At 58.2% G+C, this 138,391-nt stretch overlaps 10 protein-coding genes across 12 annotated transcripts; 5 read left to right on the forward strand and 5 right to left on the reverse strand.

Moving 5' to 3' along the window:
- Window positions 1-909: 909 nt before the first annotated feature.
- LOC309888991 (helicase SRCAP-like) lies at window positions 910-25,907 on the reverse strand (the record flags this gene model as incomplete). Its single annotated transcript, XM_082781651.1, has 16 exons — window positions 25,811-25,907; window positions 22,607-22,672; window positions 22,330-22,490; window positions 18,824-19,009; window positions 15,204-15,389; window positions 12,891-13,031; window positions 11,448-11,637; window positions 9,891-10,018; window positions 9,706-9,781; window positions 6,786-6,875; window positions 4,870-4,965; window positions 3,498-3,814; window positions 3,220-3,397; window positions 2,673-2,771; window positions 1,643-1,741; window positions 910-920 (listed from the first exon to the last, which is right to left on the reverse strand). The coding sequence occupies exons 4-16, from the start codon at window positions 18,992-18,994 to the stop codon at window positions 910-912; spliced, it is 1,782 nt and encodes a 593-aa protein (XP_082637777.1). The 5' UTR covers window positions 18,995-19,009; window positions 22,330-22,490; window positions 22,607-22,672; window positions 25,811-25,907.
- A 2,698-nt stretch (window positions 25,908-28,605) lies between these two features.
- Window positions 28,606-38,907, reverse strand: PPP4C (protein phosphatase 4 catalytic subunit). The gene is made up of 9 exons (XM_082781585.1): window positions 38,853-38,907; window positions 34,734-34,833; window positions 34,567-34,618; window positions 34,377-34,427; window positions 33,254-33,355; window positions 32,996-33,169; window positions 31,719-31,845; window positions 31,004-31,193; window positions 28,606-30,016 (listed from the first exon to the last, which is right to left on the reverse strand). Exons 2-9 carry the CDS (start codon window positions 34,829-34,831, stop codon window positions 29,887-29,889), a joined length of 924 nt encoding a protein of 307 aa, XP_082637711.1. The 5' UTR covers window positions 34,832-34,833; window positions 38,853-38,907; the 3' UTR covers window positions 28,606-29,886.
- A 1,377-nt stretch (window positions 38,908-40,284) lies between these two features.
- On the reverse strand, window positions 40,285-53,241 carry ALDOA (aldolase, fructose-bisphosphate A). 3 transcript variants are annotated; one of them, XM_082781536.1, is made up of 9 exons: window positions 53,119-53,241; window positions 48,390-48,511; window positions 46,423-46,634; window positions 45,773-45,827; window positions 45,509-45,669; window positions 44,370-44,453; window positions 44,112-44,286; window positions 42,192-42,391; window positions 40,285-40,530 (listed from the first exon to the last, which is right to left on the reverse strand). In XM_082781536.1, exons 2-9 carry the CDS (start codon window positions 48,499-48,501, stop codon window positions 40,435-40,437), a joined length of 1,095 nt encoding a protein of 364 aa, XP_082637662.1. In that variant the 5' UTR covers window positions 48,502-48,511; window positions 53,119-53,241; the 3' UTR covers window positions 40,285-40,434. The 3 variants fall into 3 exon arrangements, with proteins under 3 accessions (XP_082637662.1, XP_082637663.1, XP_082637661.1); XM_082781537.1 differs by lacking the exon at window positions 53,119-53,241 and adding an exon at window positions 52,596-52,624; XM_082781535.1 differs by lacking the exon at window positions 53,119-53,241 and adding an exon at window positions 51,381-51,713.
- A 1,636-nt stretch (window positions 53,242-54,877) lies between these two features.
- TLCD3B (TLC domain containing 3B) lies at window positions 54,878-62,569 on the forward strand. Its single transcript, XM_082781688.1, has 5 exons — window positions 54,878-55,012; window positions 56,068-56,151; window positions 57,680-57,899; window positions 59,770-59,865; window positions 62,271-62,569. Exons 1-5 carry the CDS (start codon window positions 54,879-54,881, stop codon window positions 62,535-62,537), a joined length of 801 nt encoding a protein of 266 aa, XP_082637814.1. The 5' UTR covers window position 54,878; the 3' UTR covers window positions 62,538-62,569.
- Window positions 62,570-66,662: 4,093 nt separating this feature from the next.
- Window positions 66,663-75,989, forward strand: LOC309888992 (uncharacterized protein; the record flags this gene model as incomplete). Its single annotated transcript, XM_082781652.1, has 12 exons — window positions 66,663-66,790; window positions 66,875-67,002; window positions 67,080-67,210; window positions 69,528-70,126; window positions 70,856-70,889; window positions 70,986-71,061; window positions 71,174-71,231; window positions 72,106-72,152; window positions 72,241-72,408; window positions 73,168-73,293; window positions 75,791-75,850; window positions 75,936-75,989. The coding sequence occupies exons 2-12, from the start codon at window positions 66,880-66,882 to the stop codon at window positions 75,987-75,989; spliced, it is 1,476 nt and encodes a 491-aa protein (XP_082637778.1). The 5' UTR covers window positions 66,663-66,790; window positions 66,875-66,879.
- Window positions 75,990-84,761: 8,772 nt separating this feature from the next.
- Window positions 84,762-85,712, forward strand: LOC309888993 (olfactory receptor 6M1-like; the record flags this gene model as incomplete). The annotated part of the gene is made up of 1 exon (XM_082781653.1): window positions 84,762-85,712. One exon carries the CDS (start codon window positions 84,762-84,764, stop codon window positions 85,710-85,712), a length of 951 nt encoding a protein of 316 aa, XP_082637779.1.
- A 12,704-nt stretch (window positions 85,713-98,416) lies between these two features.
- On the forward strand, window positions 98,417-104,454 carry LOC309888994 (olfactory receptor 14J1-like; the record flags this gene model as incomplete). The annotated part of the gene is made up of 3 exons (XM_082781654.1): window positions 98,417-98,710; window positions 99,071-99,327; window positions 104,379-104,454. The coding sequence occupies 3 exons, from the start codon at window positions 98,417-98,419 to the stop codon at window positions 104,452-104,454; spliced, it is 627 nt and encodes a 208-aa protein (XP_082637780.1).
- A 739-nt stretch (window positions 104,455-105,193) lies between these two features.
- LOC309888995 (olfactory receptor 14I1-like) lies at window positions 105,194-106,847 on the forward strand (the record flags this gene model as incomplete). Its single annotated transcript, XM_082781655.1, has 3 exons — window positions 105,194-105,487; window positions 105,848-106,082; window positions 106,819-106,847. 3 exons carry the CDS (start codon window positions 105,194-105,196, stop codon window positions 106,845-106,847), a joined length of 558 nt encoding a protein of 185 aa, XP_082637781.1.
- A 6,122-nt stretch (window positions 106,848-112,969) lies between these two features.
- Window positions 112,970-113,905, reverse strand: LOC309888996 (olfactory receptor 14C36-like; the record flags this gene model as incomplete). The annotated part of the gene is made up of 1 exon (XM_082781656.1): window positions 112,970-113,905. One exon carries the CDS (start codon window positions 113,903-113,905, stop codon window positions 112,970-112,972), a length of 936 nt encoding a protein of 311 aa, XP_082637782.1.
- A 15,741-nt stretch (window positions 113,906-129,646) lies between these two features.
- LOC309888997 (olfactory receptor 14A16-like) lies at window positions 129,647-132,172 on the reverse strand (the record flags this gene model as incomplete). The annotated part of the gene is made up of 2 exons (XM_082781657.1): window positions 131,187-132,172; window positions 129,647-129,851 (listed from the first exon to the last, which is right to left on the reverse strand). Exons 1-2 carry the CDS (start codon window positions 131,936-131,938, stop codon window positions 129,647-129,649), a joined length of 957 nt encoding a protein of 318 aa, XP_082637783.1. The 5' UTR covers window positions 131,939-132,172.
- Window positions 132,173-138,391: the final 6,219 nt, after the last annotated feature.

The following is a 138,391-nucleotide window of genomic DNA, read 5'->3' on the forward strand; positions in this document are numbered from 1 at the left end:
TTGGGGGGGGATTTGGAGGGGTTTTGGAGGGGTTTGGGGAGAATTGGGGGGTAATTTGGGGGGATTTGGGGGGGTTGGGGAAGAATTGGGGGGGTTTGCAGGGGGTTTGGGGGGATTTGGGGGGTTTTGGGGAAGAATTGGGGGGGTTTGGGGAAGAATTAGGGGGGATTTGGAGGGGTTTTGGAGGGGTTTGGGGGGTAATTTGGGGGGGTTTGGGGGGATTGGGGGAGGTTTGGGGGGGGTTGAGGGGGATTTGGAGGGGATTTGGGGGATTTGGGGAGGGGTTAGGGGGGATTTGGGGGGGATTTGGGGCAGAATTGGGGGAGTTTGGGGGGATTTGGGGAGGGTTGGAGGGGGTTTGGGGGGGATTGGGGGGATTTGGAGGGGGTTTGGGGGGCGTTGGGGGAGAATTAGGGGGGATTTGGAGGGGTTTTGGAGGGGTTTGGGGGGGATTGGGGGGGGTTGGGGGGATTGGGGGAGGTTGGGGGGGAATTGGGGGGAATTTGGGGGGGTTTGGGGGGAAATTGGGGGGGTTTGGAGGAACTTGGGGGGATTTGGGTGGTTTTAGGGAAGAATTGGGGGGTTTTGGGGGGATTTGGGGAGGGTTGGGGGGTTTGGGGGGGGGTTGGAGGGGGTTTGGGGGGAATTTGGGGTGCTCAAAGCGTACCCAGATGGACCCCGAAGACCCTACGAAGACCCCAAAGCACCCAAGGGTGCTCAAGATACACCGAGATAGGTCACTACGACCCTACTACGACCCTACAGCACCCAAGGGACCTCAGTGTACCCAGATGGACCCTACACAGACCCTACAGCACCCAAGGGTGCTCAAAGTGTACCAAGATGGACCCCAAAGACCCTACAAAGACTGTACAGACTCCAAAGCACCCAAGGGTGCTCAAGGAGCACCTAGGTGGATCCTAAAGACCCAAAGAAGACCTCAAAGCACCCAAGGGTGCTCAAAGCCTACCTCGATAGACACCAAAGACCCTACAAAGACCCTATGAAGACCCCAGAGCACCCAAGGGTGCTCAAAGTGTACCATGATGGACCCCAAAGACCCTACAAAGACCCTAGAGCACCCAAGGGTGCTCAAAGTGTACTGAGATGGACCCCAAAGACCCTACGAAGACCCCAAAGCACCCAAGGGTGCTCAAAGTGTACTGAGATGGACCCCAAAGACCCTACGAAGACCCCAAAGCACCCAAGGGTGCTCAAAGTGTACCTCGATAGACCCCAAAGACCCTACGAAGACCCCAAAGCACCCAAGGGTGCTCAAAGTGTAATGAGATGGACCCCAAAGACCCTATGAAGACCCCAGAGCACCCAAGGGTGCTCAAAGCCTACCCAGATGGACACCAAAGACCCTACAAAGACTGTACGAAGACCCCAAAGCACCCAAGGGTGCTCAACAAGCACCTCAATAGACCCCAAACACCCTACAAAGACCCTACGAAGACCCTAGAGCACCCAAGGGTGCTCAAAGTGTACCTCAACAGACCCTAGAACCCCACCGAAGCCCAACCCAACCTTGACCTACCTCAACGCAACCCCGCCAAATCCCCCAAACTCCCCCAAAACGCCCCCTTCGGTAATCGCCCCGGTGGGAGACGCCCCCCCTGCACCCTTGGGTGCCCCTCACCCTTCTCGCAGGCCAGGTGGGCGAGCAGGGAGATGGTCTGGGTGGCTTTGGCCAACCCCAAGGGTGGCTCAAGGAGCTCTGAGATGGGTTTTGAAGACCCTACAAAGACCCCACAGCACCCAAGGGTGCTCGAAGCCTACCTAGATGGACCCCAAAAGACCCTACGAAGACCCCAAAGCACCCAAGGGTGCTCAAAGTGTACTGAGATGGACCCCAAAGAGCCTATGAAGACCGTACGAAGACCCCAAAGCACCCAAGGGTGCTCAACAAGCACCTCAATAGACCCCAAAGACCCTACAACAACCCTACAAAGACCCCAGAGCACCCAAGGGTGCTCAAAGCCTACCCAGATGGACCCCAAAGACCCTACAAAGACCATATGAAGACCCCAGAGCACCCAAGGGTTCTCACAGTGTACTGAGATAGATCCCAAAGACCCTACAAAGACCCTACGAACATCCTAGAGCACCCAAGGGTGCTCAAAGTGTACCGAGATAGACCCCAAAGACCCTACAAAGACCCTAGAGCACCCAAAGGTGCTCTAAAAGTACCGAGAAAGGTCCTGAAGACCTTCTGAAGACCCCAGAGCACCCAAGGGTGCTCGAAGCCTACCTAGATAGACCCCAAAGACCCTACAAAGACCCTACGAAGATCCTAGAGCACCCAAAGGTGCTCAAAGCCTACCTACATGGACCCCAAATGACCCTACGAAGACCCCAGAGCACCCAAGGGTGCTCAAAGTGTACTGAGATGGACCCCAAACACGCTATGAAGACCGTACGAAGACCCCAAAGCACCCAAGGGTGCTCAACGAGCACCCACATAGACCCTGAAGACTCTACAAAGACCCTAGAGCACCCAAGGGTGCTCAAAGCCTACCCAAATAGACCCCAGAGCCCCACCAAAGCCCAACCCAACCTTGACCTACCTCAACGCAACCCCGCCAAATCCCCCAAACTCCCCCAAAACATCAACCTCGGAACCAGCCCCGGTGGGAGGCGCCCCCCCTGCACCCTTGGGTGCCCCTCACCCTTCTCGCAGGCCAGGTGGGCGAGCAGGGAGATGGTCTGGGTGGCTTTGGCCAACCCCAAGGGTGGCTCAAGGAGCTCTGAGATGGGTTTTGAAGACCCTACAAAGACCCCACAGCACCCAAGGGTGCTCGAAGCCTACCTAGATGGACCCCAAAAGACCCTACGAAGACCCCAAAGCACCCAAGGGTGCTCAAAGTGTAATGAGATGAACCCCAAAGACCCTATGAAGACCCCAGAGCACCCAAGGGTGCTCAAAGCCTACCCAGATGGACACCAAAGACCCTACAAAGACTGTACGAAGACCCCAAAGCACCCAGGGGTGCTCAACGAGCACCCACATAGACCCTGAAGACCCTACAAAGACCCCAGAGCACCCAAGGGTGCTCAAAGTGTACCTTAACAGACCCTAGAACCCCACCGAAGCCCAACCCAACCTTGACCTACCTCAACGCAACCCCGCCAAATCCCCCAAACTCCCCCAAAACGCCCCCTTCGGTAATCGCCCCGGTGGGAGACGCCCCCCCTGCACCCTTGGGTGCCCCTCACCCTTCTCGCAGGCCAGGTGGGCGAGCAGGGAGATGGTCTGGATGGTCTTGCCCAGCCCCATCTCGTCGGCCAGGATGCCGTTGAGCTTCTTCTCGTACATGGTGACCAGCCAGTCCAGCCCGATGTGCTGGTACTCCCGCAGCGTCCCCCGCAGCAGGTGCGGGATGGGCGTCTTCACCTGTCCCAAAAACGGGTCAAAACGCCCCAAAACTGGGGCCCGGCCGCACCCACGGGTGCTGGGGGGACGGGAGGGGGAAAGGGGGGAGTGGGGGAGGCACCTGGGTGGTGGCCAAGGTGTAGCCCTTGGGCTGGAGGCTCTCGGCGGCGGCGGCGATGTCGGTGATCTCTTTTTTGGGGGCGGGGGGCGCCGGGGGGGCGGTGGGTGGGGGCCCCCCGGGGTGCTCCTGGGCGCCCGCGGCCGGGGAGGAGGCTTCGGGGGCGGGGGGGGGCTGGGGGGCTTCGGCCTCGTCGTCTTCTTCCTCTTCTTCCTCCTCTTCTTCCTCCTCCTCCTCGTCCTCCTCTTCCTCTTCGTCCTCCTCTTCGTCTTCTTCTTCCTCCTCCTCCTCTTCCTCGTCGCTGTCGGCCGCCGGGGAATCTGCGGGGGGTGGGGGGGGGCACCCATGGGTGCCTACAGCACCTCTAGGGGGCCCTACGGCATCTATAGGGGATCCTGTAGCACCTATAGGGGCCCTACAACACCTATAGGGGATCCTACGGCACCTATGGGGGCAATCTGGGACCCTAGGACCACCCTATAGCACCCAAGGGTGGCCCTATGGTGGCCATATGGGACCAGAGAACACCCTATGGCACCCAAGGGTGGCCTTATAGGGTCCATACAGCGTAAAAGCAGGCCCTGTGGCACCCAGGGTTGGCCCTATAGCACCCAAGGGTGGCGCTGTGGTGGCCACACAGCACCAGAAAAGACCCTACAGCACCCAAGGGTGGCCCTATGGTGCCCATACAGGACCAGAGCAGACCGTAGAGCACCCAGGGGTGGCCCTATGGTGGCCATAGGGCACCAAAAAAGACCCCACAGCGCCTAAAGGTGGCCCTATGGTGTCCATATGGCACCAGGGAAGACCCTATGGCACCCAAGGGTGGCCCTGTGGTGGCTATATGGGACCAGAGCAGACCCTATGGCACCCAAGGGTGGCCCTATAGCACCTAATGGTGGCCCTATGGTGGCCATACAGTACCAGAGAACACCCTATGGCACCCAAGGGTGGCCCTCCAGCACCTAATGGTCACCCTCCAGCACCCAAGGGTGGCCCTATAGTGGCCATAGAGTACCAGAAAAAAACTTATGGCACCCAAGGGTGGCCCTCCAGCACCTAATGGTGGCCCTCCAGCACCCAAGGGTGGCCCTATGGTGTCCATATATGTCTGGAGAACACCCTCTGGCACCCAAGGGTGGCCCTATGGTGGCCAGATGGGACCAGAAAAGACCCCATGGCACCCAAGGGTGGCCCTCCAGCACCCAAGGGTGGCCCTGTGGTGTCCATATAGGACCAGAAAAGACCCTACGGCGCCCAAGGGTGGCCCTATAGCACCTAATGGTGGCTCTCCGGCACCCAAGGGTGGCCCTATAGCACCCAAGGCACCCCCCAGCACCCAAGGCACCCCCCCAGCACCCAGGGGTGCCCCTACCCGAGCGGGTGCTGCTGGCGCCCCGCGGGGAGTCGCAGTCGGAGTCGGCGAAGGCGCCGGCGTACTGCTGCAGCAGCTCCTCCATCGGCAGCGCGCCTGCGGGGACACGCGTGGCACACGGTCCCCTCCGTGTCCCCAAGGGGCCCCTCCGTGTCCCCATGTCCCTCCCATGTCCCCACGGGTCCTTCCTGTGTCCATTCCATGTCCCCATGTCCATCCCGTGTCCCTGTGTCCTTCCCATGTCCCCCACACGTGTCCTTCCATGCTCTACGTGTCCCCTTCCATGTCCTATGCGTCCCTTCCCTTGTCCCCATGTCCCTTCCCTTGTCACCCACGTGCCCTTCCTATATCCCATGTCCCTTCCTGTGTCCCTTCTCCATGTCCCCATGTGTCCTTCCCCTGTCCCCATGTCCCCCTTCCCATGTCCCTACGTCCCCGTGTCCCTTCTCATGTCCCCACATCCCTTTTCACATCTCTTGTGTCACATCCCCACACGTGTCCCCGTGTCCTCTCTCCTGTCCCCAGGCACGTCTCCATGTCCCCACATCCCTTCTCATGACCCGTGTCCCCATCCCCCCATGTCCCCATGTCCCTTCTGTCCCCCCCCATGTGTCCCCATGTCCCTTTCCATCTCCCCACACGTGTCCCTACGTCCCTCCTGTCCCCCCACCCATGTGTCCCTGTCCCCACATGTCCCTTCTCATGTCCCCACCTGTGTCCCCATGTCCCTCCTGTCCCCCCCATGTGTCCCTATGTCCCTCCTGTCCCCCCCACACATCCCCATGTCCCTTTTCACATCCCCCACACATCCCCGTGTCCCTTCTGTCCCCCCCACATGTCCCCATGTCCCTTCTGTCCCCCCCCGTGTCCATGACCCTTTTCATGTCCCTTCTGTCCCCCCCCACGTGTCCCCATGTCCCTTCTCATGTCCCTACGTGTGTCCCCACATATCCCCATGTCCCTCCTGTCCCCCCATGTGTCCCTGTCCCCACATGTCCCCATGTCCCTTCTCCTGTCCCCACAGGTGTCCCTATGTCCCTTTTCATGTCCCCACATGTGTCCCCATCCCCCCCACATGTCCCCACGCCCCTCCTGTCCCCCCCATGTGTCCCTGTCCCCACATGTCCCCATGTCCCTTCTCATGTCCCCAAGTGTCCCCATGTCCCTCCTGTCCCCCCCATGTGTCCCCATATCCCTTCTCATGTCCCCACAGGTGTCCCTATGTCCCTTCTGTCCCCCCCACGTGTCCCCATGTCCCTTTTCCTGTCCCTACCCGTGTCCCCATGTCCCCACAGGTGTCCCCATGTCCCTCCTTGTCCCCCCCCATGTCCCCATGTCCCTTCTCCTGTCCCCACAGGTGTCCCTATGTCCGTTTTGTCCCCCCCACGTCCCCACACCCCTTGTCACACCTCCCCAAAGGTGTCCCCATGTCCCTTCTGTCCCCCCCATGTGTCCCTATGTCCCTTTTCGTGTCCCCATGTCCCTTCTCATGTCCCCACATGTGTCCCCATCCCCCCCGTGTCCCCATGTCCCCCCCCCATTGTCCCCATGTCCCTTTTCATGTCCCCCACACATCCCCGTGTCCCTTCTGTCTCCCCCCACCCCCCCCACGTGTCCCCACGCCCCTCCTGTCCCCCCCACATGTCCCCCTGTCCCCCCCTGTGTCCCCACACCCCTCCTGTCCCCCCCCCATGTCCCCCTGTCCCCCCACGTGTCCCCGTGTCCCCAGGCCCCGCTGGCCACTCCCCGTGGCCGTGGAGCCGTGGCCGTGCCGCGGGGCCGTGGGCGCTCGCTGTGCGCACCGGCTACCAAACCCGAGCCCGGGGGGGGCGGGCGGGGGTCTGTGAAGGTGCGGGGGGCACCCAAGGGTGCTGGGGGGGGGCCCTGGGGGCACCCAAGGGTGCTGCTGCTCCTACCCTCGCGGGCCAGGTCGTCCAGCTCCTGCTGGTGGTCCACGTCGCCCTCCAGCCGCTCCTGCGCCGCGATCGTCTCCTCCTCGTCCTCGCCTACGGGTTGGGGGGGGAAAAAAAACCAAAAAGTGGGGTCCTGACCCCAAAAAGTAAGACCTCGAGGCCAAAAGAAGGGCCCGGACTGCAAAAAAAATGGCTCGCCGACGCCAAAAAATGAGCTCCTGAGCCCAAAAATGAGTTCCTGAGCACAAAAAATGAGTTCCTGAGCCCAAAAAACGAGTTCCTGAGCCCAAAAAACGAGTTCCTGAGCCCAAAAACGAGCTCCTGAGCCCAAAAACGAGCTCCTGAGCCCAAAAAACGAGCTCCTGAGCCCCCAAAAAAGTTCCTGACCCCCAAAACGAGCTCCTGACCCCAAAAAACAAGTTCCTGACCCCAAAAAAACGAGCTCCTGAGCCCAAAAAACGAGCTCCTGACCCCAAAAAACGAGTTCCCGACCCCAAAAACGAGTTCCTGACCCCAAAACACGAGTTCCTGACCCCAAAACACGAGTTCCTGACCCCAAAACACGAGCTCCTGACCCCAAAACACGAGCTCCTGAGCCCCAAATCAGGCGCCAGACCCCAAAACCAGGTCCCAATCCCCCCAAACAAGATGTCAGACCCCAAAAACCTGGCCCCAGACCCCAAAAACCTGGCCCCAGAGCCCCCAATCAACCCCCAGGCTCCTCATAATAATGGCAGACCCCAAAAACGAGGCCTCAGACCCCCAAAACCAGGCCCCAAACCCCAAAAAACAGGGCCCAGACCCCTCATAATGTGTCAGATCCCAAAAAGTAGATCCCAGACCCCAAAAACCAGGTCACGGACCCCAAAAAGTAGATCCCAAACCCCAAAATCTACCCCCAGCCTTCTCATAACAGATGTCAGACCCCAAAAGAGAAGCCCCACACCCCAAAAAACAGGTCATGGACCCCAAAAACGAGTCCCCAGACCGCAAAAATGAGGCCCCAGACCCCAAAAACCAGGTCATGGACCCCAAAAACGAGCCCCCAGCACCCAAAAACGAGGCCCCGGACCCCAAAAACGAGCTCCCAGACCCCAAAAACCACGGCCCGGACCCCTCATAACAGATGTCAGACCCCAAAAAGAGGCCCCAGACCCCAAAAGAGAGCCCCCAGACCCCAAAAACCAGGTCCCGGACCCCTCATAATATGTCAGACCCCAAAAAGTAGATCCCGGACCCCAAAACCAGGTCACAGACCCCAAAAACAAGGCCCCAGACTCCCCAAATCATACCCTAGCCTCCTCAGAATAGATGTAAGACCCCAAAAATGAGCCCCCAGACCCCAAAAACGAGCCCCCAGACCCCAAAAAGTAGGTCCTAGACCCCAAAAACGAGTCCCCAGACCCCAAAAAACAGGTCACGGACCCCAAAAACCAGGTCCCAGACCCCAAAAGAGAGGCCCCAGACCCCCCAAATCAACCCCCAGCCTTCTCATAACAGATGTCAGACCCCAAAAGAGAAGCCCCACACCCCAAAAACCAGGTCATGGACCCCAAAAACGAGCACCCAGCACCCAAAAACCAGGCCCCGGACCCCAAAAACGAGCCCCCAGACCCCAAAAACCACGGCCCGGACCCCTCATAACAGATGTCAGACCCCAAAAAGAGCCCCCAGACCCCAAAAACCAGGTCCCGGACCCCTCATAGTATGTCAGACCCCAAAAAATAGGTCTCGGACCCCAAAAAGAAGGCCCCAGACCCCCCAAATAAGCCCCCAGCCTCCTCATAACAGATGTCAGACCCCAAAAGAGAAGCCCCAGACCCCAAAAAACAGGTCACAGACCCCAAAAACTTGGTCCCAGACCCCAAAATCAACCCCCAGCCTTCTCATAACAGATGTCAGACCCCAAAAAAGAAGCCCCAGACCCCAAAAACCAGGTCATGGACCCCAAAAACGAGCCCCCAGCACCCAAAAACCAGGCCCCAGACCCCAAAAGAGAGCCCCCGGACCCCAAAAACCAGGCCCCGGACCCCAAAAACCAGGCCCCAGAGCCCTCATAACAGATGTCAGACCCCAAAAAGAGCCCCCAGACCCCAAAAGAGAACCCCCAGACCCCAAAAACCAGGCCCCGGACCCCTCATAATATGTCAGACCCCAAAAAATAGGTCTCGGACCCCAAAAAGAAGGCCCCAGACCCCCCAAATAAGCCCCCAGCCTCCTCATAACAGATGTCAGACCCCAAAAAACAGGCCCCAGACCCCAAAAAATAGATCCCAGACCCCAAAAACCAGGTCACGGACCCCAAAAAGTAGATCCCAAACCCCAAAATCTACCCCCAGCCTTCTCATAATAGATGTCAGACCCCAAAAGAGAAGCCCCAGACCCGAAAAACCAGGTCATGGACCCCAAAAACGAGCCCCCAGCACCCAAAAACTGAGGCCCCAGACCCCAAAAACCACGGCCCGGACCCCTCATAACAGATGTCAGACCCCAAAAAGAGGCCCCAGACCCCAAAAGAGAGCCCCCAGACCCCAAAAACCAGGTCCCGGACCCCTCATAATATGTCAGACCCCAAAAAGTAGATCCCAGACCCCAAAACTAGGTCACGGACCCCAAAAACGAGGCCCCAGACCCCCCAAATCAACCCCCAGCCCCCTCATAACAGATGTCAGACCCCAAAAACTAGAGCCCAGACCCCAAAAAATAGATCCCAGACCCCAAAATCAACCCCCAGCCTTCTCATAACAGATGTCAGACCCCAAAAATGAGGCCCCACACCCCAAAAACCAGGTCATGGACCCCAAAAACGAGCCCCCAGCACCCAAAAACGAGGCCCCGGACCCCCAAAACGCACCCCCTGACCCCAAAAACGAGGCCCCTGACCCCAAAAACCAGCCCCCCGACCCCAAACCCCCCCCCTCACCCTCCTCATCCTCGGCGGCGAACTCCTCGTCGTCCTCGCGGGGCTCCCAGGGCCGCTTGTCCCTGCGCAGCAGCGCCTGGAAGGGGGGGGGGGACAGGAGGTGACGAGGGGCTTGGGGACATTTTGGGGGGGGGTTGGGGACATTGGGGGGGTTTTGGGGACAATTTGGGGGGTTTTGGGGTCACCTTTGGGGGCAGGGAGCGCAGCAGCTCCCCGAGGGGCTGCTCCCCCTCGCGCTTGAGCAGCTCCAGCTCGCGGCGCCGCGCCAGCGTGGCCTCGTCGTCCGACGGCTCCTGCGGCTCCACGGCCCCGTCTGGAGGGGGGGGCAGCACCCTTGGGTGGCACCCGGCACCCTTGGGTGGCGCCCGGCACCCTTGGGTGGGAGCTGGGACCCTTGGGTGGGAGCTGGGACCCGTGGGGGGTGCTTGGGAGACACCCCCCGGCAGCAGGATGGGGGTGGGGTGGTGCTCGCGGTGCTCCCGGGCGCTCTCCCAGCACCCTTGGGTGCCCCCCGTCTGTCTGTCCCCGTCCCCAGCACCCTTGGGTGCTCCTCGTCCCCGTTTCTCCTCCGTATTCCCCATTCTCAGCACCCTTGGGTGCCCCTTGTCCCTATTTCTCCCCTATAGCCCCATCCCCAGCACCCTTGGGTGCCCCTCACCCCCATTCCTCCCCCATATCCCCATCTCCAGCACCCTTGGGTGCTCCTTGTACCCATTTTCCCCATCCCCAGCACCCTTGGGTGCCCCTTGTCCCAATTTGTCTTCATTTCTCCCCACCCCAGCACCCTTGGGTGCTCCTTGCCCTCCCTTGTCCCCGTTGGTCCCCGTTGTTAGCACCCATGGGTGCCACTCATCCCCATGTCTCCCCCATATCCCCACCCTCGGCACCCTTGGGTGCTCCCTGTTTCTCCCCCATATCCCCACCCCCATGCCCCTCGGGTGCTCCTTGTCCCCATTTGTCCCCATCCCCAGCACCCTTGGGTGCCCCTCATCCCCATTTGTCCCCCATATCCCCACCCTCAGCACCCTTGGGTGCTCCTGGTCCCAATTTGTCCCCATTTGTCCCCATTCTCTACACCCCTGGGTGCCCCTTTTCCCAATTTCTCCCCATCCCAGCACCCTTGGGTGCCCCTCATCCCCATTTCTCCCCCATAGCCCCATTATCAGCACCCCTGGGTGCCCCCCGGCCCTGTTTCTCCTTATTAGTCCCCATCCTCAGCACCCATGGGTGCCCCTCACCCCCATTTCTCCCGCATATCTCCATCCTCCGCACCCTTGGGTGCCCTTCACCCTCCTTTTCTCCCCTCCCCAGCACCCTTGGGTGCCCCTCACCCCCCATTTCTCCCCCCCCAGCACCCTTAGGTGCCCCCCACCCCCCCATATCCCCCCTCCCACCACCCCAGGGTGCCCCCTACGCCCCCATATCCCCCCCCCAGCACCCCAGGGTGCCCCCCACCCCCCCATATCCCCCCCCCAGCACCCCAGGGTGCCCCTCACCTCCCCATATCCCCACCCCCACCACCCCAGGGTGCCCCTCGTCCCCATTTTCCCCCATTCCTCCCCCTCCCAGCACCCCAGGGTGCCCCCCACCCCCCCATATCCCCCCCCCAGCACCCCAGGGTGCCCCCTACCCCCCCATATCCCCACCCCCCCCACCCCAGGGTGCCCCCTGTCCCCATTTTCCCCCATTCCTCCCCCTCCCACCGCCCCAGGGCGCCCCCCACCCCCCTTCCCAGCACCCACCCTCGTCCTCCTCGCGGGCGGCGGGGGCGGGGCGGTGCCGGGGGGCACCCGTGGGTGCTCGGGGGGCGTTGAGGCTGCGGCTGAGCAGGTCGGAGTACTTCTCGGTCTGCCCCACGATGAAGTCCAGCTGCAGGTCCAGCGCCTTCTTGCGCTTCTCCTCCAGCCGCGACTGCTGCTTGAACTGCACCACCTGCCGCACCCAAGGGTGCTGTCAGTGCGCCCGGGTGCCCGGCCCACCAGGGAGCCCGGCGGGACGCCCAGCGGGCACCCAACGGCAACGCGAGGGCCACCAAGGGCCGACAAGGGCACCCAAGAGGCACCCAATGGGCACCAAGGGCACCCTACGGCCACCCAACAGGCACCCAAGGGCCACCAAGGGCACCCAAGAGGCACCCCAGGACCACCAAGGGCACCCAACGGCAACCCGAGGGCCACCAAGGGCACCCAAGAGGCACCCAAGGGCCACCAAAGGCACCCAAGAGGCACCCAATGGCCATCAAGGGCACCCAACAGCCACCCAGGGCACCCAATGTCAACTCAACGGCCACCCAAGAGGCACCAAGAGCACCCAAGGGCACCCAACAGGCACCCAATGGCCATCAAGGGCACCCAACATCAACCCAAGGGCCACCAATGGCACCCAACGGCCACCCAACAGGCACCCAATGGCCACCAAGGGCACCCAAGGGCCACCCAATGGCAACCCAAGGGCCACCAAGGGCACCCAATGGCCACCAGGAGCACCCAATAGCAACCCAAGGGCCACCCAGGGCACCCAATGTCAACTCAATGGGCACCCAAGGGCCACCAGGAGCACCCAAGGGCACCCAATGGCCACTGGGGACACCCAACGGCAACCTGAGGGCCACCAAGGGCACCCAACAGGCACCCAAGGGCCACCAGGAGCACCCAACGTCAACCCAAGGGCCACCCAATGGCCACTGGGGGCACCCAATGGGCACCGGGAGCACCCAACGGCATCCTAAGGGCCACCAAGGGCACCCAATGGCCACAAGGAGCACCCAATGGCCACCAAGGGCACCCAAGGGCCACCAGGAACACCCAACGGCCACTGTGGCCAACCACCACCATTTGGTGGCCAGGCCAGTTGGGTGCGGGGCGAACCAGAAGATGGTGGCCACCGAGATGGTTTGGTAGCCCACTAGGGTGCTCCACGGGGTGGTGGCCACCCAGAAAAGTTCCTGGCCCAAAACGGGGTTGGGGACACGGTGCTGAGCACCCGTGGGTGCCCAGAGCGTGGTGGCCACCTCGAGGACATTGGTAGCCCACGGGTGCTCGGGGAGGTGCCGCCGAGCCCCGGTGGGCGCCCTCTGGCTGTGGGTGGCCACCAGGGCGAGAAGGACACCCAGGAGGTCCCCCGAGAGCTGGTAGCCACTCGGTAGCCACCTGGTAGCCACCCAGAGGCGCTTGGTAGCCACGCACCTTCTCCACGTTGCTCCAGAACTGCTTGACCTCCTTGGCGATGGCGGCGGCCACGCGGCGCAGCTTGGCCTGCTCCTCCCTCTTGGCCCGCTCCTCCTTCTGCCGCTGCTCCTCGTGGTGCCTCATCACCATCCGCACCACCTGCGGGGGCACCCATGGGTGGGGGGAGCCCCACACGGGCACCCCCGGGACACCCGAAGCCACCCCAGGAGCGCGCGACCTCGGGGAGCCCAAGGGTGCGGCCCCAAAGCCGCCCTAGATGGCACCAGAGCTCGCCGGGAAGTGTTATAGGGCTGAAATGACCCCAAATGTCCCCAAAACCCCTCCCAGATGCCACCAGAGGGGCTCCAGTGGCCGTTATAGGGTTAATCTACCCCAAAACCCCCCCAGATGCCCCCAGAGCTCCTCCACCAACCCTTATAGGGCTGCCCTAACCCCAAATATTCCCCTAATCCCCTCCTAGATGACACCAGAGCTTCCTCACCAACCCTTATAGGGCCAAATCCAACCCAAAATGACCCTAAAATCCCTCCTAGATGCCCCAGACCTTCTCCAAAGGCCATTACAGGGAATTATCAACCCCAAAACCCCTCCTAGATGCCAACAGACCTTCACCATCAACCCTTATAGGGCCAACCCAACCCCAAATGACCCCAAAACCCCTCTTAGATGCCCCCAGAGCTTCTCCACCAACCATTATAGGGCCGACCCAACCCCAAATAACCCTAAAATCCCTCTTAGATGCCCCAGACCTTCTCCAGTGACCATTATAGGGAATAATCAACCCCAAAACGCCTCCTGGATGCCAAAAGAGCTTCTCCACCAACCCTTATAGGACCAAACCCAACCCCAAATGACCCCGAAACCCCTCCTAGACATCCCCAGACCTTCCCCAGTGGCCATTATAGGGAATTATCAACCCCAAAACCCCTCCTAGATGCCCCCAGAACTCCTCCACCAACCCTTATAGGACCAAACCCAACCCCAAATGACCCCAAAACCCCTCCTAGACATCCCCAGAGCTTCTTCAGTGGCCATTATAGGATTGAACCAACCCCAAATGACCCCAAACCCCCCCAGACGCCCCCAGACCTTCTCCACCAACCCTCACAGTGAACAAATCACCCCCAACCCCTCCCAGCTTCTCTCCCAACCCTTATAGGGCCAAACCCAACCCCAAATTACCCCAAAACCCCTCCTAGATGCCCCCAGAGCTTCTCCACCAACCCTTATAGAGCCGACCCAACCCCAAATATCCCCCCAAACCCCTCCTAGATGCCACCATAGCTCCTCCACCAACCCTTATAGGGCCAAACCCAACCCCAAATGACCCCAAAACCCCTCTTGGATGCCCCCAGAGCTTCTCCACCAACCCTTATAGGGCCAAATCCAACCCCAAATGACCCCAAAACCCCTCCTAGACATCCCCAGAGCTTCTTCAGTGGCCATTATAGGATTGAACCAACCCCAAATGACCCCAAACCCCCTCCTAGACGCCCCCAGAGCTTCTCCACCAACCCTTACAGTGAACACCCCACCCCCAACCCCCTCCCAGCTTCTCTCCCAACCCTTATAGGGCCAAATCCAACCCCAAATGACCCCCAAATCCCTCCTAGATGCCCCCAGACCTTCTCCAGTGGCCATTATAGGGAATAATCAACCCCAAATGACCCCAAAAACCTTCTTAGATGCCTCCAGACCTTCTCCACCAACCCTTATAGGGCCAAACCCAACCCCGAATGACCCCAAAACCACTCCTAGACATCCCCAGAGGCTCTTCAGTGGCCATTATAGAATTGAACCAACCCCAAAAGTTCCCAAAATCCCTCCTAGATGCCCCAGACCTTCTCCAGTGGCCATTATAGGGAATAATCAACCCCAAAACGCCTCCTAGATGCCAAAAGAGCTTCCCCCCCAACCCTTATAGGGCCGACCCAACCCCAAATGACCCCAAAACCCCTCCTAGACATCCCCAGAGCTTCTTCAGTGGCCATTATAGGATTGAACCAACCCCAAATGTTCCCAAACCCCCTCCTAGACGCCCCCAGACCTTCTCCAGTGGCCATTATAGGGAATAATCAACCCCAAATGACCCTAAAATCCCTCCTAGATGCCCCAGACCTTCTCCAGCGACCATTATAGGGAATAATCAACCCCAAAACCCCTCCTAGACGCCCCCAGACCTTCTCCACCAACCCTCACAGTGAACAATTCACCCCCAACCCCCTCCCAGCTTCCCCCCCATCCCTTCTAGGACCACCCCAACCCCCCAACGACCCCCAAACCCCCCCCGGTTATAGGGTCGGGACGCACCTTGCGGGCCACGCCGCGCTTCCAGCGGCGCTCCTGGGCGAAGTCCGCGGCCAGCCACTGCATCTCCTCGCAGAGGTAGTCCCAGTGCACCTTCGGGCGCGCCGGTTCGGGCACCTTGGGCAGGCGCCGCAGCGACCAGAAGCCCTCGCGCTTCATCTCGGCCACGCGGTGCTCCACCTCCGCCTCCTGCGCGGCCCCAAAGTCACGGCCCCCATCCCAAAAGCACCCCGAAATAGCCCAAAAGCTCCCCGGGCAGCACAAAGGCTCCCCGAGCAGCACAAAGGCTCCCCAAAGCACTTTCAAACCGCAAAAAGAACACTCTGTGCGCCCAAAAACTCCCCAAAACCACCCGAAATCCCTCAAGAAATCCCCTAAATATCGCCAAGCTATCCCAAAGCCTCCCAAAAATTCCCCAAAACCACACTAAATCCCTCAAGAAATCCCCTAAATATCTCCAAGCCACCCCAAAGCCACCCTGTATGCACCCAAAACTACACTAAATCCCTCAAAGATACCCCTACATACTCCCAAAGCCACCCCAAATCCTCCCCAAACCACCCCAAATCCTCCCCAAACCCCGCCAAATCCTCCCCAAACCCCGCCAAATCCTCCCAATTCCTCCCCAAACGACCCCAAATCCTCCCCAAACCCCACCAAATCCTCCCAATTCCTCCCCAAACCACCCCAAATCCTCCCCAAACCCCGCCAAATCCTCCCCAAACCCCGCCAAATCCTCCCAATTCCACCCCAAACGACCCCAAATCCTCCCCAAACCACCCCAAATCCTCCCCAAACCCCGCCAAATCCTCCCCAAACCCCACCAAATCCTCCCAATTCCTCCCCAAACGACCCCAAATCCTCCCCAAACGACCCCAAATCCTCCCCAAACCCCGCCAAGTCCTCCCAATTCCTCCAAAGCCACCCCAAAACCTCCCCAAACCCCGCCAAATCCTCCCCAAACCCCGCCAAATCCTCCCAATTCCACCCCAAACGACCCCAAATCCTCCCCAAACCACCCCAAATCCTCCCCAAACCCCGCCAAATCCTCCCCAAACCCCGCCAAATCCTCCCAATTCCTCCCCAAACGACCCCAAATCCTCCCCAAACGACCCCAAATCCTCCCCAAACCCCGCCAAATCCTCCCAATTCCTCCAAAGCCACCCCAAAACCTCCCCAAACCCCGCCAAATCCTCCAAAAAGCCACTCTATATGCCCCCAAAACTACCCTACATCCCTCAAAAATCCCCTAAATACCCCCAAAGCCACCCCAAAGCCTCCCCAAACCTCAACAATTCCTCCCCAAACCCCACCAATTCCTCCAAAGCCACCCCAAAACCTCCAAAAACCCACTCTATATGCACCCAAAACTACCCTAAATCCCTCAAAAATCCCCCTAAGTACCCCAAAGCCACCCCAAAGCCTCCCCAAACCCCACTAATTCCTCCCCAAACCACCCCAAATCCTCCAAAACCACCCCAAATCCTCCCCAAACCACCCCAAATTCTCCCAAAGCCCACTCTATATGCACTCAAAACCACCCTAAAACCCTCAAAAATCCCCCTAAATACCCCAAAGCCACCCCAATTCCTCAAAAAAACTCTTTATGCCCCCCAAAACCACCCTAAAGCACCCCAAAGCCACCCTAACTCCCTCAAAAATTCCCCTAAATACCCCAAAGCCACCCCAAATCCTCAAAAAATCACTCTAAATGCCCCCCAAACCACCCTAAAACCCTCAAAAATCCCCCTAAGTACCCCAAAGCCACCCCAAATCCTCCCCAAACCCCACCAATTCCTCCCAAAGCCCACTCTATATGCTTTCAAAACCACCCAAAATCCCTCAAAAATCTCCCTAAACACCCCCAAGCCACCCCAAAACATCCCCAAACCCATTCTATATGCCCCCAAAACCACCTTAAATCCCTCAAATATTCCCCTAAATATCCCTAAGCCACCCCAGACCCTCAAAAAATCCCTCTAAATACCTCTAAAACCACCTCAAAGCACCCCAAAACAACCCTAAATCCTTCAAAAATCTCCCTAAATACCCCCAAGCCACCCCAAATCCTCCCCAAACTACCCCAAATCCTCCAAAGCCACCTTAAAACATCCCCAAACCCACTCTATATGCCCCCAAAACCACCCTAAATCCCTCCAAACCCCCCGAAGTGCCCCCAAAGCCCACCCCAAATCAACCCCAAAGCCCCCACCATGCCCTGCTGCTCCCAATTTTTCCCTAAATTCCCCCAAAACGAGGCCCATGTAGGGCCAGACCTCCTCTGAGCCCTACTACAGGGCTGAGCAACCCCACTTATCACCCCAAACCCCCTAAACTTACCCCAAATCCCCCATTTTTCCCCCAAAACCAGACCCAGGTTGGAGCAGAGATTCTCAGCTGGCTGCTATAAGCTTGAGCCAACCCCAAAACCCCCTAAATCCCCCCCAAAATTCCCCCCAAACCCCCTAAATCCCGCAAAACCCCCCTAAATCCCCTCCCAAACCCCCTAAATCCCCCAAAACTCCCCCCAAACCCCTGAAAAAATCTATAGGGCTTTCTATAGGGTCCCACCAGCCCCATTTATCGCTCAAAACTCCCTAAAAGCCCCCCAAAAGCCCCCCTTTGTCACCCTGATCCCCCCCCAACCCACCCCTATTAGAGCAGAGATTCTCGGCTGTCTATTATAAGGTTGAGCCTGCCCCAAAACCCCAGAATCCACCCCAAAACCCCCAGAGTCCACCCCAAAACCCCCGGAACCGACCCCCAAACCTCCCAGAATCGACCCCAAAACCTCCAGAATCCACCCCAAACCCCCCGGAACCGACCCCAAAATCCCAGAATCGATCCCCAAACCCCCAGAATCCATCCCAAAACCCCCGGAACCGACCCCAAAATCCCGAGATCGACCCCAAACCCTCCGGAATTTCCCCAAGACCCCTAGGAATCGACCCCAAAGCCCCAGAATCGATCCCAAAACTCCCACACTCCCTCCCAAAACCCCCGGAACCGACCCCAAAATCCCGGGATCAACCCCAAAATCCCCAGAACTGACCCCAAAACCCCCGGAAACGACCCCAAACCCCCTGGAACCGACCCCAAACCCCCTGGAATTGACCCCAAACCCCCCGGAACCAACCCCAAATCAACCCCAAAAACCCCCGGGATCGACCCCAAACCCCCCGGAACTGACCCCAAAATCCTGGAATCGACCCCAAATCCCCCAGAACCGACCCCAAAACCCCCGGGATCGACCCCAAACCCCCAGAATCGACCCCAAACCCCCCTGAATCAACACCAAAATCCCAGGATCGGCCCCAAACCCTCCGGGATCAACCCCAAATCCCCTGGAATCGACCCCAAACCCTTCGGAATCCACCCCAAACCCCCCAGAACCAACCCCAAACCCCCCGGAACCGACCCCAAACCCCCCAGAATCCATCCCAAAACCCCCGGAACCGACCCCAAAATCCCGGGATCGACCCCAAACCCTCAGGATCGACCCCAAAATCCCAGAATCGACCCCAAACCCCCCGGGATCAACCCTAAACCCCCCTGGAATTTCCCCAAGACCCCCAGAATCGACCCCAAAACCCCGGAATCGACCCCAAAAAGGCATCGCTCACATGCTTGGCCTGCTCGGCGATCTCGGCGTGGGTCTTGTCCCAGAGGCTGGGGGGCTCGGGGGGGCCGGGGGGGCCATCGGGCCGGGAGGGGGCGGCGGGGGAGGAGGCGGGGGGCGAGACGCTGCCGGGGGAGCCCGAGGAGGCGGGGGACACCGGGTTGCTGCCCGTCATTCTGCCTGCGGGGAGCTGCGGGACACGGGGGGGGGGTCAGGGGGGGCTCCCGGGGGGGATTTGGGGAGGTTTGGGGGGAGATGGGAAGGGATCTGGGGGGTTTAGGTGGGATTTGGGGGGGTTACGGGGCGCTGGGGGAGGTTTGGAGGGGTTACGGGGGGGGTTATGGGGGTTTGGGGGGGATGGGGGGGATTTGGGGGAGATTTGGAGGGGTTACGGGGGGGCTTATGGGGGTTTGGGGGGGTTGGGGTGGGATTTTGGGGAGTGTCAAGTGGTGTTTGGGGGAGATTTCGGGGGGATATGAGGGGTTTGGGGGGAGTTATGGGGGTTTGGGAGGGATCAGGTGGGATTTTGGGGAGATTTGGGGGGAGTTATGGGGGTTTTGGGGAGATTTGGGGGGAGTAATGGGGGTTTTGGGGAGATTTGGGGGGAGTAATGGGGGTTTGGAGGCATCAGGTGGGATTTTGGGGGAATTTGGGGGGAGTTATGGGGGTCTGGGGTGCATCAGGTGAGATTTTGGGGCGATTTGGGGGGCAATAGAGCGATTAGATGGGATTTGGGGGGGCTATAAGGGGATTAGATGGGATTAAGTGGGATTTGGGGGGGCCTATGGGGGACATGGGGGGAGTTATGGGGATTTGGGGGGATCAGATGGGATTTTTGGGGGATTTAGGGCAGATCGGGTGGGATTTTGGGGAGATTTCGGGGGCTATAGGGCAATTAGATGGGATTTGGGGGGGCTATAGTGGGATTAGGTGAGATTTGGGGGGGCTATGGGGGAGATTTGGGAGGACTAGGTGGGATTTGGGGGGCTATGGGGGGATTAGGTGGGATTAAGTGGGATTTGGGGGGGCCTGTGGGGGACATGGGGGGAGTTATGGGGGTTTGGGGCGGATCGGGTGGGATTTGGGGGCGATTTGGGGGGCTATAGGGCAATTAGATGGGATTTGGGGGGGCTATAGTGGGATTAGGTGAGATTTGGGGGGGCTATGGGGGAGATTTGGGAGGACTAGGTGGGATTTGGGGGGCTATGGGGGGATTAGGTGGGATTAAGTGGGATTTGGGGGGGCCTGTGGGGGACATGGGGGGAGTTATGGGGGTTTGGGGCGGATCGGGTGGGATTTGGGGGCGATTTGGGGGGCTATAGGGCAATTAGATGGGATTTGGGGGGGCTATAGTGGGATTAGGTGAGATTTGGGGGGGCTATGGGGGAGATTTGGGAGGACTAGGTGGGATTTGGGGGGCTATGGGGGGATTAGGTGGGATTAAGTGGGATTTGGGGGGGCCTGTGGGGGACATGGGGGGAGTTATGGGGGTTTGGGGGCAATCAGGTGGGATTTGGGGGAGATCTGGGGGGGCTATGGGGATTTGGGGGGAGTTATGGGGAGATTTAGGGGGGGTATGGGGAGATTAGGTGGGATTTAGTGGGATCTGGGGGGGGCTATGGAGGACATGGGGGGAGTTACGGGGATTTGAGCGGGATCAGGTGGGATTTTGGGGGGATTTGGGGGGAGTTATGGGGGTTTGGGGCAGATCGGGTGGGATTTTGGGGAGATTTCGGGGGCTATAGGGTGATTAGATGGGATTTGGGGGGGCTATAGGGGGATTAGGTGGGATTTGGGGGGGCTATAGGGGAGATTTGGGAGGATTAGGTGGGATTTGGGGGGCTATGAGGGGATTAGATGGAATTTGGGGGGGCTGTGGGGGACATAGGGGGAGTTATGGGGATTTGGGGGGATCAGGTGGGATTTTGGGGGGATTTGGGGGCAATTATGGGGGGTTTTGGGGTAGTTATAGGGGTCTGGGGGGCATCAGGTGGGATTTTGAGGCGATTTGGGGGGCTACAGAGCGATTAGATGGGATTTGGGGGGGGCTATAGGAGTATTAGGTGGGATTTGGGGGGGCTATGGGGGAGATTTGGGAGGATTAGGTGGGATTTGGGAGGCTATGGAGGGATTAGGTGGGATTAAGTGGGATTTGGGGGGCCCTACGGGGACATGGGGGGGGCTATGGGGGTTTGGGGGGAGTTATGGGGAGATTTGGGGGGGCTATGGGGGGATTAGGTGGGATTAAGTGGGATGTGGGGGGGCTGTGGGGGCTCTGGGTGAGGTTTGGGGGACCCAGATGACTCCTGGGGAGCTTATGGGGGGTGCAGATGAGATCTTGGGGGGCTCTGGGGGGGGTGAAATGAGTCTTAAGGGGTCTGTAGGGCACAGAGAGGAGATTTGGGGGGGCTTTGGGGGTTCTGGGTTGGGTTTGGGGGGGCTTTGAGGGCTGGAGGTGAGATTCAGGGGGGCTTAAAGGCATATTAGGGGATCTATAGGGTATGCAGATGAGTTTGGGGGGGTCACACACGAGTCTGGGGGGGGCTACGAGGGGTATGGGTGAGGTTTTGGGGGGCTACGAGGCGTTTGGGTGAGATTTGGGGGGCTTTGGGTGAGGTTTGGGTGAGATTTGGTGGAGCTTTGGGTGAGGTTTGGGGGGGGCTACATGGGTCATGGGTGAGATGTGGGGGGGCTTTGTGGGGTTTGGGTGAGATTTGGGGGGCCTTTTTGGGGTTTGGGCAGGATTTGGGGGAACTTGGGTGAGATTTGGGGGGGCTTTGTGGGGTTTGGGTGAAATTTGGGGGGTTTTGGACGAGGTTTGGGGGGGCTACAGGGGTCATGGGTGAGATTTGGGGGGGCTTTGTGGGGTTTGGGTGAGATTTGGGGGGCCTTTGTGGTGTCTGGGTGAGATTTATGAGGAGCTACGAGCAGTTTGGGGGACCTTTGGGGGGGCTATGAGCAGTTTGGGGGTGGCTTTGGGGAGTGTGGGTGAGATTTGGGGGGGCTTTGTGGGGTTTGGGTGATGTTTGGGGGGGCTTTGAGGGGTTTGGGTGAGATTTGGGGGAGCTACGAGCAGTTTGGGGGGCCTTTGGGGGGGGCTACGAGCAGTTTGGGGGGGCTTTGGGAACTGTGGGTGAGATTTGGGGGGGCTACGAGGGGTTTGGGTGAGGTTTGGGGGGGCTACAGGGGTCATGGGTGAGATTTGGGGGGACTTTGTGGGGTCTGGGTGAGATTTGGGGGGGCTACGAGCAGTTTGGGGGGGCTTTGGGTGAGGTTTGGGGGGGCTTTAAGGGATCTGGCTGAGATTTGGGGGGGCTATGAGCAGTTTTCGGGGGCTTTGGGTGAGGTTTGGGGGGGCTTTAAGGGATCTGGGTGAGATTTGGGGGGGGCTACGAGCAGTTTGGGGGGGCTTTGGGCTCCCAAATCAACCGGGGGGAGGCCGTGGGTGCGATTTGGGGCCCCCTCACCCCATTTGGGGTCCGTACCCGAACTCGGGGGGCTCGCACTCACCTCGGGGCGCAGCGGCGGGTGCTGGGGGGGGGCCCCGGGGGGGCCCGCGGGCCCCAGGGGCTGCTGAGAGGAAGGGGCCTCATCCTGCTCCGGCGGCCGCCGGGAGGAGCCGTCCAGCTCCTGGGCGCCCTGGCGGCCCAGCCTGCGCTCCGCCGAGCCGCCTGGAGGGGTGGGGGGGGGACATTTAGGGTCGCCCCCCGATTTTAGGGGTCGCCCCCTGACTTTAGGGGTCGCCCAGCACCCTTGGGTGCCCCCCCCGGGGGAGCTGAGCACCCACCTGTGTGCGCTGGGCCCTCCTCGTCCTCCTCACACTCCACTTCCACGGTGTCGGCGGGGGGCGCTCCTGGAGGGGGGGGGAGGCCAAAATTGGGGGTTTTGGCCCCAAAATGCGGCGTTTTGGGGGCTTATTACCTCAGAGCGGGGCATGTTTAGCTCGCAGCGGGACCCTGTTGTCCCATATCGGGCCCTTTTTACCCCAAAATGGCCTTATGAACTCATATCAGGACCCCATTATTGCTTATCGCGACCCCGTTGTCCCATATTGGGCCCTTTTTACCCCAAAACAACCCTTTTACCTCATATTGGGACCCCGTTACCTCACACCGGCCCCATTATCCCACAGCAGGATCCCCTTATCCCATATTAGGCTCTTTTTACCCCAAAATGGCCTTGTTACCTCATGTCGGAACCCCATTATTGCTTATCGCGACCCCGTTGTCCCATATTGGGCCCTTTTACCCCAAAACAGCCCTGTTACCTCATATTGGGACCCCGTTATCCCATATCAGGATCCCCTTATCCCATATTAGGCTCTTTTTACCCCAAAACAGCCCCATTACCTCCTAGCAGGACCCCATTACTTCACACCAACCCCGATATCCCATATCCGGACCCCATTGTCCCATACTGTCCCCTTTTTACCCCAAAACAGCCCTTTTACCTCATATCAGGACCCCATTACCTCACACCGGCCCTGTTATCTCATACCTGGACCCTGCTGTCCCATATTGGGCCCCTTTTACCCCAAAACAGCCCCCTTACCTCCCCCCAATCCCCTTATTCCCCACCAGGACCCCATTACCTGACGCTGACCCTATTATCACCAATTAGGGTCCCTTTACCTCATATCAAGACCCCATCACCTCAGATTTACACTTTTTTACCCCAAAACGGCCCTGTTATCGCCCGCAGGGACCCCTTTACCCCAAACCAACCCCACCACCTCACCCCAGGACCCCATTACCTTTTTTTGGGGACTCCCTCACCTCATTTTGGGACCCTTTTACCTCATATCAGGACCCCATCACCTCACTTCAAGCCCCCTTTACCCCAAACCTGCCCCGTTACCCCACACCGGGACCCCCTCACCTCATTTTGGGACCTTTTTACCCCATTTTGGGACCCCCCACCTCATTTCAGGACCCTTTTACCTCACACCAGGACTCTCTTAACTCATTTTAGGACCCCTCACCTCACACCAGGATCCTTTTACTTTATTATGGGACCCTTTTACCTCACACCGGGACCCCCCGACCTCCTTTTGGGACCCTTTTAACTCTCTTTAGGACCCCCTCACCTCATTTAAGGACCCCTTTACCTCATTTTGGGACCCTTTTACCTCATTTAACCCCCCCTCACCTCACACCGGGACCCTTAACCTTATTTTGGGACCTTTTTACCTCATTTTGGGACCCCTAACCTCAAACCAGGACTCCTTTCCTTCATTTTGGGACCCTTTTACCTCATTTAAGAACTCTTCACCTCACACTGGGACTCCTTCACCTTATTTTGGGACCCCTCACCTCAAACCGGGGCACTTTTACCTCACAAAAGGACCCCTCACCTCATTTTGGGACATTTTGCTTCATTTAAAGACCCCTCACCTCAACCCGGGGCCCTTTTACCTCATTTTGGGACCCTTTTACCTCACGTAAACACCCCTCACCTCACACTGGGACTCCTTTACCTCATTTTGGGGCCCTTTTACCTCACATAAGGACCTCTCACCTCACGAAAGGACCCCTTTACCTCATTTTGGGACATTTTACTTCATTTAAGGACCCCTCGCCTCACACCAGGGCCCTTTTACCTCATTTGAGGACCCCTCACCTCAAACTGGGGCACTTTTACCTCATTTCGGGGCCCTTTTACCTCATTTAAGGACTCTTCACCTCACACCAGGACTACTTTACCTCATTTTGGGACCCCTCACCTCAAACCGGGACCCCTTTACCTCATTTCGGGACATTTCACTTCATTTAAAGACCCCTCACCTCAAATCGGGGCACTTTTACCTCATTTCGGGGCCCTTTTACCTCACGTAAGGACTCCTCACCTCATTTCGGGACATTTTGCTTCATTTAAAGACCCCTCACCTCACACCGGGACCCCTTTATCTCATTTTATTTCATTTGAGGACCCCTCACCTCAAACCGGGGCACTTTTACCTCATTTTGGGAGGTTTTTACTTCATTTAAAGACCCCTCACCTCACACCGGGGCACTTTTACCTCATTTTCAGGCCCTTTTACCTCACACCAAGACTCCTTTACCGCATTTTGGGACCCCTCACCTCAAACCGGGGCACTTTTATCTCATTTTGGGACCTTTTTACTTCATTTAAATACCCCTCACCTCACACCGGGACCCCTTTACCTCATTTCGGGACATTTTACTTCATTTAAAGACCCCTCACCTCACACCGGGGCACTTTTACCTCATTCCGGGACCCTTCCACCTCTTTTAACCCCCCTTTACCTCATTTTGGGACCCTTTCACCTCATTTTGACTCCCTTCCACCTCATTTTGCGACCCTTCCCCCCCCACACACCCCGCGTTTCCCCCTTTAACCCCCCATTTCCCCCTTTAACCCCCCATTTCCCCCTTTAACCCCCAATTTCCCTCACACCGGGTCCCGTTTCCCCCCCCCCTCACCTCAGCGCGGCCCCGTCCCCTGCCGGCCGCTTCCCGCCCTTTGCCCGGGGAGGCGGGAAGGGACCGGGGGGGGGGGGGGGAGGGGGCGGGGCCGCCGGTACCGGAGGAAGGAGAAGGGGGAAAGGGGGGAGGGGGGGGGCGCCGCCATCTTACCTGGGCGGGCGGGGAGAGGGGGGGGAGCCGCGGTGCCACACGCTGAGGGGGGGGGGAGGGGGGTGGGGGCGTCGGGACGGGGAGGAGGAGGGGGAGGGGGGAGGCTCCTCCCGCTCCGCCGCCGCCGCCGCCGCCGCCGGGCTCGGCCTCAGCCCCGCCGCGGATCCGCCGCCATCCGCCGCAAAATGGCGGCCGGCTCCCGCCCCGCCGCTCTGCCTCCCTCCCTCCCCCCGGCCCCCCACCCCCCCCCCCCACACCCACCGCCTCCCTCCCCTCCCCTCCCCTCCCCTCCCTCTGCCCGCCGCCGGCCTCCGGCCCCGCGCCCGCCCCCGCCGCCGCCGCCGCCGCCGCCTCCCGGGCTCCCCCCCCCCCCCCTCCCCGTTCGAGGGGCTCACGGGAAATGGAGTCCGCGGCGCCCGAGCCAGCGGCAAAATGGCGGCGGCCGCCGCCGCCGCGCCGCGCTCCCGCGAGAAGGGGGCGGGGCCCGGAGGGTCTCGCGAGAGTTGGCGGCGGGGGTGGGAGAGGGGGAAGGGGAAAGGGGGGGGAGGGGGGAGGTCTCGCGAGGCTTGGGGAGCGCGGGAGGCGGGGGGAAGATGGCGGGAGGCGCGTGGCGCGCGGGAACGCCCCCCCTGGTGGGCGGCGCCTGCGCGGGAGGTGAGGGAGGGTCTCGCGAGAAGAGGGAGCGGGGGGTGATGGGAAATGGAGTCCGGAGGAGGGGGAGGAGGACTACGGGTGGGACATGGGGAGCGGCCCCGGGGCATGATGGGACGGCGGCCATGTTGGGGCAGGGCAAGAGGCTGAAGAGGGGGCCGCCATGTTGGGGCAGGCCTAGGGGATCGTGGGAAGGCGGCCATCTTGGGTATGGGCAAGAGGCTCCTGGGGTGGCGGCCATCTTGGGTCAGCCCCAGGGGCTCGTGGGAAGGCGGCCATGTTAGGTTTGGGCAAGAGGCTCCTGGGGTGGCAGCCATGTTGGGTCAGCCCCAAGGGGTCATGGGATGGCGGCCATATTGGATGAGGGCAAGAGGCTGATGGGATGGCAGCCACCTTGGGTCAGGCCTGGAGGATCATGGGAAGGCAGCCATATTGGATGAGGGCAAGAGGCTCATGGGATGGCGGCCATGTTTGGTGTGCCCCAGGCACTGATGGGAAGGCAGCCATATTGGATTAGGGCAGCAGGCTCATTGGGCAGTGGCCATGTTGGGTCAGCACCAGGGGCTGATGGGATGGCAGCCATGTTGGGGCAGGCCTAGAGGATCATGGGAAGGCGGCCATATTGGATTCGGGCAAGTGGCTCACAGTGGCAGCCATGTTGGGTCAGCTCCAGGGGCTGATGGGATGGCAGCCATCTTGGATATGGGCAAGAGGCTCGTGGAATGGCAGCCATCTTGGGTCAGGCCTAGAGGATCATGGGAAGTCAGCCATATTGAGTTTGGGCTGGAGGCTCATGGGAGGGTGGCCATGTTGGGTCAGCCCCAGGGGCTGATGGGATGGCAGCCATCTTGGGTATGGGCTAGAGGCTCATGGGATGGTGGCCATGTTGGGTCAGGCTTGGAGGATCATGGGATGGTGGCCATCTTGGATTAGGGCTGGATGCTCATGGGATAGCAGCCATGTTAAGTCAAGCCTGGAGGATCATGGGAAGGCGGCCATATTGGATTTGGGCAAGAGGCTCACGGGATGGCAGCCATGTTGGGTCAGCCCCAGGGGCTGATGGGATGGCAGCCATATTTGATGTGGGCATGAGGTTCATGGGATGGCAGCCATGTTGGGCCAGGCCTGGAGGCTCATGGGACGGCAGCCATCTTGGATTAGGGCTAGAGGCTGAGGAGGGGGCCACAGTGGCCTGGGGGATCATGTGAAGGCGGCCATGTTGGGTGAGCCCAGGGAGGGCAGCCATATTGAGCCAGTCCCAGGGGCTCATGGGAGGTCCCCAAGCCCCTGAGCACCCCCATTTTGGGGGTCCCCAGCCCACATCACCCCCATTTGGTGGGGGTGGTCACGCTATGGGGCACTGCCCCATAACCCCCAACCCCAAATCCCCCCTCCCATGTGACCATATGACCCCCCCCCAATCCCCTTCAACCCCTCAAACCCCTATGGGACCCCCCAAAATTTTGGGGACCCCTCCCACCCCCCCAGGCTCCACCCAATGCGGGCACAGGAGGGGGGTGGGGGCGTCCCCTATAGACACTGTAACCCCTCCAGCCCCAATACGATCCTCAGGGACTGCGACCCCTATAGCTGCCCCACATTCCCCTATAACCCACGTGACCTCTACAGACCCCCCCCAAAGCCCCTATAGCCCATCTGACCCCCCCCCTAGACCCCCACATCCCCTATAGGCCATGTGACCCCTATAGCCCCCCCCAATCCCCTCTAACTCCCCCAAATCCCCTATAACCCACGTGACCCCTATCACCCCCCTAATCCCCTAGAACTCCCCAATCCCTTATAGCCCCCCCTAATCCTCTGTAGTCCCAATCCCCTACAGCCCTAACCCCCCAGAGCCCCCACGTGACCCCTAGAACTCCCCCAAATCCCCTATAGCCCAGGTGACCCCTATAGCTCCTGTGTCCCCTATGGCCTCCACAATCCCCTATAGCCCCCCCAAATCCCCTATAGCCCCCACACAACCCCTACAACCCCCCCAAATCCCCTGTAGCCCCCCAATCCCCTATAATCCCCCCAAATCCCCTATAATCCCCCCAAATCCCCTACAGTCCCCCCTAATCCCATATAATCCCCCCAAATCCCCTACAGCCCCCCAAATCCCCTACAGCCCCCCCAGAAACCCTACAACCCCCCCCAATCCCCTATAACCCCCCAAATCCCATATAATCCCCCCAAATCCCCTACAGTCCCCCTAATCCCCTATAACCCCCCTAATCCCCTACAGCCCCCCTCTAATCCCCTACAGCCCCCCCAATCCCCTACAACCCCCCCAAATCCCCTATAATCCCCCCAAATCCCCTACAGCCCCCCCTAATCCCATATAATCCCCCCAAATCCCCTACAGCCCCCCCAATCCCCTACAGCCCCCACACAACCCCTACAACCCCCCCAAATCCCCTATAATCCCCCCAAATCCCCTACAGCCTCCCAAATCCCCTATAACCCCCCCCCAATCCCCTATACACGTGCCCCCTATAGACCCCCCCCCCGCATCGTTTCTCATTTTGGGGCGTTTCGGTCCGTTTTTGGTGTCGTTTTTTTTATCTAAAAGGAGCAGACGCAGCGCCGCTTGGAAAAGGAACCAAAAAAAAAGCAAAAAAAACGAGAAAAGAACAAAAAAAAAAAAAAAAAAAAACAGAAAATTGCGCCCCGCTGCCCCCCCCCCCCCACACCCCAAAAAATGCATCGGGGGGGTCCCCGAGGTGACCCCAAAAGGAGGGGGGGGCCCCAAAAGTCACGGGGGGGTCCCCAAAAGGGCCATAAAGGGGATGGGGAGGTCCCAAAAGTCACGGGGGGGGCCCCAAAAGGGAGGGGGGGTCCCCAAAATGGCCATAAAAGGGGATGGGGGGGGTCCCTAAAGGGGTGGGGGGGGGTCCCAAAAGGGCCATGAAGGGGATGGGGGGCCCCAAAAGTCACGGGGGGGTCCCTAAAAGTCACGGGGGGGGTCCGCAAAAGTCATGGGGGGGTCCCCAAAAGGGCCATAGGGAAGACGGGGGGGTCCCTAATGGGGTCGGGGGGGCCCTAAAGGACGTGGGGGGGTCTCCAAAATGGCCATAAAGGGGACGGGGGGGCCCTAAATGGGATGGGGGGTCCCCAAATGGGGCCATTAAGGGGATGGGGGGGGCCTAAATGGGATGGGGGGGTCCCTAAAGGAGACAGGGGGGTCCTCAAAGGGCCATAAGGGGGATGGGGAGACCCTAAATGGCGGGGGGGGGCCCTAAATGGGATGGGGGGGTCCCAAAAAAGATGGGGGGGGTCCCCAAAAGGGCTATTAAGGGGCTGGGGGGGTCCCCAAAATGGCCATTAAGGGGAACGGGGGACCCCAAAAAGGGATGGGGGGGCCCTAAATGGGAGGGGGGGACCCCAAAAGAGATGGGGGACCCCAAAAAGGGATGGGGGGTCCCTAAATGGGATGGGGGGTCCCCCAAAAGGGCCATTAAGGGGACAGGGGGACCCCAAAAAAGGATGGGGGGGCCCTAAATGGGATGGGGGGTCCCCAAAATGGCCATTAAGGGGACAGGGGGACCCCAAAAAAGGATGGGGGGGCCCTAAATGGGATGGGGGGACCCCAAAAAGGGATGGGGGACCCCAAAAAGGGATGGGGGGACCCCAAATTGGGCCGTGGGGGGGCCCCCACCTCCCTTGGGACCCTGGAGGGTGACCCCCGGGGACGGGGCGGTGGCACGCGCCCCGCGTCACCCAGCGCCCCCGGGGGGGGCCCAAATTGGGGACGGGGGACACGGGGGGGTCCCGGGGGGGGGTCCCAGGGATTTGGGGTCCCGGGGGGGTCGCGGGGGGGTCACAGGAAGTAATCGGCCACCGGCTTCTTGGAGGGGATGCCCCGCGTCTCCTGCGGCGCCGCCTCGAAGATGATGAACTCCTTCTGCAGGTGCTCGTCCAGCTCCAGGATGGCCGCCACGTTCCCGCACCTGTGTCGTTAGCGTGTCATTAGCGTGTAATTAGCATGTTGTTCGCATGTAATTGGCATGCCATTAGCGTGTGGGGCCCCCCGAGTGGGTTTGGGGGTCTGGCTTCGTGGTGGGGTGGCCCAGTTGGAGAGGAGCTCAGTGACTTGTGCCATTCTGAGCATGTTCTTAGCGTGTTCTTAGCATGATCTTGACATGTTCTTAGCGTGTTCTTAGCGTGTTGGGGCTCCCCTTTAGTGTAGTCAGAGACCGGCCCCGGGATGGGGACGACCCCATCGTGGTGTCACTCGGAGCCCTCTGGGGTCCCCCAACCCCACCATAGACCCCTGTGTCCTTCACATGTCCTTAGCATGTTCTTAGCATGTCCTTAGCATGTTTTGGCCACCAATAAAGTCATTAAGAGCAGCTGGAGATTAACTCCATAATGGGGACGAGCCCATTGTGGTGCCACTTGGAGCCCTCTGGGGTCCCCCAACCCCACCACATGTCCCTGTGCCCTTTAACATGACCTTAGCATGTTCTTAGCATGTCCTTAGCATGTCGGGCCTACTCTACATGACGAGTTGGAGACTGATCCCATTGATGGGACCGGTCCCACCAAGCATCACTGGGAGCCCTCTGGTCCCCCAACCCTTCCACCAATCCCTGTGTCCCTTAACATGACCTTAGCATGTTCTTAGCATGTCTTTAGCATGTCACTAGCATGTTGGGACCATTCTCCATGACGAGTTGGAGACTGATCCCATTGATGGGACCGGTCCCACCAAGCATCCCCCAGAGCCATTTGGCACCACCAACCCCTACGCCCCTTCACATGTCCTTAGCATGTCCTTAGCATGTCATTAGCATGTTGGGCCTCTCCTAAAGCAGCAGAGGGGTCGCAGCCACCACCCCACAACACACCCATCCCCACCCCAACACCTCCCACCTCTCCCACGAACCCCCCGCCCCCTCGACGTGTCCTTAGCGTGTCCTTAGCGTGTCGCTGACCTGTAGCAGTAGTTGGGGGCGGACCAGACGGTGAGGACGGTCTCGTTGAAGTGCCACTTGTAGCCCTCCATCACCAGCTGGTGGGCCCGGCAGATCATGTCGATGTCGTTGGAGGCGTTGAACTGGGCCACCACGTCGCTGCCGAACAGGTAACCCGCGCCCCGCGGCGACACGCCCCAGCCCGTCGTGTCTGGGGGGGGGGACACGCGTGTGTCAGGGCCGGGACACGCGTGTCGGGGCCGGGACACGCGTGTCGGGGGCTGGGACACGCGTGGGAGGGGCTGGGACGTGGAATAGGGTCATGGATTTGGGGTATAGACATGTGGTGGGGGGTAAAAATGCGTGTGGACACGCGTGTTGGGAGGTGACACGCAATGCACACGCGTGTTACACGTGTGTCTGTGGTATGTGGACATGCCTCGGGGGTCAGATGCGTGTCATGGGGCTGAGAACAGCGTGGATTTGGGGCTGTGTGGGTGAACACGTGGCCCAAATGGGTGTCATACGTGTCCACACACGTGACTCCACGTGATGACGCGTGTCATTGGCGTGTCACCCACCTGGGGATGACGTGTGACATCGTGCGTGGCCGCAGGGAGCCCACAGCCCACCCCCTGCCCCTCCACGCCTCGTGGGGCACCCGGGGATGTCACGACACGTCCCGACACGTGACATCATGTGATGTCATGCGATGTCACGCGTGTGCGGCGCCTACCTTCGGGGTCGGACCAGAGCAGGTCGCACATGGGGCCGTCGTGGGGCACCTCCTGCTTGCGGTCGATGGTGCGGATCTGGTCCAGGGTCTGGATGGATGGCGAGAGGCCGCCGTGCACGCAGAAGATCTGCGGGGACACGCGTGTGCTTAGCATGTTCCTAGCATGTTCTTAGCGTGTGACACAGGGTAGGGATGTCCTGGTGTGGCCCCGTCACGCGTGGCCCTCTCCCAGCTCATACAAGCTCTTGGTGGGTCCTTAGCGTGCTCTACCATGCCTGTAGCATGTTTTACCGTGTCCTTAGCATGTTCTATGTCATTCTATGCCCTTAGCGTGACCCAGAGTGCGCACTTGGCTGTAACACCACCTACGATCCCAGCGCAGCACACGCAGGTTACCCAGACCCAACGCGCCCTTAGCATGTTACAGCGTGTCCTTAGCATGTCTTTAACGTGTCCTAACATGTCCTTAGCATGTCCCAGCGTGTTCATCTTGCCACCAGCGATAACAGGGACACCGCAAGGGGCAAAGCTGATGACCCAGGGCTCTCACACAGACCTCCTACCACCCTTCCATGTGCTTAGCATGTCCTTAGTGTGTGCTAGCATGTTCTTAGCATGTCCTAACACACCATTAACACCTCCTAATGTCCCGTTTTTACTCCCAATAACGAGGAAAACACCACAAAGGAGCGAGCTGCGGATGCAGGGCCCACACGTGGGCCTCCCCACACCCCACACATGTGCTTAGCATGTGTTGGCATGACCTTAGCATGTTCTTAGCATGTCCCAGCTCACCATCACCACATCCTAACACCCAGTTTTACTTCCAACAACCCCTGGAAGGGACCGAGCTGCACACACAGGACCCTCACGTGCCTCCCCCCACCCCTCTGCATGCACTTAGCATGTCCTTAGAGTGTCCTAGCATGTTATTCCCATGTCCTAACTCACACTTAGCACACGCCTGCACCAAATTTTGGCCAAAATGACAAAATAAAAGACTAAAAGGGGCCAAGAAGTGGAGGCAGGGCCCTCCCCACACCCTTAACGTGCCCTTAGCGTGTGGCGAGGTGTCCTTAGCATGTATTGGCGTGTCCTTAACATGTGCTGGCGTGTCCTTAGCATGTACTGAAGCATCCTCAGCACATCCTTACCCCCTCCTAACACCCAATTTCACCCCCAAAACTAGAAGAAAGACCCAGCCTTCCACCCCGGACCCTCGCGGGGGCCACCCCGTGACCTTCCCGTGTTGTTAGCGTGTCGTTAGCGTGTCGCACCTTGCCGTCGATGATGGCGGAGAGGCTGAGGTAGTCGAAGATCTCGGTGCAGTAGCGCCAGACGGTGACGGAGCCGTACTTGCGCAGGCACTCGTCGTAGAAGCCGTAGACCTGCGTAATCTGACGGCTCTCGTGGTTGCCCCGGATTAGGGTGATGCGGTCGGGGTAACGCACCTATGGGTGGGGGGGGGGTTAGCACCCATGGGTGGGGGGTTCAGGGACACCCAGCAGCACCCATGGGTGCCCTGGTGGCCGTACCTTGAGCGCCAGCAGCAGCAGGAAGGTCTCCACGCTGTAGAAGCCCCGGTCCACGAAGTCGCCCATGAACAGGTAGTTGGTCTCGGGGACGTCCCCGCCCACCTGGGGGGGCAGATTAGGGGTGGGGGGGGCAGATTAGGGTCACAGGGGGGCAGATTAGGGTCGGGAGGGTCAGATTAGGGGCAGAGGGGAGGCAGATTAGGGTCGGGAGGGCAGATTAGGGTCACAGAGGGGCAGATTAGGGGGTTAGGGGAGGCAGATTAGGGTTGGGAGGGTCAGATTGGGGCAGAGGGGGGCAGATTAAGGGCAGAGGGGGGCAGATTAGGGTCACAGAGGGGCAGATTAGGGGGTTAGGAGAGGCAGATTAGGGTTGGGAGGGCAGATTAAGGGTGGGGGAGGAGAGATTAGGGTCGGGAGGGTCAGATTAGGGGCAGAGGGGAGGCAGATTAGGGTCAGGAGGGCAGATTAAGGGTGGGGGAGGACAGATTAGGGTAACAGAGGGGCAGATTAGGCTCAGAGGAGGGTATATTAGGGTTGGGGGGCAGATTAGGGTCACAGAGGGGCAGATTAGGGGGTTAGGGGAGGCAGATTAGGGTTAGAGGAGGGCAGATTAAGGGCAGGGGAGGACAGATTAGGGTCACAGATAGCCAGATTAGCATCGTGAGGGACAGATTAGGGGGTTAGGGGAGGCAGATTAGGGCCGCGGGGGGCAGATTAGGGGCAGATGGGGGACAAATTAGGGGCGGGAGGGGCAGATTAGGGCCAGGGGGGCAGATTAGGGGTATTTAGGGGGTGTTCTGGGGGAGAAGATAGGGGTTGGGGGGCATTTAGGGGCAGATTTTGGGGGGTGGGCGAGGGGGAGGGGGCATTTGGGGGGCGGGGGGGCACTTCTGGGGCAGGTTGGGGGGCAATTAAGGGATGGGGGGCAATTAGGGGGTAGAGGGGAGTAATTAGGGGGAACACAGGGGGGCAATTAGGGGATATAGGAGGGCAATTTGGGGATATAGGAGGGCATTTATGGGACATGGGGGCACTTGGGGGGCAATTAGGGGACGGGGGGGCAATTACAGGTACAGGGGGGCAATTAGGGGGTGGGGGGGGGTAATTAGGAGGGGCAACTCACCCTGAAGAGCTCCTTGAGGTCGTAGAACTGCCCATGGATGTCACCGCACACCTGGGGGGGCAACAAAAAAAGGGGGGGGTCACACCCCAAAACTGCCCTCCAGGGACCCCTAATTACCCCCCCAGACCCCTAATTACCCCCTCAACCCCTTAATTACCCCCCCAGCCCATTAATTACCCCCCCAGCTCACCGTGACGGGCGAGTCGACGCGCTGCACATTGCTCTCCTCCACCAGGATCTCCCTGCGGGGCAAACAGCCATCAATTACCCCCCCCGGGGGTGGGTTAATTACCCCCTGAGGGGGTTAATTACCCCCCGGGGGGGTTAATTAACGAGTTAATTAGCTAATTGGGGTACCTGGCCTTGGCGCAGAGCGCCTTGACCTCGCTCTCCTTGATGAGCTCGCAGCGCCGCAGCTGCTCGATCTGCCGGTCCAGGTCGCTCAGCTCCCCCATGGCTGGGGCAAAAAGGGTCAGCAATTGCCCCACTGGGGCCCTAATTGCCCCCACGGGGCCCTAATTGCCCTTACGAGGGTCCCTAGTTGCCCCCAAGCTGCCCCATGGGGTCCCTAACTGCCCTATGGGGTCCCCAAGTGCCCCTAATTGCCCTGAAGGGGTCCTGTAGGATGCCTAATTGCCCCCATGGGGGTCCCTAATTGCCCAAGGGGGGGCCCTAATTGCCCCCCCAGGGTCCTAATTGCCCCTATGAGGGTCCCTAGTTGCCCCCAAACCGCCCTATGGCGTCCCCAAGTGCCCCTTAGTGTCCTTAACTGCCCTAAAGGGGCCCTACAGGATCCCCAATTGCCCCCACGGGTCCCTAATTGCCCCAAGGGGGTCTCTAATTGCCCCCACGGGGTCCTAATTGCCCCTAAGCCGCCCTATGGGGTCCCCAAGTGCCCCTTAGTGTCCCTAATTGCCCTAAAAGGGCCCTACAGGATCCCTAATTGCCCCCACGGGGGTCTCTAATTGCCCCAGAGGGGGCTCTAATTGCCCCCAGGGGTCCCTAATTGCCCCTGAGCTGCCCTATGGGGTCCCCAAGTGCCCCTCAGTGTCCTTAACTGCCCTAAAGGAGTGCTGTAGGATCCCTAATTGCCCCTATGGGGGTCCCTAATTGCCACCAAGCTGCCCCATGGGGTCCCTAAGTGTGCCTAACTGCCCTAAAAGGGCCCTATAGGATCCCTAATTGCCCCCACGGGGTCCTAATTGCCCCTATGGGGGTCCCTAATTGCCCCCAAGCTGCCCTACGGGGTCCCCAAGTGCCCCTTAGCGTCCCTAACTGCCCTAAAGGGGTCCTATAGGATTCCTAATTGCCCCCAGATGGGGCCCTAATTGCACCCACAGGTTCCTAATTGCCCCATGGGGGTCTCTAATTGCCCCTATGAGGGTCCCTAATTGCCCCCAAGCTGCCCTATGGGATCCCCAAATGCCCCTTAGTGTCCCTAACTGCCCTAAAGGGGTCCTATAGGATCCCTAATTGCCCCCACGGGTCCCTAATTGCCCCATGGGGGTCTCTAATTGCCCCTATGAGGGTCCCTAATTGCCCCCAAGCTGCCCTATGGGATCCCCAAATGCCCCTTAGTGTCCCTAACTGCCCTAAAGGGGTCCTATAGGATTCCTAATTGCCCCCACGGGGGTCCCTAATTGCCCCTGAGCTGCCCCATGGGGTCCCAACCTGCCCCTAATTGCCCTAAAGGGGCCCCATAGGATCCCTAATTGCCCCAAGGGGGTCTCTAATTGCCCCTATGAGGGTCCCTAATTGCCCCTGAGCTGCCCTATGGGGTCCCCAAGTGCCCCTCAGTGTCCTTAACTGCCCTAAAGGAGTGCTGTAGGATCCCTAATTGCCCCTATGGGGGTCCCTAATTGCCACCAAGCTGCCCCATGGGGTCCCTAAGTGTGCCTAACTGCCCTAAAAGGGCCCTATAGGATCCCTAATTGCCCCCACGGGGCCCTAATTGCCCCATGAGGGTCCCTAGTTGCCCCCAAGCCGCCCTATGGGGTCCCCAAGTGCCCTTTAGTGTCCCTACTTGCCCTAAAGGGGCCCTACAGGATCCCTAATTGCCCCCACGGGGGTCCCTAATTGCCCCCACGGGGTGCTAATTGCCCCTATGAGGGTCCCTAATTGCCCCTGAGCTGCCCCATGGGATCCCAAGCTGCCCTATGGGGTCCCCAAGTGCCCCTAATTGCCCTAAAGGGGTCCTGTAGGATTCCTAATTGCCCCCAGGGGGTCTCTAATTGCCCCCACAGGGTCCTAATTGCCCTTATGAGGGTCCCTAATTGCCCCTAAGCCGCCCTAAAGGGTCCCCAAGTGCCCCTTAGCATCCCTAACTGCCCTAAAGGGGTCCTATAGGATTCCTAATTGCCCCCAGATGGGGCCCTAATTGCACCCACAGGTTCCTAATTGCCCCATGGGGGTCTCTAATTGCCCCTATGAGGGTCCCTAATTGCCCCCAAGCTGCCCTATGGGGTCCCCAAGTGCCCCTTAGTGTCCCTAACTGCCCTAAAGGGGCCCTATAGGATCCCTAATTGCCCCTATGGGGGTCCCTAATTGCCCCTTAGTGTCCCTAACTGCCCTAAAGGGGCCCTATAGGATGCCTAATTGCCCCCACAGGGGTCCATAATTGCCCCCACGGGGTCCTAATTGCTCCTATGGGGGTCCCTAATTGCACCTGAGCTGCCCCATGGGGTCCCAACCTGCCCCTAATTGCCCTAAAGGGGCCCTATAGAATCCCTAATTGCCCCATGGGGGGCCCTAATTGCCCCCAAGCCGTCCTATGGGGTCCCCAAGTGCCCCTTAGTGTCCATAACTGCCCCAAAAGGGTCCTGTAGGATCCCTAATTGCCCCCACAAGGTCCTAATTGCCCCTGGGGGTCCCAAATTGCCCCTATGAGGGTCCCTAATTGCCCCCAAGCTGCCCTATGGGGTCCCCAAGTGCCCCTTAGTGTCCCTAACTGCCCTAAAGGGGTCCTGTAGGATCCCTAATTGCCCCTATGGGGGTCCCTAATTGCCCCTTAGTGTCCCTAACTGCCCTAAAGGGGTCCTGTAGGATTCCTAATTGCCCCCACGGGGTCCTAATTGCCCCTGGGGGTCCCAAATTACCCCTATGAAGGTCCCTAATTGCCCCTGAGCTGCCCCATGGGGTCCCAAGCTGCCTCTAATTGCCCTAAAGGGGCCCTATAGGATCCCTAATTGCCCCCACGGGGGGTCCCCAATTGCCCCCCAGCTACCCGGAGGGGAGGATCTCTGGCCCCATAACTGCCCCCCCCAGCCCCATAAGTGCCCCCTCTGCCCCCATAAACCCCTCACCTCCCCCAAAGCACCCCACAGCCCCTCTCCTGCCCCATAGCGGCCCCACAACCCCCCCACAGCCCCTCCCATGCCCCATAACCCCCCCATAACCACCCCTGTGCCCCATAACTGCCCCATAGCCACCCCACAGCCCCTCTTCTGCCCCATAACCTCCCATAAGCACCCCATAGTCCACTTCAACCACCCCATATCAACCCCACAGCACCCCATAACCCCTCCCGTGCCCCATAGCAGCCCCATAACCCCCCCATAGTGGCCCCATAACCACCCCCATGCCCCATATCAACCCCATAACCACCCCATAGCCCCTCCCATGCCCCATAACCTCCCCATAACCGCTCCCGTGCCCCATAACTGCCCCATAAACACCCCATATCCCCCCCACAACCACCCCATAGCAGCCCCACAGCCCCTCCTGGGCCCCATAGCAACCCCATAACCCCCCATAACCACCCTATAGCCACCCCACAGCCCCTCTTCTGCCCCAGAGCCCCCCATAACCACCCCATAGCCCCCCCAACCGCCCCATAGCAGCCTCACAGCACCCCCATATCCCCCCACAACCACCCCATAGGCCCTCCCATGCCCGGTATCAGCCCCGTACCCCCCCATAATTGCCCCATAGGCACCCCACAGCCCCTCCTAGGCCCCATAGTGCCCCATAAACACCCCATAGCCCCCCCCAACCACCCCATAGCGGCCTCACAGCCCCTCCCAGGCCCCATAGCAGCCCCATAGCACCCCATAACCACCCCACAGCCCCTCCTGGGCCCCATAGCACCCCCATAACAACCACATAGCAGCCCCATAACCACCCCCATGCCCCATAACTGCCCCATAGCAGCCCCACAGCCCCTCCCGTGCCCCATAGCACCCCATAGCCCCCCCCCAACCACCCCATAGCAGCCCCACAGCCCCTCCTGGGCCCCATAGCAACCCCATAACCCCCCATAACCACTCACTAGCCCCATAACCGCCCCATAGCCCCCCCCACAGCCCCTCTCCTGCCCCACAACCCCCCCATAACCCCCCCCGTGCCCCATAACTACCCCATAGCCCCCCCCAACCACCCCATAACCACCCCATAGCGGCCCCCCGGCCCCTCCCCGTGCCCCATAGCCCCCCACAGCCCCCCAGAGCCCCCCCAAAGCCGCCCCCGGCCCCTCCGCACCCGGCGGCGGCTCCGCGCCCCCCCTCCGGCCGCCACCGTCCCCGCCGCCGCCGCCTCAACGTCACTTCCGGCGCGGCCCCGCCTTCAGCCCCCTCCTCCCCGGAAGCCGGGTGGAGGCCACGCCCCCCTGAGCGGGCTGTAGGGGGGGGGCGGTGCCTCCTCTTTAGGGGTACCCCCCGGAACGCGAGAGCCGGCGCGGGGGTTCCGCGCCGTTTTGGTTCCGGGCGGGGCCAAAATTAGGGCCCTGGGGCCCCCAATTGTCACCTGGACCCCCCCATTGTCACCTGGACCCCCCCATTGTCACCTGGAGCCCCCCATTGTCTTCTTGACCCCCCCAGTGTCACCTGGGTGTCCCCACAGGCCCCTGGGTGTCGCCATTTTCTTCTGAGACCCCCCCCATTGTCTTCTTGACCCCCCCATTGTCACCTGAGTGTCCCCAATTGCCACCTGGACCCCCCCCCATTGTCCCCAGACCCCCCCACTGTCACCTGGTGTCCCCATTTTCCTCTGGGACCCTCCCACTGTCACCTGAGCGTCCCCATTGGCACCTGGACCCCCCCCCATTGCCTACCAGCTGTCCCCATTGTCCCCAGACCCCCCCATTGTCCCCTGGGACCCCCCCATTGTCACCTGAGTGTCCCCATTGTCCCCTGAGTGTCCCCAATGTCACCTGGCCCCCCCATTGTCACTTGGGTGTCCCCCCATGTCCCCCTATGTGTCCCCAGGGTGCCCCCCCCGTTCCTGTGTCCCCACGTCCATGTCCCCACCCCACGCCCCCCCGATGTCCCTTCCCCACTTGTCCCCATGTCCCTCAATGTCCCCTTTCCACATCCCCACGTCCCTTTGTGTCCCCACGTGTCCCCATGCCCCTCAATGTCCCTTGTCCCTATGCCCCACGTGTCCCCATGTCCCCACACATCCCCCACATCCCCCAATGTCCCATGTCCCCACCATGTCCCTCGATGTCCCATTTCCCTCTGTCCCCATGTCCCTCAGTGCCCCATTCCCCTCCATGTCCTCATGTCCCTCAACGTCCCCTTTCCACGTCCCTTTGTCCCCACCACGTCCCCATGTGTCCCCATGGCCCTCACTGTCCCATTACCACGTCCCCACATCCCTCCATGTCCCTACCACATCCCCCGTGTCCCTCAATGTCCCATTTCCCTGTGTCCCCATGTCCCCACATGTCCCCAAGTCCCTCAATGTCCCACGTCCATGTCCCAGCGTGTCCCCACCACGTCCCCAAGTGTCCCCGTGTCCCTCAGTGCCCCATTTCCCTCCATGTCCCACCATGTCCCCACCACCTCCCACGTGTCCCCACATCCCTCAATGTCCCCTTTCCGTGTCCCCACATCCCTCAATGTCCCCTTTCCATGTCCCCACATCCCCCCCATGTACCCCCGTGTCCCCCCATGTCCCCCGAGGCATCGGCCCTGCAGGCAGCGTTCCTTTATTGAAAGGCGAGGGGACGGGGAGAGGGGACAGGAGTGTCACACGGCGCGGCGTTCCCCGCTGACGTCACGGCGCTCCCGGTGACGTCACGGCGTCCCTGGTGACGTCACGGCGCTCCCGGTGACGTCACTCAGTAGGCGTGGTTGGAGACGAAGAGGGACTCGCTGGCGGCCGCCCCCGCCTGCCCGCTGGGGGTGTACTTGCCTTGGCACGCCAGGGAGTTGGCCTGGGGACAGGGACACGCGTGTCACACGTGGGGACACCACCCAGACATTCATGGGACAATGGTGGCACCACCTTGACTCATGGGGGATGGTGGTGGCACCTTCTAGAAGGATAGGGGACAATGGTGGCACCACCCGGAATCACGTCTGATGGCCGTGGTGCCACCCCCCTGGGGACACGGGGCTGTCACCCCGCAGAGCCACGGTGTCCCCATGGAGGTCCCCAAATGTTCTCCATGCCCTTGATGTCCCCATGGGGGTGACAGTGACAAGCCCTCCTCCACCCCCAAATGTCCCCAATATCCCCAACATTGACCTACCAGAACCTTCTTGGTTCTTCTTGATGGTCTCATGGACCACCATGACCACGTCCCCACACCTCCTCCACCCCAAAATGTCCCCAACGTTGACGTCCCAGAACCTTCTTGAGGTCCTCCTGGACCACCACGACCATAACCACGTCCTCAAGACGTTCTCCACCCCAAAATGTCTCCAATGTTGACCTACCAGAACCTTCTTGAGGTCCTCCTGGACCTCCATGACCATAACCACGTCCCCAAGACGTTCTCCACCCCAAAGTGTCCCCAACGTTGACCTACCAGAACGTTCTTGAGGTCCTCCTGGACCACCATTGACCACGTCTCCACCCCTCCTCCAACCCCAAGACCTCCTCCACCCCCAAATGTCCCCAATATCCCCAACATTGACCTACCAGAACCTTCTTGGTTCTTCTTGATGGTCTCATGGACCACCACAACCACGTCCCCAAGACGTTCTCCACCCCAAAATGTCCCCAACGTTGACGTCCCAGAACCTTCTTGAGATCGTCCTGGACCACCATGACCGTAACCACGTCCCCAAGACCCCCTCCACCCCAAAACGTCCCCAACGTTGACCTACCAGAACCTTCTTGAGGTCTTCCTGGACCTCCATGACCATAACCATGCCCCCAAGACGTTCTCCACCCCCTAGATGTCCCCATGTCCATGACATTGACCTACTAGAACCTTCTTGATGTCCTTGGGGACCACCATAACCACGTCCCCAAGACGTTCTCCACCCCAAAATGTCCCCAACGTTGACGTCCCAGAACCTTCCTGAGGTCCTCCTGGACCTCCATGACCATAACCACGTCCCCAAGACCTCCTCCACCCCAAAATGTCCCCAACGTTGACGTCCCAGAACCTTCTTGAGGTCCTTGGGGACCACCATGACCATAACCACGTCCCCAAGACGTTCTCCACTCACGGATACCCCCAACGTTGACGTCCCAGAACCTTCTTGAGGTCCTCCTTGACCACCATTGACCACCTCCCCACCCCTCCTCCAACCCCAAGCCCTCCTCCACCCCCAAACGTCCCCAACGTTGACCTACCAGAACCTTCTTGAGGTCCTCCTGGACCACCACGACCATAACCACGTCTCCAAGACCCCCTCCACCCCAAAACATCCCCAATGTTGACCTACCAGAACCTACTCCAGGTCCTCCTTGACCACCATTGACCACCTCCCCACCCCTCCTCCAACCCCAAGACGTTCTCCACTCATGGATACCCCCAACGTTGACGTCCCAGAACCTTCTTGAGGTCCTCCTGGACCACCACGACCGTAACCACGTCCCCAAGCCCCCCTCCACCCCAAAACGTCCCCGAGGTTGACGTACCAGGGCCCTCTTGACGTACTCCTCCTGGGCCGCCTTGGTGTTCTCCTTCTTGCCGCTCCAGGCCCGCAGCGCCGAGGCCTGCAGCGCCCGCCCGTAGGAGAAGGTCAGGGCCCAGGGCTTCGCCAGGGGACACCGGTTGATGGCGTTGAGGTTGATGGACGCCTCCTCCTCGCTCTGGCCCCCCGACAGGAACGTGATGCCTGGGGGGGGCGCGCGGGGACGGGGTCAGCACCGGGAGGATGTGGGGACGCCGCGAGGATGTGGCCATGGGGACGGGGACACCATGGGGTTGGGGACACCATAAGGACGTGGCCATGGGGATGGGGACATCGTGGGGTTGGGGACAAGGATACCATGAGGATGTGGCCATGGGGACGGGGACATGGCCACAGGGACAAGGGTGATGACACCATGGGGATGGGGACACCATGGGGACGTAGCCATGGGGATGAGGACAAGGACACCACGAGGACATGGCCATGGGGACACTAAGAGGTTGAGGACACCACGGGGATGTGGACATCATGGGGTTAAGGACAAGGACACCATGAGGACGTGGCCATGGGGATGGGGACACCATGGGGTTGAGGACACCACGAGGATGTGGCCGTGGGGACGGGGACACCATGGGGTTGAGGACAAAGACACCAAGAGGACATGGCCATGGGGACACCACGAGGACGTGGCCATGGGGATGAGGACACCATGGGGATGGGGACACCACGAGGACGTGGCCATGGGGATGAGGACACCATGGGGATGGGGACACCACGAGGACGTGGCCATGGGGATGAGGACACCATGGGGATGGGGACACCACGAGGACGTGGCCATGGGGATGGGGACATGGCCACAGGGACAAGGGTGATGACACCATGCGGATGGGGACACCACGAGGACGTGGCCATGGGGATGCCACAAGGACGTGGCCATGGGGACGGGGACACCATGGGGTTGAGGACAAGGACACCAAGAGGACGTGGCCGTGGGGACACCACGAGGACGTGGCCATGGGGATGGGGACACCATGGGGTTGAGGACACCACGAGGACGTGGCCATGGGGATGGGGACACCACGGGGTTGGGGACACCACGAGGACGTGGCCATGGGGATGGGGACACCATGGGGTTGAGAACAAGGACACCACGAGGACGTGGCCATGGGGACAGGGACACCATGGAGTTGAAAACAAGGACACCATGAGGACGTGGCCATGGGGACACCATGAGGACATGGCCACGGGGACGGGGACACCATGGGGTCGAGGACAAGGACACCACGAGGACGTGGCCATGGGGACACCACGAGGACGTGGCCATGGGGATGGGGACACCATGGGGATGGGGACAACGACACCACGAGGATGTGGCCATGGGGATGGAGACCCCATAGGGACGTGGCCACCGTGATGGGGACCCCATGGGGACGTGGCCACCGTGATGGGGACATAGCCATGAGTATGGAGATGCCATGGGGACGTGGCCCCGGTGATGGGGACCCCATGGGGACGTGGCCACTGTGACGGGGACCCCATGGGGACGTGGCCATGAGCATGGAGACCCCATGGGGACGTGGCCACCGTGATGGGGACCCCGTGGGGACGTGGCCATGAGCATGGAGACCCCATGGGGACAAAGCCACGGTGACGGGGACACCACAGGGACGTGGCTATGAGCATGGAGACCCCATGGGGACAAAACCATGGTGACTGGGACCCCATGGGGACATGGCCACCATGTTTTGGACCCCATGGGGATGTGGCCACGAGCATGGAGACCCCATAGGGACGTGGCCACCATAACGGGGACGTGGCCACGAGCACGGAAACACCGCGAGGACATAACCACGGGGACCCCACGGGGACGTGACCACCGTGACGGGGACCCCGTGGGGGGGACACGGGGCCGGGTGACACTGACCGGGCACGGCAGGTGGCACGGTGCGGCGCAGGGCGGTGACGGTGGCCATGGCGATCTCCTCGGGGCTGTACTTCTTGGTGCAGGAGTGGCCGGCTGTCACCATGTTGGGCTTCAGCAGCGTCCCCTCCAGGTAGACGTGGTGGTCGCTCAGCGCCTTGTAGACGGCCGCCAGCACCTGGGGACGCGTTGGGGACAGGTTGGGGACACTTTGGGGACACCTCGGGGACATTTCGGGGGCATTTGGGGGGCATCACCCACCTTCTCGGTGACGTACTGGCAGCGCTTCAGGTCGTGGTCACCATCTGGAAGGATCTCGGGCTCCACGATGGGGACGATGCCGTTCTGTGGGGACACGGGGACGTCAGGGACACCCCCCAGGGGGACAGGGACACGGCGGGGGGTGGGGTGAGGGGGCACCAGAAGGTGGCCTGGGCTACCCAGTGGGGACAGGAGGTGACGCGTCGCGGCTGGGAGGCCACCACGGGGTGCCCAGAGGTGACACGGGGGTGGGGACGGGGAAGTGACACGAAGGGAGGACACGGGGAGGTGCCACCAGGGCGGGGAGGTGGCACCAAGCCAACTGGGGGTGGCACCACGTCAACTGGAGGTGGCAATAGGTCAACTGGAGGTGGCACCACGTCAACTGGAATTGGCGATATGTCAATGGGAGGTGCCACCACATCAACTGGGGGTGGCAATATGTCAACTGGGGGTGTCACCCAGCCAACTGGAGGTGCCACCAGGGTAGGGAGGTGGCGTATGTCAACAGGAGGTGCCACCAAGCCAACTGGAGGGGCTACCAGGGCGTGGAGGTGGCAATACTGTCAACTGGAAGGGCCACCAAGCCATGGAAGTGGCAATATGTCAACTGGAAAGGCCACCAAGCCAACTGGAGGGGCCACCAAGCCATGGAAGTGGCAATATGTCACCTGGAGGGGCCACCAAGTCAACTGGAAGGGCCACCAAGCCATGGAAGTCGCAATGTGTCAACTGGAGGGGCCACCAAGCCAACTGGAAGGGCCACCAAGCCATAGAAGTGGCAATATGTCAACTGGAAGGGCCACCAAGCCAACTGGAGGGGCCACCAAGCCAACTGGAGGGGGCAATATGTCAACTGGAAGGGCCACCAAGCCAACTGGAAGTGGCAATATGTCAACTGGAGGGGCCACCGAGTCAACTGGAAGGGCCACCAAGCCATGGAAGTGGCAATGTGTCAACTGGAGGGGCCACCAAGCCAACTGGAGGTGGCAATATGTCAACTGGAGGTGCCACCAAGCCAACTGGAGGTGGCAATATGTCAACTGGAAGAGCCACCAAGCCAACTGGAGGCCTCCAACCACCACAGGGCGCTAACAGGGGACACGGGGACAGGAAGGAGGGGACACGTGGCCGGGGACCTGCTGGCAGATGCTGGCGTAGCGCGCGAGGACGTTGGCGTTCTCCAGGATGGCGAGGCGCGAGGGGGTGTGCTCCGAGATCTTGAGGACGCAGCGCCACTTGGCGAAGTCGGCCCCGTCCTTCTTGTACTGGGCGCAGCGCTCCATCAGCCCGTCCAGCCCTGGGGGGACACCGCGGTGGCATCAGGGGTGGGGACACCGCGGTGACATCGGGGGTGGGATCATGGATGGGGACGCTGTGGTGGCATCGGGGACATCGCTCACCTTGGGTCGTGGTCTCGCCGTTGGTGCCAGCCAGGGGCACGACTCCCTTGTCCACCTAGGGGACGGGGACAGGGTCACCGGGGTGCTGGCCCGGTCCCCTCCCTGTCCCCACGTGTCACCCACCGTGTCCCCAACACCCCAAGGTCCCCAAGATGTCCCCACCTCAACGTGGCCACCTAACGAAGCCACCGTTGACCTGGTTGACCAACACCAAGGAGCCCCCAAATTCCCCCAACACCCTCGATGTCCCCAAGACCCCAATGTCCCCAAGACCACCGTTGACCTAGTTGACCAGCACCAAGGAGCCCCCAAGTCCCCCCCAACATCCTCAATGTCCCCAAGATGACCCCAATGTCCCCAAGACGACCCCAACCCAACGAAGCCACCGTTGACTTGGTTGACCAACACCAAGGAGCCCCCAAGTCCCCCCAACACCCTCGATGTCCCCAAGACCCCAACGTCCCCAAGATGACCCCAACGTCCCCAACACCCCAACGTCCCCAAGACGACCCCAACCCAACAAAGCCACCATTGACCTGGTTGACCAACACCAAGGAGCCCCCAAGTCCCCCCAACGCCCTCGATGACCCCAAGACCCCAACGTCCCCGCCATGTCCCCGATGTCCCCACGATGTCCCCGAGGTCCCCACCTTGATGCCAACGACGGCGCCCTTGCCGCGGATGACCTGGGGGAAGGGGCGCCCATCGTCGGCCGACTGGTAGAGGGTCTCGTGGAAGAGGATGACGCCGCCGATGCAGGGGTCCACGCGCTTGTCGGCCGTGAAGAGCAGCTGCCGGTACCAGCGGCGGTTCTCCTCCGTGTTCTCCGCCCCCACCGAGCTCAGCCGCTTGGCGATGCTGCCTGGAGGTGGCCCAGTATAGACCAGTTTACTCCCAGTAAGCCGTAGTGGTCTCCCGGAGCTGCGCCGGTAGCTCCCAGTAGCTCCCAGTGCCACCCCAGGAGCTCTTATGGACCTCCTGGTGCCACCTCGAGGTTCTCAGACACTTCCTCATCCTCCTTGAAGCCATACCAGTATGTGCCAGTATGACCCAGTATGTCCCAGTACGTCCCTCTGGACTATTGGTGGTGCCCCAGTGCCTCCCAGTAGCTCCCAGTGACACCCCAGGAGCTCTCGTGGACCTCCTGGTGCCACCTCGAGGTTCTCAGACACTTCCCCATCCTCTTTGAAGTCATACCAGTATGTCCCAGTATGACCCAGTATGTCCCAGTATGTCCCTCTGGACTATTGGTGGTGCCCCAGTGCCTCCCAGTAGCTCCCAGTGCCTTCCCAGGAGTCCTCATGGACCTCCTGGTGCCACCTCGAGGTTCTCAGACACTTCCCCATCCTCTTTGAAGTCATACCAGTATGTCCCAGTATGACCCAGTATGTCCCAGTATGTCCCTCTGGTCTATTGGTGGTGCCCCAGTGCCTCCCAGTAGCTCCCAGTGACACCCCAGGAGTTCTCGTGGACCTCCTGCTGCCACCTCGAGGTTCTCAGACACTTCCCCATCCTCTTTGAAGTCATACCAGTATGTCCCAGTATGACCCAGTATGTGCCAGTACGACCCAGTACGTCCCCTTGGGCTCTTGGTGGTGCCCCAGTGCCTCCCAGTAGCTCCCAGTGCCTCCCCAGAAGCTCTCATGGACCTCCTGGTGCCACCTCGAGGTTCTCAGACACTTCCTCATCCTCTTTGGAGTCATACCAGTATGTCCCAGTATGTCCCAGTATGTCCCAGTATGTCCCTCTGGACTATTGGTGCTGCCCCAGTGCCTCCCAGTAGCTCCCAGTGCCTTCCGAGGAGTCCTCATGGACCTCCTGGTGCCACCTCGAGGTTCTCAGACACTTCCCCATCCTCTTTGAAGTCATACCAGTACGTCCCAGTATGAACCAGTACATTCCAGTATGCCCTAGTATGTACCCCTGGGCTCTTGGTGGTGCCCCAGTGCCTCCCAGTAACTCCCAGTGCCTTCCCAGGAGTCCTCATGGACCTCCTGGTGCCACCTCAAGGTTCTCAGACACTTCCCCATCCTCCTTGAAGCCATACCAGTATGTCCCAGTATGACCCAGTATGTCCCTCTCGACTATTGGTGGTGCCCCAGTGTCTCCCAGTAGCTCCCAGTACCAACCCAGAAGCTCTCAAAGCCCCACTGGTGCCCCCTCAAGGTGCTCAGCTGTTTCCTCATCCTCCCTGCTTCCATCCCAGTTCCTCCCAGTAGCTTCCAGTGCCCTCCTGGTGCCGCTCCAGCGTCTCCCAGTAAGGTCCAGTGCCCTCCCAGTGCCCCTCCGTATCACCCAGTGACCCCTCGGCCCCTCCCAGTTCCTCCCAGTCCCGTCAGAGCTGACTCACTCCCCAGTACTTCCTCAATACTGGGCAGGGCGGCACCTCCCAGTTGTTTCCTGTCTGCCCCAGTTGCTTCCAGTCTGTCCCAGTTGCCTCCCAGTCTGTCCCAGTTGCCCTCAACCCCACCCCAGCAGCTCCCAGTGCCCTCCCAGCGCCCCTCAACCCCCTCCCAGCGCCCACCAGTCCCTCCCAGCCCCAAACCAGTCCCACCCAGCCCCCTCCCAGCCCCCACCAGTCCCTCCCAGTGCCCTCCCAGTTCATCCCAGTGCCCACCAGTGGACTCATCGGCAGCTAGGATGCCCTTGCCGGGGGCCACGATGCGCCGGGCGATGTCGGCGAGCTCCTGCTTCTGCTCGGGGGTGAGCGCCGGGTACTGGTGCGGCATGGTGGTGGCACTGGGGACAAAGGGGGGGACAGCGTCAGGGGGGGCGCGGGGGACACCGGGAACCCGGGGAGAACCTCGGGAACCCCATGAGAACGTTGGGGTCCCCTTGGAGAACCCATGGGGACATCGGGGACCCCATGGGGGACATCGGGAACCCCATAAGAATGTTGGGGTCCCCTTGGAGAACCCATAGGGGACATCGGGGACCCCTTGGAGAACCCATGGGGAACATCAAGAACCCCAAAAGGAACATCAAGAACGTTGGGGACCCCATGGGGACATCAAGAACCCTACAAAGAACTTTGGGGACCCCATGGAGAACCTCAAGAACCCCATGGAGAACGTTGGGGTCCCCTTGGAGAACCCATAGGGGACATCAGGGACCCCATAGGGAACATCAAGAACCCCAGAAAAGGTTGGGGTCCCCTTGGAGAACCCATGGGGACATCAGGAACCCCATGAGGAACCCACAGATATCGGGGACCCCATGGGGAACATCAGGAACCCCATGGAGAACCCATGGGGGACATTGGGAACCCCATGGAGAACATCAGAAACCCTACAGGGAACACTGGGGACCCCATGGGGAACATCAGGAACCCTAAAGAAGGTTGGGGTCCCCTTGGAGAACCCATAAGGGACTTTGGGGACCCCATGGAGAACCCATGGGGAACATCTAGAACCCCATGGTGAACATCAGGAACCCTAAAGAAGGTTGGGGTCCCCTTGGAGAACCCATAGGGACATCAGGAACCCCAGGGAGAACCCACGGAGAACATCAAGAACCCCAAAAGGAACATCAAGAACATTGGGGACCCCATTGGGAACCCATGGGGACATCAAGAACCCTACAGAGAACTTTGGGGACCCCATGGAGAACCTCAAGAACCCCATGGAGAACGTTGGGGTCCCCTTGGAGAACCCATAGGGGACATTGGGGACCCCAGGGAGAACCCATGGGGAACATCTAGAACCCCATGGGGATCCTATGGAGAACGTTGGGGACCCCATGGGGAACATCAGGAACCCTAGAGAACATTGGGGTCCTCTTGGAGAACCCATAGGGGACATCGGGGACCCCATGGAGAACCCATGGGGAACATCAGGAACCCCATGGAGAACATTGGGGACCCCATGGAGAGCATCAGGAACCCCATGGAGAACCCATAGGGGACATCGGGGACCCTACAGAGAACACTGGGGACCCCATGGAGAATGTTGGGGTCCCCTTGGAGAACCCCATGGGGAACATCAAGAACCCTAGAGAAGGTTGGGGTCCTCTTGGGGGACCCATAGGGGACATCAAGAACCCTACAGGGAACACTGGGGTCCCCATGGAGAACATCAGGAACCCCATGGAGAACCCATGGGGAACATCAAGAACCCCAGAGAAGGTTGGGGTCCCCTAGGAGAACCCATAAGGGACCTCGGGGACCCCATGGAGAACCCATGGGGAACATCAAGAACCCCATGGAGAACATTGGGGTCCCCTTGGGGAACCCATAGGGGACATTGGGGACCCCACGGGGAACCCATAGGGGACATTGGGGAACATCAGGAACCCCATGGGGAACCCATAGGGGACATCAAGAACCCCATGGGGAACATCAGGAACCCTAAAAGAGGTTGGGGTCCCCTTGGAGAACCCATGGGGACATTGGGGACCCCAGGGAGAACCCATGGGGACATCGGGGACCCCACGGGGACCCCAGGGAGAACTTTGGGGACCCCATGGGGGAACATCGGGAACCCTACAGAGAACCCATGGAGAACGTTGGGGACCCCAAAAAGAAACCCATGGGGACCCCAAGGACACCCCGTGGGGACCCAGGGGACACGGGACCATGGTGGCTGGGAGGGGGCACCCATGGGTGCTGAGGGGACAGCGAGGGGGGGAGCTGGGGACACCAAGGGACAACCCGAGGGGACACCAAGGGGACATGGGGACACCGAGGAGGGACCCAAGGGTGCCTGGGGACACCCAAGGGACATCGAGGAGGGACCCAAGGGTGCCTGGGGACACCCAAGGGACATCGAGGAGGGACCCAAGGGTGCCTGGGGACACCCAAGGGACACCGAGGAGGGACCCAAGGGTGCCTGGGGCCACCCAAGGGTGCTTGGGGACACCCAAGGGACACCGAGGAACCGCCCAAGGGGACACCAAGGACATCAAGGAGGGACCCAGGGGACACCGAGGGGCCACCCAAAGGGGACACAGGAGCACCCAAGGGACCTGGGGCCACCAAGGAGGGAGCTGGGCGACATCAAGGAAGCACCCAAGGGACCTGGGGACACCCAAGGGGACACCCAAAGGGGGCAGGGGGCCACCCAAGGGACACCAAGGAGGGACCCAGGGGCCACCCAAGGGGGACAGGGGGGACCCAAGGGACACCCAAGGGGGACAGGGGGGACCCAAGGGACACCCAAGGGGGACATCAAGGAAGCACCCAAGGGACCTGGGGACACCCAAAGGGGGCAGAGGGCATCCAAGGGACACTAAGGAAGCACCCAAGGGACACCAAGGAGGGACTCAGGGGCCACCCAAGGGGGACAGGGGGCACCCAAGGGACATCCAAGGGGACTTGGGGACACCCAAGGGACACCCAAGGGGATGTGGGGCCACCCAAAGGGGACAGGGAGCACCCAAGGGACACCCAAGGGGACACCCAAGGGGGACAGGGGGCACCCAAAGGACACCCAAGGGGCCACCCAAGGGACACCAAGGGCCACCCAAAGGGACACCCAGGAGCACCCAAGGGGACACCCAAGGGGGACAGGGGGCACCCAAGGGGACACCCAAGGGACACCAAGGGACCACCCAAAGGGGACAGGGGCCACCCAAGGGACCTGGGGGCACCCAAGGGTGCGGGGCCACCCACCGGGTGTCCGAGCGCTGCGGGAGCCGGCGCCGAAATGGCAGCGGGGAGGGGACGGGGAGGGGACAGGGGGACACGCCCGGGGGGGAGGGGACAGGGGAGGGGACACCCGGGGGCCACCCCCGCACCCAAGGGCGCTTCAAGGGCACCCCGCCCCCCGCCGGGCCCCAAAACCTCCCTTTTTTCCCCCAAAATCCGCAGGGTTCGCCCCAAATCTGCGCTCTTTGCCCCCAAGATTGTCTCCTCGATACCAAAAACTCCTGTTTTTACCCCAAAACCGGCTCCTTTTTGCCCCTAATTGTCACTTTTTGCCCCCAAAACCAACCCCCCGCACCCAAAACCTGCGTTTTTCGCCCCAAAAAGGCGTCCCCGCACCCAAAATCTGCGTTTTTGCCTCCAATCTGCTCCCTTTTGCCCCAAAATTGCACTTTTCACCCTCATCACCTACTTTTTTGCCCCAAATTTGGGTTTTTCACATTTAAACCACCTTCTTTTTGCCCAAAATCTGTGTTTCTCGCCCCAAATCTGCCCCTTTAACCCCAAATCTGCGCGGTTTTGTCTCAGATCTGCGCCCACACCCAAAATCTGCGCTTTTCTCCCCGAAACCGCCTCCTTTTGCCCTAAACCTGCGTTTTTCCCCTCAAATCACCCCCTTTAACCCAAAACCCCATATTTCACCCCAAATCTGTGTCTCTCCCTCTGTAATCTCCCCCCACACCCAAAATTTGGGCTTTTTGCCCCAAAATCTTGGCTTTTCACCCCAACCCCTTTCCCGCACCCCAAATCTCCCCACTTCACCTCAAATCTCTCCCCACACCCCAAACCTTCCCCTTTTGGCCCCAAATTCCTCATTTTTTCACCCAAATTTCTACCTCTACCCCAAAACCCCTAAAATCTGCTCTTTTCACCCCAAAAACCTCACACCCCGCTACCCAACCCCTTCACCCCCAATTCCCCTCCTTTTCCCCCCAAATCCGCCTCCTCCACCGCCAAACCCCCCCTTTTTCTCCCCAAACCCCTCCTCGCCCCCAAAACCGCCGTTTTTCGCCCCAAAACCTCCCCCTTCGCCCCCAAACCTCAAATTTCCCCCTCCCGCCCCCAAAATCCCCACTTTTCCCCCCAAACCTCTCCCTAACCCCCCACGACCCCCTCACCCCCCCCTTCGCCCCCAAATCCGCCCTTTTTGCCCCCAAAACCTCCCCCCCTCCCCTCCCCCACCTGGGCTCGGGGAGCGGCCGGACGCGCGGGAACGAGGGGGCGGGGCCTGCCGCGAGGTGACGTCACGGGTGGGGGGACCGGGAGGGCGCGCTCTTAAAGGGGCAACGGCGCGCTGAGTCACGGGGGGGGGGGCCCACCAGGTCCTTTTGGGGTGGGGGGGGACATGGGGGGGGATTTGGGGGTCCAGAGGGGTTTTGGGGGGCCCCAAATTTTTTTTTGGGGGAGCAGAGGGGTTTTGGGGGGGGTTTGGGGGGGAAAGGGGGGTCCAAATTTTTTGGGGGGGGGTCCAAGGGGGATTTGGGGGGGGCTTGGGGGGTCCAGAGGGGTTTTGGGGGGGGTCCAGAGGGGTTTTGGGGGGGTCCGGGGGAATTTGGGGGGGTCCAGGGGGGGGTGGGTCCCAAGGGGGGGGTTGGGGATGCCCTGGGGGGGGGTTATGGGGATGGGGGGGGGATCAGAGGGGGGTTTGGGGCAATTTGGGACCCCCCCCCCCCCCCCAAAAAAAAGACCCCCCCAAAAAACTCACCAGGGTGGGGGCGTCCGGGGGGGGCAGCAGCCGGGGGCCGGGGACTCCCCCCTATATAGGGGCGTCGGGGGGGGCCCCCCCGCCCTGACCTTCTCCGGTGCCCTCTGCCCTTTCGGCGGCCAAAAATAGGGGCCCCCCCCCCGCCCCTCCCCCACCCCGCAGCCCCTCCCCCCCCCAGGCACCGGGGGGGGGAGGGGAGCCCCCCCTGGCCCCCCCATTATCAGTTTTTTTGGGGGGTTCCCTCAATTTTTGAGACCCCCCCCTTATTTTTGAGACCCCCCCCTTGTTTTTGAGACCCCCCCTTTATTTTTGGGACCCCCCCCAATGCTTTCTGCCCCCCCCCATGGACTTTTGCTCCCCCCCGCCCTTTTTGAACCCTCCCCAATATTTTTGGGGGGGCTCCCCCTTATTTTTTGGGGCCCCCCCATCCTTTTTAGCCCCCCCCATGACTTTTAACCCCCCCTTGCTTTTTTGGGGGACCCCTCCCTGAATTTCAGACCCCCCCCGATTTTTTTTGCCCCCCCCCCCCCGATTTTGGGCACCCCCCCATGCTTTTAAGACCCCCTCCCACCACTTTGGGGCACCCCCATTATATTTTGGGCCCCCCCCCGTTATTTTTAGCCCCCCCCCAAATATTTTTAGGCCCCCCCCTATATTTTTTAGGCCCCCACCTCACTTCTTACCCCCCCAATTCCCAAATTCCCCCCCCCCATTTATTTTTGGGGGGGTCCCCTCATATTTTGGGTCCCCCCTCCCCCAATTTTTGACCCCTTTCCCCCCAATTTTGCCTTTTTCCCCTTTTTTTTTGCCACCCCCCTTTTTTTTTGCCCCCCCCCCCCTTTGGGCCCTCCTCAGGGAGGGGCGGGGCCTCGTTGCCATGGCGACCGGGGGCCGGTTTCCATAGCAACGCCCCCGAGGGGCGGGGCCCAATGGGAGGGGCGTGGCTTAGCCAAGGGGCGGGGCCTGGTGAATGACAGGGGGAGGGGCGGTGGGCGGGCGCGGCCTCATTAATATTCAGGCTCGCGTTGCTTCATGAATATTTATAAGGAGTATGGTAATTAGGTGTATAAGCCCCGCCCCCTCGTTGATATTCGCGCCGCTCCGTTGCCGTGGCGACACCCCCTCGGTCGCTATAGCAACGCGCGTCCCGCCTTCCCATTGGCTCGGCCGCTCAGCCAATAGGAGCGGCCGAGCGCTCCGCCCGCTCTGCCTGGCAACGCTCCGCATCCTCGTCCTCCTATTGGCTCCGCGGCCGGCCAATCCGGCGGGGCGGCGCCGCGCATGCGCAGCTCCCCGCCGGCCGCCCGTTGCCTTGGCGACGCGCGGCGCCCTGAGGGCCGGCATGCAAATGTATGCAAATGAGGCCGGGGGGCGGGGCCTGACGGCTCTACCTCTCTGAATGCGCGCCGGGGGGGGGTGAGGAGATGCAAATTTATGCAAATGAGGAGGGGGAGGGCACCTGGGTGAGGGGAGGGGGACACCTGAGGGGGGGGCACCTGAGGGCGGGCAGGCTTCGGAAGGGGGGCTAGGCCCCGGGGGGGGGGGGGGGGGGGAGGCCCCTCCCCCTTTAGGCCCCTCCCCCTTTAGGCCCCGCCCCTCATCCCCCACCCCCTGAAGCCCCGCCCCCTGCGGCCACGCCCCCCTAAGCCCCGCCCCTCCCCGTGGCCAGCCGTGCGGGCGGCGGGGCGGGAGGCCGGGACCCCCCCCCCTCCCCCCCCCCAATTTTCCAAACCCCCCCCCCCCCCCCAAAAAAAAAAGCCATGGCCCCCCCCGGAGCCCCCCTGGCCGGCGGCCTCCTCTTCTTCCCCGGCCTCTTCCTGCTGGCCAAGAGCGGCCTCCGGCGCCTGCCCGGCCTCCGCTGGCCGGAGCCCGACGCTGTCATCGTGGCGGCCAGGTGAGGAGAGGGGACGTTGGGGGGGGGCGGGGATGGGGACAGGATGGGGACAGGGAGGGGATGGGGAGGGGATGGGGACAGGGAGGGGATGGGGTTGGGATAGGGACAGGGACAGGACAGGGAGGGGATGGGGACAAGGATGGGGACAGGGATGGGGACAGAGACAGGAGGGGGACAGGGAGGGATGTGGCACAAGGACAGGGACAGGATGGGGATGGGATGGGGACAAGGACAGGGACAGGAGGGGGACAGGGAGGGGATGGGGACAGGGACAGGGATGGGATGGGGACAGGGACAGGACAGGGCACAAGGACAAGGATGGGATGGGGACAGGACAGGGAGGGGATGGGGAGGGGAGGGGGACAAGGACAGGGACAGGAGGGGGACAGGGAGGGGATGGGGACACGGAGGGGATGGGAACAGGGACAGGACAGGGAGGGGACGGGGACAAGGACGGGGACAGGGCTGGGGTGGACGGGGCACAAGGACAGGGACGGTGCAGGGCTGGGGATGGGACAGGGACAGGGATGGGGACAGGGACAGGGACAGGACAGGGACAGACGGGGCACAAGGACAGGGAGGGGATGGGGACAGGGACAGGAGGGGGACAGGGACGGAATGGGGACAGGGAAGGGGACAGGGACAGGACAGGGAAGGGAACAGGGATGGGACGGGGACAAGGAGGGGATGGGGACAGGACGGGGACAAGGACAGGGACAGGGATGGGGACAGGGACAGGACGGGGACACGGCCGGGCGAGCAGCATCACAGGGACAAGGACAGCGAGGGGACAGGGACGGAGCTGGCACGGGGCTGGGGCTGCAGCGGGGTCGGGGATGATGCAGCACTGGGGGACACTGGGGGACACTGGGGACACTGGGGACACCAGGGGACACCGGGGACACTGGGGGACACCGAGGACAGCGGGCACAGATGCATCAGGACACGGGGATGGGGTGGCAGGGCGGCTGCCCCCCGGTGTCCCCGAGGTGTCCCCATGTCCCCGAGGTGTCCCCAAAGTGTCCCCAACGTGTCCCCAATGTCCCCCCCCCCAGGCTGGTGTCCTCGGTGCAGGCGGTGATGGCCTCCACGGCCGGCTACATCATCTCCTCCTCCTGCCACCACGTCATCGACGACCAGTGAGTGTCCCCCCGGCACCCATGGGTGCCCCCCAACCCCCCCAGGCACCCCCCAACCCCCCCGACACCCCCCAACCCCCCCAGCACCCATGGGTGCCCCCAGCATCCCTCCAACCCCCATCAATCCCCCCTAACACCCCCATAACCTCCCCCCCCCAGCACCCATGGGTGCCCCACACAGCTCCAGGGGGGGGCAGGGGACACCGAGGGGGGACAGGGGACACCGGGGGGGGGGAGGGGACACCGGGGGGGGAGGGGACAGGGGGGGACAGGGGACACGGTGTCCTCGCAGGGGATTATGGTGACAGCTGCCGGGGCTCATCCCGGATTAGCCCGGCCCCGGGGTTAATCCCTGGGGCACCCCCAGGGGGTCCTGGGGGGGGGGACACACGCGGGGGACCCCAAATCGGGGGGTCCCCAAGTCCCCGACCACTTTTGTCCCTCAAATTGGGGGGTCCCAAGGCAACTGGGACACTTGGGGGCACCAAATTGGGGTGTCCCCAAATCCCTGAGGGTCTGGGTGCCCAAATTGGGGTGTCCCCAAGCCACCTGAACACCCGTGTCCCCCAAAATCGGGGTGTCCCCAAATCCCTGGATCTCTGGGTGCCCAAATTGGGGTGTCCCAAAGTCAACTGGGACCCTTGGGTCCCCAAAATCAGGGTGTCCCCAAATCTCTGAGGGTCTGGGTCCCCCAAATTGGGGTGTCCCCAAATCTCTGGGTCTCTGGGTGCCCAAATTGGGGTGTCCCCAAGCCACCTGTCCCCCTGGATCCCCCAAAATCGGGGCGTCCCCAAGACCCTGGATGTCTGGGTCCCCCAAATTGGGGTGTCCCCAAATCTCTGGGTCTCTGGGTGCCCAAATTGGGGTGTCCCCAAGCCACCTGTCCCCCTACATCCCCCAAAATCGGGGTGTCCCCAAATCCCTGTCCCCCAGGATCCCCCAAACTCGGGGTGTCCCCAAATCTCTGGGTCTCTGGGTGCCCAAACTGGGGTGTCCCCAAATCCCTGTCCCCCTGGATCCCCCAAATCGGGGTGTCCCCAAATCCCTGGGTCTCTGAGTCCCCCAAATTGGGGTGTCCCAAAGTCACCTGGGACCCTTGGGTCCCCAAAATCGGGGTGTCCCCAAATCTCTGGGTCTCTGGGTGCCCAAATTGGGGTATCCCTAAGCCACCTGGACACCTCGATCCCCCAAAATCGGGGTGTCCCCAAGTCCCTGGGTGTCAGGGTCCCCCAAATCGGGGTGTCCCCATATCTCCAGGCACCTGCATCCCCTAAACTGGGGTGTCCCAAATCCACCCTGGACACTTGGATCCCCCAAATTGGGGTGTCCCCAAATCCCTGTGTCCCTGTGTCCCCAAATCAGGGTGTCCCCACGCCGCCTGTCCCCCCAAATCCCCAACCACCCCCCAATCCCATCTCACCCACGCCCCCAAACCCCCCCTCCCGCCCTCTCACCCCCCTCCCCGTCCCCAAACCCCTCTCCCCGTGCCCCCCGAGGTCACCTCCGCCCCCCGTGTCCCCCCCCAAAGGCACTGGCTGGCGGGGGCGTACCCCCAATTCGCCGTCCCCTATTTCGTCTACGACGTCTACGCCATGTTCCTGTGCCACCGCCACCGGGCGCGGGTCAAGGGCCACGAGGCCGGGCCCCAGCCCTCCCTGCGGGCCGCCGCCGCCTCCTACCTGCGCAAGGACCTGCTGATGGTGCTCCACCACGCCGCCATGGTGCTCGTCTGCTTCCCCGTGGCCACCGTGAGTGGGGGCTTTGGGGGCTTTTGGGGGCTTTTGGGGGCTTTTGGGGACGTTTGGGGACGTTTGGGGACATGGGGGTGGCGTGGGGATGTGGAGGTGGAGGGGTGGTGGCTCAGTGTGGACGTGCTCATGGAGGTCCACCATGGTTCTCCGTGGTCATTGGGACACTTGGGGACTCTTGGGGACACTTGGGGACTTTTGGGGACATTTGGGGACACTTTGGGACCTTTGGGGACAATTGGGGACATTTGGGGACACCTCGGGGACACACAGGTGTTGAGGGGATGTGGAGGTGGAGGGGTGGTGGCTCGGTGTGGACGTGCTCATGGAGGTCCACCATGGTTCTCCGTGGTCATTGGGACTCTTGGGGACTCTTGGGGACTTTTGGGGCCATTTGGGGACTTTTGGGGACACTTGGGGACATTTGGGGACGCTTTGGGGACACGGGGTGGAAGAATGTCACCTGGGCGTGGAGCTACTCATGGAGGTCCACCACGTTGTCATGGGGCTTGTTGGCTTCTCCATGGCCACAGGGACTCTTGGGGGCTTCTCTGTGGTCATGGGGACTTTTGGGGACATTTGGGGACTTTTGGGGACATTTGGGGACTTTTGGGGACCTTTGGGGACACTTGGGGACATGGGGGTGGCATGGGGATGTGGAGGTGGAGGGGTGGTGGCTTGGTGTGGACGTGCTCATGGAGGTCCACCATGGTTCTCCGTGGTCATTGGGACTTTTGGGGACACTTGGGGACATTTGGGGTCATTTGGGGACACTTTGGGGACATTTGGGGACGTTTGGGGACATTTGGGGACATGGGAGTGTTGAGGGGACACGGGGGTGTTGAGGGGACAGGGAGGTGGAGGGGTGGTGGCTCGGTGTGGACGTGCTCATGGAGGTCCACCATGGTTCTCCGTGGTCTTGGGGACTCTTGGGGACATTCGGGGACATTTGGGGACTTTTGGGGACATTTGAGGACATTTGGGGACACCTCAGGGACATGGGGGTGGCGTGGGGACATGGGGGTGTTGAGGGGATGTGGAGGTGCAGGGGTGGTGGCTTGGTGTGGACGTGCTCATGGAGGTCCACCAAGCTGTTGTGGACTTCTACGTGGTCATGGGGACATTTGGGGACATTTTGGGGACATTTGGGGACACGGGGTGGAAGAATGTCACCTGGGCGTGGAGCTACTCATGGAGGTCCACCACGTTGTCATGGGGTTTGTTGGCTTCTCCGTGGCCACGGGGACTCTTGGGGGCTTCTCTGTGGTCATGGGGACACTTTGGGGACACTTGGGGACACTTGGGGACACCTTGGGGACATTTGGGGACACTTGGGTACACGGGGGTGGCATGGGGATGTGGAGGTGGAGGGGTGGTGGCTCGCTGTGGACGTGCTCATGGAGGTCCACCATGCTTCTCCGTGGTCATAGGGACTTTTGGGGACACTTGGGGACATTTGAGGACATTTGAGGACATTTTGGGACATTTGGGGACACCTTGGGGACATTTGGGGACATTTGGGGACATGGGGGTGGCATGGGGATGTGGAGGTGGAGGGGTGGTGGCTCGGTGTGGACGTGCTCATGGAGGTCCACCATGCTTCTCCTTGGTCATAGGGACTTTTGGGGACATTTGGGGACACTTTGGGGACATTTGGGGACATTTGGGGACACTTGGGTACACGGGGGTGGCATGGGGATGTGGAGGTGGAGGGGTGGTGGCTCGGTGTGGACGTGCTCATGGAGGTCCACCATGCTCCTCCGTGGTCATAGGGACTTTTGGGGACACTTGGGGCCATTTGGGGCCATTTGGGGACACTTGGGGCCATTTGGGGACATTTGGGGACATCAGATCCCGTGTCCCCCCCCAGCTGTGGCGCCAGGGGAAGGGCGACTTCTTCCTGGGCTGCCTGCTGATGGCGGAGCTCAGCACCCCGTTCGTCTGCCTGGGCAAGGTCCTCATCCTGGTGAGCCCCAAAATTACGGCGGGGGGACAGCGGGGGGACCCCAAACCCTCCTGTCCCCAACCCTGGGGTCCCCGGGATGATTTGGGGTCTTGGTGGGCCCCCAACCCCACGTGTCCCTCAACTTTTGGGTCCCCGGGATGATTTGGGGGGGTGGTGGGACCCCAACCCCACGTGTCCCCCAACCTTCACCCCAAACCCTTTGTACCCCAACCCCTTGGGTCCCTGGGTGGATTTGGGGTCTTGGTAGACCCCCAACCCTACGTATCCCTCAACATTTGGGATCCCAACCCCTCATGTCCCCAACCCTCATGTCCCTCAACCCTTGGGTCCCCAGGATGATTTGGGGTCTTGGTAGCCCCCCAACCCTTGTGTCCCTCAACCCTTGGGTCCCCAGGATGATTTGGGGTCTTGGTAGACCCCCAACCCTCATGTCCCTCAACCCTTGAGTCTCCAGGTTGACTTAGGGTCTTGGTAGACCCCCAACCCCACATATCCCCCAACCTTCACCCCCACCCCTTTCCACCCCCAACCCTTGAGTCCCCAGGATCATTTGGGGTCTTGGTAGACCCCCAACCCTACATATCCCTCAACCTTTACCCCCAACCGTTTATACCCCCAACCCTTGAATCCCCAGGATGATTTAGGGTCTTGGTAGACCCCCAACCCCACATATCCCCCAACCCCTTGGGTCCCCACGATGACTTAGGGTCTTGGTAGCCCCCCAACCCTTCATGTCCCTCAACCCTTGGGTCCCCAGGATGATTTGGGGTCTTGGTAGCCCCCCACCCCACATATCCCTCAACCTTTACCCCCACCCCTTTCCACCCCCAACCCCTTGGGTCCCCACGATGACTTAGGGTCTTGGTAGACCCCCATCCCATGCGCCCCCCAACTTTTGGCCCCCAACCCTTTCCACCCCCACCCCCAGACCGCCCCACGATGACTTAGGGTCTTGGTAGCCCCCCAACCCCACATGTCCCTCAACATTTGGGTCCCCAGGATCATTTGGGGTCTTGGTAGTCCCCCAACCCTTGTGTCCCTCAACCCTTGGGTCCCCAGGTTGACTTGGGGTCTTGGTAGACCCCCAACCCTACATGTCCCTCAACCTTTGGGTTCCCAGCCCCTCATGTCCCCAACCCTCATGTCCCTCAACCCTTGGATCCCCAGGATCATTTGGGGTCTTGGTAGACCCCCGACCCTACATATCCCTCAACCTTTACCCCCAACCGTTTATACCCCCAACCCTTGAATCCCCAGGATGATTTAGGGTCTTGGTAGCCCCCAACCCCACATATCCCTCAACATTTGGGTCCCCAGGATGATTTGGGGTCTTGGTAGCCCCCCAACCCTCATGTCCCTCAACTTTTGGGTCCCCAGGTTGACTTGGGGTCTCGGTAGCCCCCCAACTTTTGGCCCCCACCCCTTTCCACCCCCAACCCATTGAGTCCCCAGGTTGACTTAGGGTCTCGGTACCCCCCCAACCCCACATATCCCCCAACCTTCACCCCCACCCCTTTCCACCCCCAACCCCTTGGGTCCCCAGGATCATTTGGGGTCTTGGTAGACCCCCAACCCTTCATGTCCCTCAACCCTTGGGTCCCCAAAAGAACATGGGGTGGTGGTGGGCCCCTAAACCTTCATGTCCCTCAACATTTGGGTCCCCAAGATGATTTGGGGTCTTGGTAGCCCCCCAACCCTCATGTCCCCCAACCCTTGAGTCTCCAGGTTGACTTAGGGTCTTGGTAGCCCCCCAACCCCACATATCCCTCAACATTTGGGTCCCCAGGATCATTTGGGGTCTTGGTAGCCCCCCCACCCCACATATCCCCCAACCTTCACCCCCACCCCTTTATACCCCCAACCCCTTGGGTCCCTGGGTGGATTTGGGGTCTTGGTAGCCCCCAACCCTACGTGTCCCCCAACCCTTGAGTCTCCATGATGACTTAGGGTCTTGGTAGCCCCCCAACCCTTCATGTCCCTCAACCCTTGAGTCCCCAGGATCATTTGGGGTCTCGGTACCCCCCCAACCCCACATATCCCCCAACCTTCACCCCCACCCCACATGTCCCTCAACCCTTGGGTCCCTGGTTGACTTAGGGTCTCGGTACCCCCCCAACCCCACATATCCCCCAACCCCTTGAGTCCCTGGGTTGACTTGGGGTCTTGGTAGCCCCCCAACCCTACGTATCCCTCAACCTTTGTGTTCCCAACCCCACATATCCCCCAACCTTCACCCCCAACCCTTCATGTCCCTCAACCCCTTGGGTCCCTGGTTGACTTAGGGTCTCGGTACCCCCCCAACCCCACATATCCCCCAACCCCTTGAGTCCCTGGTTGACTTAGGGTCCCGGTACCCCCCCAACCCCACACCCCACACCCCCCACCCCGTCTTTCTCCCCCCGCAGTACAAGCGGCAGCACACGGCCCTCCACAAGCTGAACGGGGTGGCCATGCTGGTGACCTTCCTGGGCTGCCGGGTGCTGCTCTTCCCCTACCTCTACTGGGCCTACGGGCGCCACCGGGGGCTCCCCCTGCTGCGGGTGCCGGGGGCGCTGCCCCCCGCCTACAACGCCGCCGCCGCCGCCCTGCTGGCCCCCCAGCTCTACTGGTTCGGCCTCATCTGCCGGGGGGCGTGGCGCCTCTTCAGACCCCCCCCCCGCCACCCGCCCTGAGTTTTGGGGAGGGGTGGCACCCGAGGGTGGGGATGGGGAGGGGGGGGTTGGAGGGGGTGTGTGGGGGGGTTATGGGGTGGTTTGGGGGTGATATGGGGAGGGGGTGGTAAAGGGAGGGGTGCAGGAGGGATGTGTGGGGGCTCTAGGGGGTCTTCAAGGGGGGCCCAAGGGGGTCCTGGGGTCTTCAGGGGGCACCCTAAAGTCCGTATGGGGGTCCCAAGGGGGTCCTGGAGTCCTTAGGGGGGTCCTGGGGTCTTCAGGTGGCACCCTAAGGTACTTAAGGGGGGTCCTGGGGTCTTTATAGGGCACCCTAAAGTCCATATGGGGGTCCCAAGGGGGTCCTGGGGTCTTCAAGGGGCACCCTGAGGTCCCTAAGGGGGGTCCTGGGGTCTTTATAGGGCACCCTAAAGTCCATATGGGGGTCCCAAGGGGGTCCTGGGGTCTTCAAGGGGCACCCTTAGGTCCATATGGGGGTCCCAAGGGGGTCCTGGAGTCCTTATGGGGCATCCTAAGGTCCATATGGGGGTCCCAAGAGGGTCCCAAGGGGGTCCTGGGGTCCTTATGGGGCATCCTAAGGTCCATATGGGGGTCCCAAGGGGGTCCTGGGGTCCTTATGGGGCACTCTGAGGTCCTTAAAGGGGTCCCAAGGGGGTCCTGGGGTCTTCAGGGGGCACCCTGAGGTCCTTATGGGGGTCCCAAGGGGGTCTTGGGGTCTTTAGGGGGCTCCCTGAGGTCCATATGGGGGTCCCAAGGGGGTCCCAAGGGGGTCCTGGGGTCTTCAAGGGGCACCCTTAGGTCCGTATGGGGGTCCCAAGGGGGTCCTGGGGTCCTTATGGGGCACTCTGAGGTCCTTAAAGGGGTCCCAAGGGGGTCCTGGGGTCTTCAAGGGGCACCCTAAAGTCCGTATAGAGGTCCCAAGGGGGTCCTGGGGTCCTTATGGGGCATCCTAAGGTCCATATGGGGGTCCCAAGGGGGTCCCAAGGGGGTCCTGGGGTCTTCAAGGGGCACCCTAAGGTCCTTATGGGGGTCCCAAGGGGGTCCCAAGGGGGTCCTGGGGTCTTTAGGTGGCACCCTAAGGTCCTTAAGGGGGGTCCTGGGGTCTTCAGGGGGCACCCTAAGGTAGTTAAGGGGGTCCTAAGGGGGCTCCTGGGGTCTTCAGAGGGCACCCTAAGGTACTTAAGGGGGTCCTGGGGTCCTTATGGGGTACCCTAAGGTCCTTATGGGGGTCCCAAGGGGGTCCCAAGGGGGTCCTGGGGTCTTTAGGTGGCACCCTAAGGTCTGTATGGGGGTCCCAAGGGGGTTCTGGGGTCTTTAGGTGGCACCCTGAGGTCCATATGGGGGGTCCTGGGGTCTTCAGGGGGCACCCTTAGGTACTTAAGGGGGTCCCAAGGGGGTCCTGGGGTCTTCAGGGGGCACCCTAAGGTACTTAAGGGGGTCCCAAGGGGCTCTTGGGGTCTTTAGGGGGCACCCTGAGGTCCGTATGAGGGTCCTAAGTGGGTTCTGGGGTCCTTATGGGGCATCCTAAGGTCCATATGGGGGTCCCAAGGGGGTCCTGGGGTCTTCAAGGGGCACCCTAAGGTCCATATGGGGGTTCCAAGGGGGTCCCAAGGGGGTCCTGAGGTCTTTATCGGGGTCCCGGGGTCTTCAGGGGGCACCCTAAGGTCCATATGGGGGTCCTAAGGGGGTCCTGGGGTCTTCAGGGGCCCCCCTAAGGTCCTTATGGGGTCCCAAGGGGGTCCTGGGGTCCCTAGGGTCCCCCTGAGGCCCCTCTGGGGGTCCCGGGGGGTCCCTTTGGCGCCCCCCACCCATGGGTGCCCCCGCGCTGTCCCGGCCGCTGCATTAAAGGACTTTGGGAACCGACCCGGCTGCTCCTTGGGACGGGGGGGGGGGGCATCCCAGTATGAACTGGGACCATTCCCAGTACGAACTGGGAACCCCAGCCACAGCCCAGTACGGACTGGGACCATTCCCAGTACAAACTGGGACCTCCAGCCCCTTTCCAGTACGAACTGGGCCCATTCCCAGTACAAACTGGGCCCTTTCCCAGTACAAACTGGGACCCCCAGCCCCTTCCCAGTACAAACTGGGATCCCCTGCCCATTCCCAGTATGAACTGGGCCCATCCCACTACAAACTGGGACCCTTCCCAGTATAAACTGGAACCCCCAGCCTCATCCCGGCTCAAACTGGGCCCATTCCCAGTATAAACTGGGACCCCCAGCCCTTTCCCAGTACACACTGAGCACTGTCCCAGTACAAACTGGAACCCTCAGCCTCATCCCAGCTCAAACTGTGATCCCCTGCCCATTCCCAGTATGAACTGGGCCCATCCCACTACAAACTGGGCCCATTTCCAGTACAAACTGGGCCCCCCAGTCCCATCCCAGTATGAACTGGGCCCAGTCCCAATATGAACTGGGCTCCCCAGCTCCATCCCTGTACGAACTGGGCGCAGTCCCAGTACAAACCGGGACCCCCAGCCCCATCCCAGCATAAACTGGGCACTGTCCCAGTACAAACTGGAACCCTCAGCCTCATCCCAGCTCAAACTGGGCTCAGCCCCAGTACAAACTGGGACCCCCAGCCCCTTCCCAGTATGAATTGGCCCCATTGCACTACAAACTGGGAACTTTCCCAGTACAAACTGGAATCCCAAGCCCCATCCCAGTACAAACTGGGCCCATTCCCAGTACAAACTGGTATCCCCTGCCCATTCCCAGTACGAACTGGGCCCATTCCCAGCACAAACTGGGACCCCCATACCCTTCCCAGTATGAACTGGCCCCATTCCACTACAAACTGGGAACTTTCCCAGTACAAACCAGGGCTCCCAGCCCCAACCCAGCTCAAACTGGGATTGTCCCCAGCTCAAACTGGGACCCCCAGCCCTTTCCCAGTATGTACTGGGAACCCCATCCCAGTACAAACTGGGCCCATTCCTAGTACAAACTGAGACCCTCAGCCCTTTCCCAGTATGAATTGGGCCCATCCCAGTTCGAACTGGGCCCCCGGGCCCCATCCCAGTACAAACTGGGCCCTTTCCCAGTACAAACTGGGCGCCTTTCCCTTCGCCCCGCCCCCCGTTGCCAGGCAACCGCCGCCGCCGTTCCCGCCTCTTTTCCCCCCGTTGCCAGGCAACCGCCGCCATTTTGTCCCCGCCCCTTATCCCGTTGCCAGGCAACCGACGCCATTTCGCCCTGCCCCGCCGGGCTGCCCGCACTGCGCATGCGCGCCCGGCGGCCTCCCATTGGCTCCCGCCCCGCGGCTTCAAACGGTCGGGCGGGAGCGATGGCGGCGGAGGCTGCGGCCGGTGCGGGGGGGGGGGGGGGGGGTTTCTGAGGGGATTTGGGGAGATTTGAGGGGATTTTGGGGAAAAGGGGGGGCTGGGGGGGCTCAGGGGGGTTTGGAGAAGGGGTGCGAGGCTCTGGGGGGCGGCTGGCGGTGAGGGGATGAGGGGTGGTGAGGGGAAAATGGGCTGAGGGGGCGTTCGGTGAGGGGAGAGGGGCTGTGAGGGGACGTTGTGTGAGGGGGAAAAGGGGCCGTGAGGGGAAAAAGGGGCATTTTGTGAGGGAACAGGCTGTCAGGGGACGTTTTGTGAGGGAAAAGGGGGCATTTTGTGAGGGAACAGGCTGTCAGGGGACGTTTTGTGAGGGGATGAGGGGCTGTGAGGGGAAAAGGGGCTGTCAGGGGGCATTTTGTGAGGGGATGAGGGGTTAAGGGACACTTCGTGAGGGGACAGGGACTGTGAGGGGATATTTCGTGAGGGAACAAGGAGCTGTGAGGGGAAAAGGGGCTGCGAGGGGACAAATCCTGAGGCAATGGTGTGTGAGGGGACATTTTGTGAGGGGGAAAAGGGGCTGAGGGGACGCTTGGTGAGGGGAGGGGACATTTTGGGGGCATCAGGGGGCTATGAGGGGACAAATCTTGAGGGAAATGGTCAGGAAAGGGACATTTTTTGAGGGGACGGGTCATTTTATGAGGGGACGGGGGGGCTGTGAGGGGCTGGGGGGGCTTTGAGGGGCTGGGGGCGCTTCGAGGGGACCCTTTTTGAGGTGACAGGGGGCTGTGAGGACCCGGCATCCACCCAGCCCCCCCTCAATGGCTCCCAACCCCCCCCCAGCACCCCCCCGGCGGGTTCAGGTCTGCGTCCGCCTGCGCCCCGGCCCCCCCGGCGAGGAGCCCTGCCTGCTGCCCCTCGACTCCCGCACCCTCCAGCTGCGCGAGGACACCCCCCGCGCCCCCTCCTGCTACCGGTGAGCCTCGGGAGGGGGCTGGCAAGCAGCACCCATGGGTGCTCCCCCCCAAAACTTCGCATTTTAACCCCTTTTTCCCCTCAGTTTCGATGCCGTTTACGACGCCGCCAGCTCCACCGCCGCCGTCTACGAGGGCTCCGTCCGCCCGCTGCTGGCCCAGTTCCTGGCCGGCCGCGACGCCACCGTCCTCGCCTACGGACCCAGCGGCTCCGGTGAGCCTCCACGCCCCCTCCCCACCCCTCAACGACCCCCCCAAAAGCTGACACGGTGCCCCCGTGCCCCCCCCCAGGGAAGACGCACACCATGCTGGGCGGCGAAGGGGAGCCCGGCTTGGTGCAGCTCGCCCTCGAGGAGCTTCTGCAGGCCGTGGGGGCCGGCTGCCGCCTCAGCGTGGCCTGCATGGAGGTGTACTGCGAGGAGGTGGGCTTGTGCCCCGTGTCCCCCCCTCAAATCGCCCCCCTTTTGGTCCACGTGCCCCCCCCCAGGCGCTGGTAATCCCCCGTTTATCGACCTGTGCCACCCCCCGGTCTCCAGATCTGCCTTCCCCTATAGGCAGATCCCCCCCCAGACCCCACTATTCCCCCAAAAAAAGCATAATCACCCCCCAAAAAAACATATTCCCCCCCCAAATCCCCATATTTCCCCATATCCCCCCCAAAATCCTCGTATTCCCCCCATATGACCCCCCAAAATCCCCATATTCGCCCCAAAATCCCCATTTTGCCCCCATATGACCCCCCCAAAATCCCCATTTTGCCCACACATCCACCCCAAAATCCCCATTTTTCCCCATAAGCCCCCCCAAAATCCCCATTTTACCCCCATATGGCCCCCAAAATCCCCATATTCCCCCATATGCCCCCTAAAATCCCCATTTCCCCCCATATCTCCCCCAAAAATCCTCATTTTGCCCCCATATCCCCCCCAAAATCCCCATTTCCTCCCCATATCCCCCCCCAAAATCCCCATCTGCCCCCCCATGCCCATTTCCCTCCTGTAACTGCCCCATATCCCCCCCAAACCCTCCCATATCCCCCCCAAATTCCACATACCCCCCCAAATCCCCCCTATATCCCCCCTAAGGACCTTCTATATCCCCCCAAATCCCCATTTTGCCCCCCCCAAATCCCCCTATATTCCTCCATACCCCCAAAAAAACAAATATCCCCCCTCAAAACCCCCATACCCCCCCAAATATCTCCCCCCATATCCCCTCAAACACCTTTTACTTCCCCCATACCGCCCCCAAACCCCCATATCTCCCCCAAAGCCCCTCCAATGCCCCCCATATCCCCCCAAACTCCCCCATTTCCCCCCCAAACCCCCTATAACCCCCCCAATCCTCTCCCATATCCCCCCAAAATCCCCCATATCCCCCCAATCTCCCCCCCACACCCCCCCAAACCCCCCATCTCCCCCTCATATCCCCTCTAAATCCCCCAATCTCCCCCCAACCTCCCACATACCCCCCTCATACGCCCCCCAACCCCCCCATATCTTTCCCCAATCCCTGCCCAAACCCCCCACATCCCTCCCAAACACGCCCCATTCCCCCCCCAATCCCCCCATATCCCCCATATCACCTCCATATCCCCCCCAAATCCCCCAATCTCCCCCCTATTTCCCCCCAATCTCCCCCAAACCCCTTTTACGCCCCCCCCAAACCCCTTTTACTCCCCCAAACCTCCCCCATCTCCCCCCAAACCCCCCATAACCCCCCCCAATCCTCTCTCATTTCCCCCCCAACCCCCCCATACCCCCTCCCTAACCCCCCTATGCCCCCCAAACTCCCCAATATCCCCCCCAAATCCCCCCATATCCCCACCATACCCCCCAAGCCTTCCCTAATCTCCCCCATACCCCCCCAAACTCCTTTTAACCCCTCCCAAACCTCCCCCAATTCCCCCCCAAACCCCCCATTTTCCCCCCCATACCCCCCCAACACCCCCCAAACCTCCCCCAATCCCCCCCATACTCCCCTAAACCCCCCATTTTCCCCCCCAATTCCCCCCCAAACCCCTTTTACGCCCCCCAAACCCCTTTTACCCCCCAAACCTCCCCCCTCCCCCCAAACCCCCCCATAACCCCCCCAAACCCCTTTAACCCCCCTCCCAAACCTCCCCCAATTCCCCCCCAAACCCCTTTTACCCCCCCATACCCCCCCTCACACCCCTTTTACCCCCCCATACCCCCCCCAAACCCCTTTTACCCCCCAAACCCCCCATTTTCCCCCCCAATTCCCCCCCAAACCCCTTTTAACCCCCCCAACCCCTCCCAAACCTCCCCCAATTCCCCCATAACCCCCCTCCATATCCCCCCCAAACCCCTTTTACCCCCCCCAAACCTCCCCCAATCCCTCCCCAAACCCCTTTACCCCCCCATACCCCCCCTCACACCCCTTTTACCCCCCCATACCCCCCCCAAACCCCTTTTACCCCCCCAAACCCCCCATTTTCCCCCCCAATTCCCCCCCAAACCCCTTTAACCCCCCCAAACCCCCCCATAACCCCCCACATATCCCCCCCAAACCCCTTTTACCCCCCCAAACCCCCCATTTTCCCCCCCAAACCCCTTTAACCCCCCCAAACCCCCCATTTTCCCCCCATAACCCCCCCATACCCCCCCATACCCCCCCCCAAACCCCCCATTTCCCCCCCAATCCCCCCCCAACCCCCTTTAACCCCCCCCCACCTCCTTTTTCCCCCCCCCCCACCCCCCCCCCTTTTTCTCTCCCCAGCTCCGCGACCTGCTGGCCCCGGCGGGCTCCCCCCCGCTGCGCATCCTCCAACCCCGGGGGGCCCCCCCGAAGTGCCAGGCCTCACCCGCCTCCCCCTGGGCCCCCCCCCGGCCCCCTCCCTCCTCGTCGCCTCCCTGGGCGCCCTGCGCCGCGCCGCCCCCACCCTCCTCAACCCCTCCTCCAGCCGGGGCCACCTGGTGCTGTGGGTGCGCCGGGAGCCCCCCCCCGAAAAAAAAACCCCTCCCGGGACCCCCACCTTGACCTTGGCCGACCTGGCGGGCTTGGAAGACCCCCGGCGCAGCGGGGCTGGGGGGGCTCGCCTGCGCGAGGGGGGGGCCACCAACGCCTCGCTGGGGGTGCTGCGCAGGGTGCTGGGGGCCCTGCGGCGGGGGGGCGCCCCCCCCCTGCGGGAGAGCCGCCTCACCCGCTTGTTGGGGGGGGGTCCCGAGCTCTCCGGGCCCCCCCCTCTCCTCCTCCTCCTCCTCGCCCTCTGCCCCCACCCCTCGGGGCTCCCCCAGGCCCGCCGAGCCCTCAGCTTCGCCCGGGGGGCTCGCCGGGTGCCCCCCCCGCTGCAGATGGGGGGGGGGGGCAGGGAGGGGGTGAGTTGATTGGGGTTGGGGGGGGGGGTTGGGGGGTTAGGGTGGGGGTTGGGGGGTTTTGGGGGGTTGGGAGGGGGTTTGGGTGGGGGTTGGGGGGGGTTTGGGGGGGTTTGGGGGGGTTAGGGTGGGATTTGGGGGGGGGTTGGGGGTTGGGAGGGGGTTTGGGGGGGTTTGGGGGGGTTAGGGTGGGATTTGGGGGGGTTTGGGGGGGGTTGGGAGGAGGTTTGGGGGGTTTTGGGGGGATTTGGGGGGGTTTGGGGGGTTGGGAGGAGGTTTGGGTGGGGGTTGGGGGGGGTTTGGGGGGGCTGGGGGGGTTTTGGGGGGGTTATGGGGGAGACTGGGGGGGTTGAGGGGTTATGGGGGGGTAGGGGGGTTAGTGGGGGGGCTATGGGGGGGGGATTGGGGGCTTACTGGGGGGTTACTGGGGGGGTTATGGGGTTACTGGGGGGGTTGTGGGGGGGTTGGGGGCTGTGGGGGGGGCTTATAGGGGGTGGGGGGCTTATGGGGAGGGATATGGGGGGCACTGGGGGGGGTTGGGGGGTTATGGGGGGGGCATGGGGGGGTTATTGGGAGGGGTGGGGGGGCACTGGGGGGTTATGGGGAGGGGTGGGGGGGCACTGGGGACAAGGGGGAGGGCTGGGGGGGACACATGAAGGGGAAGGGGGGGATGTGGGACGGGGGGGGGGACATGGGGGGGCTATTTGGGACCCCCTGACCCCCCCCCCTCAGGTGCCACCGTGGCCAGCGACGCCCCCGAGTCCAGGTAGGGACACGGGGACACGAGGGGGGGACACACGGGGGGGGGGTCCCGGTCCCCCTGTGCCACCCCCTGCCCTGTGTCCCCCTCCCCCCCCCCCAGGACCCCCCCCTCCACGCCCCCCCCGGAGGACCAGGCCCTGCAGCGCTGGCTGGAGGACGCTGAGAACACCCTGCAGGTGACACGGGGGGGGACAGGGGGACACGGGGGGGTGTGACAACACCAGCACCCACCTTGGGGGGCACCCATGGGTGCTCACCCCCCTCCCCCCTTTATTTCCCCCCCCCCAGAGGCTGAAGAAGCGGCGCCCACCCCCTTCCCCTCCTCCTCCTCCTCCTTCTCCTCCGGGTAAGGTGGCCCCCAAAAAAAAGCCCCCCCTCCCCCTAAATGTCCCCCCCGTCCCTAAATGTCCCCAAATGTCCCCCCTCCCCCTAAATGTCCCCCCCCAAATGTCCCCCCCCTCCCTAAATATCCCCACGTCCCTAAATGTCCCAAGATGTCCCCCCCATCCCCAAATGTCCCCAAATGTCCCCCCGTCCCCAAATGTCCCCAAATGTCCCCCCTCTCTCCAAATGTCCCCTCCATTCCCAAATGTCCCCAAAGTTTCCCCCTATCCCCAAATGTCCCCAAACATCCCCAAATGTCCCCAAATGTCCCCCCCATCCCTAAATGTCCCCAAATGTCCCCCCTGTCCCCAAATGTCCCTAAATGTCCCCAAATGTCCCTAAATGTCCCCCCATCCCTAAATATCCCCAAATGTCCCCCCCTTCCCTAAATGTCCCCAAATGTCCCCCCCTTCCCTAAATGTCCCCAAATGTCCCCTCCCTCCCTCTAAATGTCCTCAAATGTCCCCAAATGCCCCCCGTCCCCAAATGTCTCCAAATGTCCCCCCCATCCCTAAATGTCCCCAAATGTCCCCCACTGTCCCAAAATGTCCCCAAATGCCCCCCTGTCTCCAAATGTCCCCCCATCCCTAAATGTCCCCAAATGTCCCCCCCCCTCCCCCTAAATGTCCCCAAATGTCCCCCCATCCCTAAATGTCCCCAAATGTCCCCCACTGTCCCAAAATGTCCCCAAATGCCCCCCCGTCTCCAAATGTCCCCCCATCCCTAAATGTCCCCAAATGTCCCCCCCCTCCCCCTAAATGTCCCCAAATGTCCCCCCATCCCTAAATGTCCCCAAATGTCCCCAAATGCCCCCCCCGTCCCACTTTGCCCCCCAGGCGCCCCCTCCCCATCCTCCCTGGTGGTGCTGCGGCGGCGGCAGAAGGTGAGTCCCTCGAGGGGGGGCCGTGACCCGGACGGATGGGGTCCGTTGGTGTCCCCCCCCCCCCTCAGCGTCCCCCCGCTGTCCCCAGGGCTGTCCCCAGTGGGAGGCGGTGGCCGCCCCCCGGCTGGAGGCGGGGGTCCGGGCCCACGTCCTGCGGGCGCTCAACGGGGGGGACCCGGCGCAGCTGCGGGGGCTGGGGCCACGCCGGGGGGGGCGCGTCCGAGCCTGGCGCCAGGAGCACGGCCCCTTCCGCACGGTCAGTGCCTGTCACCTCCCCCCTGTCACCTCCCCCCTGTCACCTCCCCCCCTCTGTCTTCTTGTCACCTTGTGTCACCCCTGGGTGTCCCCTCCTATGTCCCACGTCACTGTGCCACCCCTGGGTGTCCCCAGGTGTGCCCTGTGTCACCCTGTGCCACCCCTGGGTGCCCCCGAGTGTGTCCCCTGTCACCCCATGTCACCCTGTGCCACCCCTGGGTGTCCCCTCCCATGTCACTGTCACCTCCCAGGGTCCCCATGCATGTCCTATGCCACCCCTGGGTGTCCCCTGACATGCCCCATGTCACCCCATGCCACCCCTGGGTGTCCCCAGGCACATCCCATGTCACCCTGTGCCACCCTTGGGTGTCCCCTCCTATGTCCCACGTCACTGTGTCACCTCCCAGGGTCCCCATGCGTGTCCTGTGCCACCCCTGGGTGTCCCCAGGTGTGCCCTGTGTCACCCTGTGCCACCCCTGGGTGCCCCCGAGTGTGTCCCCTGTCACCCCATGTCACCCTGTGCCACCCCTGGGTGTCCCCTCCTATGTCCCTCATCACTGTCACCTCCCAGGGTCCCCATGCATGTCCTGTGCCACCCCTGGGTGCCCCCCAACGTGCCCCATGTCACCCCGTGCCACCCCTGGGTGTCCCCAGCCACGTCCTTTGTCACCCTGTGCCACCCCCGGGTGTCCCCATGCATGTCCTGTGCCACCCCTGGGTGCCCCCGGGTGTGTCCCATGTCACCCTGTGCCACCCCCAGGTGTCCCCATGCATGTCCCCTGTCACCCTGTGCCACCCCTGGGTGTCCCCAGCCACGTCCTTTGTCACCCTCTGCCACCCCTGGGTGTCCTCTGCCGTGTCCTATGCCACCCCTGGGTGCCCCCAGGTGTGTCCCCTGTCACCCTGTGCCACCCCCGGGTGACCCCTGCCATGTCCCACGTCATTGTGTCACCTCCCAGTGTCCCCATGTCACCCTGTGCCACCCCGGGTGCCCCCGGGTGTGTCCCCTGTCACCCCATGTCACCCTGTGCCACCCCTGGGTGTCCCCTCCTATGTCCCTCATCACTGTCACCTCCCAGGGTCCCCATGCATGTCCTGTGCCACTCCTGGGTGCCCCCCAACGTGCCCCATGTCACCCCATGCCACCCCTGAGTGTCCCCAGCCACGTCCTTTGTCACCCTGTGCCACCCCCAGGTGTCCCCTGCCATGTCCTGTGCCACCCCTGGGTGCCCCCGGGTGTGTCCCCTGTCACCCCGTGCCACCCCTGGGTGTCCCCCAACATGCCCCATGTCACCCTGTGCCACCCTCTGCCACCTCTGGGTGTCCCCAGCCACGTCCTTTGCCACCCTGTGCCACCCCCGGGTGTCCCCTGCCACGTCCCACGTCATTGTGTCACCTCCCAGTGTCCCCATGTCACCCTGTGCCACCCCTGGGTGCCCCTGGGTCTGTCCCCTGTCACCCCATGTCACCCTGTGCCACCCCTGGGTGTCCCCTCCTATGTCCCACGTCACTGTCACCTCCCAGGGTCCCCATGCGTGTCCTATGCCACCCCTGGGTGTCCCCCAACATGCCCCATGTCACCCCATTCCACCCCTGGGTGTCCCCTGCCACGTCCTGTGTCACCCTGTGCCACCCCCGGGTGTCCCCATGCATGTCCTGTGACACCCCTGGGTGCCCCCGGGCGTGTCCCCATGCATGTCCCATGTCACCCTGTGCCACCCCTGGGTGTCCCCTGCCATGCCCCATGTCACCCTGTGCCACCCTCTGCCACCTCTGGGTGTCCCCAGCCACATCCTTTGCCACCCTGTGCCACCCCCGGGTGTCCCCTGCCATGTCCCACGTCATTGTGTCACCTCCCAGTGTCCCCATGCGTGTCCTATGCCACCCCTGGGTGCCCCCAGGTGTGTCCCATGTCACCCTGTGCCACCCCCGGTTGTCCCCATGCATGTCCTGTGCCACCCCTGGGTGTCCCCTGACATGCCCCATGTCACCCTGTGCCACCCCTGGGTGTCCCCTGACATGCCCCGTGTCACCCTGTGCCACCCCCTGGTGTCCCCTCCTATGTCCCACGTCACTGTGTCACCTCCCAGGGTCCCCATGCGTGTCCTGTGCCACCCCTGGGTGTCCCCTGCCATGTCCCATGTCACCCCATGCCACCCCTGGGTGTCCCCTGCTATGTCCTGTGTCACCCTGTGTCACCCCTGGGTGTCCCCTGCCACGTCCCATGGCACCCTGTGCCACCCCTGGGTGTCCCCATGCATGTCCCCTGTCACCCTGTGCCACCCCCAGGTGTCTCCTGCCACATCCTGTGCCACCCCTGGGTGCCCCTGGGTGTGTCCCATGTCACCCTGTGCCACCCCCGGGTGTCCCCTCCTATGTCCCACATCACTGTCACCTCCCAGTGTCCCCATACATGTCCTGTGCCACCCCTGGGTGTTCCCTGACATGTCCTGTGCCACCCCTGGGTGCCCCCGGGTGTGTCCTGTGTCGCCCCTGGGTGTGTCCCCTGTCACCCCTTGTCACCCTGTGCCACCCTCTGCCACCTCTGGGTGTCCCTATGCATGTCCCCTGTCACCCTGTGCCACCCTCTGCCACCTCTGGGTGTCCCCAGCCACGTCCTTTGTCACCCTGTGCCACCCCTGGGTGTCCCCTCCTATGTCCCACTGTGTCACTGTCACCTCCCAGTGTCCCCATGCATGTCCTGTGCCACCCCTGGGTGTCCCCCAACGTGCCCCATGTCACCCCATGCCACCCCTGGGTGTCCCCAGCCATGTCCTTTGTCACCCTGTGCCACCCCTGGGTGTCCCCAGGCACATCCCATGTCACCCTGTGCCACCCTCTGCCACCTCTGGGTGCCCCCAGGTGTGTCCCATGTCACCCTGTGCCACCCCCGGGTGTCCCCTGCCATGTCCCACGTCATTGTGTCACCTCCCAGTGTCCCCATGCGTGTCCTGTGCCACCCCTGGGTGTCCCCTGCCATATCCTGTGTCACCCTGTGCCACCCCTGGGTGTCCCCTGCCATGTCCCATGTCACCCTGTGCCACCCCTGGGTGTCCCCCAACGTGCCCCATGCCACCCCTGGGTGTCCCCAGCCACGTCCTTTGTCACCCTGTGCCACCCCCAGGTGTCCCCATGCATGTCCTGTGCCACCCCTGGGTGCCCCCGGGTGTGTCCCCTGTCACCCCGTGTCACCCTGTGCCACCCCTGGGTGTCCCCTCCTATGTCCCACATCACTGTGTCACCTCCCAGCGTCCCCATACATGTCCTACCCCACCCCTGGGTGTCCCCTGTCACCCCGCGCCACCCCACTGGCACACCCAGTGTCCCCTCCCCGCCCCCCGCGTTGTCCCCAGGGCCACCCATGGGTGCCACTGTCCCCGCAGGTGGAGGACCTGGTGGCAGTGCCCGGCTTCACGGCGGCGCAGGTGGCCACGCTGCTGCAGGTGAGCGGGGACACAGGGGGGGTGGGGGACACCCGGGGGACCCCCGGGGGGTGACACGGGGTTGACACGCTGTCCCTCTCCGCAGGCCAATGTCACCGCTGCCCTGGGGACGGCCCCGTTGGGCCCCGCCCCCCAATAAACACCCGCGAGACCCCACCCCGCCTGGCTGCGTCACCTGGGGGGCGGGGACAAAGGGAGGGGACCCCCAAGTCACCGAGGTGCCACCAAGGTGACCCCAGGACAAGGAGGTGACCCCAAGCCATCAAGGTGACCCCAAGTCACTGAGGTGCCACCAAGGTGACCCCAAGACAAGGAGGTGACCCCCAAGTCACCAAGGTGACCCTGAGCCATTGAGGTGACCCCCAAGTCACCAAGGTGCCACCAAGGTGACCCCAGGACAAGGAGGTGACCCCCAAGCCATTGAGGTGACCCCAAGTCACCAAGGTGCCACCAAGGTGACCCCAGGACAAGGAGGTGACCCCCAAGCCATTGAGGTGACCCCAAGTCACCAAGGTGCCACCAAGGTGACCCCAGGACAAGGAGGTGACCCCCAAGCCATTGAGGTGACCCCAAGTCACCAAGGTGCCACCAAGGTGACCCCAGGACAACGAGGTGACCCCCCAAGCCACCAAGATGTCCCCAAGCCAGAGAGATGACCCTGAGCCACCAAGGTGACCCCCAAGTCACCGAGGTGTCCCCGAGCCACTAAGGTGACCCCAAGCCATTGAGGTGACCCCCCAAGCCACCAAGGTGTCCCCAAGCTGAGGAGGTGACCCCTGAGCCACCAAGGAGATGTCCCCAAGCCAAGGAAGTGACTCTGAGCCACCAAGGTGTCCCCCACACACCAAGATGACCCCAAGCCACCAAGGTGGTCACCAAGGGGACCTCTGAGACAAGGAGGTGACCCCCCAAGCCACCAAGGTGTCCCCAACTGAGGAGGTGACCCTGAACCACCAGGGTGACCCCTGAGCCACCAAGGTGTTCCCGAGCCACCAAGATGACCCCAAGCCACCAAGGTGGTCACCAAGGGGACCCTTGAGACAAGAAGGTGACCCCCTAAGCCACCAAGGTGTCCCCAAGCCTAGGAGGTGACCCTGAGGTTCCAAGGTAACACAAAGGAGATGTCCCCAAGCCACCAAGTTGTCCCTGAGCCAAGGAGATGACCGCCAAGACACCGAGGTGACCCCAAGCCATTGAGGTGACCCCAAGCACCAAGATGACCCCAAGCCACCAAGGTGGCCACCAAGGGGACCCCTGAGACAATGAGGTGTCCCCAACACAAAGAGGTGTCCCCAAGCCAAGGAGGTGACCCAAAGCTACCAAGGTGACGCCCAAGCCAAGGAGGTGTCCCAAAGTCACCAAGGTGTCCCCAAGCCACCAAGGTATCCCCGAGCCAAGGAGGTGACCTCCAAGACACCGAGGTGGCCCCAAGCTGAGGAGGTGACCCCAAGCCACCAAGGTGTCCCCAAGACAAGGAGGTGACCCAAAACCACCAAGCTGACCCCAAGCCATCGAGGTGACCCCCAAGTCACCAAGGTGACCCCAAGTCACCAAGGTGACCCCAAGCCATCGAGGTGACCCCAAGCCATCAAGGTGACCCCCAGGTCACCAAGGTGTCCCCAAGACAAGGAGGTGTCCCCGAGCCACCAAGGTGTCCCCGAGCCATTGAGGTGACCCCCCAAGCCACCAAGGTGTCCCCAACTGAGGAGGTGACCCTGAACCACCAGGGTGACCCCTGAGCCACCTAGGTGTCCCCAAGCCAAGGATGTGACTCTGAGCCACCAAGGTGTCCCCCAAGCACCAAGATGGCCCCAAGCCACCAAGGTGGTCACCAAGGGGACTCCTGAGACAAGGAGGTGACCCCCTAAGCCACCAAGGTGTCCCCAAGCTGAAGAGGTGTCCCTGAGCCACCAAGGTGACCCCAGGACCAGGAGGTGACCCCAAGCCAGTGAGATGTCCCCAAGCCACCAAGGTGTCCCCGAGCCAAGGAGGTGACCCAAAGCAACCAAGGTGACCCCAGGACAAGGAGGTGTCCCCAAGCCAAGGAGGTGACCTCCCCAAGCCAAAGGAGTGTCCCCGAGCCACCAAGGTGTCCCCAAGCTGAGGAGGTGACCCTGAGGTTCCAAGGTAACACAAAGGAGATGTCCCCAAGCCAAGGAGGTGACCCAAAACCACCAAGGTGACCCCAAGCCACCAAGGTGTCCCCAACTGAGGAGGTGACCCTGAACCACCAGGGTGACACCTGAGCCACCAAGGTGTTCCCGAGCCACCAAGATGACCCCAAGCCACCAAGGTGGTCACCAAGGGGACCCTTGAGACAAGAAGGTGACCCCCTAAGCCACCAAGGTGTCCCCAAGCCTAGGAGGTGACCCTGAGGTTCCAAGGTAACACAAAGGAGATGTCCCCAAGCCACCAAGGTGTCCCTGAGCCAAGGAGGTGACCTCCAAGACACCGAGGTGACCCCAAGCCATAGAATTGTCCCCAAGCCACCAAGGTGTCCCCAAGCTGAGGAGGTGACCCTGAACCACCAAGGTGACCCCCACACACCAAGATGACCCCAAGCCACCAAGGAGGTCACCAAGGGGACCCCTGAGCCAAGGAGGTGACCTCCTAAGCCACCGAGGTGTCCCCAAGCTGAAGAGGTGTCCCCGAGCCACCAAGGTGACCCCAGGACAAGGAGGTGACCCCAAGCCATTGAGGTGACCCCCCCAAGCCAAAGGAGTGTCCCCGAGCCACCAAGGTGACCCCAAGCCAGAGAGATGACCTCAAGCTGCCAATGTGACCCCAGGACCAGGAGGTGACCCCACAAGCCAGAGAGATGTCCCCAAGCCACCAAGGTGTCCCCAAGTCAAGGAGGTGACCCAAAGCCACCAAGGTGACCCCAAGCCACTGAGGTGACCCCCCAAGCCAAAGGAGCGTCCCCAAGCCAAGGAGGTGACCCAAAACCACCAAGCTGACCCCAAGCCATCGAGGTGACCACCAAGTCACCAAGGTGTCCTCAAGACAAGGAGGTGTCCCCGAGCCACCAAGGTGACCCCAAGCCATTGAGGTGATGCCCCAAGCCACCAAGATGTCCCCGAGCCACCAAGGTGGTCACCAAGGGGACCCCTGAGACAAGGAGGTGATCCCAAGCCACCAAGGTGTCCCCAAGCCATCAAGGTGACCCCCAAGTCACCAAGGTGTCCCCAAGACAAGGAGGTGTCCCCGAGCCACCAAGGTGACCCCAAGCCATTGAGGTGACCCCCCAAGCCAAAGAATTGTCCCCAAGCTGAGGAGGTGACCCTGAACCACCAAGGTGACCCCTGAGCTACCAAGGAGGTGACCCCAAGCCACCAAGGTGTCCCTGAGCCAAGGAGGTGACCTCCAAGACACAAAGGTGTCCCCAAGCTGAGGAGGTGACCCCAAGCCACCGAGGTGGTCCTCAACCCACCAAGGTGACCGCGTGCCACCAAGCGACCAGAAGCCACCGAGGTGACCCGAGCCATGCGATAAGTCCTTCCAGAAGCTTCTCCACACCCCCCACCCCATGCCGCGGAAGACTCCCCGCGCCCAGAGGACCTCCTCTCCATCCTACGCCCACCTCGGCGCCCGCGGGCCGCTTCCTCCTGCAAGAGGACCCCCGAGGGACCGAGACTTGGGCGTTGGAGCTCCTCCGCCTTGGGGGGGCTCCAGCATCTCCTGCTGCTCACCGCGTGGGCCAAAAGCTTCTGTTCCTCGAGTTGCCTCATGCAGAAGACCACTCGTTGGGACCTCACGCCCAAGACCTCGCCCGTTGGGACCTCTTTGTGTAGAAGACGTCGCCCATTGGGCAATCATCATGAAGAAGACCTCGCCCATTGGGCCATCGTGCAGAAGACGTCGCCCATTGGGCCATCGTCATGAAGAAGACCTCGCCCATTGGGCCATCGTCGTGCAGAAGACCTCACCCATTGGGCCATCGTCATGAAGAAGACCTCGCCCATTGGGCCATCGTGCAGAAGACGTCGCCCATTGGGCCATCGTCATGAAGAAGACCTCGCCCATTGGGCCATCGTGCAGAAGACATCGCCCATTGGGCCATCGTCATGAAGAAGACCTCGCCCATTGGGCCATCGTACAGAAGACGTCGCCCATTGGGCCATCGTCATGAAGAAGACCTCGCCCATTGGGCCATCGTGCAGAAGACATCGCCCATTGGGCCATCGTCATGAAGACCTCGCCCATTGGGCCATCGTCGTGCAGAAGACCTCGCCCATTGGGCCATCATCGTGCAGAAGACCTCGCCCTCCTCAGCAGGTGCCGGTGCCGGTGGGACTCGATTTCTGGGCTTCTCCACCCAAATGTCGGGTGCTGCAGTTCAGGATCTTGGCACCAGAAAGCTCCCGGAGCTGCAGAAATCGGCTCATTTTGGGGAGGAAAATGCTTTCCTCTGCACTCCCGCACGGCCTTTGCTCGTTTTTTTTTTTTTTCCTTTTTCCCCTTTCCCTTTTTAAAAAATATATGATAATAATTTTCCCTTAATAATTATTTTCCCTTAATAATAATTTTCCCTTAATAATAATTTTCCCTTAATAATAATTTTCCCTTAATAATTATTTGTAATATTTGCATACTTATTATTAATTAAACTGTCCCCACGTGTACCCCTGAGCTGTTTCTTTCCTTTCCTTCTTCCCCTCCTCTTCTGGGTGAGAGCGGCTGTGGCGGTTGTCGCATCGCTTGGTGGTCCTCAAAGTACCGGCGCTGCTCCCGGGAAGATCAACGCGGACTTGGCAGCTGCTGAGACTGTAAAAGCGGGTCGAAGAAACTCTCCGAGGCTCAATTTTAGGAATTTTAGGAAGTTTTCGCAAGCAGAAATTTCATTCGTTGCAGTAAGGAGCCTCCTCTTCCCCAGGGTGAACGCCCCCAGCTCTCAGCCTCCGTCCCGGATCACCTCCTCGTCCTGCGTGTGCCTCACCGTTGCCTTCAGGAGGATTCGTTTGCCAGATCCTTGCACCAGATGGCCTCTGCTGGCCTGCTCCTTAATTTTGACCCACATTTCATGATTTTACGCCTGCTCCTGGCTGTTTCTCGAAGGGAATTCGTCGAGCACCGTGAAGAAAAGTGAAATATCCTTGCGAAAAAGTGGAATATCCTTGACCTAAGCGAATATCCTTGACCACCCAAAATTCCAGCCCGTTCCAGTGCCTAACAACCCTTTCGGTAAAGAAGTTCTTCCTACCATCCAACCTCAACCTCCCCTGGCAGTTAACTCTCTATTAACGCTCCTGATGCATCCCCAAACACCCGTTGTGTTGGATGAGGTAGAGAATCCTGGCTTATGACGAGGCCTCCATCCCTTTGGGGTGTTCCTGCTCTGGTGTGGCCTTATCCATGAGGCACGGTCCCACCAGTGGTGTACTTGCTGCAGTGTGCGCTTATCCGTGGGCACAGTCACTTCATGCCACCTCACCTGCTCCTCTGTGGCCTTTTTCAGACTCGTAGACTCACGGACTCAAAGACTCAGACTCTCAGACTCAAAGACTCAAAGATTCATAGACTTGAAGACTTGGGCTCAAAGACTCAAAGACTCACGGACTCAGACTCAAAGACTCAAGGATTCATAGACTCAAAGACTCACAGAGTCACAGACTCAGGCTCAAAAACTCAAAGACTCACAGACTCAAAGACTCAAAGATTCATAGACCCAAAGACTCAAAGACTCAGACTTTCATAGACTCGAAGACTCACAGACTCACAGACTCAGACTCAAAGGCTCAAAGACTCACAGACTCAAAGACTCAGAGATTCATAGACCCAAAGACTCAAAGACTCACAGACTCAAAGATTCAAAAAGACTCAGATTCATAGACTTGAAGACTCATAGACTCAGACTCACAGACAAAGACTCAAAGGCTAAAAGACTCAAAGATTCATAGACCCAAAGACTCACTCAGACTCATAGACTTGTAGACTTGTAGACTCAGACTCAAAGACACTCATAGACCCAGACTCTTAGACTTGTAGACTTGTAGACTCAGACTCATAGACTCAAAGACTCAGACACAGAGACTCAAAGACTCATAGACTTAAAGGCTCACTCAGACTCATAGACTTGTAGACCTGTAGACTCAGACTGACAGACTCAAAGACTCAAAAAGACTCAGAGACTCAAACTCAAAGTCTCAGACTCATAGACTCATAGGCTCAAAGACTCAAAGGCTAGTAGACTCAAAGACTCGGAGACTTGTAGACTCATCGTTAGTAGACGCATAGACTCATAGTTGACTCATGGTAAACTCAAAGACTCAGACTTATAGTCTCAAAGACTCTTAGACTTAAAGGCTGACTGACTCATAGACAGGTAGACCTGTAGACTCAGACTCAAAGACAAAGACTCATAGACCCAGATTCGTAGACTTGTAGACTCAGACTGACAGACTCAAAGACTCAAAAAGACTCAGAGACTCAAACTCAAAGCCTCAGACTCACAGACTCAAAGACTCAGACACAAAGACTCAAACTCAAAGACTCAGAGACTCACAGACTCAAAGACTCAGACTCAAAGACTCGTAGACTTGTAGACTCATCATTAGCAGACGCACAGACTCATAGTAGACTCATGGTAGACTCAAAGACTCACCGACTCAGAGACTCAGAGCCCTTCAGGGTTGTACCTTCTGCACTCTGGACATATCCACAGATGCAGACCCTTTGGGGTGTCCATGCCCCCATGTAGATTCGCCCACAGGCCACAGTCCCTCAAATTGACGCTGGATTTCCAGCCTGTTCAGCACAGCAGTGCAGGGACAGCAGGAACGGCCATGCACCAGCCCGAGTACGTGGCCATAGCTCCAGCACAGTTTTTCTGTGATAACCTAACCGAGAGGACGCGTGCTGGAGACATCCATTCCCCAAGAACAGTGCCCCACAGGAAGAACTGCACGCAGCCTGTGGGATCGGTTCGGGAAGGACGTCTCTGGGAGGGACCCCATGCTGGGGTGAGGGAAGAGAGCGAGGATGAAGGAGCATCGCCAACGAAGCAGTATGGACTGACGGCATTCCCCGTTCCTCTGCGTTGCTTGGGAGGAGAAGGTGGAAGAGGAAGGTGGGAGGAAGGTGGTTTTGGTTTGCCTTTGGTTCTCACTGCTCCAGTCTGTTATCGATAGGCAATAAATTACATTAATCTCCCCAAATTACATTAATCTCCCATCAGGTGAGCCTGTTTTGCCTGTTATGGTACCATGAGTACGAACGATCTCCCTGTCTTCATCTCAACCCATGAGTCTTTATTTTCTATTTTTCTTTTTTTGGTATTTTCTCCCCCTTTTTGAGGACGGTGAGTAAGAGAACGGCATGGTGGTGCTTCCTACCTACCAGTGTTAAACCACTGCACACAAATAGAAAGTGTGAGTGAACTAGGACTGCTCAAGACAGCACCACGAGCCCTGAAGGACATCCGCCCGAACAGTTTTTCAGGGTTAATGGGATTTAAGATGAGAAAGGCATTAACATTCCTAGTCCTTGGCTAGCTCTGCCCTAAACCAGGCAGATGAACTGGACCCTGGAATTCCCTGTGTGTGCGCACTTTTGTGCTAGCTTAAAAACAAACAAACAAACAAACAAACCAAACCAAAACAAAACAAAAGAACAAAAAAAGACATTCACCCTGTAAAGTGATTGAAATGATTGGAATCTGCCCGTTGCTGATGTATTTCTGAGGACTGGGAGCCTTGCGGGGTCATCCCTAATCCAATTCACTGGAAAATGCCGTTGTTGTCTCATACTTCATGAGATACTCGTGAAGACGAAGATCTCATGCAGATGAAGATGTCCTGAAGATGAAGATCTCATACTTCATGTGATGCTACATCAAGGCTTGGTGGATGCAGGACAAAATCAATTTCAAATCGGCCAGTGCCCTACTCTTGTACACATTCGCTAAGATTTGCTTCCCTCAATCTTCTGAGTCGGAAATCTCCGGACTTTGAGGTGCAAATGTTTGTGAGGGAGGCAACCATTTTCCCATTTCTTTTGGAATTTCTCAGACAGTCTATCGAGTATTCTTGTCCCATTGTGAAATGTGCCCTCTTCATAAAAACAGAGAAAAATAATAATATAATCACTTCTGCCCCACTCCTGAACATTACTTTTGAGGCTTCCTTCCCTGAGAGGTTTCAAGCATTAATTGTTCAGGCTTTCTTGCCATGACTAATCTAATTCCCACAGGAATCTGCAGCCAGCACTTATGCAGACCATGGAAAGCACTGCTCCATTCTCATGGGACTGAGCACAGCTTGTCAGACCTGAAGGAGAGCCACGGTTATATTGGCGATGAGAGTGTAAGCCCCTTTTTGTTCTAATACTCCAAGCCCCATCACCCTGAACCTGCATTTGCTCCTCCGTGTTTCCCCTGCTGGGTGCTGTGCAATAATAACTCAGCTGAAGAGTGAGCTCTGCTGCTGGCACAACAGAAATGGGGAATGAGGCATCATCTTTTCCTCTCTCTCTCAGTCTGTCTCTGGATTTTGCCTCTCTGTTTCCAGAATTGAGCCTCTCATCGGGAATTCAGGCACGACAGCTTTCAGGAAGGCACCCAAACTACGTTCATGATGAAGGCAACCCATGTCTAAGCAGGGGTATTTCCCTTGCAAATGCAACGTTTGGTCACTTTGAGCACGCATAACCGAAAATCCAGCTGTAGAAAACGCAGGGTGACAATAACTAGTCATATGTAGGTGTTTGATGGCAATTCTGAGCGATGGTAACAGAGGCACCGAAGCAGCTTGGCAGCAAGGACTCGTCTGCTCCGTCCTTTTGAAGGGAAAAGCTGCAACAAGTATCGGTGACTGCTAGATGGGGAGGAACGGAGATGTGACTGCTAAGAAAAGATCTTTATTTAAAAGGAATGAGTTGGATTTTCGGAGAGCTGACAGCAAACGTGTGGGGAACAATGGGGAATGCCACCACTGTGACAGAGTTCATCCTGGTGGGGTTTCCTAACAGCCTTGAGGTAGAGATTGTCTTCTTCGTGGTGTTCCTGTTTGTTTATTTAGTCACTGTCCTGGCAAATGCTCTTATCATCGTACTCGTATATGTAGACTGCCATCTCCATTCTCCCATGTACTACTTCCTCAGCAACTTCTCCTTCATCGAGATCTCCACAACCTCCACTCTGGTGCCGAAAATGCTGGCAAATGTTCTGTCAGAGAAGAAAACCATCTCCTTTGCGGGCTGCTTCAGCCAGCTCTACTTTTACTTCTCCCTCGTTGCAGCAGAGTTCCTCCTCTTTGCCATCATGTCCTATGACCGGTACGTGGCAATATGCCACCCGCTGAGGTATCCCACCATCATGACGGGAAGGGTGTGCAACCAGCTTGTCCTCTCCGCGTGGGTGGGTGGCTTGCTCGTGATCCTGCCATCAGCGGTGCTCAGAGCCGGGCTGCCCTACTGTGGTCCCAATGTCATCGAGCACTACTTCTGTGACAGCGCGCCTCTCCTGCGCCTCGCCTGTACGGACATTTGGGTTGTTGAGTTGACTGATTTGGTGGTGTCTTCAGTCCTGCTCCTCGGTTCCCTGGCACTGACTGCAGTATCCTACGTCCGGATCATTTCAACCATACTCTGGATCCCGTCCAACCAGGGCAGGCAGAAAGCATCTGCCACTTGCGCTTCACATTTCGTCGTGGTTTCCCTGGGCTTTGGCATCTCCATCTTCATCTACCTCAGGCCGCCCCAGATGAACTCTGCGCACCTCAACAAAATCCTCTCTGTTCTCTCCAGCATCGTCACACCTCTTTTAAACCCGTTCATATTCAGTCTAAGGAACGAGCAGATGAAGGAAGCCTTGAAACGTACTTTGTGCAAGCTCCTGGGGATGACTAAGCAGGTGGGAAATCCATGAGTATCCGCCTGGCCAGCAGGAAGTCCCTCCTGGAAAAATCTCCCCTGGCCCTTTTTGTTGAAGTCTCTCTCTCTTTCTCTCTCTTTTTTTTTTATTTATTTATTTATTTATTTATTTATTTATTTATTTTCTGACAGACTGTTGGGGAGCATATCTTATGCAGGATTGGATTGGGAAAAAAAAAATAAAAAGGCAATTTTATTCTACTGGATAGTGACACCTCCATCAATGTAATTAATTAACCTTTGGAGTGAATGTTGTGCCTGATGTCGAGCAGATGGGGGACTCTCAAGAATGGAGAAAAAGAAGAAAGTGTTCAAGAGACAAGGAAAAGAGCTGGAGAAACTGAATGTCCTGCTGGAAGAACTCTGAGCTGTGAAAACAACATCACTTGGCCTGTCCTGCTACACAAACGAATCCTGAGATGAAAAACGGACAGGAGCTCTGAAAGCATAGCGGCCAAGAAGAGAAAAATAATTAAAAAGAATAATAAATAACAAGACTCGACTCCAAAGATACAGTGGCTTCAAATATCAAAAGTAATCAGAACTAGAAAATATATAAAAATATAAATAATAATAAATAATAATAATAATAAAGGAATGGATCAATCTAAAGCAATTAGTGACTAACTTAAAGTAATCTTAAGTGATTTCATCTCTCATAGACAAGTTTTTGAGACATTCTCCAAGCCCATAATAACCTAATGGCCACCGGAGTTCTTTGAGGGGCTTGAGTGTGGTTTTGGTTGGTAAGTTTTGAGTGGTTTTCGTTCTTCTTTGTCTATTTGTTTGTTTTTAAAGTTGTTTTCCAAGTGATCCTCTGTCTGATCCCCCTGATCAGGCAGCGTCAGCTAGAGCAGTTGTGGTGGTTTTACCCAGCTGGGCAGCTGAACTCCACCACAACTGCTCTCTCACTGCCCCTACTCAAAGGGAAAGGGGGAGAAAATAAGATGAAAAGGGCTCAAGGGTTGATATGAGGAAAGGGAGATCGCAACAGTTATTGCCACAGGCAAAACAGACTCAAGGCCTTGTGGCCTCCTTGCAACCCAGTGTGGGGGCCAGCAGGTGTCATAGCATTGTCCTTCACACAGCATCACACACCCCACATCCCACTGCCCCAGGAAGAGCCCTGAGCCATGGGTGAGGGACAGGACCTCCCTGCCCAGGGGCTGGGGGCCAGGGCTTGGCCTTTCTGCTTCACCAAACAAACCAAGGCCTTTACTCAGCATCAGAGTCTCCTGCCCAGTGCCTTTGCCTACCTGCAATCATGGCCTCCAATTGTGTGCTCTAACAAGTCCATGGGGAGGCTTTGTCAGTAATGACCCTCACTGGGGCCCATTAATGCTCCCAGACACTTCAAAGTTTCCTTCTGACTTGAACTTCTCCTGCAGTTACATCATTCTCTTCTCACTACCTGAGGTTCACGGACTCAGCACCAAGTGCACCATGGGACTCATTACCATTCAGCCATTTTCATCCGGTCTTCCAGACTTGTAGAGTTAATTAGTGAGGTTTCAAGAATGCAGTTAAAGAGGAAGTTTTCAATGTCCACTTTACGGAAAGCATTTTCTTTATTTAAGATTAGTTTCCATTAGTTTTATGTTTTCCAAAGAAGTGCTAGCATCATTCTCTAGTTGTCATGGATCCAATGTGCGTCCAAAGGAGGTCTATATAGCTGAAATATTTGTTTTCAGTGTTTATAAAATATATATGAAAAAGAAACAAACACCACCAAAATGAAAAGAAATAAACAGAAACCAGAGCCCACAATGGTGAGCCAACTCCAAGTTGCCTCCAACGAGGTGCACCATCCACAAGGGATGACTGTACAAGAAATTTTTGACAGAGAGAGATAGGAAAAGTAAAAGAGAAATACAGAGTTGACTACTGGGATGATGAGAGGGACTACTGAAATGCAGGCAAGCTCAACCTCCCCAAAATCCCTAGGAGCAACTGGGTATATGAGAAGCATTTGAATGACCAAAGAGCAAGAGCAAGTGGAGGGGAACTCTGCAGAGGAGCAGAAAATGCACACGTCCACACACTCTGCTGGAAAGGTGACTTCCAGCATGGGCTGTTTCATAAGGCCAGGTGGAAATACCTCAAAGACTGAGGAGATGAAGTGCAGTGCATGAGAGAAATTCTGGCAATGCCAGTGCAGGGGAAGATCAGTGTTTGTCTCCCACTGTAACAGGCATCCTGAAATATGATAATTTTGATGTCATGGGACACCTCTCACATTGTATTAGATCTGTTCAGCTATTTCAGCTGACTGTAATGTGCTGATTGAGGTGAAATGTTTGAAATGCTTTAAAAACATGTAGGTAACATTCAGACCTTAAGCAATAAAATGATAATTTTCTGTCCTGCATGGAGCCCTGATGCCACAAAACCCTCCCTGCCCAGGACTGCTCATGCCACCCCTCACTCCTGGCACAGAGAAAATCTGTGACTTCTGACATCTCCTGCCTGTTAGAGCAGAAAAACCAGAGTTAAAATTGTTCCCTGAAATGATCCATCTTTGAATGGGTAAATTTGTGCCAATCATACCTGTACTGGTATGGCCTTTCTTGGTGGAAATATTCACATTTTCTGTCTGTGTAGTGAGATATATATTTGTATAGCCCCAGCTGTAACCCTTCCTGGGAGTTGGCTACAAAACGACTGTTATTTGGTTGCTAGTTGTGTGTGATTTTTCCTGTGCATTGCATTCTGTGTTCCATGGCAATTGTCCCTGTTGCGGTCAGTAAGAGCTTGACCCAGCCCTGAATGCGTGGTGCCTTGGCAGCACGGCTGTGGGACCATCTGTGGGGCAGTGGGGCGATAAGGTCTCCCTTGAGCCTGATCACACAGGAGGTCCTGTCCATGCTTTGGTGAGCATTTCTTTTCATCCCCTAAATCGCAAAATGTCACAGACACTAGTGCAGACAAGGCGCTGCATTCAAGAGAAGCGACACAAGCAGTCTGGCTGTGCTCTTTATTTTCCATTCAGGGGTGGAAAGCGGGAGAGCTTCCCAGCCCCTTTGCTCTGAGCTCCGCTGCTGCCGTCCGCATTCCCGGCACCTTCCCCTCCGTTGCGGTACCAGCATCTAGCGCTAGGGAGTCAAAAGGAAAAGAGGATGATCAGGTTGTGTACAGGCTGAAGGCAGAGAAATCCTGCAGGCTTAGCTCGGGCCGTGCACGTAGGGGTCTGCTTCCCCTGCAGCTTCAAGGTTGCCGTCAGGTGCGACGGATGCCTCGTGCCCAAGCTCGTGACAAGGTCCCCAGGGGTGCAGCTCATCAGCCTGGGGCTGAGGCAGGGGGAGCGGAGGGCCCCGGAACGGCCTCTCTGTCCCAGTGCTGCCCCCAGGGAAGGACGGGCCTTGCAGCAGCGGGAAGCACCGTCCCTGTCTGGAGATACTTACCAGGGGAGCCACAGCTGCTCTTGCCGCAGCCGCTTTTCCTCCGCAACAGTTTCGAACATCTTTTGTCGACGGTGATGCGGCTCCAGCCTTTTCAAAACTTGCAGTGCTCGTGGGGAAAGGTGGCTGCAACAGCAGGAGGAAGGGATCCCTCAGCCTCTGCCAGACGCCCCTTCTGCCTCTCCCCTCTTCCAGACCCTGCACCCACCCTGCCACGTGCACCCACCCTTTCGCCCTGTGATGAGTTTTAGGCCTTGGCGGTAACCAAGGTCCTGCCCGCTTTAGGAGAAAGCCAAGGGTGTCACAGGCAACCCCAGGACCCAGGGACCGGGCTGCTGGACATCTCCTGACATCGCTCAGCAGCTACTCGAGTGCCCCAGCACGTGAACGCAGCCGGCACACACTTACTCGAGCCTGTCCAGCTGGGCTGGTGCTCTCCACTCCTCTTCTGGGGTAGGGGTCGGAGCCTTCCTCCACCTCCTCCTGACCTCCTTGCTCTTGGGCTGGGCTGGGGGATGGGGAACCCAATCGTGTTGAGTGGTGACCTGGTGCAAGGAGAAGAGGCTCTCATCAGACAGGACTGGACACACGGGTGCTGTTTCCCAGAGGACCCCCGGAAAGGACCCTGCAGCAGGAGCTGGGAAGCAGGCGACTCGGCACTGCCGGCCCACGTCTGGCTGCTGCTTTGACCCCTCGCTTTCTGCTGACAGCCTCTCTTGCCCGCACAGGGAGGAGCGGGCAAAGCCCTGCCCTGCGCCCTGGTGCCCGTCCTGCTCCCACCACCCTGGGACCTGCCCCCCTCGGAGCCCTGGCGGGGAGGAGCGCTGCTGTTCTCAGCGGTGTTGGTCACTGCCAGTACCTGGGGTATCTCTTGGTCCTCCCCCCGAGACCAGGCTTCCCAAGCAGCCATTTCTGCCCGGGCTTGCTGTATTCGCTCTCGGTACAAGGGCCAAGAGCTCTTTCTTTGGTCCCACTGCGAGGACAGGTTCCAGGCCTCCTGGAGGAAAACAAACAGAAAACACAACAGCAGACAGGATTGGTCTCAGCTGTTGGACCGAAGACCTCTGCCATCACAGACCCAGAAAGCCCTCATTCCTTTTCCATCCCCCTGGTCCAAATGAAGCGGCTCATGGCAACACGGGAGGCAGCAAGAGGCAGGGAAAGTGTCTCCCGAGGAAGAGGAGAAGGAGGTAACAAGCGTGAAAATGAACGCAGCCCAAGGGTCTGGCTTGGGATCGCTCCACACAAAGAGGCTTTAGTACAGTGCCAAACCGCGTGGTCATTGCAGCAAGGCAGAGCAGGTACCTGCGCCAATCTGCGAGAGGCTTCGGGAGCAGGGAGCGCAGTGCTGGTGGACTCGGCTCGAGGAGCTGGTTCCTGCCCGTCTGTCTTCGTCCTGGGGGAGCTGCCTGGACACGGGGGGAGCACACTGCAAACAGACACCGGGAGGCTGCGTGAGCCCGGGGGAATTCGGTCTCCAGTCCGCGCTCGCAAGCTGCGTCAGCCTCTGCAGCAGACGGCAGTTCCGCAGCGAATGGGTGTGGGACTGGCCGTGTTCGCTTCAGCAGAGACGGAGAGAGCCAACCGCCAAGCTGTGGCACCAGCTGCCTTCAGGAAGGCTCGGGATGCCCGTATCCAGGCCCTTTGTGGTGGCAGGAGGAGAGGAGCAGTGTCTTGTGCAAGGACAGGATCCTAGAGACACCAGTACGGCCCACCCGGGCTTATGGGTGGAAAGCAGATTATCTTATCTATATTATTATTAGCTGGGGAGCCAGCGACATCGGAGAACGCCATCAGGGAAGGAGGGCAGGCATGCCACCTCCCTCAGCACTCTCTTGTGTCTGCCATGAAGTCTGGCATATTTTTGGGAAAAAATGCCTGAAAGAAACGTTTCCACCTGCTATCACAGCTCCTTAGGCTGGAAGAAACTGCGGGGGACGTTTGCTCCCACAGACAAAAAGATGGACTCCGTTGCAATGTGGGGGTCTCCTGAAGGGACAAGAGCTTCTGCAACAAGGCTCTGCATCCAGCTCCCCCAAGGATCAGGGCCCTGCTGGAAAATGAAGCTGGCGTGCCAGTCTCAGGCAAACGTGCTGCACGCTTGCCATCCGTGGAGAGAGCGGCTGCCTCCGGGACGGGTGTCAGGAGCCTTTCTGGTGGGTCCAAAGGGGACATCTCTCCTGTGTGGCTGCAAGTGGCTCCTTCCTCCTTCCCCCCAAGGGTCTCACCTGGTGGAAGGCTTCTTCTCCAGATCTTGCTGCCTCGTGTCTGGCTCCCAGCTTCTCACCGTGGGGAGGGAAAGCTTCCGCAGCTTGCCAGTACAGAACAATGAAACTAGGAAAGGAGGAAGCTCTTCAGAGCAGCCGCATGGGCACTGCCTTTTAAGCTGGTTGCAGTCAGCCAGCGTGGGGCAGGGACCACCCCCAGACAGCACGGACCCTTACCTCTTCTCATCCTGTACTCTCCTGCAGCTTCCTGCTGCGAGCTGGACGGCACTTTGGCCTCTGGCCTTGTCCTCACAGTCAGATGAAACCTGGCAAACAAAAGAGGACACGGGCTTGAAGAAGGCTGGCCTCCTACCCGTTGCAGCTTGCTGGCAGTAATCCTCCTGGTGTTGCACGGGGCATGGCATCCCTTTTCCGTCACGTTCACGCATGGGGTTTGTTGTCAAGCTTCCCGCAACACCAGAAAAGGTAGCCTAAATTCCCAGCAGCACGGGCACAAGAAGCACAACCGCAATGCCCCTCCTCTCCAGGTGAAGACACTCGTAGCCGAAAGTCAGCCTCAGTTAACCAGGACCCAGTCTCTCCAGGATTTAGCCCCGACTGGATGCTGAGCGTGGAGACCCGACCGCGCACCTTCCAAAGGAGGAGGTGGGAAGCCAAGGGCTGCGGAGGAAATGCACTCACCTTGGGAACATCTGCATCCCACGAGCGGTGGTCTCTCCACTCAAGGCAGTCGGGTGTGTCGGCCATATTCTCTGCAAAGAGACACAGACCTGCTGGTTGGGGTTCTGAGGCAGTTTTCTCAGGGCCCTCATTGACAGGAAGCAAACCTGTCTCCCAAGCCAAAAGAAAGCCTTCTCTCCAAAACCCTCCTCCAAAGCCTCTTCCATCAACCTTTGTTCTGCTCTGGAGGAGCATGGCAGAATATCGAGGCTGTACAGTAACGCTGCCAGGCCTTTTGCAGGGGCCAGCATCCAGACTCTCAGAAGAGCTCATGGAGAAAGCAGCTAAAGGGGCAGGCGTGGGGAAAGGCACCTGACTGGCCTGCCGTGTCCAGGCTGGCCAACAGCGGTCGGATTGATCACCCTTCCACAGGATTCCCAAAGAAATTGAAGTAGCCCTCAAAACATCACCAACTTACACTGTGGAGCACTGCAAAGAGGTCCGCAGCGCTCTCCAGACGTTTAACACAGTCCGGATAAAACTTCATGCACAGGAAATCATCTTCGCACGTCAAAACACCGATGTCCCTGAAGGCAAAGGGGACGTGCTCCTTGTTCCTCAGGAGGCAACAGTACAAGACGATGGTCTCCTTCACACACTCCTGCACCATGTACAGTGGTAAGGAGGTGGCTTCTGCTAGCTGCAGGTAGTTCAGCTGCTTCACCTTGATGTCATCTGCAAGGAGAAGCAACATCCTCAGCAACAAATCCTTACGGACATGGGGCAGGAAGAGGGGGGCTGCTGCCTTCTCACCAGGGAGGATCTCAGGGGGACAGTACATGTCCTCCACCCACGCCTCATCAATGTCCAGCTGGAAGAACGGTTTCCGAATCAAGAACTGCTTTTGCTTCACATGGAATTCCTCTTGGAGAACCGCAAAGGTCCCTAGTTGCGCAACCTGAATAGCCTGCACACAGACAAGACAGAAAGGCTGACGAGGGAGCTCTTGAGAGACGGGAAAAGGGATGACTGTCAGAGCAGGGGGACACTGCTCTGTGCCCTGCCCGCTCCTGAGGGACAATGGGGCAAGGTGGGGCACTTTGGAAAGCTTTGGAGAAGAGCCGCATCCTCCGTTTCTTTCATCAACCCCTCCCAGGATTTGCCACCATCCCTTGGCTAGGGAACAGCCCAGAGGTTTCCAGCACACGGCTTAGGCCTGGGACTGATTCCCTAGGCCTAGGCCTAAGCACACGGCTTAGGCCTGGGACTGATTCCCTTAGGCCTAGGCCTAAACACACGGCTTAGGCCTGGGACTGATTCCCTAGGCCTAGGCCTAAACACACGGCTTAGGCCTGGGACTGATTATCCTAGGCACGGACCCAGGATATTCCCCCATCTCTCTGCTCGCCCTCTCCACTCAGGCCGCAGGGAAGAGTGAAGCCCTAGGGTGTGCCAAACCCCCGAGAAGCAGAGCAGATCTGGCCTTGGTTTCTCTCCCAGCTGGCCAGCAAGCTGCTACGGGCACCCTGGGCAGTCTCAGTGTAGGGTAGGAATTGCTCTGCAGGGCCCAGGACACCAGCCCACCTTATCCTGCTCCAGCGCTTCCAGAATTTGTGCAGATACAGCATCCCAGACAGCCTCAGTCTCTGGAAAGCAAGGAAAAGACAGGTCAGGCTCCAGGCCAGCCAGCTCACCACCTCTTGGCAAGCACCGCACCCAGGCGAGGATACATGCAGGCATACGCGAGACCCCCCAAAAAACACCATGCGGGCATTCCTGGGACTTTCCTGAGAGGCCTGTGGGAGCTGCAGGCCACACCAGTCTCTGGGACACCAGAGGTCTTTCCTCCCAGAGCCAGATCCAAAGAGGCAGCAGCTCCCAGGGAAACCTGGCCCTGGATTGTCCCCATCACGAGGAGGCTGAGCCATGCCCAGAGAAGCCCTGGGGCTCAGAACAGGACCCATCATCAGGACCCAGGGGTCCTGGCTGCCACATTGTCCCTGAGCCCAGCGGGACCCTCAGGCAGGGCTCTCGCAGCAGCCACCAGCTCTGTCCAGCACCACCACCACCCCCCAGCCCAGGACCTGCAGCTTTGGACAGCTGACAGCCCCTGGGCCACCCTGTGGGAAGGGACTCCTGACACCCTTACCTTTGGGGGAGAGGCGTAGGAGCACTGGGAACTGGGAAACCAAATCAGGGTCAATGGTCACCCTCCAGCAGCCCTCCATCTCGCTTGCTGCTGGCCCTCAGCTCAGGACAAGGGATGCCCGCCCTGGCTCTTCAACCACAGCTCCTCTGCAAGGTGCGCCTGCTCCTCCGCCCGTCAGCGAGGGTCGCCCAGGGCAAGCTTGCTGCCTGCTAACCACACTCCTGGCCACAGAAGGACAGCGGTGGGGAGCACCCAAGCAGTGCCCAGCACGGACCAGGCCTTGCAGGGAAGTGCCAGCACTGCCGCTGCTCCAGTGCTTATATGCTGGTGATGCAGTCCATCCTTTTGTGACATCATCACGTGTCCTAATAAGCCTTATGACGTCAGCAGCATGGAGATGGCACAGCTCACGAGACAGACGAGAGATTTCCCTTCCTGTCCTGAGAAACAGTCACCTCCCTTCTGCCCAGTTCATTCCTAGTGGTTCCTGGCCCATCCACCAGGAGCATCTCCAAATGCTGACAAAGGCCACGGAATAAAGGAAGTGGAGTGCTGGAGAAGTCCCTGCTGTGTTCCTGCCCCAACACGCCTCTGCTTTTCCAGGAAGGTGGGGTTTGAGGCTTGTCCTAGGGCTGGGCCTTTTGCAAAAGACAGAGTAAAACCTGTCTTCAGAGCACTGAAGTTTCTTGACACGCTTTGCCTGAGTCTTGAGAGTATGATTCATTCTGTCCACTCTGCCACTAGACTGGGGTCTGTCTGTAAGGGCTATGCGGATCCCAACCAATCCCTAATAGTCTGCTTCTTTCAGTAACTGCCTTGGCTATCAATTGTGGACCTCTGTCCGATGGCGTTCCCAAAGGTGCCCCAAATCTCAGAATTCTTTCTTTTACCACAGCTTGTACTACTTCTCTCGCCTCCCTGGTACGACACTGAAAGGCCTCAGGCCAGCCTGCAGACAAATCCACGAGGACTAACAAATGCTTCAGCCCCCCTTTTCTAGGCAGTTCGCTAAAGTCAATCTGCCAATACTCTCCAGGTGCCTGCCCCTCAGCAGTGGATTTTTGTGTGTTTAGTGGATTATTTCTCCAACACATGTCACGCCTTTCTGTGACTGAGCAAGGAGCCTCCACCATGTTCCTGCGTATAAATGAGAGGGGTTTTGCCTCTCGGCAGAAGCCGTCCCCAGGCTCTCAGCATATTTAAGCAGCTACAGCTGCTTTTCTTTGTCTGAGACCCAGTCTCAGCTGATGAGGAAGTAATGGGACCAGCAAACCTTTCTGGCTGCAGCAGCTCGGGCCTGGCTGCCCTGGCCCTGGGGCAGGAGGAGCTGCCTGAAGACCCCCAGGGATGGCACGGAGGGGCTGCAAAGGGACTGCAGGCATTTACCTCCGACCACAAGGTCACCCTGACTGGCTCTGCTCTGACCCTCACCCACAAGGGCTCCCCCACTCTGCTGCCCATCCCATAGAGGAGCTCCAAGCATCCAGACAGATCCTTCACATGGAGGGCAACCCCCTGTTGATCACCCCTGCCTGTCTCTTCTGGACAATCTGCCCCCATCCAGCACAGCACCCCAAGCTGAGGGACCTGTCCCCCCACACCTCAGCAGCTCTGCCATCAATGTCCCAGCCCTGTGACAGCAGGCGGGGATCCAGCTCCTCCTGCCTGTGCCCCAGGCTGAGGGCATTGGGGCACATCTGGGCTGCAGCACCTCAGCTGTGGCACAAGGGCCAAACTCAGGCTTGTCCCAGACCTTGTGCCAAGAGCCTGGGCATGAAGAGGCTTTCCTTCAGAGCAGATATGCTGCCGTGGATGGCAGATGGCCATACGAAGATGAAATGAGGGGTCTGAAGCACAGTATGCCCTGGTGTTCCTGAGGCCAGAAGGAAACAGGCCTGGGCTGTGCTGCCCTGACAGCAGAGGGCCTTTGTGGTGTTGGTGCAGCCCTGAGGGCCCGTGCTGGAGCTGGGGCTGATCTCCAGGCAGGAGAAGGGGCTGCTGATTTCCCTTGATTTCCTCCATTTCCATTAATGATCCTGGAGATGAGACAAGGCGCTCACCTGCAGCTGCCCATGTTATTCACACCTAAACAGAGTGCAGAGGAATCCCAGGTCCCGTGGGTTTGTGGCAGGCATGGGAGGGATCTGAGTCCCATTCCAGACCCAGGACAAAAACCCAGCATGAGATGCCTCGAGTGACTCTGCTGAATCCCTTCCTTAAGCAGGGAGTTAAAGGAACTGCTTTTATGACCATGTCTGGGTGTCCCTAAATCAACTGGGATGAGAAGAGGTGATTGGTACAGATAATTGTTTTTTGTGCTAGGAGAAATGATCCTGCTGTCAAGAAGTGTGTGTGCCAGGGGAGGGAGGGAAGCCCAGGGACCCCTTCAGGCTGTTTGCCAGCAGGTTCCCCAGGGCCATGTGCAGGAAGCCTGGTGGGGGGCAGAGCAACGGAGGCCTTGGGCTGGGCCTCTGCTGCTGAGCTGGGCTGGGCTCCTGGGCCCAAGGGGAGCTCCTGGCAAGCGGGCAGCGCTGCAGAGAGACAGCTCTGCCCAGGAGCAGCTCCTCTGCACAGCGCAGCAGGGCTGGGGGCACTGCCTGCAGAGACACAGTGCTTAAAGGCAGGCAGCAGTGGCAGGATGCACGGAGCTCCCTGCGGGAGAAGACTTCGCAGCCCTGCACCCGGTAAGTGTCTGGCTGGAGGCAGGAGAAGCCGGGGGTGCAGGCAGGGGTGTCCAGGGCTGTGGTGCAGAGCAGGGTCCCTGCTGTGCCCCAGGGGCTGTGTGCCGGGGCAGGGCCTCTGCCGCCTGCCAGGCTCAGCACTCAGCCTGCCCGGGGAGCTGCCCAGGGCGAATTTCAAAGGGAACTCTCATATTTCCTTAGCCTCTGCTTTCAGTTTTCTCTTCTTTTAGCTCACTGGGAATAGAAATAGAAGCTGTTATTTCCAAGAAGAGACTGAGACTTACTCGACAGAAGAAAGAAGTTTTCAAGGACCCCCAGCAAGTCCCTTTCCTGCCCCTCAGCCCATAGAAAGCTCCACCACCCCTTGCACAGTGTCAGCAGGGTCGGTGTGAGATGGTCTCTAGGACGTGCCCCCAGCGAGCTGCCCCTGGGCAGAGCCCTGCTGCCAGGAGGTGTCTGCAGGGCAGAGCTGAGCACCCAGCTCTGATGGGGTGGGATGGGGGCTGTGAGCTGCAGGCAGGAGGCGTGGGGACAGAGACCCAGCTGCAGGCAGGGCCAGCTGCAGGCAGCAGAGCCATGGGCAGGGAGTGAGAGGGAGCTGCTCCCAGAAAGTCAGTGGCAGAGCGATTTGGGCACCTCCGTGCCATCCCTGCACTGCTGATGCCTTCCACAGTACAACCCTTGGTCTCTTCCCCTTCCCCAGCATAGACCACTAGAGATATTTGCATGGGAATTTGTTCATGACATGCCTTTGGAGTCAGTGGTATAGGGGATAACTCAGATGAAGCTAAGGTACGGGTGCTGCATGTTACATAATGCAGATACATTAAAGGAGGAAAAGCCTCCATGTCCCCTCATGACAAGTAGGGTTGTGGAAATGCTGTGTGTGGGGCTGTGAATGAGATCTCTCTGTCTTCAGGTCTCCCCATTTTTAGAGCATTCAAAACTTTTCCTGCAAGGGTTCTACTGGGCTGCACGCTGCCCCCCTCCAGGGCACAGCTCTGCCATAGCAGCTCTGTGCTATGCATGGAGAACACACCTACAGGCTAAGGGCATGTTAATGCTGCTGGATATCAGTATGTGGTAGCTGCAGTGATCCTCTGTAACCCTTGCTAGGTGTGGAGAACTGAGATTGTCCTCAAGAGGTGAGGAGATTGGAGTTTTGCATTTCAAAACTGGATTCCTCTGTTCTGTCCCAATTCTTCTCAGGGGAACACCTGAGCATGATATCTTCTAAACCAAAGCGGTGCGAGCCGGGGGCAGCTGTGACCAGGACTGAGGGACAGGATGGCTGCCCTCACTCTGCTCTAAGGGATAGAGCACTTCCATCTCTGAACACACAAGATTTCATTTGGAGTGCAGCAGAAACACCAAGGACTTCCAGAGGTCCCTGCTCCCAGCAGCAACCTCTGGTAGCACCAACCACAACTCTAGCAAGGCAGCTGCAGCAGAGGTTTTCCTGAAAGGACAGCATCACTTTTGAGGTTTAAAAAAGAAATAAAAGACATTTTGCTCACAGAATACAGCCTAACATTTTTCTGTATTTTCCTCCTCAGACTGGTCCCCGTGCCCAGAGGAATCAAATGCCCAACAGCAGCTCCATCACAGAGTTCGTCCTCCTGCCATTCGCAGACACTCGGGAGCTGCAGCTCCTGCACTTTGCGCTCTTCCTGGGCATCTACCTGGCTGCCCTCCTGGGCAACGGCCTCATCCTCACCACCATAGCCTTCAACCACCGCCTCCACACCCCCATGTACTTCTTCCTCCTCAACCTCGCCCTCCTCGACCTGGGCTGCATCTCCACCACTGTCCCCAAAGCCATGGCCAATTCCCTCTGGGGATCCAGGGCCATTTCCTACTCAGGATGTGTTGCACAGGTCTTTCTGTTTCTTTTCTTGATATCAGCAGAGATTTTTCTTCTCACCATCATGTCCTACGACCGCTACGTTGCCATCTGCAAGCCCCTGCACTACGGGACCCTCCTGGGCAGCAGAGCTTGTGCCCAGATGGCAGCAGCTGCCTGGGGCAGTGGGGCTCTCTGTGCTCTGCTGCACACAGCCAATACATTTTCCCTGCCCCTCTGCGGAGGAAATGCTGTGGACCAGATCTTCTGTGAAGTCCCCCAGATCCTCAAGCTCTCCTGCTCACAGTCCTACCTCAGGAATGTTTGGGTACTTATGATTGGTGTCCCTTTAGCATCCATGTGCTTTTTTTTCATTCTTTTTTCCTATGTGCAGGTCTTCAGGGCCGTGTTGAGGATGCCCTCTGAGGAAGGCCGGCTCAAAGCCTTCTCCACGTGCCTCCCTCACCTGTTTGTGGTCTCCCTGTTTCTCAGCACTGGCATGTTTGCCTACCTGAAGCCTCCCTCCATCTCCTCCCCATCCTTGGACTTGGTGGTGGCAGTTCTGTACTCAGTGGTACCCCCAACAGTGAACCCCCTCATCTACAGCATGAGGAACCAGGAGCTCAGGAGTGCTATTAGGAAACTGATTCCGTGGATTTTTTTTAAGATTCATAATTTTTTCCTCTTTCTCCACAAATGACTTCCTTTTTTTTTCCCTTGCAGGCCTGATAATTACTTTCATTCTCATTATGTTATAATAATCTTCAGTGTCATTTCCATTTATTACACTCCTAGAAAGGTATTTTATTCATCCTGCATCTCCTGAGTATTAAACTGCTCTGTTTACTCTGCACATCCTTTGCCTCCCTGCGCGCCAGCACTGTACATCAGCACTGACTCTCTCTTAGCATCTCCTTAATTAAACAGCATCTCTCCAATGCACTGCCTGAAGTCCTGCCTCTTCTTTCAAAGCTGGTACCAGCAATAGGTATGAGCAGTGTGGTGGTTTCTCACTGATGGGGAGCTAATATACCACTCTTTCACTCTGGCTTCTGAAAATAACAGACAGAGAAAACAGAGTCAAAGAGGTCTCCAGTGTTGATTCAAGGAACAGGCAGATCACTCATCAATTGCTGTTACGGGCTTAACACACTTTGTAGAGAGATTACGATGATTTGTCGAGCATTGCTAACAGGCTGGATCCATGAGAAACTAAAAGCAAGGTAAAAACACCTTCCCCCTATCTACCTCTTCCACCTCCTGCTAATGAGCAGTGCAGGGAAACAGGGAATGGGGGCTGCAGTCAGGCCATGATGCTTTCTCATGATGCTCCTTCACGGTCACTCTCTGTCCCACCTTCAGCGTGGGGTCCTGCCCCTGCTCCTGTGTGAGCCCCTCTCTGCAGGCTGCAGCTCTGGCCTGGTGCCTGCTGCTGTGGGGGCTCTCCATGGGCCGCAGCCCCACAGAATCATTAAGGTTGGAAAAGCAGGCGCTGATGTGCTGAAGGCAGAGCAAGGGGTGACAACAGCCAACCCCCTGATGGTATAAAAGCAGTCCCTAGGGAGCGACCCAGGACAGACTTTGGCAGTTAGTGCAGGCAGTTTGCTTGGGGCAGTTCAGGCAGGGCAGGGAGGAGCGTGGGGAGGATCCTCTCCTCCCTTTCCCACCTCCGTTTCTCTTCCTTTCCTCTCCTTGGGGATCTCTGCCTTTTAAACTTATAATTCACCATGGTGGGCACCTATCACAGTGGCTGGGTGGGGGCAGCAACACAAAATGAGGGGACACGGCCTCTCTGGGATCATGTGGGCACCCAGGTGGATCCCCTGAGGGGTGAAGTGGCAGTCCAGACTGGAGACTGCAGGGAGCTCCAGAATCTGGAGGCCCCTGGGTCCTGAGGGAAGAGAGGGCTGTCATGGGTGCAGATGTGCCCTGCTCATGGAACTGCTTGAGCAGATGGCTGGGCTGCAGTGAGAAAGCAGCAGCCTGAGGGGCTCCTTGGAGTGTCTGAGGGAGACGGCTAGGAGGTGTCAACCTGCCCCTTCTGAAGCCCAGCAGCCCGCTCCGAAGTCCCTGCAAGCGGTAGTAGTTGATCCAGCTGCTCACCTGCAGGACAGAGGGCTCAATCACCCACAAGAGGAAAGGGGCTGGACCCTCCTCTCAGCTCGAAGTGGAAGGAGGCGTCTGCCCCCAACACCCATGGTGCCACCAACTCCCACAGTGTCCTTGGGTGATAGATTTGAGGCTCTTGGGCAAGAGAAAGGAAAAGGATGATGGTCTGGACAAGAGTTGTAACCCGGGCCCCAAGAAGCATGTCAAGGATGAGGGAAGTACCAAGCATAGGGAGCGGGGCTGGACAGGATGCTGCATCAAAACGAGTGCCACAAAAAAAAGGGTGGAGAGTCTTACTGATTGGAGACTCCTTGCTGGGGGGCACTGAGGCTCCTGTCTGCCGCCTGGATAACCTCTCCAGAGAGGTGTGTTGTCTGCCTGAAGCATGTGTCAGAGATGTTAGGAAGGCTCTGCCACAACTCATTAAACCAGAGGACTACTATTCTCTTATTGTCGTTCAGGCTGGGTGCCAGGAAGCTGCAACAAGAAAAATGAGTAACATTAAAAAGGACTTTGGGAAGGATGTTGAAGGGATCCGGCGTTCAGGCAGCGTTCTCATCTGTCTGCTCGATGGGTGACTGGGACCCAGAAAGAAGGAGAAGAACGGGACAGGTAAATGGCTAGCTGAGGGGGTGGTGTCCGGAGCAAGGCTTTAGGTATTTTGATCTTGGGCAGGCCTTTGAGAAGTCAGGTATGTGGGCTCCTGACAGACTTCAGCTCAGCAAGTGGGGTACAAGTATATTGGGGAGTGTTATATATGGAGTGGTAATTCGTGTTGAGAAAATGGTTGATGTTAATAAAGAAGGGCGAGATTTGGGAATGTGGCCATGGGGGTTGGAAAGCCCCGTGGTTGAGATAACATTAGACTCTTAACGACGAGGCCATCAGGAATATAAAAGAGTTTAGAGGGAACAAAGAAGGGTGCTTCAGGAGACTCCAGGCAGTCTCCGGTTTCTTGTTCTCCAGCTGTTAAGGCATGGAAGTTTCTGGGTGTTTGCTGTTGTTGCTACATTCAAAATTGTTTGACCAATGAAAAGTTGTGTTGAAAAGAAATGCTGTGGAGAGAAGGGTATAAGAGGGGAGCCTGCCCTCAAGATAAAAAAAAAAAAGGTAACATGATGAAGTTACATCAATAAAGAAGCAGGAAAAAGAAGCGAAGAGGAACAGGCTGGCAGAATGGAGACCAGGACAGGAACAGGCACTTTGATTGCCTCACGAAGACAGGTTCGGCCAGATTCAGCAAACTGCTCAGAGAAGCTCGTCCAGAAAGTCGCTGGAAACAGGTGCGCTGGAGCTGGAGAGAAGCTGGAGCTTGTGCCAAGAGCCTGGGCATGAAGAGGCTTTCCTTCAGAGCAGAGACAAGCTGCCGTGGGTGGTAGATGGGCACAAAAGGATGACTTAAGGGGTCCCAAGACTGGCAAGGCCTGATGTTCCTGAGGCCAGAAGGAAACAGGCCTGGGCTGTGCTGCCCTGACAGCAGAGGGCCTTTGTGGTGTTGGTGCAGCCCTGAGGGCCCGTGCTGGAGCTGGGGCTGATCTCCAGGCAGGAGAAGGGGCTGCTGAAAATGTCCTTGGCTATGGGCATCCTGTGATACAGGAACACAGAAAAAAATCACTGGGCTGTGTCTTGACTGAGTAAGGGATGGGGATAAGGGGGTAAGGGGGTGTCGAGAGGCAGGAGACCTTTTCTCCATTAACACTAGTGACAGGACCCGCGGGAACGGGGTTAAGCTGAGGCAGGGGAAATTTAGGCTTGACGTCAGGAGGGGGTTCTTCACAGAGAGGGTGGTTGCACACTGGAACAGGCTCCCCAGGGAACTGGTCACTGCACCGAGCCTGTCTGAATTTAAGAAGAGATTGGACTGTGCACTTAGTCACATGGTCTGAACTTTTGGGTAGACCTGTGCGGTGTCAAGAGTTGGACTTGATGATCCTTAAGGGTCCCTTCCAACTCAGGATATTCTATGATTCTATGATAAGAAGCAGCAGCAGTGTTTGCAAACCAAAGGACACAAGTGGAAACCCCAGTGTGACGTGCCTCATATCCATGCACTGCCTGCCTCTGCTGGATACAGGAAGGACAGACCTTGGCTCGCTGCAGCCCTGGGAAGAGGTCACTTGCTCATAAGCACCAGGTCTGTCAGAGATGCCCTCAGGGGTGCCCGTTAAGTACCAGCTGTGAATGGCCAGAGCTGTCCTGGGGGTCCTGTGCTGCCCATGTCAGCTGCATGCTCCAGTGGTGCTGGGCAGCGTTGGCATCTCAGGTAGCACTACAGGCCTGGAATTGCCTTTAAATGGAGCAGCTGCCCCAAATTTCATTAGATACTGTAGGGATGTCCATGAGACAAGTGCTGTTACAGTCACTGGAGATGGAGGGAAAACTAGAGGGAGAAGAGGGAGAGAGAGACTCAGCTCTCCCTGTGGCACAGTTCTCCATCGGGTCAGGTGGATGCCTCTACAGGCTGCCCTGAGCCTACTGAGGAGGGACAGGTTTAGTTGTCCTAAATGGGTAAATTTGCTGTCATTCCAGCTGGCCAAAGGCATTCCTCACCAGCCTCCAAGGGGATGCCCCCAGGTGCTGCCCTGTCCCTCAGGGTTCCTCCATTAGAGCTTGCAGATGCCTGCACGTACCGCTGCCCCCTGACATGTCACCAGGTGTTTGCAACCCCCTGATATTCTCCAACTCCTGGGGCTGAGACAAGATGCCCACCTGCAGCTGCCCATGTTATGCACACCTAAATTGAATGCAGAGAAACCCTAGGTCCTGTGGGTCCTTGGCAGGCATGGGAGGGATCTGAGACCCATTCCAGCCCCAGGACAAAAACCCAGCATGAGATGTTTTAACTGACTCTGCTGAATCCTTTCCTTAAGCAGGGGGTTAAAGGAGCTACTTCTATGACCTTATCTGGGTGTCCCACCATCAGCTGATGTGAGAAAAGGTGATTGGTACAGATAATTGTTTTTGTGCTAGGAGAAATGATCCTGCTGTCAAGAAGTGTGTGTGCCAGGGGAGGGAGGGAAGCCCAGGGATCCCTTCAGGCTGTTTGCCAGCAGGTTCCCCTGCAGCCCCAGGGCCATGTGCAGGGAGCCTGGTGGGGGGCAGAGCAAGGGAGGCCTTGGGCTGGGCCTCTGCTGCTGAGCTGGGCCGGGCTCCTGGGCCCAAGGGGAGCTCCTGGCAAGCGGGCAGCGCTGCAGAGAGACAGCTCTGCCCAGGAGCAGCTCCTCTGCACAGTGCAGCAGGGCTGGGGGCACTGCCTGCAGAGACACAGTGCTTAAAGGCAGGCAGCAGTGGCAGCATGCCCAGAGCTCCGTGCGGGAGAAGACTTCGCAGCCCTGCACCCGGTAAGTGTCTGGCTGGAGGGCAATGCAGCCGCAGTTCCTGGAGGTAGGAGAAGCCGGGGGTGCAGGCAGGGGTGTCCAGGGCTGTGGTGCAGAGCAGGGTCCCTGCTGTGCCCCAGGGGCTGTGTGGCGGGGCAGGGCCTCTGCCGCCTGCCAGGCTCAGCACTCAGCCTGCCCGGGGAGCTGCCCAGGGCGAATTTCAAAGGGAACTCTCATATTTCCTTAGCCTCTGCTTTCAGTTTTCTCTTCTTTTAGCTCACTGGGAATAGAAATAGAAGCTGTTATTTCCAAGAAGAGACTGAGACTTACTCGACAGAAGAAGGAAGGTTAAAAGGACCCCCATTCAGTCCCTTTCCTGCCCCTCAGCCCATAGAAAGCTCCACCACCCCTTGCACAGTGTCAGCAGGGTCGGTGTGAGATGGTCTCTAGGACGTGCCCCCAGCGAGCTGCCCCTGGGTAGAGCCCTGCTGCCAGGAGGTGTCTGCAGGGCAGAGCTGAGCACCCAGCTCTGATGGGGTGGGATGGGGGCTGTGAGCTGCAGGCAGGAGGCGTGGGGACAGAGACCCAGCTGCAGGCAGGGCCAGCTGCAGGCAGCACAGAAGCTCTCTGTGGGAGTGAGAGGGAGCTGCTCTCACTATATGATGAGTTGGGCGAGGGCTTTGGAGATGCGCACTTTGAACCTGGATTCCTCTGCTCTCAGTAGCATTAAGGGTCAAGTCAGAGGAACACCTAAGTGTGACCAACCTCCCGAGGTGTCTGCATGGGGCAGCTGAGACCAGGACTGATTGATACACCTTCTGTCCTCACTCTGCCCTGAGGGACAGTCCCTTTGCCTTGCAGGAGCCCCAGGATTTCACTTGGTGGGCAGTACACCAAGGATTTCTACCTTTAAGGACTTCTCAGGTGTGTAGGACAAAAAAAATACACAAAAAAATACACAATACACCAAGCCCTATTCTGCAAGTGAGTGAATTTCTGCAACAATGATGAAAAGTTCCTTTATATATGATGTCTACACAAGTGTTGTTTTTATTTCCTTTTAGACCGGCCTCAAGGTCAAGAGACATCAAATGTCCAACAGCAGCTCCATCACCGAGTTCCTCCTCCTGCCATTTGCAGACACTCGGGAGCTGCAGCTCCTGCACTTTGGGTTCTTCCTGGGCATCTACCTGGCTGCCCTCCTGGGCAATGGTCTCATCCTCACTGCCGTAGTCTGCGACCACCGCCTCCACACCCCCATGTACTTCCTCCTCCTCAACCTCGCCCTCCTCGACCTGGGCTGCATCTCCACCACTGTCCCCAAAGCCATGGCCAATTCCCTCTGGGACACCAGGGCCATCTCCTACACAGGATGTGCTGCACAGGTCTTCTTCTTCTTCTTTTTGATGTCAGCAGAGTATTATTTTCTCACCATCATGGCCTATGACCGCTACGTTGCCATCTGCAAGCCCCTGCACTACGGGACCCTCCTGGGCAGCAGAGCTTGTGCCCAGATGGAAGCAGCTGCCTGGGGCAGTGGGGCTCTCTATGCTCTGCTGCACACTGCCAATACATTTTCCCTGCCCCTCTGTGGAGGAAATGCTGTGGACCAGTTCTTCTGTGAAATCCCCTCAATGCTCAGGCTTTCCTGCTCAGACTCTTACCTCAGGGAAATTGAGCTTCTCACATTTAGTGTTTTTCTCTTTCTGGGGTGTTTTGTTTTCATTCTTTTCTCCTACGTGCAGATCTTCAGGGCCGTGTTGAGGATGCCCTCTGAGCAGGGCCGGCACAAAGCCTTTTCCACGTGCCTCCCTCACCTGTTTGTGGTCTCCCTGTTTCTCAGCACTGGCATGTTTGCCTACCTGAAGCCTCCCTCCATCTCCTCACCTTCCCTGAACCTGATGATGGCAGTTCTGTACTCAGTGGTACCCCCAACAGTGAACCCCCTCATCTACAGCATGAGAAACAAGGAGCTCAGGAGTGCTATTAGGAAACTGATTACGTGGATTTTTTTTAAGATTCATAATTTTTTCCTCTTTCTCCACAAATGACTTTCTTTTTTTTTTTTCCCTTGCAGGCCTGATAATTACTTTCATTCTAATTATGTTATAATAATCTTCAGTGTCATTTCCATTTATTACACTCCTAGAAAGGTATTTTATTCATCCTGCATCTCCTGAGTATTAAACTGCTCTGTTTACTCTGCACATCCTTTGCCTCCCTGCGCGCCAGCACTGTACATCAGCACTGACTCTCTCTTAGCATCTCCTTAATTAAACAGCATCTCTCCAATGCACTGCCTGAAGTCCTGCCTCTTCTTTCAAAGCTGGTACCAGCAATAGGTATGAGCAGTGTGGTGGTTTCTCACTGATGGGGAGCTAATATACCACTCTTTCACTCTGGCTTCTGAAAATAACAGACAGAGAAAACAGAGTCAAAGAGGTCTCCAGTGTTGATTCAAGGAACAGGCAGATCACTCATCAATTGCTGTTACGGGCTTAACACACTTTGTAGAGAGATTACGATGATTTGTCGAGCATTGCTAACAGGCTGGATCCATGAGAAACTAAAAGCAAGGTAAAAACACCTTCCCCCTATCTACCTCTTCCACCTCCTGCTAATGAGCAGTGCAGGGAAACAGGGAATGGGGGCTGCAGTCAGGCCATGATGCTTTCTCATGATGCTCCTTCACGGTCACTCTCTGTCCCACCTTCAGCGTGGGGTCCTGCCCCTGCTCCTGTGTGAGCCTCTCTCTGCAGGCTGCAGCTCTGGCCTGGTGCCTGCTGCTGTGGGGGCTCTCCATGGGCCGCAGCCCCATAGAATCATTAAGGTTGGAAAAGCAGGCGCTGATGTGCTGAAGGCAGAGCAAGGGGTGACAACAGCCAGCCCCCTGATGGTATAAAAGCAGTCCCTAGGGAGCACCGTGACCCAGGACAGACTTTGGCAGTTAGTGCAGGCAGTTTGCGTGGGGCAGTTCAGGCAGGGCAGGGAGGAGCGTGGGGAGGATCCTCTCCTCCCTTTCCCACCTCTGTTTCTCTTCCTTTCCTCTCCTTGGGGATCTCTGCCTTTTAAACTTATAATTCACCATGGTGGGCACCTATCACAGTGGCTGGGTGGGGGCAGCAACACAAAATGAGGGGACACGGCCTCTCTGGGATCATGTGGGCACCCAGGTGGATCCCCTGAGGGGTGAAGTGGCAGTCCAGACTGGAGACTGCAGGGAGCTCCAGAATCTGGAGGCCCCTGGGTCCTGAGGGAAGAGAGGGCTGTCATGGGTGCAGATGTGCCCTGCTCATGGAACTGCTTGAGCAGATGGCTGGGCTGCAGTGAGAAAGCAGCAGCCTGAGGGGCTCCTTGGAGTGTCTGAGGGAGACGGCTAGGAGGTGTCAACCTGCCCCTTCTGAAGCCCAGCAGCCCGCTCCGAAGTCCCTGCAAGCGGTAGTAGTTGATCCAGCTGCTCACCTGCAGGACAGAGGGCTCAATCACCCACAAGAGGAAAGGGGCTGGACCCTCCTCTCAGCTCGAAGTGGAAGGAGGCGTCTGCCCCCAACACCCATGGTGCCACCAACTCCCACAGTGTCCTTGGGTGATAGATTTGAGGCTCTTGGGCAAGAGAAAGGAAAAGGATGATGGTCTGGACAAGAGTTGTAACCCGGGCCCCAAGAAGCATGTCAAGGATGAGGGAAGTACCAAGCATAGGGAGCGGGGCTGGACAGGATGCTGCATCAAAACGAGTGCCACAAAAAAAAGGGTGGAGAGTCTTACTGATTGGAGACTCCTTGCTGGGGGGCACTGAGGCTCCTGTCTGCCGCCTGGATAACCTCTCCAGAGAGGTGTGTTGTCTGCCTGAAGCATGTGTCAGAGATGTTAGGAAGGCTCTGCCACAACTCATTAAACCAGAGGACTACTATTCTCTTATTGTCGTTCAGGCTGGGTGCCAGGAAGCTGCAACAAGAAAAATGAGTAACATTAAAAAGGACTTTGGGAAGGATGTTGAAGGGATCCGGCGTTCAGGCAGCGTTCTCATCTGTCTGCTCGATGGGTGACTGGGACCCAGAAAGAAGGAGAAGAACGGGACAGGTAAATGGCTAGCTGAGGGGGTGGTGTCCGGAGCAAGGCTTTAGGTATTTTGATCTTGGGCAGGCCTTTGAGAAGTCAGGTATGTGGGCTCCTGACAGACTTCAGCTCAGCAAGTGGGGTACAAGTATATTGGGGAGTGTTATATATGGAGTGGTAATTCGTGTTGAGAAAATGGTTGATGTTAATAAAGAAGGGCGAGATTTGGGAATGTGGCCATGGGGGTTGGAAAGCCCCATGGTTGAGATAACATTAGACTCTTAACGACGAGGCCATCAGGAATATAAAAGAGTTTAGAGGGAACAAAGAAGGGTGATTCAGGAGACTCCAGGCAGTCTCCGGTTTCTTGTTCTCCAGCCGTTAAGGCATGGAAGTTTCTGGGTGTTTGCTGTTGCTGTTACATTCAAAATTGTTTGACCAATGAAAAGTTGTGTTGAACAGAACTGCTGTGCAGAGAAGGGTATAAGAGGGGAGCCTGCCCTCAAGATAAAGAGAAGAGAAAAAAAAAAAGCAGCATATTGAAGTTACTTCAATAAAGAAGCAGGAAAAAGAAGCAAAGAGGAACAGGCTGGCAGGATGGAGACCAGGATGGGAACAGGCACTTTGATTGCCTCACGAAGATAGGTTTGGCCAGACTCAGTGAACTGCTCAGAGAAGCTCATACAGAAAGTCACTGGAAACAGGCACACTGGAGCTGGAGAGAAGCTGGAGCTGAGAGAAGCAGATCTGTGCACACAACTGCCTCTCGCTGGTAAGCAGTTGCACATTATGGGGAATCATACGTCCTTAGGAACAAAGACTGTCCTGGTAGCCTTACAGCTTATTCTCGTTATTAATGATTGGACAGTTTATGAGCCTGAAATATGGGACCAAACTGAGGTCAAGGTGTGGGAGTCTGCAACTAAAAACGACAAGGTTGCAGTGGGATTGCTCAGCACATGGCGAGCAGTCTCTGAGGCCTTAAAGAGCCCTGTGGGACCACAGTCAGAAACGTGTGGCTTGCCAGAGAGTGAGGGAGCTGCGGGCTCCTTTACTGATCTGACTGCTACGCCATGGGCCCCTCTGCTGCTGCAGCCATTGAAGGCTTTTGCTTTTACAACCCCCGGGTGACCTGAACGTGCCTTTTGACCCAGGCCTGTTGGCCTTGAAAAGGAGATGGATATGCTTTTCTTCGATCCAGGAAGAACAGGATACAGGATACATAAGGCCTGAAGACCGAGTTGCTTGACGACTTAAAGCGAGACATATTGTTCAAAGGGAATGGAAAATGGAGACTTGTATGTAATCAAGAAAAGGAGTGAAAAATGGAGCCTGTTGAGTCGTGGAACTTGGAGGATTGTTTGTTACCTTTTCTGATTTTACATACGTATAGGCGAACTTGATTTTAGTAAGTTATGGAACTTAAAGGATTGTTTGTTACCTTTCCGGATTGTACGTATGTATTGTGTTTAGTATGTAAAGCAATGTTCTGTATATTTAGAATGTTTGATGTTTGTGTGTGCGTTTTGGTGGGGTGTGGACTCCCCGCACACCCAGCACTGTTCACTTGCCTTTTATACCTTTTCGAAATATTTGTTTTATAAATATTACAAAATTCAGATTGAGTTGAGACCTCATTTATAACAGGGAGCAAACTCTCTGGACTTATTACCAGGGCTTTAAACTAGGTTTGATGGGGAAAGGGTGGGGAGTTAGAAGTGACAGAGAAGGGCTGGGGGATGTTGTCACTGCTGTCACTGTTGAAGATAGTAGGGAAAAACCTCTGAGTTGTCCCATAGGATCGCCCCAGGGCTCCTCAGAAAAGGTAATGTTCCCGATACCCCATCCAGAATCTTCTTCTTGCATCCCTCTAGGGGTAACTGCACCTGCTACTTCCCTAAAATGCTGATGCATGAAGCATGGGAAATAAACAGGGTGAGCTTGAGATATGTGTATGGTCACAGGGCCATGATCTCATTACAATCAGTGAGATGTGGTGGGACAGCTTGCATGACTGGAACGCTGTCATGGAGGGCTACGTGCTTTTTAGGAAAGACGGGCTGGGGAAGTGAGGGGGAAGAGTTGCCCTTTATGTGAGGAAGCAATGAGAATGTACCCAGCTCCACCTGGAGGCAGGTGATGGACAAGTGGAGGGCTTGTGGGTGAGAATTAAGGGGTGGGCTGGTATGGGTGACACTGTTGTGGGGGTATCCTACAGGTCACCAGATCAGGAGGAGGAGGTCGATGAGGCCTTCTACAAACAGCTGGAAGTAGCCTCACGCTCCCAGGTGCTGGTTCTCATGGGGGACTTCAATTATCCAGACATCTGTTGGGTAAGCAACTCGGCCAGGCACGCGCAGTCCAAATGGTTCCTACAATGTGTTGAGGACAATTTTCTGATGCGGGTGGTGGAGGAGCCAACAAGGCAGGGGGTGCTCCTGGACCTTGTCCTTACCAACAGGGATGGGCTTGTTAGGGATGTGGAGGTTGGGGGCAGCTTGGGATGCAGTGGCCCAAGATGGAACTTGGTGGAAGAAGTAAGGCCAAAAGCAGGATTGCTACCCTGGAATTTCAAAGAGCCAACTTTGACCTCTTCCAGGACCTACTTGGGGGTATCTCATGGGCTCGATTGCTAGAAGGCAAGGGTGCTTGTAAGAGATGGGCAACATTTAAACAGCACTTCTTGCAAGCTCAGGATCAGTGCCTCCCTAAGAGTAGGAAATCAGGGAAGGGGGGCAGGAGACCTGCGTGGATGACCAAGGAGCTCATCGATAAGATCAAAAAGAAGAGGAAGGTCTAAGAAACATGGAAAAAGGGCCTGTCCTCTGGGGAGGAGTATAAGAGTATTATCAGGGACTGCAGGGATGCAATGAGGAAGGCTAAAGCCCACCTGGAGGTGCAGCTTGCAAAAGAGATAAAGGATAATAAGAAGGTGTTTTTTTTTTTTAAGTACGTAAAAGGAAGACTAGAGATAACGTGGGTCCCCTGCTGAACGGGGGGATGTGCTGGTAATGGGAGATGCCAAGAAGGCGGAGATACTGAATGCTTTCTTTGCTTCAGTCTTTGCTTCAAGGACTCTCCCCCAAGACTCCTCAACCCTGGAGGGAGGAGAAAGGGTCTGGGAAATGGAGGGCTCTCCCCTGGTTGATGAGAGAGTGGTTCGGGAGCGTCTGAGTGGGCTCAATGCACACAAATCAATGGGTCCCGATGGGATGCATCCATGTGTGCTAAGGGAGTTGGCAGAGGTGATCGCTGAACCACCCTCTATCATCTTTGAAAGGTCCTGGAGAACAGGAGAGGTGCCTGAAGACTGGAGGATAGCCAATGTCACTCCAGTCTTCAAGAAGGACAAGAAAGAGGATCCGGGAAACTACAGGCCAGTCAGTCTCACCTCTGTCCCTGGAAAGGTGTTGGTACAGCTTGTTCTGGATGCCATCTCCAATTGGTGATGCAGATGGTGATTGGTGGTGCAGAGTCTGGCTGGAGGCCTGTGGCTAGCGGTCTTCCCCAGGGGTCGGTGCTGGGTCCAACATCTTCACTGATGACCTTGATGAGGGAATAGTGTCTGCCCTCAGCAAGTACGGAAACCAACCCAGCGGTGCTGGGAGCTGGGGAGAGGGGAGAGGTGGAGGAAGGTCCCAGTGACACGGCTGGGAGGTGGGTTGTGATGCCATTCCTACTGCAGTGACCTGACTGCCTGGTGGCAGGCAGGCAGACACGGCGATGTCATCGAGTGCATCACAAACCCCATGGGACACAGGGGGCAGCTCGGGCAGGGGACAGCTCTGTCGAGCCAACATGGCTGGGCTGCTGCTGCTGAGGTCACCTCCTCACAACACTGCGATGGGCCAGGAGCAGGCAGGCCTCAGGAGGCCATCAGGAGCAGCAGCTGTGGAAGCTGCAGACAGATGCCTGGGCCCTGGGGAGGGCTGCCCTGCAGTGATGCCAGCTGGACATGGGGTGGGAGCCTGTGGGATGAGGCATGAGAAAGTGCTGGGTGTGACAGAGCACAGTGGGAGAGGGGAGAGAGTACAGGCAGGGCTGTGAGGGACAGCAGCATCTCATATGCCCTTGGTGGGCAGAGATAGGACCAATGGCCAAACAGCCATTCCAGCCTTTCCCAGCTTCCCTCCAATTCTCCCAACTCTCTGCTCTCTGCCCACCTCCCTGCCATCATCCCAGCCCAGCCCAGCAGCCCAGGCTGGGGTGACCCCAAGACCCACCGCAGGTTGCTGCAGGGCTCTGGGCACTGCCACCACAGCCCCAGCCCCTCTGAAGGGCACAGCAGCTCCTGGGGGCACAGAGGGCTCTGCCTCACAGAGGGGAACATCCAAAGCAGACGCATACAGAGGTCAGTGTCCCCCGTTGCGTCCCCTGCTCTCCTCAACAGCAGATCCCCAAGAGGCCTGCAGACCCTCCGTGCCATCCCTGGGGGTCCTCAGGAATTCCCTGCTGCCCCAGGGCCAGGGCAGCCTGCCCCAAGCTGCAGCAGCCAGAAAGGGGTTTGCTTCCGGATCAGCTGAGAGTGGGTCTCAGATAAAAAAGTTACTGTAGGTTCATTTATTTCATTTAAATACACAGACAGTCTGGCTCCTCATTTATGCAGAGCCTCAGGGTCACAAAAGATATGTTGGTACAAGGGGATGAAGAACAGCATTTCTTTGTGGAAAATAATATCACAAGGGGAAAATGAAAAACAGGATAAAATCCCTCCAGAAGTTAAGCTTGTCCTATCATTACATAAACTGTAATTCATCTGAGGAAGAAGAAAAGAAGCAGTTTGTAGCTGCAGAAAGGTCCAGCCAGTTTCCTCAGCACATCCTTAAATATCTCCCTGAAATCACTTTCCTAATGGCATTCTTCAGCTCCTGGTTCCTCATGCTGTAGATGAGGGGGTTCACTGCTGGAGGAACTACCGAGTACAGAACTGCCATCACCAGGTTCAGGGAAGGTGAGGAGATGGAGGGGGGCTTCAGGTAGGCAAACACGGCAGTGCTGAGAAACAGGAAGACCACGACCAGGTGAGGGAGGCAAGTGGAAAAGGCTTTGTGCCGGCCCTGCTCAGAGGGCGTCCTCAACACGGTCCTGAAGATCTGCACGTAGGAGAAAAGAATGAAAACAAAACACCCCAGAAAGAGAAAAACACTAAATGTGAGAAGCTCAATTTCCCTGAGGTAAGAGTCTGAGCAGGAAAGCCTGAGCATTGAGGGGATTTCACAGAAGAACTGGTCCACAGCATTTCCTCCGCAGAGGGGCAGGGAAAATGTATTGGCAGTGTGCAGCAGAGCATAGACAGCCCCACTGCCCCAGGCAGCTGCTGCCATCTGGGCACAAGCTCTGCTGCCCAGGAGGGTCCCGTAGTGCAGGGGCTTGCAGATGGCAACATAGCGGTCGTAGGCCATGATGGTGAGAAGAAAAAACTCTGCTGATATCAAGAAAAGAAACAGAAAGACCTGTGCAACACATCCTGAGTAGGAAATGGCCCTGGTGTCCCAGAGGGAATTGGCCATGGCTTTGGGGACAGTGGTGGAGATGCAGCCCAGGTCGAGGAGGGCGAGGTTGAGGAGGAAGAAGTACATGGGGGTGTGGAGGCGGTGGTCACAGGCTATGGTGGTGAGGATGAGGCCGTTGCCCAGGAGGGCAGCCAGGTAGATGCCCAGGAAGAGCGCAAAGTGCAGGAGCTGCAACTCCTGTGTGTCTGCGAATGGCAGGAGGACGAACTCTGTGATGGAGCTGCTGTTGGGCATTTGATTCCTCTGGGCACGGGGACCAGTCTGAGGAGGAAAATACAGAAAAATGTTAGGCTGTATTCTGTGAGCAAAATGTCTTTTATTTCTTTTTTAAACCTCAAAAGTGATGCTGTCCTTTCAGGAAAACCTCTGCTGCAGCTGCCTTGCTAGAGTTGTGGTTGGTGCTACCAGAGGTTGCTGCTGGGAGCAGGGACCTCTGGAAGTCCTTGGTGTTTCTGCTGCACTCCAAATGAAATCTTGTGTGTTCAGAGATGGAAGTGCTCTGTCCCTTAGAGCAGAGTGAGGGCAGCCATCCTGTCCCTCAGTCCTGGTCACAGCTGCCCCCGGCTCGCACCGCTTTGGTTTAGAAGATATCATGCTCAGGTGTTCCCCTGAGAAGAATTGGGACAGAACAGAGGAACCCAGTTTTGAAATGCAAAACTCCAATCTCCTCACCTCTTGAGGACAATCTCAGTTCTCCACACCTAGCAAGGGTTACAGAGGATCACTGCAGCTACCACATATTGATATCCAGCAGCATTAACACGCCCTTAGCCTGTAGGTGTGTTCTCCATGCATAGCACAGAGCTGCTATGGCAGAGCTGTGCCCTGGAGGGGGGCAGCGTGCAGCCCAGTAGAACCCTTGCAGGAAAAGTTTTGAATGCTCTAAAAATGGGGAGACCTGAAGACAGAGAGATCTCATTCACAGCCCCACACACAGCATTTCCACAACCCTACTTGTCATGAGGGGACATGGAGGCTTTTCCTCCTTTAATGTATCTGCATTATGTAACATGCAGCATCCGTACCTTAGCTTCATCTGAGTTATCCCCTATACCACTGACTCCAAAGGCATGTCATGAACAAATTCCCATGCAAATATCTCTAGTGGTCTATGCTGGGGAAGGGGAAGAGACCAAGGGTTGTACTGTGGAAGGCATCAGCAGTGCAGGGATGGCACGGAGGTGCCCAAATCGCTCTGCCACTGACTTTCTGGGAGCAGCTCCCTCTCACTGCCTGCCCATGGCTCTGCTGCCTGCAGCTGGCCCTGCCTGCAGCTGGGTCTCTGTCCCCACGCCTCCTGCCTGCAGCTCACAGCCCCCATCCCACCCCATCAGAGCTGGGTGCTCAGCTCTGCCCTGCAGACACCTCCTGGCAGCAGGGCTCTGCCCAGGGGCAGCTCGCTGGGGGCACGTCCTAGAGACCATCTCACACCGACCCTGCTGACACTGTGCAAGGGGTGGTGGAGCTTTCTATGGGCTGAGGGGCAGGAAAGGGACTTGCTGGGGGTCCTTGAAAACTTCTTTCTTCTGTCGAGTAAGTCTCAGTCTCTTCTTGGAAATAACAGCTTCTATTTCTATTCCCAGTGAGCTAAAAGAAGAGAAAACTGAAAGCAGAGGCTAAGGAAATATGAGAGTTCCCTTTGAAATTCGCCCTGGGCAGCTCCCCGGGCAGGCTGAGTGCTGAGCCTGGCAGGCGGCAGAGGCCCTGCCCCGCCACACAGCCCCTGGGGCCCAGCAGGGACCCTGCTCTGCACCACAGCCCTGGACACCCCTGCCTGCACCCCCGGCTTCTCCTTCTTCCAGGAACTGCAGCTATATTGCCCTCCAGTCAGAGACTTACTGGGTGCAGGGCTGCGAAGTCTTCTCCGTCAGGGAGCTCCGTGCATCCTGCCACTGCTGCCTGCCTTTAAGCACTGTGTCTCTGCAGGCAGTGCCCCCAGCCCTGCTGCGCTGTGCAGAGGAGCTGCTCCTGGGCAGAGCTGTCTCTCTGCAGCGCTGCCCGCTTGCCAGGAGCTCCCCTTGGGCCCAGGAGCCCGGCCCAGCTCAGCAGCAGAGGCCCAGCCCAAGGCCTCCCTTGCTCTGCCCCCCACCAGGCTCCCTGCACATGGCCCTGGGGCTGCAGGGGAACCTGCTGGCAAACAGCCTGAAGGGATCCCTGGGCTTCCCTCCCTCACCTGGCACACACCCTTCTTGACAGCAGGATCATTTCTTCTAGCACAAAAACAATTATCTGTACCAATCACCTCTTCTCACATCAGCTGATGGTGGGACACCCAGATAAGGTCATAGAAGTAGCTCCTTTAACCCCCTGCTTAAGGAAAGGATTCAGCAGAGTCGCTCGAGGCATCTCATGCTGGGTTTTTGTCCTGGGTCTGGATTGGGACTCAGATCCCTCCCATGCCTGCCACAAACCCATGGGACCTGGAATTCCTCTGCACTCAGTTTAGGTGTGAATAACATGGGCAGCTGCAGGTGAGCTCCTTTTCTCATCTCTAGGATCATTAATGGAAATGGAGGACATCAAGGGAAATCAGCAGCCCCTTCTCCTGCCTGGAGATCAGCCCCAGCTCCAGCACGGGCCCTCAGGGCTGCACCAACACCACAAAGGCCCTCTGCTGTCAGGGCAGCACAGCCCAGGCCTGTTTCCTTCTGGCCTCAGGAACACCAGGGCATACTGTGCTTCAGACCCCTCATTTCATCTTCGTATGGCCATCTGCCATCCACGGCAGCATATCTGCTCTGAAGGAAAGCCTCTTCATGCCCAGGCTCTTGGCACAAGGTCTGGGACAAGCCTGAGTTTGGCCCTTGTGCCACAGCTGAGGTGCTGCAGCCCAGATGTGCCCCAATGCCCTCAGCCTGGGGCACAGGCAGGAGGAGCTGGATCCCCGCCTGCTGTCACAGGGCTGGGACATTGATGGCAGAGCTGCTGAGGTGTGGGGGGACAGGTCCCTCAGCTTGGGGTGCTGTGCTGGATGTTATAAATTGCCCCCTTAATTAATTTTCAGAGAGCATTGCATTAATAATAGAAAGGAATTTCTTGAGTAAGCAACAGCAAGCAAAACAGCGCTGGGCGGCCGGGGAGTCTCGGCTCCGCCAACGGCGCGCACCTCACCCCCGCCAGGGTCCCTTTTTATATCTTGGTAATTCTGGGATTACGCAGCACATCCTGGTGTATTCTGCGACTGCGCGCACTGTTGCTAGGGGGTCGTCTCTGTCCCTCTGGTGGTCGTGAAGATGAAGGCCGTAGTCTTCCTCCGCGTTGTGGCTCAACTTCTTTCTTTATTTGGTCATGTTGGCCCAGCGTGAGACAGGAAGGCAGGATGTTGATACACTAGTTTAACAACTTATCAGGAGATGGTTACATGAACTTTGCAGCAGTGGTTTTTTAACAAAAGAGGCTACTGAGATGCAGAAGGAGAGAAGGGGAGGGGGTTCTCGATTTTGTTACATTAAGCAAAAGAATTTTCATAGCGTCTAGCAAAGCATTATACAGCTCCTTACTTCAGCAGGGAGTTTTCACAACTCCCATTCCTCAAACAGAACTCCTTGTTTTTATAATACAAAAGACAATGAACAAACATTTATTGTGTATTACACTGGATGGGGGCAGATTGTCCAGAAGAGACAGGCGGGGGTGATCAACAGGGGGTTGCCCTCCATGTGAAGGATCTGTCTGGATGCTTGGAGCTCCTCTATGGGATGGGCAGCAGAGTGGGGGAGCCCTTGTGGGTGAGGGTCAGAGCAGAGCCAGTCAGGCTGACCTTGTGGTCGGAGGTAAATGCCTGCAGTCCCTTTGCAGCCCCTCCGTGCCATCCCTGGGGGTCTTCAGGCAGCTCCTCCTGCCCCAGGGCCAGGGCAGCCAGGCCCGAGCTGCTGCAGCCAGAAAGGTTTGCTGGTCCCATTACTTCCTCATCAGCTGAGACTGGGTCTCAGACAAAGAAAAGCAGCTGTAGCTGCTTAAATATGCTGAGAGCCTGGGGACAGCTTCTGCCGAGAGGCAAAACCCCTCTCATTTATACGCAGGAACATGGTGGAGGCTCCTCGCTCAGTCACAGAAAGGCGTGACATGACATATGTTTGAGAAATAATCCACTAAACACACAAAAATCCACTGCTGAGGGGCAGGCACCTGGAGAGTATTGGCAGATTGACTTTAGCGAACGGCCTAGAAAAGGGGGGCTGAAGTATTTGTTAGTCCTCGTGGACTCATCTGCAGGCTGGCCTGAGGCCTTTCCGTGTCGTACCAGGAAGGCGAGAGAAGTAGTACAAGCTGTGGTAAAAGAAAGAATTCTGAGATTTGGGGCACCTTTGGGAACGCCATCGGACAGAGGTCCACAATTGATAGCCAAGGCAGTTACTGAAAGAAGCAGACTATTAGGGATTGGTTGGGATCCGCATAGCCCTTACAGACAGACCCCAGTCTAGTGGCAGAGTGGACAGAATGAATCATACTCTCAAGACTCAGGCAAAGCGTGTCAAGAAACTTCAGTGCTCTGAAGACAGGTTTTACTCTGTCTTTTGCAAAAGGCCCAGCCCTAGGACAAGCCTCAAACCCCACCTTCCTGGAAAAGCAGAGGCGTGTTGGGGCAGGAACACAGCAGGGACTTCTCCAGCACTCCACTTCCTTTATTCCGTGGCCTTTGTCAGCATTTGGAGATGCTCCTGGTGGATGGGCCAGGAACCACTAGGAATGAACTGGGCAGAAGGGAGGTGACTGTTTCTCAGGACAGGAAGGGAAATCTCTCGTCTGTCTCGTGAGCTGTGCCATCTCCATGCTGCTGACGTCATAAGGCTTATTAGGACACGTGATGATGTCACAAAAGGATGCACTGCATCACCAGCATATAAGCACTGGAGCAGTGGCAGTGCTGGCACTTCCCTGCAAGGCCTGGTCCGTGCTGGGCACTGCTTGGGTGCTCCCCACCGCTGTCCTTCTGTGGCCAGGAGTGTGGTTAGCAGGCAGCAAGCTTGCACTGGGCGACCCTCGCTGACGGGCGGAGGAGCAGGCGCACCTTGCAGAGGAGCTGTGGTTGAAGAGCCAGGGCGGGCATCCCTTGTCCTGAGCTGAGGGCCAGCAGCAAGCGAGATGGAGGGCTGCTGGAGGGTGACCATCGCCCCTGATATGGTTTCCCAGTTCCCAGTGCTCCTACGCCTCTCCCCCAAAGGTAAGGGTGTCAGGAGTCCCTTCCCACAGGGTGGCCCAGGGGCTGTCAGCTGTCCAAAGCTGCAGGTCCAGGGCTGGGGGGTGGTGGTGCTGCTGGACAGAGCTGGTGGCTGCTGCGAGAGCCCAGCCTGAGGGTCCTGCTGGGCTCAGGGGACAATGGGGCAGCCAGGACCCCTGGGTCCTGACGATGGGTCCTGTTCTGAGCCCCAGGGCTCCTCTGGGCATGGCTCAGCCTCCTCGTGATGGGGACAATCCAGGGCCAGGTTTCCCTGGGAGCTGCTGCCTCTTTGGGATCTGGCTCTGGGAGGAAAGACCTCTGGTGTCCCAGAGACTGGTGTGGCCTGCAGCTCCCACAGGCCTCTCAGGAATGTCCCAGGAATGCCCGCATGGTGTTTTTTGGGGGGCTTGCGTATGCCTGCATGTGTCCTCGCCTGGGTGCGGTGCTTGCCAAGAGGTGGTGAGCTGTCTGGCCTGGAGCCTGACCTGTCTTTTCCTTGCTTTCCAGAGACTGAGGCTGTCTGGGATGCTGTATCTGCACAAATTCTGGAAGCGCTGGAGCAGGATAAGGTGGGCTGGTGTCCTGGGCCCTGCAGAGCAATTCCTACCCTACACTGAGACTGCCCAGGGTGCCCGGAGCAGCTTGCTGGCCAGCTGGGAGAGAAACCAAGGCCAGATCTGCTCTGCTTCTCGGGGGTTTGGCACACCCTAGGGCTTCACTCTTCCCTGCGGCCTGAGTGGAGAGGGCGAGCAGAGAGATGGGGGAATATCCTGGGTCCGTGCCTAGGATAATCAGTCCCAGGCCTAAGCCGTGTGTTTAGGCCTAGGCCTAGGGAATCAGTCCCAGGCCTAAGCTGTGTGCTGGAAACCTCTGGGCTGTTCCCTAGCCAAGGGATGGTGGCAAATCCTGGGAGGAGTTGATGAAAGAAACGGAGGATGCGGCTCTTCTCCAAAGCTTTCCAAAGTGCCCCACCTTGCCCCATTGTCCCTCAGGAGCGGGCAGGGCACAGAGCAGTGTCCCCCTGCTCTGACAGTCATCCCTTTTCCCGTCTCTCAAGAACTCCCCTGTCAGCCTTTCTGTCTTGTCTGTGTGCAGGCTATTCAGGTTGCGCAACTAGGGACCTTTGCGGTTCTCCAAGAGGAATTCCATGTGAAGCAAAAGCAGTTCTTGATTCGGAAACCGTTCTTCCAGCTGGACATTGATGAGGCGTGGGTGGAGGACATGTACTGTCCCCCTGAGATCCTCCCTGGTGAGAAGGCAGCAGCCCCCCTCTTCCTGCCCCATGTCCGTAAGGATTTGTTGCTGAGGATGTTGCTTCTCCTTGCAGATGACATCAAGGTGAAGCAGCTGAACTACCTGCAGCTAGCAGAAGCCACCTCCTTACCACTGTACATGGTGCAGGAGTGTGTGAAGGAGACCATCGTCTTGTACTGTTGCCTCCTGAGGAACAAGGAGCACGTCCCCTTTGCCTTCAGGGACATCGGTGTTTTGACATGCGAAGATGATTTCCTGTGCATGAAGTTTTATCCGGACTGTGTTAAACGTCTGGAGAGCGCTGCGGACCTCTTTGCAGTGCTCCACAGTGTAAGTTGGTGACGTTTTGAGGGCTACTTCAGCTTCTTTGGGAATCCTGTGGAAGGGTGATCAATCCGACCGCTGTTGGCCAGCCTGGACACGGCAGGCCAGTCAGGTGCCTTTCCCCACGCCTGCCCCTTTAGCTGCTTTCTCCATGAGCTCTTCTGAGTGTCTGGATGCTGGCCCCTGCAAAAGGCCTGGCAGCGTTACTGTACAGCCTCGATATTCTGCCATGCTCCTCCAGAGCAGAACAAAGGTTGATGGAAGAGGCTTTGGAGGAGGGTTTTGGAGAGAAGGCTTTCTTTTGGCTTGGGAGACAGGTTTGCTTCCTGTCAATGAGGGCCCTGAGAAAACTGCCTCAGAACCCCAACCAGCAGGTCTGTGTCTCTTTGCAGAGAATATGGCGGACACACCCGACTGCCTCGAGTGGAGAGACCACCGCTCGTGGGATGCAGATGTTCCCAAGGTGAGTGCATTTCCTCCGCAGCCCTTGGCTTCCCACCTCCTCCTTTGGAAGGTGCGCGGTCGGGTCTCCACGCTCAGCATCCAGTCGGGGCTAAATCCTGGAGAGACTGGGTCCTGGTTAACTCCTGCTGACTTTCGGCTACGAGTGTCTTCACCTGGAGAGGAGGGGCATTGCGGTTGTGCTTCTTGTGCCCGTGCTGCTGGGAATTTGGGCTACCTTTTCTGGTGTTGCGGGAAGCTTGACAACAAACCCCATGCGTGAACGTGACGGAAAAGGGATGCCATGCCCCGTGCAACACCAGGAGGATTACTGCCAGCAAGCTGCAACGGGTAGGAGGCCAGCCTTCTTCAAGCCCGTGTCCTCTTTTGTTTGCCAGGTTTCATCTGACTGTGAGGACAAGGCCAGAGGCCAAAGTGCCGTCCAGCTCGCAGCAGGAAGCTGCAGGAGAGTACAGGATGAGAAGAGGTAAGGGTCCGTGCTGTCTGGGGGTGGTCCCTGCCCCACGCTGGCTGACTGCAACCAGCTTAAAAGGCAGTGCCCATGCGGCTGCTCTGAAGAGCTTCCTCCTTTCCTAGTTTCATTGTTCCGTACTGGCAAGCTGCGGAAGCTTTCCCTCCCCACGGTGAGAAGCTGGGAGCCAGACACGAGGCAGCAAGATCTGGAGAAGAAGCCTTCCACCAGGTGAGACCCTTGGGGGAAAGGAGGAAGGAGCCACTTGCAGCCACACAGGAGAGATGTCCCCTTTGGACCCACCAGAAAGGCTCCTGACACCCGTCCCGGAGGCAGCCGCTCTCTCCACGGATGGCAAGCGTGCAGCACGTTTGCCTGAGACTGGCACGCCAGCTTCATTTTCCAGCAGGGCCCTGATCCTTGGGGGAGCTGGATGCAGAGCCTTGTTGCAGAAGCTCTTGTCCCTTCAGGAGACCCCCACATTGCAACGGAGTCCATCTTTTTGTCTGTGGGAGCAAACGTCCCCTGCAGTTTCTTCCAGCTCCCCCGCAGCTTCTTCCAGCCTAAGGAGCTGTGATAGCAGGTGGAAACGTTTCTTTCAGGCATTTTTTCCCAAAAATATGCCAGACTTCATGGCAGGCACAAGAGAGTGCCGAGGGAGGGAGGTGGCATGCCTGCCCTCCTTCCCTGATGGCGTTCTCCGATGTTGCTGGCTCCCCAGCGATAATCTGCTTTCCACCCATAAGCCCGGGTGGGCCGTACTGGTGTCTCTAGGATCCTGTCCTTGCACAAGACACTGCTCCTCTCCTCCTGCCACCACAAAGGGCCTGGATACGGGCATCCCGAGCCTTCCTGAAGGCAGCTGGTGCCACAGCTTGGCGGTTGGCTCTCTCCGTCTCTGCTGAAGCGAACACGGCCAGTCCCACACCCATTCGCTGCGGAACTGCCGTCTGCTGCAGAGGCTGACGCAGCTTGCGAGCGCGGACTGGAGACCGAATTCCCCCGGGCTCATGCAGCCTCCCGGTGTCTGTTTGCAGTGTGCTCCCCCCGTGTCCAGGCAGCTCCCCCAGGACGAAGACAGACGGGCAGGAACCAGCTCATCGAGCCGAGTCCACCAGCACTGCGCTCCCTGCTCCCGAAGCCTCTCGCAGATTGGCGCAGGTACCTGCTCTGCCTTGCTGCAATGACCACGCGGTTTGGCACTGTACTAAAGCCTCTTTGTGTGGAGCGATCCCAAGCCAGACCCTTGGGCTGCGTTCATTTTCACGCTTGTTACCTCCTTCTCCTCTTCCTCGGGAGACACTTTCCCTGCCTCTTGCTGCCTCCCGTGTTGCCATGAGCCGCTTCATTTGGACCAGGGGGATGGAAAAGGAATGAGGGCTTTCTGGGTCTGTGATGGCAGAGGTCTTCGGTCCAACAGCTGAGACCAATCCTGTCTGCTGTTGTGTTTTCTGTTTGTTTTCCTCCAGGAGGCCTGGAACCTGTCCTCGCAGTGGGACCAAAGAAAGAGCTCTTGGCCCTTGTACCGAGAGCGAATACAGCAAGCCCGGGCAGAAATGGCTGCTTGGGAAGCCTGGTCTCGGGGGGAGGACCAAGAGATACCCCAGGTACTGGCAGTGACCAACACCGCTGAGAACAGCAGCGCTCCTCCCCGCCAGGGCTCCGAGGGGGGCAGGTCCCAGGGTGGTGGGAGCAGGACGGGCACCAGGGCGCAGGGCAGGGCTTTGCCCGCTCCTCCCTGTGCGGGCAAGAGAGGCTGTCAGCAGAAAGCGAGGGGTCAAAGCAGCAGCCAGACGTGGGCCGGCAGTGCCGAGTCGCCTGCTTCCCAGCTCCTGCTGCAGGGTCCTTTCCGGGGGTCCTCTGGGAAACAGCACCCGTGTGTCCAGTCCTGTCTGATGAGAGCCTCTTCTCCTTGCACCAGGTCACCACTCAACACGATTGGGTTCCCCATCCCCCAGCCCAGCCCAAGAGCAAGGAGGTCAGGAGGAGGTGGAGGAAGGCTCCGACCCCTACCCCAGAAGAGGAGTGGAGAGCACCAGCCCAGCTGGACAGGCTCGAGTAAGTGTGTGCCGGCTGCGTTCACGTGCTGGGGCACTCGAGTAGCTGCTGAGCGATGTCAGGAGATGTCCAGCAGCCCGGTCCCTGGGTCCTGGGGTTGCCTGTGACACCCTTGGCTTTCTCCTAAAGCGGGCAGGACCTTGGTTACCGCCAAGGCCTAAAACTCATCACAGGGCGAAAGGGTGGGTGCACGTGGCAGGGTGGGTGCAGGGTCTGGAAGAGGGGAGAGGCAGAAGGGGCGTCTGGCAGAGGCTGAGGGATCCCTTCCTCCTGCTGTTGCAGCCACCTTTCCCCACGAGCACTGCAAGTTTTGAAAAGGCTGGAGCCGCATCGCCGTCGACAAAAGATGTTCGAAACTGTTGCGGAGGAAAAGCGGCTGCGGCAAGAGCAGCTGTGGCTCCCCTGGTAAGTATCTCCAGACAGGGACGGTGCTTCCCGCTGCTGCAAGGCCCGTCCTTCCCTGGGGGCAGCACTGGGACAGAGAGGCCGTTCCGGGGCCCTCCGCTCCCCCTGCCTCAGCCCCAGGCTGATGAGCTGCACCCCTGGGGACCTTGTCATGAGCTTGGGCACGAGGCATCCGTCGCACCTGACGGCAACCTTGAAGCTGCAGGGGAAGCAGACCCCTACGTGCACGGCCCGAGCTAAGCCTGCAGGATTTCTCTGCCTTCAGCCTGTACACAACCTGATCATCCTCTTTTCCTTTTGACTCCCTAGCGCTAGATGCTGGTACCGCAACGGAGGGGAAGGTGCCGGGAATGCGGACGGCAGCAGCGGAGCTCAGAGCAAAGGGGCTGGGAAGCTCTCCCGCTTTCCACCCCTGAATGGAAAATAAAGAGCACAGCCAGACTGCTTGTGTCGCTTCTCTTGAATGCAGCGCCTTGTCTGCGCTAGTCTGTGTGACTTTTTGCCATTCAGGGGATGAAAAGAAATGCTCACCAAAGCACAGACAGGACCTCCTGTGTGATCAGGCTTGTTATAAGTTGCCCCCTTAATTAATTTTCAGAGAGCATTGCATTAATAATAGAAAGGAATTTCTTGAGTAAGCAACAGCAAGCAAAACAGCGCTGGGCGACCGGGGAGTCTCGGCTCCGCCAATGGCGCGCACCTCACCCCCGCCAGGGTCCCTTTTTATATCTTGGTAATTCCGGGATTACGCAGCACATCCTGGTATATTCTGCGACTGCGCACACTGTTGCTAGGGGGTCGTCTCTGTCCCTCTGGTGGTCGTGAAGATGAAGGCCGTAGTCTTCCTCGGCATTGTGGTTCAACTTCTTTTTTTATTTGGTCATGTTGGCCCAGCGTGAGACAGGAAGGCAGGATGTTGATACACTAGTTTAACAACTTATCAGGAGATGGTTACATGAACTTTGCAGCAGTGGTTTTTTAACAAAAGAGGCTACTGAGATGCAGAAGGAGAGAAGGGGAGGGGGTTCTCTTTTTTGTTACATTAAGCAAAAGAATTTTCATAGTGTCTAGCCAAGCATTATACAGCTCCTTACTTCAGCAGGGAGCTTTCGCAACTCCCGCTCCTCAAACGGAACTCCTTGTTTTTATAATACAAAAGACAATGAACAAACATTTATTGTGTATTACACCTCTGGGGGTCGCCCGTACCGAAGGCTCGTAGTCTTCCTCCCAGGCTTTGTCCTTCGGTCGTTCTTCAGCTTCCCCCCTCTCCTGATTTAGGAGGCTCTGGGCCGAATGTCAGAAAGTTGTGTCTCGTGCAATAGTCAGCAGTTATCTCAAAAAAGCCTCCCCCCATTCTCGTATCTCCCAGACCCGAGTCTCAAGGTTTACCCTTCAAACCCTCTCTCAACACCATTCTTTTGCAAGATAACCACCCTGTTTCTCTCGGACTTGTGCTTATCCAAGGGTATGCAAGACAGAAGGCCACACTTCCTCATGAGGCCCTAGCAGTGTTGCATGTTGGCACGAAGCAGATGAGCTTTTTTCCCAAGAAGGGATGAGGCACAAAGCCTTCGTCCTGTCAGCCCCATCTCACAGTCACAGCCAGGCACAAGGCTGCCAGGCTGTCCCCGTGCCTGTGGCAGTGTGCCGCTCTGTCAAGCCACGACGAGCATGGCAGGAGCACCCAGCCCTATTGCTTCTGCAATGAAATGGCCGCCTTTCTGCCCCTGCCGGGCTTCTCGTGCACTGGACACCACAAAGCAAAGGGAAGACGAGGTGCTGAGGCACAGGGAGCGAGCAACGCAACACCGGGGCCGGGCAGGGGGGCCCCGGGCACACCGGCCAGGTCCCCCCCTCAGCCCCGGCCTGCCCAGCACCCCTAAGATGGCGGCGCCCACCCCGCCTGCTCAGGCGGTCGCACGGTTGCCATGGCAGCGAGCCCCAGCCAGCCGGAACAGGGCGGGGCTCCCTTTGACTGGCGGCTCTGGCAGCCAATCGGAGCCCAGCCTGGGGAGAGGCGAGCCCTGAGGGAGGAGCGGGAGGGAGGAGGGGGAGCGCTTGTGCCTGGCTGTGACTGTGAGATGGGGCTGACAGGACGAAGGCTTTGTGCCTCATCCCTTCTTGGGAAAAAAGCTCATCTGCTTCGTGCCAACATGCAACACTGCTAGCACGGGCACAAGCCAGCAAGGCCCTGCGGCCTGAGTGGAGAGGGCGAGCAGAGAGATGGGGGAATATCCTGGCTCTTTGCCTAGGGTAATCAGTCCCAGGCCTAAGCCGTGTGCTGGAAACCTCTGGGCTGTTCCCTAGCCAAGGGATGGTGGCAAATCCTGGGAGGGGTTGATGAAAGAAACGGAGGATGCGGCTCTTCTCCAAAGCTTTCCAAAGTGCCCCACCTTGCCCCATTGTCCCTCAGGAGCGGGCAGGGCACAGAGCAGTGTCCCCCTGCTCTGACAGTCATCCCTTTTCCCAACTCTCAAGAACTCCCTCGTCAGCCTTTCTGTCTTCTCTGTGTGCAGGCTCTTCAGGTTGCGGGAGTCGGGACCTTTGTGGTTCTCCAAGAGCAATTCCACGTCAAGCAAAAGCAGACTTTGGAGGCAGGAGACTTTGGGGCTGGAGCTCCCTGGCACCTGACAGGATGTGAAAGTCCTAGTCTGTGTGACTTTTTGCCATTTAGGGGATGAAAAGAAATGCTCACCAAAGCACGGACAGGACCTCCTGTGTGATCAGGCTCAAGGGAGCCTGATCAAAGGCACTGGGCAGGAGACTCTGATGCTGAGTAAAGGCCTTGGTTTGTTTGGTGAAGCAGAAAGGCCAAGCCCTGGCCCCCAGCCCCTGGGCAGGGAGGTCCTGTCCCTCACCCATGGCTCAGGGCTCTTCATGGGGCAGTGGGATGTGGGGTGTGTGATGCTGTGTGAAGGACAATGCTATGACACCTGCTGGCCTCCCCACTGGGTTGCAAGGAGGCCACAAGGCCCCAGTGTCATGAGCACAGCATGTGTCCTTATGGGTCTCAGTAGCAGAGACAACTGCCATAGCCAGGGGGACAAAGCCCTTGGTTGTGCTGGGGCCTTCCAGCCTTGCCAGCGTAGTCAGTCTTCTCCACCACAGGCTGTCCTGCACTGTCCAATTCTTGCCCTATTCTCCCTGCAGGCTCTAGGCACACACTTCACTTCTCCCCCTTGCTCTCACCCTGGCATTTCCTTACTTTCACTGGTATCTGCCCACCCTCCCTGGCTGTCCTTTGAAACACAGTGGCATGGGCTGACCACAGACTCCTTCTTGGTGACGTCAGGCAGCGCAGCACTACCCTTTCGGTGACATTTCCTCCTCCCCATGCCCACTCTTCACCTTCTAAGCAGCACTTTGTCCCACTTTTGACTCTCTCCTGCTATTTCCCACCACCAGAGAATCCTCACCAGGATCTTCAAAGCCACATGCCTGCTGCTGGCCTTCCAGCTTCTCATGTAGATGTGACCAATTTGTGTGCCCATTGCTGTCCCACCATGTGCTCAGGCAGAAGGGATGTGAAAACCCACACCCAAGGCCTCTTCCTGCTTGGGGCCTGCCAGGCTCTCAGACAGAGGGCATCTCACAATCAGTGTGCCAAGCAGGTGCCTTCTGCTGCCTTATCAGGGATGCTGGCAGGTGTGAGCTGAAAAGCACAGATGTCAGCCAGGAGGCAAGGGCTGACACATCAGCTGCTTCAGGAAGCAGTCACCTCATAGGCCTTGTCCCCAGCCATGTTACTGCTGCTGGCCTGTCAGCTCCAGAGATTGAGCTGACCAGAGGCTTCCTACTTGTTGTTAAGTTTCTGAGGCACCACAGACCTCAACTTATTCACCCGGCACCGTCATTGTGTGCCAGGGCCTGGGGAGATAAAAAAAAAGTAAGCTTATCAAGTATATTTTCTACCCTTAGTTTATAAAGTAAATTTTCTACTACTGCTTCAAATATGGAATCATTCTTTTCAGGATCTACTGTGGTCATAGGAACACAAGATGTATCTCTGCCTCTGCCTCTCTCTCTTTTCCCTCTTCCTCTGCCTGCTATGTCTTCAGAGAGCTCTCTGAAAGACAGGTCATTGAATCACAATGAACAAATAAATGTTCCAAGAGACTTCTGATTTTTATCTTCTTCAACTCTTCTGATCAAGGCAGACTAAATAGATAAGATTGATCAAGGGCTCCTCTGAGCTTGACACCATCCAGAAAAGATCTGAAAGTGTGCTCCATCCGGTAATTCAGAGAGGCAATAACGACATCCAGCAGTGCTGCCCCAAGTGCTGATTGCTGAGGGATGATGCTAAGAACTGGCTGACAGCACTGTGTGTCATGGATGATATCTGGGCCTGATTGTCCAGCAAACTGGCCCACCCACGGCCTCACCAATTTGTTAAATCCACATAGCACCATTCTGGCTATAAGAATTCTTTGAGACAAAGCCAAAGGCCTTGCTAAAGACAAGTAAGCACCTTCTCTTCCCTTTGCTTCCCTTTCCTTCCCTTCCTCTATGGGTTCATCAATCCTGTTTTTGTCCTTCAAGTGCCTGGAGGTGGCTGTGGAAAAGCTTGCCCCATCACCTTCACAGGGACTGAGGTGAGGCTGACCAGCCTTCATTCTCCCAACCCTCCAGGGCATGAGGAATAGACCCTGGCTGAGGGCATTTGTGCAGCCTCAGGTTTGCCTCAGCACATGTACACGATGTGCATGCTGAAGCCTCAACTGTACCAGGCACATCTGGACTTCTGACTGAGCCATTCTGTGTCCCGCTGCAGAGGAACAAACCACCTCTCTGAGCTGGGCTGAGAGCCCTGGTCCTGGAGCTCCTCAGCCTGCCTTCTTTGCAGTGCCATGAGAAGTGTTTGGGTGCTGCACCCTATGGCATTCCACTATTCCCATTCCACATTCGCTCACCAGACTTCTTTCCCTGTTCCTCCTATGTCCCCTGGGTCACGGGGCTCTTCTTGTCCTGCTCACATCCAGATTTAACACTTGATCGCAGGGGGACTCCACCGGGAAGAGGCTCATGCTCTGTGGGCTCCATTCACTGCTGACCCCCTGGGACACACTGTCCCTGCAGCTCCCCTGGGCTCTCCTGATTCCTTCCAAAATCTGCTCACCTGCCACCAGCCCCAGCACATGCTGTAGTGCCACAGGCAGGTTAATTGGAGCCTCCTCACCATCTGCCTGAGTGCTGGACACCAACAAGCAACACCTGAGGGAGTCTCCATGCCCTCAAACACCCAGCTGGGGCTCTGATCACTTCACCCTGAGCCCATGGAGAAACAGGCAAAGCCAGGTCCCTCTTGGAGTCCATTTCTGGACTGCAATGTTCTTGACAGCAACTGTGAAGGAAGACCTGAGCCGCCAGGCACTACCCTGAGCAGAATCACTTTATGGGATGGAAATGCTGTTCTGGAGGCCAGCTGTGCCACAAAAATGCCCCTTGCCAGTCCCTGCCTGTGGTCACAGGATTGCCACACAGCAGTACTGTGACCAAGCTACAGGAACAATCAGGCTTATGCCAACAGAAAACACTCAGAAGGCGATTGTAGAAGTGGGATGAAAGTAGCTCTGTACAGACGAAACCCTGCTGCTTCCTGGTAGTGCTGCTATGGTGGGTCTCTATATTCCTCTTCACTTCCACCCATGGGCATTACCCTGGAACCCCCAGCAAAATTCTCAGAAAAAGCATCTCAGACACACTCTTCACTGCAGGTTCCTTTGTTTTGTTTAAATACGTGAGTAGGATCAATAGTGACAATTTATATGGAAAACATTGTTGCCCTCATTAATAACAAACAAAACCCACCAAAGAACAAAAGACAAGCTTTTTATCATGAGTTATATTACCAGTGCTATTCCGGAGAAGACAGGCAGTACGTTACTTCTGATGTACACCCACTCATGAGTTTCTGCAGTGCATCCTTGAGCTCCTTGTTCCTCATGCTGTAGACGAGGGGGTTCATGGCTGGAGGAACCACCGAGTACAAAACTGTCACCACGAGATCCAGGGATGGGGAGGAGATGTAGGGGGGCTTCAAGTAGGTAAAAACGGCAGTGCTGAAAAACAGGGAGAATACGGCCAGGTGAGGGAGGCACGTGGAGAAGGCTTTGTGCCGTCCATGAACACAGGAGAAAAGAATGACAATTAAACACATGGATGCTAAAGAGAAACCAATCGTAAGTACCCAAACACTCCTGAGGTAGGAATATGAGCAACAGATCCTGAGGATCTGCACATAGGACAGCAAAATAAATGCAAACCACTCCCCAAACAAAACAAAAATACTAAGTGTGAGAAGCCCCATTTCCCTGAGGCCCCTTTAAGTTATTATTTTTTTTTTAAAAAAAAAAAAAAAAGAAAGAAAGAAAGAAAAAAAAGAAAAGCTGCAATGAGGTCACCCCAGAGACTTCTCTTCTCCAGGCTGAACATCCCCAGCTCTCTCAACCTCTCTTCATACAAGAGTTGCTCCAACCTTCTGATTAAATTTGTATCCCTCCTGTAGTGAGTTAACTTGGTAAGGTTTTGGTAGCAGGGTGCCATAGGGGTGGCTTCTGTGACAAGAATCCAGCCAATCAGAAGAATCAAGCCAATAAGTGATGGCATTTGCATTTCTGTGAAAACATATTTAAGAAAGAGTAAAAAATAAGCTGCTACACAACAGCAGCTGGGAGAGATAAGAGTGAGAAACTTTTTGTTTTTAGTTCCTCACTGCTCCAGTCAGTTAGTTAAATCTCAGTAAGTGATCTTAATCTCCCTACACTGAATCAGTTTTGCCCAAGACTGCAAATGCTAAGTCTTCTACCTGTATCTTCAAAAAAAAAAAAAAAAAAAAAAAAAGGAGCCCTTTCCACTCTGTTTTCTTCGGCTACTCCTTTGAGGAGGGGGTGAAAGTGTGATGAGTGTGATGTGCTGGAGCTCAGCTGCCCATTGCTGTGAAACCACCACACTGCTCAGCCATGTTATTGGCATCAGCTTTGAAAGAAGAAGCAGGATTTCAGGCAGTCTGTTGGGGAGAAACTGTTTTATTAAGCAGATGATAAGAGAGAGTACTGAAAAAGTAGGTTCATTCCTCAACGTACGGTAGATATACACATTAAAAAAAATAAATCTAATCAACTAATGAATGGGAATGACAACAAAGATAAATGTTACAATAATGATCATGAAACAAGTACCCAGGAAGTCATTTGTGGAGAAAAAGCAGTAATTTCTCACTTTTCAGAAACATCACTGAAATCATATTCCTAATGGCACACTTGAGCTCCTGGTTCCTCATGCTGTAGATGAGGGGGTTCAGTGCTGGAGGCATCACTGAGTACAGAAATGACACCATCAGGTCCTGGGCTGGGAAGGAGATTGAGGAGGGCTTTATGTAGGCAAAAAGTCCAGTGATGACAAACAGGGAGACCACGAACAGGTGAGGGAGGCACGTGGAGAAGGCTTTGTGCCGGCCCTGCTCAGAGGGCATCCTCAGCACGGCCCTGAAGACCTGCACATAGGAAAAAAGAATGAAAAAAAAGCACATGGATGCTAAAGGGACACCAATCATAAGTACCCAAACATGCCTGAGGTAGGACTGTGAGCAGGAGAGCTTGAGGATCTGGGGGACTTCACAGAAGAACTGGTCCACAGCATTTCCTCCGCAGAGGGGCAGGGAAAATGTATTGGCTGTGTGCAGCAGAGCACAGAGAGCCCCACTGCCCCAGGCAGCTGCTGCCATCTGGGCACAAGCTCTGCTGCCCAGGAGGCTCCCGTAGTGCAGGGGCTTGCAGATGGCAACGTAGCGGTCGTAGGACATGATGGTGAGAAGGGAATAGTCTGCAGAGAGGAAGAATAGAAAGAGAAAGACCTGGGCAGCACACCCTGCATAGGAAATGGCCCTGGATCCCCAGAGGGAATTGGCCATGGCTTTGGGGAGAGTGGTGGAGATGCAGCCCAGGTCGAGGAGGGCGAGGTTGAGGAGGAAGAAGTACATGGGGGTGTGGAGGCGGTGGTCACAGGTTATGGCAGTGAGGATGAGGCCGTTGCCCAGGAGGGCAGCCAGGTAGATGCCCAGGAAGAGTGCGAAGTGCAGGAGCTGCAGCTCCCGTGTGTCTGCAAATGGCAGGAGGAGGAACTCGGGGATGGAGCTGCTGTTGGACATTTGATGTCTCTTGACCTTGAGGCCGGTCTAAAAAGAAATAAAAAATAAAAAATAAAAAGAAATAAAAACAACACTTGTGTAGACATAATATATAAAGGAACTTTTCATCATTGTTGCAGAAATTCACTCACTTGCAGAATAGGGCTTGGTGTATTGTGTATTTTTTTGTGTATTTTTTTTGTCCTACCCACCTAAGAAGTCCTTAAATGTAGAAATCCTTGGTGTACTGCCCACCAAGTGAAATCCTGGGGCTCCTGCAAGGCAAAGGGACTGTCCCTCAGGGCAGAGTGAGGACAGAAGGTGTATCAATCAGTCCTGGTCTCAGCTGCCCCATGCAGACTCCTCGGGAGGTTGGTCACACTTAGGTGTTCCTCTGACTTGACCCTTAATGCTACTGAGAGCAGAGGAATCCAGGTTCAAAGTGCGCATCTCCAAAGCCCTCGCCCAACTCATCATATAGTGAGAGCAGCTCCCTCTCACTCCCACAGAGAGCTTCTGTGCTGCCTGCAGCTGTCCCTGCCTGCAGCTGGGTCTCTGTCCCCACGCCTCCTGCCTGCAGCTCACAGCCCCCATCCCACCCCATCAGAGCTGGGTGCTCAGCTCTGCCCTGCAGACACCTCCTGGCAGCAGGGCTCTGCCCAGGGGCAGCTCGCTGGGGGCACGTCCTAGAAACCAGGTCACACAGACACTGCTGGCACTGTGCAAGGGGTGGTGGAGCTTTCTATGGGCTGAGGGGCAGGAAAGGGACTTGCTGGGGGTCCTTGTAACCTTCCTTCTTCTGTCGAGTAAGTCTCAGTCTCTTCTTGGAAATAACAGCTTCTATTTCTATTCCCAGTGAGCTAAAAGAAGAGAAAACTGAAAGCAGAGGCTAAGGAAATATGAGAGTTCCCTTTGAAATTCACCCTGGGCAGCTCCCCGGGCAGGCTGAGTGCTGAGCCTGGCAGGCGGCAGAGGCCCTGCCCCGGCACACAGCCCCTGGGGCACAGCAGGGACCCTGCTCTGCACCACAGCCCTGGACACCCCTGCCTGCACCCCCGGCTTCTCCTGCCTCCAGGAACTGCGGCTGCATTGCCCTCCAGCCACAGACTTACCGGGTGCAGGGCTGCGAAGTCTTCTCCCGCAGTGAGCTCCGTGCATCCTGCCACTGCTGCCTGCCTTTAAGCACTGTGTCTCTGCAGGCAGTGTCCCCAGCCCTGCTGCGCTGTGCAGAGGAGCTGCTCCTGGGCAGAGCTGTCTCTCTGCAGCGCTGCCCGCTTGCCAGGAGCTCCCCTTGGGCCCAGGAGCCCGGCCCAGCTCAGCAGCAGAGGCCCAGCCCAAGGCCTCCCTTGCTCTGCCCCCCACCAGGCTCCCTGCACATGGCCCTGGGGCTGCAGGGGAACCTGCTGACAAACAGCCTGAAGGGATCCCTGGGCTTCCCTCCCTCCCCTGGGCACACACACTTCTCACCAGCAGTGTTCTGCAGTAGTCTTGGAGTAGTTGGGTGTTCATATTCCCCCTGGCATTCCTCATACTCACAGGGGCTGGATTCCTCTTGCCTCCATTGAGGTGTCCTCAACATAGGCACCTGAATGTGAGATATCTCACTAATGCCGATAACTGAGCCACTGCAACTAATTAATGGAAATAGAGGACAGGACAGAGCTGCTCAGATCCTCCTGTGCCCATCTGCCATCCACGGCAGCTTGTGTCTGCTCTGAAGAAAAGCCTCTTCATGCCCAGGCTCTTGGCACAAGGTCTGGGACAAGCCTGAGTTTGGCCCTTGTGCCACAGCTGAGGTGCTGCAGCCCAGATGTGCCCCAATGCCCTCAGCCTGGGGCACAGGCAGGAGGAGCTGGATCCCCGCCTGCTGTCACAGGGCTGGGACATTGATGGCAGAGCTGCTGAGGTGTGGGGGGACAGGTCCCTCAGCTTGGGGTGCTGTGCTGGATGTTATAAATTGCCCCCTTAATTAATTTTCAGAGAGCATTGCATTAATAATAGAAAGGAATTTCTTGAGTAAGCAACAGCAAGCAAAACAGCGCTGGGCGGCCGGGGAGTCTCGGCTCCGCCAACGGCGCGCACCTCACCCCCGCCAGGGTCCCTTTTTATATCTTGGTAATTCTGGGATTACGCAGCACATCCTGGTGTATTCTGCGACTGCGCGCACTGTTGCTAGGGGGTCGTCTCTGTCCCTCTGGTGGTCGTGAAGATGAAGGCCGTAGTCTTCCTCCGCGTTGTGGCTCAACTTCTTTCTTTATTTGGTCATGTTGGCCCAGCGTGAGACAGGAAGGCAGGATGTTGATACACTAGTTTAACAACTTATCAGGAGATGGTTACATGAACTTTGCAGCAGTGGTTTTTTAACAAAAGAGGCTACTGAGATGCAGAAGGAGAGAAGGGGAGGGGGTTCTCGATTTTGTTACATTAAGCAAAAGAATTTTCATAGCGTCTAGCAAAGCATTATACAGCTCCTTACTTCAGCAGGGAGTTTTCACAACTCCCATTCCTCAAACAGAACTCCTTGTTTTTATAATACAAAAGACAATGAACAAACATTTATTGTGTATTACACTGGATGGGGGCAGATTGTCCAGAAGAGACAGGCGGGGGTGATCAACAGGGGGTTGCCCTCCATGTGAAGGATCTGTCTGGATGCTTGGAGCTCCTCTATGGGATGGGCAGCAGAGTGGGGGAGCCCTTGTGGGTGAGGGTCAGAGCAGAGCCAGTCAGGCTGACCTTGTGGTCGGAGGTAAATGCCTGCAGTCCCTTTGCAGCCCCTCCGTGCCATCCCTGGGGGTCTTCAGGCAGCTCCTCCTGCCCCAGGGCCAGGGCAGCCAGGCCCGAGCTGCTGCAGCCAGAAAGGTTTGCTGGTCCCATTACTTCCTCATCAGCTGAGACTGGGTCTCAGACAAAGAAAAGCAGCTGTAGCTGCTTAAATATGCTGAGAGCCTGGGGACGGCTTCTGCCGAGAGGCAAAACCCCTCTCATTTATACGCAGGAACATGGTGGAGGCTCCTCGCTCAGTCACAGAAAGGCGTGACATATGTTGGAGAAATAATCCACTAAACACACAAAAATCCACTGCTGAGGGGCAGGCACCTGGAGAGTATTGGCAGATTGACTTTAGCGAACTGCCTAGAAAAGGGGGGCTGAAGCATTTGTTAGTCCTCGTGGATTTGTCTGCAGGCTGTCCTGAGGCCTTTCAGTGTCGTACCAGGGAGGCGAGAGAAGTAGTACAAGCTGTGGTAAAAGAAAGAATTCTGAGATTTGGGGCACCTTTGGGAACGCCATCGGACAGAGGTCCACAATTGATAGCCAAGGCAGTTACTGAAAGAAGCAGACTATTAGGGATTGGTTGGGATCCGCATAGCCCTTACAGACAGACCCCAGTCTAGTGGCAGAGTGGACAGAATGAATCATACTCTCAAGACTCAGGCAAAGCGTGTCAAGAAACTTCAGTGCTCTGAAGACAGGTTTTACTCTGTCTTTTGCAAAAGGCCCAGCCCTAGGACAAGCCTCAAACCCCACCTTCCTGGAAAAGCAGAGGCGTGTTGGGGCAGGAACACAGCAGGGACTTCTCCAGCGCTCCACTTCCTTTATTCCGTGGCCTTTGTCAGCATTTGGAGATGCTCCTGGTGGATGGGCCAGGAACCACTAGGAATGAACTGGGCAGAAGGGAGGTGACTGTTTCTCAGGACAGGAAGGGAAATCTCTCGTCTGTCTCGTGAGCTGTGCCATCTCCATGCTGCTGACGTCATAAGGCTTATTAGGACACGTGATGATGTCACAAAAGGATGGACTGCATCACCAGCATATAAGCACTGGAGCAGCGGCAGTGCTGGCACTTCCCTGCAAGGCCTGGTCCGTGCTGGGCACTGCTTGGGTGCTCCCCACCGCTGTCCTTCTGTGGCCAGGAGTGTGGTTAGCAGGCAGCAAGCTTGCACTGGGCGACCCTCGCTGACGGGCGGAGGAGCAGGCGCACCTTGCAGAGGAGCTGTGGTTGAAGAGCCAGGGCGGGCATCCCTTGTCCTGAGCTGAGGGCCAGCAGCAAGCGAGATGGAGGGCTGCTGGAGGGTGACCATTGACCCTGATATGGTTTCCCAGTTCCCAGTGCTCCTACGCCTCTCCCCCAAAGGTAAGGGTGTCAGGAGTCCCTTCCCACAGGGTGGCCCAGGGGCTGTCAGCTGTCCAAAGCTGCAGGTCCAGGGCTGGGGGGTGGTGGTGGTGCTGGACAGAGCTGGTGGCTGCTGCGAGAGCCCTGCCTGAGGGTCCCGCTGGGCTCAGGGGACAATGTGGCAGCCAGGACCCCTGGTTCCTGATGATGGGTCCTGTTCTGAGCCCCAGAGCTCCTCTGGGCATGGCTCAGCCTCCTTGTGATGGGGACAATCCAGGGCCAGGTTTCCCTGGGAGCTGCTGCCTCTTTGGGATCTGGCTCTGGGAGTGTTATTCCTTTATATTCTTTCAATAAATCCTATTTTTATTTTAATCCTAATTTGAATCCTGAGCCATTTATAACAGGAGGAAAGACCTCTGGTGTCCCAGAGACTGGTGTGGCCTGCAGCTCCCACAGGCCTCTCAGGAATGTCCCAGGAATGCCCGCATGGTGTTTTTCTGGGGGGGCTCGCATATGCCTGCATGTGTCCTTGCCTGGGTGCGGTGCTTGCCAAGAGGTGGTGAGCTGGCTGGCCTGGAGCCTGACCTGTCTTTTCCTTGCTTTCCAGAGACTGAGGCTGTCTGGGATGCTGTATCTGCACAAATTCTGGAAGCGCTGGAGCAGGATAAGGTGGGCTGGTGTCCTGGGCCCTGCAGAGCAATTCCTACCCTACACTGAGACTGCCCAGGGTGCCCGGAGCAGCTTGCTGGCCAGCTGGGAGAGAAACCAAGGCCAGATCTGCTCTGCTTCTCGGGGGTTTGGCGCACCCTAGGGCTTCACTCTTCCCTGCGGCCTGAGTGGAGAGGGCGAGCAGAGAGATGGGGGAATATCCTGGGTCCGTGCCTAGGATAATCAGTCCCAGGCCTAAGCCGTGTGTTTAGGCCTAGGCCTAGGGAATCAGTCCCAGGCCTAAGCCGTGTGTTTAGGCCTAGGCCTAGGGAATCAGTCCCAGGCCTAAGCCGTGTGTTTAGGCCTAGGCCTAAGGGAATCAGTCCCAGGCCTAAGCCGTGTGCTTAGGCCTAGGCCTAGGGAATCAGTCCCAGGCCTAAGCTGTGTGCTGGAAACCTCTGGGCTGTTCCCTAGCCAAGGGATGGTGGCAAATCCTGGGAGGAGTTGATGAAAGAAACGGAGGATGCGGCTCTTCTCCAAAGCTTTCCAAAGTGCCCCACCTTGCCCCATTGTCCCTCAGGAGCGGGCAGGGCACAGAGCAGTGTCCCCCTGCTCTGACAGTCATCCCTTTTCCCGTCTCTCAAGAGCTCCCTCGTCAGCCTTTCTGTCTTGTCTGTGTGCAGGCTATTCAGGTTGCGCAACTAGGGACCTTTGCGGTTCTCCAAGAGGAATTCCATGTGAAGCAAAAGCAGTTCTTGATTCGGAAACCGTTCTTCCAGCTGGACATTGATGAGGCGTGGGTGGAGGACATGTACTGTCCCCCTGAGATCCTCCCTGGTGAGAAGGCAGCAGCCCCCCTCTTCCTGCCCCATGTCCGTAAGGATTTGTTGCTGAGGATGTTGCTTCTCCTTGCAGATGACATCAAGGTGAAGCAGCTGAACTACCTGCAGCTAGCAGAAGCCACCTCCTTACCACTGTACATGGTGCAGGAGTGTGTGAAGGAGACCATCGTCTTGTACTGTTGCCTCCTGAGGAACAAGGAGCACGTCCCCTTTGCCTTCAGGGACATCGGTGTTTTGACGTGCGAAGATGATTTCCTGTGCATGAAGTTTTATCCGGACTGTGTTAAACGTCTGGAGAGCGCTGCGGACCTCTTTGCAGTGCTCCACAGTGTAAGTTGGTGATGTTTTGAGGGCTACTTCAGCTTCTTTGGGAATCCTGTGGAAGGGTGATCAATCCGACCGCTGTTGGCCAGCCTGGACACGGCAGGCCAGTCAGGTGCCTTTCCCCACGCCTGCCCCTTTAGCTGCTTTCTCCATGAGCTCTTCTGAGCGTCTGGATGCTGGCCCCTGCAAAAGGCCTGGGAGACAGGTTTGCTTCCTGTCAATGAGGGCCCTGAGAAAACTGCCTCAGAAACCCTCCAGCAGGTCTGTGTCTCTTTGCAGAGAATATGGCGGACACACCCGACTGCCTCGAGTGGAGAGACCACCGCTCGTGGGATGCAGATGTTCCCAAGGTGAGTGCATTTCCTCCGCAGCCCTTGGCTTCCCACCTCCTCCTTTGGAAGGTGCGCGGTCGGGTCTCCACGCTCAGCATCCAGTCGGGGCTAAATCCTGGAGAGACTGGGTCCTGGTTAACTCCTGCTGACTTTCGGCTACGAGTGTCTTCACCTGGAGAGGAGGGGCATTGCGGTTGTGCTTCTTGTGCCCGTG

Source organism: Aythya marila, assembly GCF_965140915.1.
Source record: "Aythya marila genome assembly, chromosome: 31".
Classification (NCBI taxonomy): Eukaryota; Metazoa; Chordata; class Aves; order Anseriformes; family Anatidae; genus Aythya; species Aythya marila.

Coding starts and splice junctions, on each gene's coding strand:
- ALDOA (XM_082781536.1), bottom strand. CDS start 48,501: ATGCCGCACCAGTACCCGGCGCTCACCCCCGAGCAGAAGCAGGAGCTC. Junction 44,454..45,508: donor ACGCCAGCATCTGCCAGCAG/GTCCCCGGCCAC, acceptor GTGTCCCCACAG/AACGGCATCGTCCCCATCGT. Junction 42,392..44,111: donor CGTGCCACCTGCCGTGCCCG/GTCAGTGTCACC, acceptor CGCCCCCCCCAG/GCATCACGTTCCTGTCGGGG.
- PPP4C (XM_082781585.1), bottom strand. CDS start 34,831: ATGGGGGAGCTGAGCGACCTGGACCGGCAGATCGAGCAGCTGCGGCGC. Junction 34,428..34,566: donor GCGTCGACTCGCCCGTCACG/GTGAGCTGGGGG, acceptor TTGCCCCCCCAG/GTGTGCGGTGACATCCATGG. Junction 30,017..31,003: donor GCCCCCAACTACTGCTACAG/GTCAGCGACACG, acceptor CTAACGACACAG/GTGCGGGAACGTGGCGGCCA.
- TLCD3B (XM_082781688.1), top strand. CDS start 54,879: ATGGCCCCCCCCGGAGCCCCCCTGGCCGGCGGCCTCCTCTTCTTCCCC. Junction 57,900..59,769: donor TCTGCTTCCCCGTGGCCACC/GTGAGTGGGGGC, acceptor GTCCCCCCCCAG/CTGTGGCGCCAGGGGAAGGG. Junction 59,866..62,270: donor TGGGCAAGGTCCTCATCCTG/GTGAGCCCCAAA, acceptor CTCCCCCCGCAG/TACAAGCGGCAGCACACGGC.